Source organism: Pongo abelii, chromosome Y (genome assembly GCF_028885655.2).
Source record: "Pongo abelii isolate AG06213 chromosome Y, NHGRI_mPonAbe1-v2.0_pri, whole genome shotgun sequence".
Taxonomy (NCBI): domain Eukaryota; kingdom Metazoa; phylum Chordata; class Mammalia; order Primates; family Hominidae; genus Pongo; species Pongo abelii.
The window spans coordinates 47,471,036-47,615,214 of record NC_072009.2 but is presented as its reverse complement, the minus strand read 5'-3'; the positions used below and the strand labels follow the sequence as shown (position 1 = coordinate 47,615,214).

At 40.7% G+C, this 144,179-nt stretch overlaps 2 pseudogenes; both read left to right on the top strand.

Annotated features, from left to right (window-relative positions):
• The first annotated feature begins 40,147 nt into the window (after positions 1-40,147).
• On the top strand, positions 40,148-95,561 carry LOC129053287 (uncharacterized; annotated as a pseudogene).
• A 5,166-nt stretch (positions 95,562-100,727) lies between these two features.
• On the top strand, positions 100,728-116,040 carry LOC129053286 (zinc finger protein 736-like; annotated as a pseudogene).
• Positions 116,041-144,179: the final 28,139 nt, after the last annotated feature.

Below are 144,179 nucleotides of genomic sequence, written 5' to 3'. Positions count from 1 at the left end.
TAAAATAAAGGTAAAGAGATTTCTTCATTCTTCTGTTAGTTTAGTCTATTTTAACATTTGTCCTACTTGATATTTATAAGCATTTTAGCTATCCCTAAGTTCTGTAAATTTTCCTGTAATAAGAAAACCTACAGTTAAGAACAGCTGGTAAAGCTCTACAGCTAATTTTAAACCATTATTCTTGATGAAGATTAAATCTCTGTAAATGGCAAAATGTCTAGAGTGGTTAGAAACAGAATAGGCAAAGACATTTGATTACTTCCGTGGTTTACAACAGCTTAACATAATCACCTTAATTAAAATTGATAGCACATATTCAGATCTTAAGAACATGAAGAACCCATGTGCTTTTGAGACTTGTGTTAATATTACTCACTAAAATATATTCTGAAAAAATAAAATATTGCCATCAAAATCACATGTGTTTAAATATATTTTATAATCCACTTTAATTTTTCCTTTATTCCCCAGGGGCTCTCTGAGGCATCCAAAACACAGCTTTCAGAAAATACATCCTTGAGGTTAAAATTTTATTCTGGGAAGGCTGCCAAATATTTTCGATGATTAAGACCTTTAATGTTATGATATCCAATTCCAGATTTCCATAAGTCATTGGTGTTGCCAAAATACAGTTGGTAGAAATGTTTGAAAGGGCAGAAACATTTTTATCAGCCTTCAATATTACATAATAAACCCTTTCTGAAAGACAAATTTTCCTTTTGTAGTTCTCCCCTAATATTAAACCCAAACTTAATGAAATCTTATGTAAAATTATATTTAACCTTAGAAAGTTTGACAAACAAGTGAAATTTGCACAAACTATTACAACATTTTAACAAACTTCTACAAATTTGCTAAAGAGAAGATTAATGTCTCCAGAAATTTTTGTTGTGGTTTCACTTCAATGCTTAACGGCAGAAATAAACATAAAATCCTTTTCAACCTAGCGTCTGAGTTGGCAGAGTTTTCTTTTGCAAGATTAATTTTTTTAAAGTTATTTTCAAAATTTGTGTAAACAGTTAGCTTTATTTTACTTAATTAAAGAAAATACTTTACCTCTAGGAAAAATGTACATTTCCATGCCTTTCTAGAATTTATTTTCACTACAAACAAATTTTACTCCAATACCACACCTGTAGATTAAATTTATACACAGTATTCTCAATTACACATACACAGTATTCTCAATTACACATTATAATAATATCTTTAACAATTAATAACTTCAGGGCAGCCAGAGAGAAAGGTCGGGTTACCCACAAGGGGAAGCCCATCAGACTAACAGCGGATTTCTCAGCAGAAATTCTATAAGCCAGAAGAGAGTGGGAGCCAATAGTCAACATTCTTAAAGAAAAGAATTTTCAACCCAGAATTTCATATCCAGCCAAACTAAACTTCATAAGTGAAGGAGAAATAAAATACTTTCCAGACAAGCAAATGCTGAGAGATTTTGTCACCACCAGTCCTGCCTTAAAAGAGCTTCTGAAGGAAACACTAAACATGGAAAGGAACAAATGGTATGAGCCACTATAAAATCATGCCAAATTCTAAAGACCATTGAGGCTAGGAAGAAACTGCATCAACTAGTGAGCAAAATAACCAGCTAACATCAAAATGACAGGATCAAATCCACATATAACAATATTAACTTTAAATGTAAATGGACTAAATGCTCCAACTAAAAGACACAGATGGGTAAATTGTATAAAGAGTCAAGACCCAGCAGTGTGCTGTATTCACGAAAACCATCTCACGTGCAGAGACACACATAGGCTCAAAATAAAAGGATGGGGGAAGATCTACCAAGCAAAAGGAAAACAAAAAAAGGCAGGGGTGGCAATCCTAGTCTCTGATAAAACAGACATAAAACCAACAAAGATCAAAAGAGACAAAGAAGGCCATTACATAATAGTAAAGGGATCAATTCAACAAGAAGAGCTAACTATCCTAAATATATATGCACCCAATACAGGAGCACCCATATTCATAAAGCAATTCCTGAGTGACCTAGAGATTTAGACTCCCACACAATAATAATGGGAGAATTTAACAATCCACTGTCAACAATTGACAGATCAATGAGACAGAATGTTAACAAGGATATCCAGGAATTGAACTCCGCTCTGGACCAAGCAGATCTAATAGACATCTGCAGAACTCTCCACCCCAAATCAACAGAATATACATTTTTTCAGCACTGCACCTCACCTATTCCAAAATTGACCACATACTTGGAAATAAAGCTCTCCTCAACAAATGTAAAAGAACAGAAATTATAACTGACTGTCTCTCACACCACAGTGCAATCAAGCTGGAACTCAGGATTAAGAAACTTCCTCAAAACTGCTCAAGCCCATGGAAATTAAACAACCTGCTCCTGAATGACTACTGGGTAAATAACAAAATGAAGGCAAAAATAAAGATGTTCTTGGAAACCAATGAGAACGAAGACACAACATACCAGAATCACTGTGACACATTCAAAGCAGTGTGTAGAGGGACATGTATAACACTTAATTGCCCACAAGAGAAAGAAGGAAAGATCCAAAGTTGACACCCTAACATCACAATTAAAAGAACTAGAAAAGCAAGAGCAAACACATTCAAAAGCTAGCAGAAGGCAAGAAATAACTAAAATCAGAGCAGAACTGAGGGAAATAGAGACACATAAAACCTTTCAAAAAACTAATGAATCCAGGAGCAGGTTTTTTGAAAGGATCAACAAAATTGATAGACTGTTAGCAAGACTAATAAAGAAGAAAAGAGAGAAGAATCAAACAGATGCAATAAAAAATAATAAAAGGGATATCACCACAAATCTCACAGAAATACAAACTACCAACAGATAATACTACAGACACCTCTACACAAATAAACTAGAAAATCTAGAAGACATGGATAAATTCCTTGACACATACACCCTCCCAAGACTAAACCAGGAAGAAGTTGAATCTCTGAATACACCAATAACAGGCTCTGAAATTGTGGCAATGATCAATAGTTTACCAATCAAAAAGAGTGCAGGAACAGATGGATTCACAGCCAAATTCTACCACAGGTACATGAGGAACTGCTACCAATCCTTCTGAAACGATTCCAATAAATAGAAAAAGAAGGAATCCTCCCTAATTCATTTTATGAGGCCAGCATCATCCTGATACCAAAGCCAGGCAGAGACACAACAAAAAAAGAGAATTTTAGACCAATATCCTTGATAGACATTGATGCAAAAATCCTCAATAAAATACTGGCAAACTGAACCTAGCAGCACATGAAAAAGATTATCCACCATGATCAAGTGGGCTTCATCCCTGGGATGCAAAGCTGGTTCAATATATGCAAATCAATAAATATAATCCAGCATATCAACAGAACCAAAGACAAAAACCACATGATTATCTCAATAGATGCAGAAAAGGCCTTTGACAAAATTCAACAACACTTCATGCTAAAAACTCTCAATAAATTAGATATTGATGGGACATATCCCAAAATAGTAAGAGCTATCTATGACAATACCCACAGCCAATATCATACTGAATGGGCAAAAACTGGAAGCATTCCTTTCGAAAGCTGGCACAAGACAGGGATGCCCTCTCTCACCACTCCTATTCAACATAGTGTTGGAAGTTCTGGCCAGGGAATTTAGGCAGGAGAAGGAAATAAAAAGTGTTCAATTAGGGAAAGAGGAAGTCAAATTGTCCCTGTTTGCAGATGACATGATTGTATATCTAGAAAACCCCATTGTCTCAGCCCAAAATCTCCTTAAGCTGATAAGCAAGTTCAGCAAAGTCTCAGGATACAAACTCAATGTACAAAAATCACAAACATTCTTATACACCAATAACAGACAAACAGAGAGCCAAATCATGAGTGAACTCTCATTCACAGTTGCTTCAAAGAGAATAACATACCTAGGAATCCAACGTACAAGGGACATGAAGGACGTCTTCAAGGAGAACTCCAAACCACTGCTCAATGAAATAAAAGAGGATACAAGCAAATGGAAACACATTCCATCCTCATGGGTAGGAAGAGTCAATATCGTGATAATGGCCATAATGCCCAAGGCATTTTAAAGATTCAAGGCCATCCCCATCAAGCTACCAATGACTTTCTTCACAGAATTGGAAAAATCTACTTTAAACTTCATATGGAACCAAAAAAGAGCCTGCATCGCCAAGTCAATCCTAAGCCAAAAGAACAAAACTGGAGGCTTCACGCTACCTGACTTCAAACTATACTACAAGTCTACAGTACCCAAAAGAGAATGGTACTAGTACCAAAACAAAGATATAGATCAATAGAACAGAAGAGAGCCCTCAGAAATAATGCTGCATATCTGCAACTATCTGATCTTTGACAAACCTGAGAAAAACAAACAATGGGGAAAGGATTCCCTATTTCATAAATGGTGCTGAGAAAACTGGCTAGCCATATGTAGAAAACTAAAACTAGATCCCTTCCTTACACCTTATACAAAAATTAATTCAAGACGGATTACAGACTTAAACGTTAGACCTGAAACCACAAAAAACCTAAGCATTACCATTCAGGACATAGACATGGCCAAGGACTTCGTTTCTAAAACACCAAAAGCAATGGCAACAAAAGCCAAAATTGACAAATGGGATCTAATTAAACTAAAGAGCTTCTGCACAGAAAAAGAAACTACCGTCAGAGTGAACAGAAAACCTACAAAATGGGAGAAAATTTTCGCAACCTACTCATCTGACAAAGGGCTAATATCCAGAATCTACAATGAACCCAAACAAATTTACAACAAAAAAAAAAACAACCCCATCAAAAAGTGGGCAAAGGACATGAACAGACACTTCTCAAAAGAAGACATTTATGCAGCCAAAACACACATGAAAAAATGCTGACCATTACTGGCCATCAAAGAAATGCAAATCAAAACCAGAATGAGATACCATCTCACAACAGTTAGAATGGCAATCATTAAAAAGTCAGGAATCAACAGGTGCTGGAGAGGATGTGGAGAAATAGGACCACTTTTACACTGTTGGTGGGACTGTAAACTAGTTCAACCATTGTGGAAGTCAGTGTGGCGATTCCTCAGGGATCTAGAACTTGCTATAAAGACACATGCACACGTATGTTTATTGTGGCATTATTCACAATAGCAAAGACTTGGAACCAACCTAAAGGTCCAACAATCATAGATAGGATTAAGAAAATGTGGCACATATACACCATGGAATACTCTGCAGCCATAAAAAATGATGAGTTCATGTCCTTTGTAGGGTCATGGATGAAATTGGAAATCATCATTCTCAGTAAACTATCGCAAGGACAAAAAACCAAATACCGCATATTCTCACTCGTAGGTGGGAATTGAACAATGAGAATACATGGACACAGGAAGGGGAACATACTCTGGGGACTGTTGTGGGGTGGGGGGAGGGGAGAGGGATAGCTTTAGGAGATATACCTAACGCAAATGACAAGTTAATTGGTGCAGCATACCAGCACGGCTCATTTATACATATGTAACTAACCTGCACATTGTGCACATGTACCTCAAAACTTAAATTATAATAATAATAAAATAATAAAAGAGCTCTGATAGCATATTATGTCAATGAGATCATGTCATATCACTGGACCTAGTAGCCAGGTGTTAAAACTTTTGCTTAAATTGTTTCCCATGTGTGCATTGTGAGACTCTTCTGTCAGGGCACTGCCAAAAAGAAATATTGTCACATATCTATGAGCCTATCCACTAGGTGATTTGTCTATTTTACTTGTGTTTTGCTCCCAAGGAACACTGTGACAACTTTTAATGTAGCATTTAGGAAATATGACTTCTCTCTCCTGCTAGGTCCTGTGCTCTAAAGAAGCAGGTACATGGTGCTGAATGCAAAACTTAAATAATGCAACTATGCTCTTTATTCTGGAGTCTGCCAAAAGAGGACATTATTAAATATTGTTGACTCTAACACCTTGAAGTTGCACCCACATGATATGACTCTTCTGACTTAGCACGGCCTGAAAAAGAGATTATAATGTATTCTCAGCTCAGAATCCTGGTGATGAGACTCTCCTACCTTGGTTCTTCCCACAGGAGAAATAGTGACATATACCTGGGTTCAGCTCACATGCACAAATACAGCTGTTATATCTAGACCCAGAAAGAGGAGATATTTTGACATTCTTAGCCAGTCTTATGGCCATAAGTAAAGCAATGTGTCTACTAATTGTATAAAGTTCACAGAGGACTATGACACTCAGGCATATGACATAAAGCCTGAATGGTACAAAGGATGTCGTAACACGGACAGCAACCCAGTGCTATTGTGACTCTAGTATATACACTCAGCTGATCCTACTGTCTTTCTCTCACAAGAATAGGCCCTACAAATAAGGTACTAAATCTCACACAAAATAGCTGTCAATATTTGAAACTCTTCCTCTCATACATGTGTCTGGTCCACAGGTCTTTCGGTGATGCATGATTCAGCACTCCTGTGAAGCTGTGACTTCCCTCCTGGAACACAATCTTAAAGTGGAATTGGGCATCTTATACATGGATCTTGCTCACTGTTGAGGTTGTGACTCCTCCACTTTGGCCCAAGTCATGGGGGGTGTTGACTCAAATACACAAACCTGGGACTTGTGTGGGATTGTGAAACTTGTATCTGAATATTTCCTAGTGTGTGATTAGGACATAAAAGTTAGTCCAGCTTCTGAACAACTTGACTCTCATTTTTAGGCCATAACCACAGATAAAACTGTGACATGCCTGGATCATACACCTAAGCATTGTTGCCTGGGCCTGCCTACAAATTGCACTTTTACATATCACTGGGACAAGCACCAAGGTGATTTGAATTATTTGCCTGAGTGCTGCTCAAGAAAAGCATTGTGGCTGATATCTAGGTCCATCAGGTAAGTGATGTGACTCCCTTCTACTGCCTTGGCCCTGCACTTATGGTGCATTGAAACACATAACTGGGTTCTGCACCCAAGTGGTGTGACTCTCCCTTTTGGGTTCTGCTAATGAGAAGCTTTGTAACATATCACTTTGCTCATCACCTAGCTCATGTTTCTCCTCTCTTATCTCGACCTGATCACAGGGAAGATTTTGACATATTGATAAACTCAGCGCCAACGTGTAGTCACTTTCTTACCTTGGTTTTGCACATAGCAGCCATTGGGACATACATCTATGCCAATTGCCTTGGTTAAGTGAGCCTCCTCTCTTTCTTAAGTCCTGCCCATAGGTGGAATTTTGATATATCACCAAAAACGGTATCCAGTTGATGTGATTCTTCTTCCAGGGTCCTGCCCACAAGAAGTATTGTGATATCTCAAAGGATCAGCACCCACCCAGGTGATGTGACCTTCCCAGTTGCTCTCCACCCGCAGCTGATATTGTGCAATACACCTGAGATGAGATAAGAGGACTAATCATGACTCTTAAATATGGAGCCAAGTCATATGCTGTATGGTGACTCCCATTCCTGATGCATTTCTCTAGTGTTATTGTGACATACACAATTGTCCACCTCCTGAGTGATTTAATAATCCTGCCGAGGTGTAGCCCACAAGTGAGATTCACCAATATACTTCAGCTGCTCACCTTGGTGATTTGACTCTCCTGTCTTAACAATATCCTCAGAAAGGATTGTAACATGTCTCTGAATTTATCTTCTAGGTTACCTGTCTCCCTGTCTTGCCTCCTCTGCCTGGACTCTGCTTCCACAGAGATTGTAGCACTTTTTTCTTTTCTTTTCTTTTCCTTTTTTTTTTTTTTTTTTTTTTTTCACCTAGGCTGGAATGCAGTGGTGCGATCTTAGCTCACTGCAACCTCTGCCTTAGGGATTGTAGCATTTCTAAGCACTGCATGCAAATGACATAACTCTTTTGTCTGGTCCCTTCAACAGAAGGCATTGTTGCACTTCTCTTGGCCAACAATTTAGGTTATATGACCCTCCTTTTCTGCCTAGACACTGCTTAAAAGGGGCATTGTGTCATACATCTGGGTGTAACCCACAAGATATGCAACTTTTCTTCCAGGAACTTGTCTACAAGTAGAATATTTGAAAATTTCTGGTTCAAAAATTAGGTGACTTAGCAGTCATACCTGTTTCATTATCACAGAGTAAATTGTAATATATTACTAGGCACAACTCACAGGCATAATAATGACTCTCATACCCCACAAATAAGAGTAATTTTGACTCTCACTACTTGCTTTAGAAACATGAGTGATTGAATCTTTCACAGTTAAAAAAAGGTCACAGAAGATCATAATAGCCTCAGAAATTTTATAAAGCCTTTGGCTTGTACAGAGAGTGTAATAACAGAATACAACAGAAAAGTGAAATTGTGGGTCTCATACACACACTCAGCTGGCAGAAAACACTGTCACCATCTCATATATATGAAGCCAGATGTCACTCCTGAAAACAGGATATGTGTGGCATTGTAAATCTCATCCCGGGAATTTTCTGCAAGTGTGAGATAAATATTTGCCTAGTACCTTATGATTGGACTCTCCAAACTGGTTTCATCCCATATATGTTATTGTCATATGTACCTTGGCTAACCTCCAGGTGATGTGACTCTCCTGCCTAAGCCTAGATCCAGCACCCTGGTCATGTTACATTTTTGCCTGAGCCCTGCCTACAGAAATCATTGACATATCACATTGATATGTCACTGTGTCAACAACTTAGGTAACATTAAACTCCTCATTAGAATGGTCCCTGTGCACTGTGAGGGACAGTGACATATGGCTGGGCCAGGCACAAAGCTGATGGTACTCTTTTGCTAGGATCATGTCCTAAAAAGGGCATTATGACAAATTTCTGGGTCTTCACCTAGTTGATTTTGCTCTACTGCTTGGGTCATGCTTACCTGTATAGCGACATGTTTCTAGGCTAGGAAAAAATGTATTAGTACTCTTTCACCTGGGCCAAGTCTCAGGGAGACATTGTGACATATCTCTGACCCTATCACCTAGGTGATGTGACTCCCTGCCTGGGTCCTGCCCACATACAGCATTGAAACATAAGGGCAAAATCTGCACCTATTTGCTCTAACTCTCTTGCCTGGGTCCTGTCCTAAGGTAGCCTTTTGAGATTGCTCGGAATCCGGCATCAGCATGATGTAGCTCTTTTGCCTGCTTTCACCTCACATGTAAGATTGTGTCATACACCTGCGGAAGCACCTAGGTGATGTGTAATATGACTCTTCTCTTCTGCTTGAGCCCTGCCTACTTGGGATATTTGGCCATATATCTGAGCTCATGTCCTAGGTGAGTGACCCTGTTTTTCTGCCAGAGAGTTTACAATGAGGTAATGTGAGATATTGCTAAGCCTAATACTTAGGTAATATGACTCTTCATTTTTTCCTGAACTGTGCCCATGAAAAGGAATTCTGACATATCACTGGGCCCAGTACCCAGATGATGTTCCTCTGCTGCCTTGGTCCTTCATAGAGAATTATGCCATGTGGCTGGGCCCCCAACCCTGATGATGTAAGTTTCTGCCTGTGCCACAGCAATGGAAAGTATTTTAGCATATCTTGGTCCCATGTTGTAGGCGTGTTTGCTCTCATCATTTATTTGCTTTTCTTCCACATTTGGGATTGTGTTATATTGCTGGGTCTAGCACCCAGTTAATGTAACCCTCATTTCTGCACCCTTCCTAGAGAGGGCATTGTGACATATTGCTTGGCACAATACCTAAATTGTGCTACCCTCTTGTCAAGTATTTTCCTACAAATTGGATTATTAAATTTACATTGCTTCTATTCAGAGGGATGATAGTCAAATTTAAATTGGGATTACACCAATAGTAGATATGTTGCTTCTCATCACTATGCTTATGGCAATAGGTAAGATTGTGAATTGCATATTTGTACAAAACTCACAGAATGTTACAACACTAACTCATATTCTATAAACTTTTTAGGTGGCACACAGAAATTTATAACAGAGCCCAGCAAAGATTAAGATCATGATTCCTGATTTCACATGCAGGTGAGAGCAAAAGTTGTCACCATCCCACATTTACAGAGGTCACCATCAAAGTACTGAGTCTAACTGGTAAATAAAGTACAAAGATAGAATTTTGACTTTCCTATATGGATCTTGCTACAGATGAGATGGTGGCTCATTTCTGGACCCATATCACAGGCAAGATAATCAGTCTCCCATCTGAACCCAGCCTGTAAGAGAGATGTTGATTATCATAGTTGAGCTTAAAGCAATATATAAGATTATGAGTCAATACGAGCATGTATGCCTCAGAGTAGATTGCTACTCTCATGCATGTTGCATAAAGCCTTCGGATGCTGTAGAGTGTGTCATACAATGATCTAGAGAACACATGAGATTGTGACTCTCACATACACAACAAGCTAGCAGTTAAAATTGTCACCCAAAAGATGAAGGGATTGTGTCATATCTCTAGGCCTAGTACTCCTAGGTTTGGGAATTTTTGGCTTAAATTATTTACCATGGGTACATGGTGATCCATCACTGGGTTAAAGTGATGAAAAGGTGACTCTTCTGATTGGACCCTGGCACCAGGGGATATTATCATATATCTCTGGGCCTATCAGGTAAGTGATGTGTCTCTCCTCCCAGTGCCCTTCCCACAGGGGACACTGTGACATGTTGCTAGACACAACATCTAGATAATGTGAATCTCCTCTCCTGCCTGGATCCTGTCCACTGAAGAAATTGTGACATACCACTGAGTATAAAACCTAGATGCTGTGACACTATGCTTTATTATGTACTCTGTCAAGGGAGGGAATTTTAATATATTGTTGATCATGGCACCTAGTGGGTGTGACTATCCACTATTTTTTCAACCATGTATACAGTGGGCATGATGGCATATTATTGGAGATTTACCCAGGTGATATAAGCCTCCTGACTGCATTGTGCCTACAGAGGATGCTTGGCTATGCTTGGCTAAGGACCCAGATGATGTGACTTTACTGTCTTGTCTCTGCCCAAAAGTAAAATTGGGACTTCCCCATGAGATCAGTTCATATGTGTAGCAATAACTTTCAAACTTTGACCCAGCCAGGGGAGATATTTTGACTCTCATTGCCAGTCTTACAGCCATGGGTAAAGTCAAAGACCTCCACCTGTAAGAATTCACAGAAAACTGTGCTACTCACGTATATCACATAAATCATCAGTGGTACAAAGAGTTTCATAACAGGCACCAACAACCATGTGCTACTTTGAGTCTTGGATGCATATCCAGCTGACACAATTTTCATTCTCATACATAAACAGAGCCTACAATGAGGTATTAAATTTCACACACATAAGCAGTTGAAATCTTAAAATTGTAAATCTCATACATGAATCTGATCCACAGGTGGTTTGGTGACATTTGAACCATGATTCAGGAAACCTGTAGTGCTTTGAATCTACTAATGGAACACAATCTTCAAGTGGGACTGGGGCTCTTATACATGCATCTTGCCCATTGTTGAGATTGTGATGTCTGTACTTTAGCCCAACATATAGATGTTGACTCTTACACCTGAAGCCAGGACTTGTGTGAGACTGTGAAATGTATTTCTGAATATTTTCGAGTGTGTGATTGAGAAGTATGACTTTGCCCCGTGTCTGATTGTTTTGACTCTCCTTTCTAGGCCCAGAGCACGGTTCAGATTGTGACATATGTGTGCTAAGCACCTAAGCAATATATAACACCTTCTTGGGCAATGAGACCAAGGGCACTTTTACATATCCCTGAAAGAAACACCTGGCTGATGCAAAATCTTGGCTGAAAGCTTGCCTACAAAGAGCACTGTGGCTTTTATCAAGGTCCATCATATAAGTGATGTGACTTCCTTCTACTGCCTTGGCCTTGCACTTCTGGTAGATTGTTACACATAACTGGGTACTGCACCCATGTGATGGGACCCTTTGTTTGGAGGGAGTAGATTCTAACAACATAAAAACTGTATACCATATCACTTGGCTCAGCACCTAGGTGATGTTTCTTTTCTCTTGACCGAACCCTGAACACCAGAGAGATGGTGACATATAGGTGAAACCAGCACAAGGTGAGTTCACTCTCCTGCCTTGGTCATAGGCATAGCGGCCATTGTGACATATATCCAAGCCAATTGCCTAGGTGTTGTTTGTGTCCTCTCCTGCCTAAGCCCAGCCCACAGGGGATTTTAGATGTATCACTGAAACCAGCATCCTCGTTATGTGACTCTTCTTCCAGAGGCCTGTCCACAACAAGATTGTGACATTCAACTAGACCAGCATCCACTCAGGTGATGACAATTTCCTTTTTTCTCCATGTTCACAGGTTATATTTTGCCATATATGTGAGAGCAGATCAAAGGCCTAATAATGACCATTGTACCTGGAGCCTGAAGCTTTTTATATGTGTTATTGTGACATTTTTTCTTTGCCAATCTCCTGAGTGATTTAATAATCCTACTTAGTTATAGCTAACAGATGACATTTTGACATATACCTGGGCAAAACCATGATGATTTGACTCATGTTTTAACAGTGTCCCCAGAAGGGATTGTAACATATTGCTGGATTCATCCTCTAGATTATGTGTATCTCCTCTCCTGCCTGAATCCTGATTCTAGTGAAGATGGTAGCATTTCTATGCACTGCATCCAAATGACATGATTCTATTGCACGTGGCCTTTTCAACAGGAGGCATTGTGACATATCTCTGGGGCCATGATTTAGGTGATATGACTGTACTGACCTTCCTGGACATTCTCCCCAAGGGGTATTATGCCATAGGGCTTTGCTTAAAACCCAAGTTTTGTGAATTTTCTGTTAGTGTCTTGCCTTCAAAGAGAATATTGGAATAATTATGGCTTAAAATTTAGGTGATGTGATTGTCCTGTCTGTTTAATAACCACAGAGGTAATGGTGACATTTACCTAGGCACAGCTAACAGCCATGATAATGACTCTAATATGGGAACCCAGGCAATAAGATAAATTTTGACTTTTGTCACAAGATTTTGAGACATGAGTGATGTCAAAGATCTTCATCTGGTTAAAAGGTCACAGAAAATTATAATAAACACAGATAATTTATAACAATCTTGGGTTATATACAGTGTCATAATAATGCCTAGCAGACAGAGAAAATTATGAGTCTCATATGCACACCCACATAACAGTAAGGGCTTTCGACATCAAAGATGAATGAAAGCAATTATCCTATATAAAAAGAGGACATGTGTGGCATTGGATATCTAATTCCTAGAATTTAATTCTATTGCAAATGTGATATAAATCTTTCCCAAGCACCTGTGTAGTTTCACTCTTCAGATTGGTTCCCGCCTATATAAGGAATTTTGATGTCCACCTGGGCCAATTTTGAAGTGATGTGACCCTTCTGCCTTGGATGTGCTCTCAATAAGAATTGTGACATCACCGGATCCAGAACCCAGGTGATGTTACATTCTTGTCGCAATATGCCCGCCCCCGATAATTCAATGTTATTTCACGTAGGTTCTTTTCTATTTCCCTAAGTGTTGGCTGGTCTGAGAAATAAAGGGAAAGAGCACAAAACTGATAAATTTTAAAGCTGGGTGTAGAGGGGAGACATCACACATTGGCAGGTTCCCTGATGCCCCTTGAGCCATAAAACCAGCAAGTTTTTATTAACAATTTTCAAAGGGGAGGGAGTGTATGAATAGGGTGTGGGTCACAAAGATCACATGCTTCAAGGTCAAGAAGGGATCCAAGGCAGAAAGTCGGGGTGAGATCACGAGGTCAGGGCAAGATTAGAATCACTAATGAACGTCCATGTCCAGCTGTGCATGCATTGTCATCTTAACAGGGTTCAAGGGCAGAGAAAATGTCTGACTAGAATTCTCCAGGCTGGAATGTCCTAATGCTATCAAGCCTGGGGATGCTGTCAGACACTAGGGTGTGTTTCATCCCTATACACATCTGCATAAAGCAGACACTGCTAGGGTGGCCATTTTAGAGCTTCCCCCTGGGAATGCATTATTTTCCCAGGGCTGTTAACTATTAATATTCCTTACTGGGGAAAGAATTCAGTGGTATTTATCTTACCCATTTTCAGTAATAAGAGAAATATGGCTCTGTCCTGCCCAGTACACAGACAGCCAGACTTTAAGGTTGTCTCTCTTGGTCCCTGGGAGTCGCTGTTACTCTGTTCTTAAGGTGCCCAGATTTCATATTGTTCAAACACATGCTCTACAAACAATTTGTGCAGTTAACGCAATCATCACAGGGTCCTAAGGCGACAAACATCCTCAGCTTATGCAGATGATGGGATTAAGAGATTAAAGTAAAGACAGGCATAGGAAATTATAAGAGTATTTATTGGGGAAGTAATAAATGTCCCTGAAATCTTCACAATTTATGTTCTTCTGCCATGGCTTCAGCTAGTCCCTCTGTTCGGGGTCCCTGACTTCCCGCAACATCATTGTGACATATCACTGTGTCCATCACTTAGAAGAGGCTGCCAGGCTCATGTAAAAATAGGGCATTTTGACATATCATAGGCCTCTCATGTAGGTGATATGGCTTTTCTGCTTGGGACTTGCCCACTTGAATAGTGATAGATTGCCAGGGCAGGCACAAAAGTGATTGTACTCTTTTGCCAGGGCCATGCTTTAAAGAAGGCTTTGTGACATATCTCTGAGCCTATCACCTAGATGATGTGACTTCCTGCTTTGCCTTGTCCACATGGATCTTTATGATATAAAGGTGGAAACTGCATCCTAGGTGACATAACTCTCTTGCCTGGGTCCTGTTCAAAGGGGGACTTGTGAACATGTCAGGGCCCAGGACCAGATGATGTGGCTCTTTAGCCTGGTTTCTGCCCACATATTAATTTGTGATATATGGAAAAAGAAGCACTTATGTAATATGACCCTCTCTGCCTGAGCCTTGGCTACTTGCGACATTGGGTCATATCTCTGAGCCCATCATGTAAGTGATGTGAATCCCTTCTACTGCCTTGGCCCTTCACTTACGGTGCAGTGTGACACATAAGTGGGTACTGCACACAGGTGACGTGACTCTCCTTTTGGGGTTCTGCCAACAGGAAGTGATGCAACACATCACTTGGCTCAGCACTTTTGCTTGGGCCCTGACCACAGGCAGATTGTGGCTTGCTGCTGGGTCCAGAAACAATGTGAGGGCACTCTCCAACATTGGTACTGCACATCAAAGATATTGTGAGATACATCTATATAAATTCCTTAGGTTAAATGAGTGTCCTCTCTTGCTAGAGTCCTGCCAACAGAGGGGGTATGGATATGTCACTGCAGTCAGCATAAAGGTGATGTGACATTTCTGCCAAGGTCCTGCACAGAAGATGGATTGTGACATCTCACTGGCGCCACCTCCACATAGGTGATGTGACTTTCTTGCCTTCTCTATGGCCACAGTTGATATTATGCAATATACCAGAGATAATTACAAAAGTCTCAAACAAACCATATGCCTGGTAATTGTGACATGTGCTTTTGCCCAGCTACTGACTTAATTTTTCTGCCTTTGTATAGCCCATAAATGAGATTTTGACAAATAACTGTGCCACACATATTAATGACTGCTTGTGCTATCTTAACAGTGTCCTCAGGGGGAATTGTTAACATATTTCTGGACACATATTATAGGTTACATGCCTGTCCTTTCCTGCCTGGACCCTGCCTCCTTTGGTAATTGCAGCTTTTCTAAACACTGTATCCAAATGATATGAATTTCTTTCTTGGGCCCTGCCAAAATGAGACACTGTGACATATGTTTGGGCCCATGATTTACGTTATATAACTTTCCCCTCCTGCCTGGATACTGCTACAAATGACATTGCACCACATAGCTGGACCTAGCACACAAGCTATGTAAAATTTCTGACAGTATCCTGCCTACTGAGGGGATGTTGGAATATTTCTAGCCCAGTACTTAGGTGGTGTGTCTGTTCTGTCTGCTTCATAACCACAGAGGGAATTGTAACATATACTAGGCATGGCTCACAGGAATTATGACTCTCATATGAAGGCTCAGTCAATAGAAAATATTTTGACTCATAGCTAACTTTAGGGACATGTGTGATATCTTGGATCTCCTTCTTCTGCAAAGATCGCAAAACATTACAACACTCCACATATTTTACAAAGTCTTTAGATTATACAGACAATGTCAAAGTAGGGCTCAGCACACAGGTGAAATTGTGAGACCTGTATACACACCGAGCTGTGGGTAAGGACTGTTATTATTTCACATGGATTAAACCAACTGTCACACATAAAAGCAAGATGTGTGGTATTGTAAATCTCACCTTTGGAGTTTTCTGAAAATGTGATTTTGATATAAATTTTTGCCAAGCTCCTGTATGATTTGAGTCTCCAGAGTGGTTTTAGTCCATATATGGGATTGTGATATCTACTTAGGCCAAACCCTAAGTGACATGACTCTCTTTCATAGGCCCTTCTCTCAGTAAGGATTGTGATCTATCACTGGATCTAGCACCCAAGTAATGTCACATTCTTACCTGTGTCATGCCCACGCAAATTATTGTGACATATTTCTATCTCCACCTCATAGGTGACATAACTCTTTTCTCTGGAATGGGCCATGGACAAAGCAAGGATAGTGACATATTGCAAGTCCAGGCCCACAGGCAAGGATACTCTTTTGGCAGAACCATGCACAAACGAGGGCATTTTGACATATCTCTGTGTCTATCACCTAGGAGATGTGGCTCTCCCACTTGGGCCCTGCCAACCTTGAGAGTGAAATATTTCTTGGCCATGCACACAAGTAGTAGTAGCCATTTGCCAGGGCTATGCTTCATAGAGGACATTGTGACATAACTCTGGATCTATCTCCTAGGTGAAGTGACTCCTTTTTTGGGCCCTACCCACCTGGGACATTGTGGCATAAGCAGAGAAACTGCACCTGGGTGATGTAACTCTCTCTGCTGGGGCCTGTTTTAAGAGAGCCTTGTGCTATATCTCAAGACCCAGCAACCAAGTGATGTGGCTATTCTGCTTTGTTTCTGAGCAAATGTTACCTGTGAAATATTCCATGGGAAGAACATAAGTGATATGGCTCTCCTCATCTGCCTGAGTCCTGCATACTGGGGACACTTTGACATATCTCTGAGCGCATCACCTAAGTGATGTGACTCTCTTTTTCTGCCTGGGCCTTCACAATAGGATAATTTGGAGCACACTACTAAGCCCACCACTCACAATATGTGACTCTCCCTTTTTTCCTGAATTATGCCACAATAAATGGAATTTTGACCTATTGCAGGGCCCATAACCCAGATGACGTCACTCTACAACCTTGGTTCTACATAAAGAGAAAATTATGACATGCGGCATATTGCTGGGCCAAGCACCCTTATGATATGACTCTCCTGCCCATTCTTGAGCCAATGAAGGTATTTTGGCATATCTTAAGCCCATTATCTGGGTACTTTGGCTCTCATAAATTGACTGGGTTTTTTCCACATATGGGATGGTGTCATAATGATGGGTCCAGCACCCAGTTAATTTGACACAATTTCTTATACCATGCCTGGAAAAGGCATTGTCGCATATTGGTTGGCACAGCATCTAAGTGATATTATCCTTCTGTCTAGTTTTTGCTCATATATGGGATTATGACACATGGCTTTCTTCAGTTCACAGGCATAATGATTAAACGTACATTGGGATTCAGCCAATTAAAAAATCCTCTGCCTCTCAGTGTTAGGCTTAGGGCAATAAGTAAGTTCCTGGGTTGCATGTTCTTCCAAGCTCACAGAAGTTTACAACACTAATTTATATTGTATAAACTCTGGGGGCAGAGAGTTTTATAACAGGGCCTGGCAAAAGGTTCAGAATGGGACTCTCATTTACACACCAAGATAAAATTAAAAGTTGTCACCATCCCACATTTACAATGCCCACTGTAGAAGTTCTGAGTCTGATGAGGGAATACATCACAAATTTGAAATTGGGACTTTTTTTATATGGATCTGGACACAGATGGGATGGTGACTTATTTCTGAACCGAGCCCACAGACATAATAATGAGTGTTCCTGGCCTGGCATGGTGGCTTACACCTGTTACCCCAGCACTTTCAGAGGCCGAGGTGGGTGTGTCATGAAGTGAGGAGATCAAAACCATCCTGGTTAATACAGTGAAACCCAGTTTCTACTAAAAATACAAAAAATTAGCTGGGCATGGTGGCACACACCCCTAGTCCCAACTACCAGGGAGGCTGAGGCAGGAGAATTGCTTGATTACAGGAGGCGGAGGTTACAGTGAACTGAGATGGCACCACCGCACTTCAGCCTGGGTGACAGAGTGAGAATCCATCTCAGAAAAAAAAATAATAATAAACAATACATAAAAATAAGTAAAATAAAATGGGTCTTCCCTTTTAACCCTGCCTATAGGAGAGAAGTTGTGTGTCATAACTCAATTTAGGGTGATATGTAAGACTGTGTGTCCATGTGAGCAAATAGGCCTCAGAGAGGTTTGAAACTCTCATACAGGTTTTATAAAGCCCTTGGATGTTTTTCAGAGTGTAATACATTAGTCCAGAACACACGTGAGATTGCTACTCTAATATACATGCTCACCTAAAGGTTCTCATCCTCAAAGATGATGGGATTGTGTCATATCACTGGCATTGTATCACGGTGTTCAGACTTTTTACCTCAAATTCCTTTCCATGGGTGCATTGTTACATATCACTAGGTCAGAATCATAATAATGTGCCTCTTCTGCCTGGGCTCTGTTAACAGGGGATATAATCACAAATATCTGGGTCTATCAGCTATGTGGTTTCTCTCTCCTGCTTGTGCCCTGCCCTCAGAGAACATATTGAAATATCACTGAAACTAACATCTAAGTAATGTAACTCTCCTCTCTTGCCTGCATCCTAACCCCAAAAGAATTGTGACATATGGCTGAATGTAAAAGTTAGGTGGCATATCTCTCCTCTCTATTCAAGAGTACATGTTTGTGCTGCGTTCTATTTCATTACTTTGGTATTCCGCCTTTATTCTACCAGTGCCAAAGTGCTTTGATTACTGTAGGTTTTTGTACGTGTGTGTTTGGAAATTGTTATGTGTAATGCTTCTAATATTTTTCTTCTTTTTAAAGTTTGGCAGGCTTTCCATGGTCCCTTAAGATCTTATGTGGTTTGTTTTCTATTTTTGGAAAACTCAAATTTAAAATTGAAAAGGGTCATGTTGTATATGTGGGTTACATTAAGCCGCTAAGAAGCATGGACACATCACAATATTATGCCTTCCACTCTTAAAAAGAGCATGCTCAAAATGTGTTGTTGGCCATGTGTGGTGACTCATGCCTGTAATCTCAGCACTTTAGGATGTTAAGGAGAGTGTACGGAGACTTCAGGATATCAAGACCATCCTGGCCAACATGGTGAAACCCTGTCTCTACTAAACTATAAAAAATATTTGTACTTTACTGTTGTGTGACTGTATTCTCATCTACACAGGAAACATGGTGGTTTGCATGCCTTTATTCCCAGCTACTTGAAAAGGTGAGGCTGGGGAACTGCTTGAACCCAGAAGTTAGAGGTTGCTGTTAGCTGAGACTGTGTCAATGCACTGCAGTCTAGGAACAGAGTGATACTCCATCTCAAAAAAAAAAAAAAAAAAAACTTTTTTTCTGTTACCAATTTCTAGTTTTATTTCATTTGCACTATAAATAATTGAAAATTTTTAATTTAAGAAATTATGAAGTCTTTTGTAGTGTCACACGTGGTCCACCTCAGAAAACGTTTTATTAGCTATTGAAAAGAATGTGTATTCAGTTTTCTATATATATTTCTTAGGTGTAATTATCACATAGTGCATTCAAGATGTTCCTTCCCTTATTAATATTCTGTGTTGCTTTATTTATTCCTAAAAGTGGGATATTGGTGTATCCTTCCATTATTATATTACTGTACATGTTGGCTTCAATGCCGTCAATTTTTACTTAATGTGTTTGAGAAAACTTTCATGTATTTATAGATTCTCAGTGAATGATCTCTCTTACTATAATCTAATGTCCTACTTGGTCTCCTGTAAATTTTGTCTTCAAGTAAATTTGGGGCGGTTCCAAGATGGCCAAATAGGAAGAGCTCCAGTCTACAGCTCTTGCCTGAAAAATGCTGAAGATGGCTGATTTCTGCATTTCCAACTGAGGTACCAGGTTCATCTCACTGGGGCTTCTCAGACAGTGGGTGCAGGACAACTGGTGCAGCTCACCAAGCATGAGTCAAAGCATGGTGAGGCATTGTCTCACCCAGGAAGTGCAAGGGATCAGGGAATTCCCCTTCCTAGCCAAGGGAAGCTGTGACAGACAGCACCTGGAAAATCAGGTCACTCCCACCCTAATACTGCACTTTTCCAATGGTCTTACCAAATGGCACACTAGAGATTATATCCCATGCCTGGTTCAGAGGATTCCACACCCATGAAGCCTTACTCATTGCTAGCACAGAAGTCTGAGATCAAGCTGCAAGGTGGCAGAAAGCCTGGGGGAGGGGGATCCGCCATTGCTGACGCTTGAGTAGGTAAACAAAGTGGCCCAGAAGCTCAAACTGGGTGAAGCCCACCACAGCTCAAGGAGGTCTGCCTGCCTTTATAGACTCCACCTCTGGGGGCAGAGCATAACTGAACAAAAGGCAGCAGAAAGCTCTGCAGACTTAAATATCCTTGTCTGACAGCTTTGAAGAGAGTAGAGGCTCTCCAAGCAAAGTGTTTGAGATCTGAGATAGGACAGACTGCCTCCTCAAGTGAGGTCCTGACCCACAACTAGCCTAACTGGGAGGCACCCCCACAGCAGGGGAAACTGGCACCTCACACGACCGGGTATCCCTTTGAGATGAAGCTTCCAGAGGAATGATCAGGCAATCACACAACAGTATTTGCTGCTCAGCAATATTCACTTCTCTGCAGCCTCCACTGCTGATACCCAGGAAAACGGGTCTGGAATGGACCTCAGGCAAATACCAACAGACCTGAAGCTGAGGGTCCTGACTGTTAGAAGGAAAACTAGCAAACAGAAAGGACATCCGCACCAAAATCCCATCTGTACGTCACCTCATCAAAGACCAAATATAGATAAAACGACAAAGATGGGGAAAAAACAGAGCAGAAAAACTAAAAATTCTAAAAATCAGAGCACCTCTCCCCCTACAAAGGAACGCAGCTCCTCACCAACAATGGAACAAACATGGATGGAGAATGACTTTGACGAGTTGAGAGAAGAAACCTTCAGACTTCTCCAAGCTAAAGGAGGACATTTGAACCCTCCGCAAAGAAGCTAAAACCTTTTAAAAAAAAATTAGACAAATGGCTAACTAGAATAACCAGTGTAGAGAATTCCATAAATGACCTGATGGAGCTGAAAACCACGGCACGAGAACTATGCAATGAATGCACAAGCTTCGGAAGCCAATTCAATCTACTGGAAGAAAGGGTATCAGTGATTGAAGATCAAATCAATGAAATGAAGTGAAAAGAAAAGGTTAGAGAAAAAAGAGTAAAAAGAAATGAACAAAGCCTCCAAGAAATATGGGACTATGTGAAAAGACCAAATCTATATCTGATTGGGGTACACGAAAGTGATGGGGAGAATGGAACCAAGTTGGAAAACACTCTGCAGGATATTATCCAGGAGAACTTCCCCAACCCGGCAAGGCAAGCCAACATTCCAATTCAGGAAATATAGATAATGCTACAAAGATACACCTTGAGAAGAGCAACTCCAAGAAACATAATTGTCAGATTCACCAAAGTTGAAATGAAGGAAAAAATGTTAATGGCAGCCAGAGACAAAGGTCGTGTTACCCACAAAGGGAAGCCCATCAGACTAACAGCTGATCTCTCAGCAGAAACTCTACAAGCCAGAGGAGAGTGGGGGCCAATATTCAACATTCTTAAAGAAAAGAATTTTCAAACCAGAATTTCATATCCAGCCAAACTAAGCTTCATAAGTGAAAGAGAAATAAAATACTTCCCAGACAAGCAAATGCTGAGAGATTCTGTCACCACCAGGCCTTCCCTACAAGAGCTCTTGAAGGAAGCATTAAACATGGAAAGGAACAACTGGTACCAGCCACTGCAAAAACATGCCAAATTGTAAAGATCATCGATGCTAGGAAGAAACTACATCAACTAACGAGCAAAATAACCAGCTAACATCATAATGATGGAACAAATTCAAACAAAAATATTAACCTTAAGTATAAATGGGGTAAATGTTCCAATTAAAAGACGCAGACTGGCAAATTGGATAAAGAGTGAGGACCCATCAGTGTGCTGTATTTAGGAGACCCATCTCACGTGCAGAGACACACATAGTCTCAACATAGAAGGATGGAAGAAGATCTACCAAGCAAATGGAAAAAAAAAAAAAAGGCAGCGGTTGCAATCATGGTTTCTGATAAAACAGACCTTAAACCAACAAAGATCAAAAGACACAAAGAAGAGTCAATTATCCTAAATATATATGCACACAATACAGGAGCACCCAGATTCATAAAGCAAGTCCTTAGAGTCCTAAACAGAGACTTAAGCTCCCACATGGTAATAATGGGAGACTTTAACAACCCACTGTCAATATTAGACAGATCAATGTGAAAGAAAGTTAAAAAGGATAGCCAGTAATAGAACTCAATTCTGCACCAAGTGGACCTAATAAATCTCTACAGAACTCTTCATCCCAAATCAACAGAATATACATTCTCCTCAGCACCACATCACACTTATTCCAAAACTGACCACATAGGTGGAAGTAAAGCACACCTCAGCAAATGTAGAAAAACAGAAATTATAACAAATTGTCTTTCAGACCACAGTGCGACCAAATTAAAACTCAGGATTAAGAAACTCACTCAAAACCGCTCAACTACATGGAAATTGAACAACATGCTCCTGAATGACTAATGGGTGCATAACAAAATGAAGGCAGAAATAGAGATGTTCTTTGAAACCAATGAGAACAAAGACAAAACATACCAGAATCTCTGGGATACATTTAAAGTAGTGTGTAGAGGGATATTTATAGCACTAAATGCCCATAAGAGAAATCAGGAAAGATCTAAAATTGACACCCTCACATCACAATTAAAAGAACTAGAGAAACAAGAGAAAACACATTCAAAAGCTAGCAGAAGGCAAGAAATAACTAAGATCAGAGCAGAACTGAAGGAGATAGAGACACAAAAAATCCTTCAAATCAATGAATACAGGAGGTGGTTCTCTGAAAAGATCACAAAAATTGATAGACAGCTAACAAGACTAACAAAGAAGAAAAGAGAAGAATCAAGTAGACACAATACAAAGTGATAAAGGGGATATCATGACCGATCCCACAGAAATACAAAGTACCCTCAGAGAATACTAAAAACACCTCTACACATATAACTAGAAAATCTAGAAGAAATGGATAAATTCCTTGACACTTACAACCTCCCAAGACTAAACCAATTAGAGGTTGAAACCCTGAATAGACCAATAACAGACTCTAAAATTGAGACAATAATTAATGGCCTACCAACCAAAAAAAGTCCAGGACCAGACAGACCCACAGCCAAATTCTGCCAGAGGTACAAGGAGGAGCTGGTGCCATTCCTTCTGAAACTATTACAATCAATAGAGAAAGAGGGAATCCTCCCTGATTCATTTTATGAAACCAACAACATCCTGATACCAAAGCCAGGCAGAGACAGAACAAAAAAGGGAATTTTAGACCAATATCCCTGATGAACATCAATGCAAAAATCCTCAATAAAATACTGGTGAACCGAATTTAGCAGCACATCAGAAAGCTTATCCACCACGATCAAGTGGGCTTCATCCAGGGGATGCAAGTGTTGTTCAACATAGGCAAATCAATAAATGTAATACAGCATATAAACAGAACCAATGTCAAAAACCATGTGATTATCGCAATAGGTACAGAAAAAGCCTGTGACAAAATTCAGCAGCCCTTCTTGCTAAAAACTCTTAATAAATTAGGTATTGATGAGACGTATCTAAAAACAATAAGAGCAATTTATGACAAACCCACAGCTAATATCATACTGAATGTGCAAAAGCTGGAAGCATTCCCTTTGAAAACTGGCACAAGTCAGGGATGGTCTCTCTCACCACTCCTATTCAACGTAGTGTTGGAAATTCTGGCCAGGGCAATCAGGCAAGAGAAAGAAATTAATGATATTTAATTAGCAAAAGAGGAAGTCAAATTTTCCCTGTTTGCAGATAACATGATTGTATATTCAGAAAACCCCACTGTCTCTGCCCAAAATCTCCTTAAGCTGTTAAGCAACTTCAGCAAAATCTCAGGACACAAAATCAACATGCAAAAATCACAGGCATTCTTATACACCAATAACAGATAAACAGAGAGCCAAATCATGAGTGAACTCCAATTCACAATTGCTTCAAAGAGAAGAAAATACCTAGAAATCCAACTTACAACAGATGTGAAGGACCTCTTCAAGGAGCTCAAATCACTGCTCAATAAAATAGAAGAGGACACAAACAAATGGAAGAAAATTCCATGCTCATGGATAGGAAGAATCAATATCGTGAAAATGACCATACTGCCCAAGGTAATTTATAGATTCCTTGCCATTCCCATCAAGCTACCAATGACTTTCTTCACAGAATAGGGAAAAAAAAATACTTTAAAGATAATGTGGAACCAAAAAGAGACCATATTGCCAAATAATCCTAAGCCAAAAGAAAAAAGCTGGAGGCATCATGCTACCTGACTTCAAACTATACTACAAGGCTACAGTAACCAAAGCAGCATGGTACTGGTACCTAAACAGAGATATAGACCAATGGAACAGAACAGAGCCTTCAGAAATAATGCCACACAACCACAGCCAATTGATCTTTGACAAACCTGACAAAAACAAGAAATGGGGAAAGCATTCCCTATTTAATAAATGGTGCTGGGAAAACTGGCTAGCCATATGCAGAAAGCTGAAATTGAGTCCCTTCCTTACAGCTTACACAAAACTTAATTCAAGATGGATTAAAGACTTACATGTTAGACCTAAAACCATAAAAACCCTAGAAGAAAACCCAGGCATTACCATTCAGGACATAGGCATGGGCAAGGACTTCATGTCTAAAACACCAAAAGCAATGGCAACAAAAGCCAAAATTGACAAATGGGATCTAATTAAACTAAAGCACCTCTGCACAGCAAAAGAAACTACCATCAGAGTGAACAGGCAACCTAGAGAATGGGAGACATTTTTTGCAATCTACTCATCTGACAAAGGGCTAATATCCAGAATCTACACGGAACTCAACAAAGGTACAAGGAAAAAACAACCCCATCAAAAAGTACATGAAGTATATGAACAGACACTTCTCAAAAGAAGACATTTATGCAGCCAACAGACACATGAAAAAATGCTCATCATCACTGGCCATTAGAGAAATGCAAATCAAAACCACAATGAGATACCATCTCACACCAGTTAGAATGGAGATCATTAAAAAGTCAGGAAACAGCATGTGCTGGAGAGCATGTGGAGAAATAGGAACAGTTTTACACTCTTGATGGGACTGTAAACTAGTTCAACCCTAGAAATCAGTGTGTAGAAGTCAGTGTGGCAATTCCTCAGGGATCTAGAACTAGAAATACCATTTGACTCAGCCATCCCATTACTGGGTATATACCCAAAGGATTATAAATCATGCTGCTATAAAGACACATGCACACATATGTTTATTGCAGAACTATTCATAATAGCAAAGACTTGGAACCAACCCACATGTCCAACAATGATAGACTGGATTAAGAAAATGTGGCACATATACTCCATGGAATACTATACAGCCATAAAAAAGGATGCATTCATGTCCTTTGTAGGGACATGGATGAAGCTGGAAACCATCATTCTCTGCAAACTATCACAAGGACAAAAAATCAAACACCATATGTTCTCACTCATAGGTAGGAATTGAACAACGAGAACACTTAGACACAGGAAGGGGAACTTCACATACCGGGGCCTGTCATGGGATTGGGGGTTGGGGGAGGGATAGAATTGGGTGATATTCCTAATGTAAATGACGAGTTAATGGGTGCAGCACACCAACATGGCACATGTATACATATTTACGAAACCTGCATGTTGTGCACATGTACCCTGGAACTTAAGGTATAAAAAAAAGTAAATTGTATGAAATATGAGAGTTTTCAACTTAATAACTTTTTGCCTCTTTTCCACTTATTGGGTTAACACTTACATGGAATATATTTCTCATCCTGCCATTTTCTGTCTTTTTTTTATTAGATCTGAAGTGATTCTCTTGAAGACATGACATAGTTTGATCTTGAGATACATCATGATATAGTTAGAATTTTTTTTTTTTTTTGTCATTTTGAAGGATACTTTGGCTGGGTGTATCATTCTTGCTTAGACTCTTTTTTTTTTTTTTCAGTGTTTTAACTAAAACATCCTGTTCCCGTCTTGCCCAAAAAATTTATGATCATAAATTTTCTTGTAATCTTGCAGAAGCATGCACATAAATAACACGTCTCTTTTATCTTCTTGCATTCCTGATTCTCTTCTTGTCTGTGAATTTCAAAACATTGTTTATGTTGTGTTTTGTTAGAAATATCTTTGGTCAACCTTAGTTGTAATTTGCTGAGCTTCTTAATTTTCTTATATTTTTTACGAATGTTGAAGTCCATATTAGTTTTTTTTGGTACTTCTACTCTACAATTTTTATTTCTTTTTGTGATCTTTATCTTTTGTGAATTCCTTTTTGTTATTTCATTTTGTTACCTTTATTTCCACTTTACTCTTTCATATGGTACTATTGATTTTTAGGGTAATTATTTTTCTTTTAAATATAGATCTAGACTTTAATTCAAATTATCAGAAGTAATTTTTAAATCTCCATTTTTTACAAAATTGTTTTCTGTATATTCATTTTTATGTTTGATTGATCCATATTATCTTGATGTATTTGAATGTTTGCCTCACTGTCTAGGTGGGGAAGTTATCATTGATGATATTCCAAAATACATATTTCAAGTTATTTTCATTCTCCCTATCTCTTTAATCATATATTTGGTTACTTTACATAATTAAATATTTCTCAGAGGTTTTGTTCATTTCTATTTATTCTTTTTATATTATTTTTGTCTCTATTATTTTGGAAAGACAGTCTCGAAGCTCTGAAATTCTTTCCTCTGCTTAGCCTATTCTGCAGTTAATATGTGTGAATAAATTATAAAGTTTTCATATTCTGTTTTTCAGCTCTATCACAATGGCCACATTTTCCTCCAGACTGTTTTATCTGTCAGTTTCTGCATTTTTCCTTTCCTTGTATTGGCTTGAAACTTACTTTTGTAGCTCAATGAAGCTTATTTCTATTCACATTCTGAATTCTATTTCTGTCATCTTAGGCCTTGCTGGAAATGTAGTTTTGTTACTTGGATGAAATAAGTCACTCTAGCTTTTTTTTTTCCCCAACAGTTTTGCATTGATTTTGTCTCGTCTTTGTACTCATATATTTGAGGTTGCTGAACTTTGAATGAAGTTTTTTTTTTTTTAATCCTATTTGGATGTTCTTGAGTATTTGATTGTGGCATAAGGTGTTTTCATCCAAGAGGACTTTTTCTTGGGAGAAGTTTTTATTTTTATTTTTATTTTTATATGTTTTGTGGTGGGGCGAGGGGCAATGCTCAGCTCACAACTCAGAGGCTTCATACTCACGGGGAATTGTATTGAGCCCCAACTCTCTTCCCTGTCTCCTTGATATTTGGAATCTGCCACTGTGTTGAAATATGTTGCCACAGCTTCAGCAGAGTGCTAGGGGATATGGAGTTTCTGCCTGTCTTTGCTTATTCATCTCAGTAGCAGAAGCATAGTAGCTGGGATGGAAGTAGGTGTACCTGCTGGAGACTGTGGGCTGTTGCACTAAATGTGGTGTTAATATGCGGCAGGATGCCTGCCAATGAAGTTCTGAAGCCTTCTTTTTGCCCCCTAAAGAAGAAGTGATTGTTCAGAATGTGGGAGGATACACTGTTCTCTGCACAGTGTTAGCATAAAAGTAGTGGTGAGGCATTTTGGTTCTCTGCCCACCAAAGCTTTATCTACAATGGTAGCTGCTGGGGTGGTAGGAGCATACTGCATTCCCATTTGCTAGTGGGCCAAGCAAAGCCAAATCTGTCTTTGAAGACATGTGCCAGCAAACTAATATGAGAAGTTGCCATGTTTTTGAGGGAAAGTGCAGTGTGGGAAAGAAACCTGTGAGCTGGTGCAGTCATAGGGGCTGCCTAGCTGGAGCTTTTCAAGAGTTATATGTGGCCTACCAATGCAGATGGTATTGTATGGGCTCCCAATGTGCCTGAGACTGCCCTGTAAGGATCTGGGTGCCAGACTGGGTGCCTGGGAGAGGCAGCAAACCACGGAGTGTTCAGTTAGACAAGCTTCTGATTTGCAAGGCTATAGTGCAGTAATTACATCTAACACTTCCCTAGGGCAAAACTCTCTTATGGGAAAAAGTTGCTCTTAGAGAAATGGTCATTACTGACCTCATTTTACTACAGGTGCTCTTCACCAAATGCTCTGGTCACCACATGAGCTGGCTTGGTGCCCTACCTCTTTGCTGGTTTTCTGGAGGCTTCATCTAAGAGAGATGCAGGTCAGCAATCCCTCAGTGCAGTCAGCCCATGATGAAGGATCTGTGATTTCGGTCAAGTTAGGGGTCAACTGCCTGGTGAGGAGCAGTGGGTAGTTTGTGGGACCCATGGTGAATGAACTGGCCTCCTCTCCTTGGGTAAACTGCAGCTTGTTTGATGTTTGAATAAGGCACTTGGGGTTTTGGATTTTTCAGTAGCTAAGAGTAGCAAGGAAAGTTCTACTCTAGAGGCAGTGGAAGAAATATTTTCAGTTGCTGCTGGAGTCTCTGTCCAGGGAGTTGCTAAGTTGCTGCTATCTCAATAGCTCCAGCAGTGATTGGCTAGTAGCCCCGGCATGGAGAACCTGTCCAGTGAGAATATGTGAGAACAGGCACTCACATAACAGTATGGCCACTTTTCTGAAGGGTTGCCTCAGTATGCTAGGTGTCCGTTGCCATTCCTAGTCACCTAAGATTTTCCAGTACTTGAAGTTACCACCAGTGAATGTTGCTAAACAAGTGCAGTGTGCCCTTTTTTCTGAGAACTCAATCCCAGGGAGGTGTAGACCTCTTTCCAACCCAACAGCACCTGTAAGAGGTATCTGGAATCCTTTGTTGAAATTTCTTACTCAGTAAAGAGAATGTAGTTGAGGAGCCACTTAAGAAAGCAGTTTAGCAACATTTTCTTAGTACATCTCTGCTCTGCAGAGGTACGACTTCCATCCACAGTTTATTTAGATTCTCTAAAGCCAGAAGGCTGGAGCAGCTAAGTCACACACATAGGAAAAATTGCTGCTCACTCTTCCCTCTAGCAATTATATCACAAAGAGGTTTCAAAACTCCACCAACCAAAGAGCACCAGTGGTGGTAGCTGCTCACTCTGATTAGGAAGTCTTTTGCAGTGCAAGAAATGAGATTGGGCACCTGATTTAACAGGCATTCTGACCATGTATTTTTGGGGTGCCTGTACTGTGCTAGGAGATTCTTCATGCCCCACATAAGCTTGGGCTTTTTAAAGCCTGAAGACTGGAATGGGGAAGTTGCCCAAGCATCTAAGGTGGTGTCCCACTCGACTTTCTGATAGCTTCAGGCCAGGGAGGTGCAGAGCTGCTACCAATGGTTGACCAGAATGCTAAGCCAATAGGTCTTACCCTGTGGGGCACTGTGGGCATGGATCCTAAGACTATCACTGGTCAGCCTCACGGATTCTGCCTCTTTTCTACGAATATTTACAGAAGTGTAGCCTCCTGCTTTACTGGAGTTGCAACCACTTTTTCTGGGAAGTCTGGAAAAACTGAGTACTTAGGGTTCTTGAATCTCTGCACAGGCCTCAGCAGCTGATTTCTGAGACTCCACATAGCTCTGTGTGTTCAACTGAAGGCCTTGATGAAGTAGGTTCATGAATAGATCTCCTCACCTGAGGGTTGCAAAGATCTGTGGGAGATCCGTGGGTTCCCAGGGTCACACATATACTCACTGCTTTATTGAGTGGGGAGGTTTTCTTGGCTCCATGTTGTTCCGAGGTGGCCCATTGTCCTGCCTTGCTTTATTCCATTCTCCATAACTTAAGTTGTTTGATTTTTCCCAATGCAAGTACGTGGATGTTTCAGTTGAAGGTGATGTATTTATGCACAGCTTGCATTCCTCTCTATGAGAACTACACAGACTAGCTGCTTCTAGTCAGCAATCTTGATCACTTTCCTATAACAGGGACCTAGTTTTTAATATTAAAATAATTTAGTATTTTTCAAAAGCAAATATTGACATAATTTAACTCTTACATTTGTTGCTATGTCTTCATATCTAGAATGTATGTGAAAGAACATGGACAATGGTTGCTCCACCAGAGTTATGAGAGGTTCTTCCATATTAGATGGACAGATTTATATATTTTGCAATGGAAGTTTAAGAAAACTGAAATCTAAGATACATGAAGAATTTCTAAGTGAAAAGGCCAAGTATTGGTTGGTTTACAACTGTATCATAGTAACAGGATGATAGCAGTGTGGTAAGTGATCAGGATAATATTATGCAAAATAGGAACAATTTGAATTTTGAAGAAAAATTGTTTTACCATTTGCAAATTAAGGTAATAAAAATACAGTGAATTTAAAAATACCTTTTTAATGACAATGTGTGGACTTAATTTTTTTTCAAAATAACCAAAATTGTCGTTATTGCATTAAGGCTATTTAATATTGAATGTATGTCTTGCCACTGATGTTATCTTAACTTACTCAAAGCAGTAGGTGACAGATGGTGACAATAGGCTATAGGGTGACAGTGAAATAACATCTCTAGTGATCCTTTTGTCAGTGGTCTTTAACTTAGAATAACTTGGAAAATATGATTTTTACAACTTACATTTATGTTTTTCTTGTAACCACAGGTTATTGTGATGATTCTAATGGAGAGTATGTGACTATAATGGAGCTACCTTCTTCTGAATTCTGAACAACTATTTACAAAATTTTATCCTACTTTTTTCTGTTAAACATATGACTTCTCTGGTCTGCTAAACACATAAAGACCTTTAGTTTTAATTTACATGAATTTAAATGTAAGAGATATATTACTATAAATAAACTTTAGGTATGTAACAGATGTATAGCAAGTAATTATAGTTATTTATGGCTGTGTACCTACTTTGAGAAGAAAAGCAAAATATTAGAATGAAACAGATAATTTTACAAGTGCTGATAACTTATCACCAAATAAAAAACTTCAATGATTTTGAAAGCAAATTTTTTTTCACAGCTTTGTATTAAACTCATTTATTTGAAATATTATTGCTCCTGGCTTAGAATAATCTTGACCAAATTCTGCTTTTTTTGTTTGTCCCTTTGCCTGTCGCTAACTGTACACATAATGTATAGTTATCTTTTCAGAAAATTTCACATAACATTCTTTGGTGTGGGTGCAGTGGCTGACATCTGAAATCTCAGCACTTTGTGAGGCTGAGACAGGTGGAATACCAGAGACCAGGGGTTCAAGACCAGCCAGGCCAACATACTGAAACTGCATCTCTACTAAAAATACAAAAATTATCTGGGTGGGTACCTGTAATCCCAGCTACACCAGAGGCTGAGGCAGAAGAATCACTTGAAACTGGGAAAGAGAGGTGGCAATGTACCTTCTGGACCTGCGGGGTGGGCACTGTGCAGTGGCTTGGTAAAAGTGGGGTGAGCAGCCCCTCACTGAGGGAATTTCATTGCCCATTTTTCTGATGGGCAAATTGAGCACCCAAAGCCACAAGCCAAGAGGGGCAAAAGCACATATCTGAGACATCAACTTTTTTCTTTACTGACTCCCTTAAGTTTCAGACTTCCCTGGGCTTGCCTGACTCCTCTCTGGGCTTGTCTTTAGAAAAAAGACTCTTCTTCCTTGTGAATGTAGGCAGAGAAGCAACCAGTCAGTTGTGGTAAGCCCACCCACAGCTTCTTTTTTGGGCCAACCTGGGCATCTACACTCCACTGGACTGCAAAACTGAAATTCCAGAGTCCAGAATTCACATTTTGTTCTTGAACAAGAGTTAAGCACCCAGGCCAGAGCATAAGTGGGCCTGTTAATTCCATGGCACAAATCCCAAATCAGAGAACTGGCTTGACTGTTCAGCTCCACCCAGGCAAGGTTTGTACTGCTTCAAGCAGATCCCATTCTCTTCCTGCCTCCTCAGCTACACCCAGGCAGGGTTTGTACTGTTTCAATCAGGTCCCATTCTCTTCCAGCCTCCCATAACTTGCCATCATTACCAGCTCTTTCTCTACCCTCCATACCCTATAATTTTTGAAATTCCTCTGAAGACTGCCTGAGCCAAGTATCAAGGTTTACAGAGCTCTAGCCTACTCAGGCTGTGCCAGGAAGGGAGATCTCACAACCTACCTTGACACTTGAGTCATGTATAAATAGTAGCAACTCTAGGAGAAGGACTGTCACATACTCAGATCCTTCTCTGGTCTCCATAACAAAAGATATGTTAGAATGGCAAGAATAATAATACACAACCCTGGCAGTTCTCCCTTTTAAAGGGCAGCCTCATTCTGGTCGTTCTGAACCACAATTTTAGGGTTTATTTCAGCATGTCCCACCTTGTAAAATAGTACTAGAGCCCCAGAATGATATGGTCAAGTGAAATTCTGGAGAAGGAGCACCTCAGCAGCCTGAATGAACCTATAATAGGAACAGACCCTACCAGCTAAGAAGCCATCTCATTAACTTAGATATCCATATCAGCAATGTGCACACACATCAGGCCTCTTAGATAAAATCCTGTCAATGCAGTGATTCATGAAAAAGCAAAAACCTGTTTGTCTAGAGTCTCAGGAAGAAGAACCTCTGTTTTCTGAACCAGATTATATGATGGTTGCAACTGACAGTGGTAACTTTACTTGGGAATATCTGGACACTAACCTTATATTAAAAGGGCTTCTGAGTGTTAAAACTTTCATGTGACAAGAATCGAGCTGTGGCATGCCTGGGAGCAGTGGCTAATGCCTGTAATCCCAGAAATTAGTTAGTCCAAGCCAGATGGATCACCAGAGGTCAGGAGCTCGAGATCAGCCTGACCAACATGGAGAAACTTCGTCTCTACTAAAAATGCCAAGAGTTCAAGATAAGCCTGACCAACATGGAGAAACCTCATCTCTACTAAATATACATTAGCTGGAGATTGTGGAACTTGCCTGTAATACCAGCTACTTGGGAGGTTGAGACAGGAGGAGATCATGCCATTGCACTCCAGCTTGGCCAACAGAGTGAGATTTTGTCTCAAAGAAAAAAACTTCTTGTAGTGGCCAACCTAGAAATTATTCTTTATCTATGAAGAACATCTGAGCCCCTGGTCTGTCCTATCCTGTGGCATGGAACACAGGCCACACAGGGGATTGAAGCCCTTTCATTTCTTGTTAAATAAAGGCTGACAGCTGAAAGGTTATTCAGACAAATGTGCTAAATAAAAATACTACACTAACTAAAAGCTTTTTGCAAGTGGGTGTTGTTATTTTACTTAGCCCACTGACACTGGACTTTCTCCACTTTATATAAGTCCAAAGTAAAACTCCATATCTCATTCACTGGTTCTGAGTCTATTCCTTGACATCTTGAAACTGGTGCCATATACATGGGAGACAAATTTGACACAACTTACTCCATAGTAAAGAAGGATTTCAGTCTCTGCTCAATGGAATTCAAAACTCACCAAGCCATCAGCTAGAGAAGGATGTAATTGTTCTCTTTACCACTCTCATTCAAGCCTCTTTTTTTCCAATGAACTTTCACTGGAATACCAAGAAAGATGAACATGAAACACATCGTGGTCAGATGTAAGATTGATGAAGAGGCAGTGACCACTTTCAAAGCAAAAGGGAGCATTTTTCTTTCCCCATGAGCAGCTCTAAACTTCTGTCATCATTTTCTGACTTCGGTAGTTGTTTCATCCTGGCTTTGGAGGAAGCATAGGTCCTAGGTAGTAAATACCTTCACTTAATACTGGTGCAACAAGGCTTTCTTTTGACAAATGTGTCCTCTGTAATCATGAGCTTCTATGCAATCTGGACAATGCACAACCAAAAATAAAAACTATGAAAGAGAGATGAGTAGGTTTTAGGGAAACAACTTCCCACTTTTTTCTTTGGCAAGTTCAAAGAATTTTGACGGTAGACAAATGTGCAGAAGAGGACAGTATAGCATAATTCCTCATCACATGAGTTTACAACCAAGAGTTTTCAATCCTAACTGTGAGAGCTCCAGATGAAAACCAGAAGTTACTTCACTGTTCATCTATTAATGTCTGATTCCACAACATTTTTTTTATCGTACGGAGGAGCCTTCACTGAGGATTTTTCCATTGAACATACAGAGATAGACAGGAAAAGGTAAAATAACAACTCCATAAATTTATTAAACAAAGTGTAGAAATTTTTATCTTCTCATATTATTACCATTTTCACACACACATAGTTGCATGTATATCTACCCATAAAGCTGAAATTTTCATCATAAATCTGTTATATGTCAAGTTTAAATTTAAAAATATATTTTTCAGTCAGTCATGGTGGCTCACACCCATAACCCTAGTACTTCTGGATACCAAGGTGGATGGATCACTTGAGGCCAGGAGTTTCAAACCAGCCTGGTGAAACTACATCTCCTCTAAACATCAAACAACAACAAAAAAATTCCGAGGATGGTAGTACACGCCTGCAATGCTACTTGGGACGTTGAAGCAGGACAATTTCTTGAATCTGAGATATGGAGGCTGCAGTGAGCCGAGATCGTGTCACCACACTCCAGGTGGGGTGACATAGCAAGATTCTGTCTCAAAAACAGACCAACACAAAAATATTTTTTCTTTCTTGCAACAAAAAGACACACATGTGGTCTAGACATGCCCTGGTGGAGTGGAGTGGGTGTGGGGCCTGTCCTGGTAAAGAAGGAAGAGGGGCCAGTACCTGGGATTGTGTGTGAAGGATGAATTGGCACACAAATAAAGGGGTGGCCAGGCCCTTGGCCTAGCAACACTGAAGCTTACAGGTGGTTTCAGGAAGCAGGATAAATGGCCCGTGGACTTAATGCTAGATGGTTCTGTAACAATGAAACATCTGCCCAGGGATCTTAGCAATCCTGCTAGGAGGCCCTGACTATACCCTGGATTGGAGATGCCTGGGTTAGAGTGGCTGCCAGAGAGCCTCAGCAAACACAAGTTTTGACCACTATGGCTGGGTCAATCTAAAATAGCTCATCTCTTCTGATTTACAATACAAAATATAGAAAAATAAAGTGAAACAAGTAAAATCAAGAGAAAAAAATTTAAAAATAAATTTAAAGTAATTAAAAAATAGTAAGGACAAATAAACTGAAATAAAATAGACCAAAATAAAGAGAAATGTAATTAGGATCAGGGAAAATAAATGAAATGAAGATGAAGAAAATAAACACAATAAAATTAAGAGAAATAAACAGAAATGAAATAATTTGCAATAGAATAAAATAAAATTTTATGAATCAGGAGAAAAAATAAAAATTAAAAATAAAGATAAAGATGGAGAAATAGCATAAAATAATATAGAGGGATAAGAATGGAAGTAAATAAGATAAAAAAGAAATTAAATAAAATTTTTCAAACAAGACACAAATTGGAGAACATTTGAAATGAAGAGATGATAATATAAAATATAAAACATAGAAACAAACAAATGCATAGAAAAAATGAAAGTAAATAAAAAATAAAAACAAAATAAAGAAAAGGAAAAATATACAGAAAAAAAAGTTAAAAAGCAAAATAAGACCTGGGGATAACCTACAAAACATTTCATCCAACAATAGCATATTACATATTTCTATAAGCATTTGGCACGTTTTCTTAGATTGACAAACTTTTAAGCTAGAATGCAAGTTTTAGCATATTTAAACAGATGGCAATCACAAAAAAATTATTTCTGACTACAATAAAATATAACCGGAAGTAAGAACCAAAAGAAAACTAGTATGTCTGTATATATATGAAAACTAGACAAATTCTTGGGCATACTGTTTTTCAAGAGTTAGAATAGGCAAATTTCTTTTTTTTATTTTTTATTTTTGTATTTTATTATTATTATTATTAATATACTTTAGGTTTTATGGTACATGTTCTCAATGATTTACATGTTAATTGCTTGGATTCACTCAGGCTGCTGGCAGAAATATTACAGGGAACTGTTAGGAAAAGTTATAAGGAATAGTAGCAAACCTTTTCGGAAGGCTAAAAGGCTAAAATTATTATATAGCTTGTAATAATTGAACAGGCTGAAGGCAACCTGTTCTTACCTTAAAGCATTAGGCCATAGGGTAAATACTAGGGACAATTGATGCTTCTCCAGTTAAGTCTGTTTACGCTCCTCCATGAACTAAGATGGCTCTCTCTGGAGAGGTCGATCAGAGAAATTGCCCCCAGTGGTATTTACTTTAGACTATGGTACCTGAGGTTTAATCATTCATAGAACGATTCTCTTAACTATGTTAATTATCCACAAGTGTGTTTACTCAAAACTTCTGTGATTAATTCTATACTAAATAAAAGCCTGGAGTGTGCGTTGCTCAGGGGGGCTGCCATTCTTTACAGGACTCTCCTTGGAGTCTGGGAGTGGCCTTGGACCCTCTGCTGGACTGGCAAAGCAGAATGTCTGTGTGTCAGGACAGTTTATTCACCCATCACCAGGTCAGGGGTCTGCAAGGGACAGACCCCTGAAGCTACTGCCCCCACAAAAGGAGCACTGCCTCAACTGGTGCCCCCATGTAAGGGCAGCCAGGGCTCTGCAGAAACAGCTCCCTGTAACTGGAGCCCATTGTGTGAGGCAATCTGTGAGGGAAGTGTGAGAACCACTCTCATGAGGAAAGCTGTGGAAGAAGAGTGAGGAATGTGACGGACTCCCTGAAAGCAAAGGTGGAAAAAGAATCCACGTGGTGAAGTCAGTGACTAATCAGTAAGTCATTGGTACCCACTTGAGGTTACCAAGTTCTGGGGGAAGTTGAGTCAAGCTGAGGTATTCTCATGGGACAACACTTATCAGCTTAACAGAAACAGTATATAAAAGTGTTGAAACAGTTGCTTAGGCTAATGGGGCATCAGTTTTGCAGGCTCAACTGAGGGATATAATGCAACCTGTTGTAATCCTGAGAGGTGAAGCTGGCTGGGCTTTGGGTTGGGTGGGGACTTGGAGAACTTTTCTATGTAGATAAATGATTGTAAATGCACCACTCAGCACTCTGTGTAGAGCTAATTGGGTAAGGGACTTGGAGAAATTTTCTATTTAGCTAAAGGATTGTAAATGCAGCCAACGGTGCTCTGTGTCTAGCTAAAAGTTTGTAAATGCACCAATCTGCACTCAGTAAAAACAGATCAATCAGCACTCTGTAAAACGGAACAATCAGCAGGATGAGGGTGGGACAAATTAAGGGAATAAAAGCAGGCCACCTCAGCCAGTAGCGGCAACCTGCTCGGGTCCCCTCCCACGCTGCTGAAGCTCTGTTCTTTTGCTCTTTGCAATAAATCTTGCTGCTACTCAGTCTTTGGGTCCACACTAGCTTTATGAGCTGTAATACTCACCATGAAGGCCTGTGGATTCACTCCTGAAGCCAGAAAGACCACGAACCTGCCAGGAGGAACAAACAACTCTGGATGCACCAACTTTAAGAGCCGTAACAATCACTGCAAAGCTCTGCAGCTTCACTCCTGGCCAGCGAGACCATGAACCCACTGAGAGGAAAAAACAGTTCCAGATGTGCCACCTTTAAGAGCTGTAACATTCATTGCGAAGGTCTGTAGCTTCACTCCTGAAGTCAGCAAGGCCATGAACACCTGAAGGGACAAACTCTGGACACACTGTCTTCAAGAACTGTAGCAGTCACTGTGAGGATCTCTGGATTCATTCTTGATGTCAGTGAGACCAAGAACCCACTGGAAGGAATCAATTCTGGACACCTTTTGGTGACCACAAAGGGACTATTGCCTATTGCCAAGCAGTGAGTACCATCAACCCCTTGTGCTTGCTATTCTGTCCTGTTTTTCCTTAGAATTCTGGGGCTAAATGCTAGGCACCTGTCGGCCAGTTAAAAGTGACTAACTTGGTCACTGGACTAAAGACTTGGGTGCCAGGCTTTCTGGGAAAGGGATCTCTGACAACCACCAACTCTTCGGAGTTGGGAGTGTTGCTTTACTTGGAACTAGCTTCCACTTTTCCTGTGCTTCTGGGCTGAGCTGAGGATTGACAGGAAAACCATTCAGCTCCAGGGTCTCGACAACAAATTGGTTGACCCCACAGCCATGAACGGAACTTTTAGAGTCATGTCACCCAAGAGAGACTCTCCCATGTATCCTGTCTATCCTGACCCTTGCCTCCTGGGTCCTAATGCCTGTCAGACAATCTTCCTCTTGCTTCTCTTCTCTGAGGCTAGTCCTGCTTCTAAAAACCACTCCCTGTCTCTGGTGCTTTTCTAGTTTCTCCTGTAAGAATGCTTTCTAGTGTAATCTCCAGGACTCTATTCCCTTCTTCTGGCACTCAGACTCAGCAATCACAAAGACATAATTTTTGCCCAAAGTCCCATTATAGGGGGGACTATCTGGAATTTTAGGATCCCTCCTCAGAAAAACAGGCCTAAAAATCCTATTCCTGAAGCTACGATATGGGACTCCTCAGAAATTTTATCTTTCTTATTCATATAAGTGAGGACAAAAGGCATCACCCTTCCAACTCTAGAGATCATTTCCCTCCCTCAGGGTATGGCTCTCCACTTCATTTTTGGGGTATAACATCTTTATAGGACAAGGATATAGTCCCAGTACTAACAGGATAATGCTTAGGACTCTAACAGGTTTTTGAGAATGTGTCAGTAAAGGCCACCAAATCTGACTTTTCTCAGTCCTCTTTGTGGTCTAGGTGGACAGGAAAGGGTGCAGGTTTTGTTGTGGTCCAGGAGGAAAACTAGTGTTTCTGCTGCTGCATTGGTGAGTACAACTATTCTGATCAGCAGGGTTAAGAATCCGTTGTGGGTTCTTAGGCAGGTGGAGAAACAAACAAACAAAAAGAGTGGGCCTTTTTGTCTTTCAGATGGGAAACACTCAGGCATTAACAGAACAACACTTGAAATGCATCCTAAGCCATTGGGAGCAATTTGACCCACAAGTCATGAAAAAGAAGTGGCTTATTTTTTTCTGCACTATGACCTGGACCCAATATTCTCTCTCTGATGCAGAAAAATGGCCACCTGAGGGAAATATAAATTATAATACTATTCCGTAGCATGACCTTTTCTGTAAGAGGCAAGGCAAAAGGTGTGCAGTACCCTATGTCCAAGCTTTCTTTTCACTGAAGGAGAATACAAAATTATGCAAAGCTTGCAATTTACATCCCACAGGAGGACCTCTCAGCTTACCCCCATATCCTAACCTCCCTAGGGAAAGGAAGAAACTCCTTCTGCCATCCTTGAGTGGCTAAGGGAGGTCTTAAGAAAATATACTCCCCTGTCACCCAAATCACTCGATGTTCAATTGATTCTAAAAGATAAGTTTACTACCCAATCAGCCACAGATATCAGGAGAAAGCTCCAAAAGCAAGCCCTGGGCCATGAACAAAATCTGGAAGCATTACTAAACCTGGCAACCTTGGTGTTCTATAATAGGGACCAAGAGGAACAGGCCCAAAAGGAAATGTGACATCAGAGAAAGGCTGCTGCCTTAGTCATAGCCCTCAGATAAACAAACCTTGGTGTTTCAGAGAGAACAGAAAATGGAGCAGGCCAACCACCCAGTAGGATTTGTTATCAGTGTGGTTTACAAGGACACTTAAAAAAAGATTGTCCAATGAGAAACAAGCTGTCCCCTCATCCATGTCCACTATGCCAAGGCAATCACTGGAAGGTGCACTGCCCCACAATGCAATGGTTCTCTGGGCCACAGGAACCCAACCAGATAATCCAACAACAGGACTGAGAGTGCCTGGGACAAGTGCCAGCTCATGCCAGCTCATGTCATCACCCTCACTGACCCATGGGTATGCTTATCCACTGATGGCCAGGAAATTGACTTCTTCCTGGACGCTGATGTGGTCTTCCCGGTGTTAATCTCCTGTCCTGGACGACCATCCTCAAGATCTATTACCATCCAAAGAATCCTGGGACAAGCCATAACCAGGTATTTCTCCCACCTCCTGATTTAGAATTGGGAGACTTTCATCTTTTCAAATGCCTTTCTTGTTATGCTTGAAAGTCCCACACCCTTATTAGGGAGGGATATATTAGTCAAAGCTGGAGCTATTATCTACATGAATATGGGGAACAAGTTATCCATTTGTTGTCCGTGGCTTGAGGAGGGAATTAACCCGGAAGTTTGGGCATTGGAAGGACAATTTGGAAGGGCAAAAAATGTCTGCCCAGTCCAAATCTGGCTAAAAGATTCCACCATTTTTCCTTATCAAAGGAAATTTCCTTTAAGGCCTGAAGCTCATAAAGGATTACAGGATATTGTTAAACATTTAAAAGCTCAAGGCTCAGTAAGGAAATTCAACAGTCCCTGCAGCACCCCAATTCTAGAAGACCAAAACCCGAAGAGTCAGTGGAGATGAGTGCAAGGTCTTAGACTCATCAGTGAGGCACTAATTCCTCTATATCCAGTTTTACCCAAACCCTATACCCTGCTCTCTCAAATACCAGAGGAAGCAGAATGATTCATAGTTCTGGACCTCAAGGATGCCTTCTTCTGTATTCCTCTGCACTCTGGCTCCCACTTTCTCTTTGCCTTTGAGGATTCCACAGATCACAGTTCCCAACTTACATGGACCATCTTGCCACAAGGGTTTAGGATAGTCATCATCTGTTTGGTCAGGCACTGGCCCAAGATCTAGTCCATTTCTCATGTCCAGGGACTCTGGTCCTTCAGTATGTGGATGACTTACTTTTTGCTACCAGTTTGGAAGTCTCATACCAGCAGACTACTCTAGATCTCCTGAACTTTCTAGCTAATCAGGGGTACAAAATGTCTAGGTCAAAGGCCCAACTTTGCCTACAGCAGGTCAAATATTTAGGCCTAATTTTAGCCAGAGGGTCCAGGGCCCTCAGTAACGAATGGATACAGCCTATACTGTCTTGCCCTCACCCTAAGACATTAAAACAGTTGTGGGGGTTCTTAGAATCACCCACTTTTGCCAACTATGGATCTCCAGATACAGCAAGATGGCCAGACCACTCTATACAGTAATCAAGGAGATCCAAAGGGTAAATACTTATCCAGTAGAATGGGAACCAGAGGCAAAAATACCCTTTAAAACCTTAAAACAGGTCCTAGTGCAAGCTCCAGGTTTAAGCCTTCCCACAGGACAAAACTTCTCTTTATATGTCACCAAGAGAGCATGGATAACCCTTAGAGTCCTTACTCAGATTCGTGGAACAATCCCCCAACCAGTGGCATACCTAAGTAAGAAAATTGATGTAGTAGCAAAAGGCTGGCCTCACTGTTTATGGGTAGTTGTGGCAGTGGCTGGCTTAGTGTCAGAGGCTATCAAAATAATACAAGGAAAGGATCTCACTGTCTGGACTACTCATAATGTAAATGACATACTAGGTGCCAAAGGAAGTCTGTGGCTATCAACAACAACCTGCTTAGATACCCGTTCTACTCCTTGAGGCACTGGTGCTTCAAATACGTACATGCATGGCCCTCAACCCTGTCACTTTTCTCCCAGAGGATAGGGAACCAATCAAGCATGGCTGCCAACAAATTACAGTCCAGACTTATGCCGCCCAAGATAATCTCTTAGAAGTCCCCTTAGGTAATCCTGACCTTAACCTATATACTGATGGATGTTCATTTGTGAAGAATGGGATACGAAGGGCAGGTTATGCCACAGTTAGTGATGTAACCACACTTAAAAGTAAGTGTTTCCCCCCAGGGACCAGCACCCAGTAAGCAGAACTACTGGCACTTACCCGAGCCTTAGAACTGGGAAAGGGAAAAAGATAAAATATGTGTAAAGATAACAAGTATGCTTATCTAATCCTACATGCACATGCTGCAATGTGGAAAGAAAGGGAGTTCCTAACCTCTGGGGGAACCCCCGTTAAATTCCACAAGGAAATCATGGAGTTATTGCGCACAGTGCAAAAACCCAAGGAGGTGGTAATCTTACACTGCCAAAGCCATCAAAATGGGAAGGAGAGGGGAGAACAGCAGCATAAGCAGCTGGCAGATGCAGAGAAAGACCAGCAGAAAGGAAAAAGAGAAAGAGACAGAAATTCAGAGTGAGAGAGAGAGGAAGAGACAGATGGACAAAGAGGGTGTCAGAAAGAGAGAGATGAAAGAGAAGACAAAGAGAAAGAAAGAGATATAGAAATAGTAAAGAAAAAACTGTATACCCTATTCCTTTAAAAGCCAGGGTAAATTTCTAAATATCTACCCAGCCAAGGCTTATTCTTCTTATGTGGAACATCCAACTACATCTGCCTCCCCACTAACTGGACAGGCACCTGCACCTTAGTCTTTCTAAGTCTCAACATTAACATTGCCCCAGGAAATCAGGCCCTATCAGTGCTCCTCAAAGCTCAAGTCCATCATTGCAGGGGCATGCAACTAATACCCCTACTCATAGGGTTAGAAATGGCCACTGCTACCAGAAGCAGAATAGCAGGTTTATGTACTTCATTTTCTTACCATCACACACTCTCAAAGGATTTCTCAGATAGTGTGTGAGAAATCACAAAATCTATCCTTACTCTACAATCCCTGCTAGATTCTTTACCAGCAGTGACTCTCCAAAACCACAGAGGCCTAGACCTCCTCACTGCTGAGAAAGGAGGACTCTGCACCTTCTTAAGGGAAGAACATTGTTTTTACACTAACCAGTGAGGCATATACAAGATGCTGCCTGGTGTTTACAGTAAAAGGCTTCTGAAATAAGACAACATCTTTCAAACCCTTATACCAACTTCTGAAGTTGGGCAACATGGCTTCTCCCCTTTCTAGGTCCCATGGCAGCCATCTTGCCACTACTTGCCTTCAAGCCCTGTATTGTTAACCTTCTTCTCAAATTTCTTTCCTCTAGAATTGAGGTCATCAAGCTAGAGATGGTCTTACAAATGGAACCCCAAAGGAGCTCAACTAACAACTTCCACCAAGGACCCCTGGACCAACCTCCTGGCCCTTTCACTGACCTAAAGAGTTCCCCTGTGGAGGACACTACAACTGCAGTGAAGTTCTTTGCCCTTATATCTAGCAGGAAGTAGCTAGAGTGGTCATTGTCCAATTCCCAACAGCAGTTGGGGTGTCCTGTTTAGAGAGGGGATTGAGAGGTGAAGCTGGCTGGGCTTCTGTTTTGGATGGGGGCTTGGAGAACTTTTTGTCTAGATGAAGGATTGTAAATGCACTAATCAGCACTCTGTGTCCAGCTACAGGTTTGTAAATCCACCAATTAATGCTCTGTGTCTAGCTAATTGGGTAGGAGACTTGGAGAACTTTTCTGTCTAGCTAAAGGATTGTAAATGTACCAATCAGCGCTCTGTGTCTAGCTAAGGGTTTGTAAACACACCAATCAGCACTCGGTAAATTGGATCAATCAGCACCCTGTAAAACAGACCAATCAGCACTCTGTAAAATGGACTAATGAGAAGGATGTGGGTGGTGCCAAATAGAGAAAAAAGCAGGCCACCCGAGCCAGCAGCAGCAACCTGCTTCAGTCACCTTCCATGTTGTGGAAGCTCTGCTCTTTCAGTCTTTGCAATAAATTTGCTGCTGCTTACTCTTTGGGTCTGCACTACCTTTATGAGCTGTAACACTCACTGTGAAGGTCTGCATCTTCTTCTTGAAGTCAGCAAGACCAATAACCCACTGGAAGGAACCAATTCTGGACACAATCCCAAGACCATGGTTCCCAGAAAAAGGAACACTGGATGTAGAACTCTGGGAATAAGTGGCGATAATTCTTCAACATCAGACAAAAAGGCAAGAGGTCCCAGCTGTTATGGGCTTTAATTAGAGCAGCCCTGTCTCCGTTATACACAGAACAGCCTATAAAGGGGAAGGAGGAGGAAATGTCACCTGCCTTATCACCTCCTCTTCCGTGAGCCCTAATATCACTGGGCCAAAATAACAAAGAAGAAACAGAGGTTTTACGTGAGTCCTCTTCTTCAATATGTAAGAAAAAAGACCAGGAATACGCTCCAGCTATTAGTCCCTGTCTTAAGCTGTCAGCAATAAAAGGAGAGTTACTAGCCTGCCCGGTAATGCAAAATTCAGCAAAGCAATCAGGTTCATAAAGGGTTAACAATAATCATTAAAAGCCAGAGCCACAGGGTCAGGACGAGGAAGCAGTAAGTAGAAAGAGAAACTCCACCCACACTGTGACAGAAACAACAAAGAACCAAGCTGCAGCCAGAACTAGCCTGCTGTGAAGGGGCCAGAAGCACACGTGACAAAGCCCACCCAGGCCACATGTGCCCAGCAGCTGGGGAAGCAAGCCAGCGCAAGCGAACAATGACCCAGGCAAAAAATGAGGACTTTACAAATGTAAAGCAGCCACAGCACCGGGACCTGCCTGCTCCTTTCTCTAGCTCCACAGGCTATCCAAGACCAAATCTCATGTGCTCCTTGTTTACAAGCAACATCTCAGATTATAGTTCTCAGCTAAAATTTAAGTAAAATGTAAGAATTATAAAACCTCTTTCTAATAATGTCCACTGTTGTTATCTCTCTTCCACCCTGATGAGGCTCACCAAATTCAATTTAAGTAAAACAGTAACGTTTAAAGGTTGAGACATTACAAACAACCCATGAGCTAGTTTAGAAACAGTTAAAAGCAAACTTTGCTATCTAGTAGAAAAAAAATTCCTGATTACGAGATTATTCATTTTATGGATGATATTCTACTAGCAGACCCAATGGAGCCAACACCTTTAAATTTGTTTACCTCTGTCGTAAATAATATAGAGCTGAAAAGTTAGTCATTGCACCTGAAAAAGTACCCATGTCCCCTCCTTGAAAATATCTTGGATATCTGCTAATCTCCTGGTCAGTAAGACCTCAAAAGTTTAAACTAAGTACTAACAACTTACACACCTTAAATGATTATCAGAAATTATTGGACAATATTAACTGGATTTGTCCCATTGGGGGAATTCCTATGAATAAACTACAAAACCTGTTCTCTATCTTAAAGGGCAACCCAGCCCTCAATTCCTCCAGATATTTAAGCCTTGCAGCAAAAAGGGAAATCAAGGAAATTGAGCAAGCCATCTTTCAAAGGCAGCTAGATCACATTGATCCACGGTATTCCAATCAGCTATTTATTTTTTCCACCTAACACTCCCCTACAGGGTTACTAGGACAAATGACTCCCAGGCTATGTTTCCTAGAATGGTTTTTTGCTCCCATCCCGGGACTAAAACACTGTCTCCTTATATTCAGTTAATTACTAAAGTCGTCTATTCAGGTCACAAACTTTAAAATCAGTTGCCACATAATGGATATCATCGTGATTCCTCTAAGTAAAGAGCAATTCAAAGCTGCATTATCTTTGTCAATACACCCACAAATAGTTTTATCTGATTACACGGGGCAAATAGAGCACATCCTCCCTACTGATAAACTCCTTCATTTCTTATCTCATACTCCGGTAATAATGTCTACAAAAATAGTTTACTCTCCTATAACTAATGCTTTAACACCGTTTACTGATGTGTCTGGCAAACATGGAAAAGCAGCAGTCTGGTAGAGACCATATAGTTCAATCATGCGATCTGAGTTTACTAGCACACAGAAAGCTAAGGTTACTCTGTTTATCTATTAAAAGAGGTTTACAACTTTAACTCTACTCTGGAGGGAGGACGGTTTACTCTTTCTCCAACTTCAGCAGTTGACTAGATCAACATACAAGTCACATTATTATTACACACATTTGAGCCCACAGCTTACTTCCTGGCCCATTGGCTTATGAGCAGTGATCAAGCAGACCTACAGGTTATGACAGCATTGCTAGACCAAGCCATCCAATAGCATGAATTTTTCCATCAAAATTGAAGAAATTTACCAAATTACTCAGAGACTGGCTAAACAAATTATCCTACAATGCTTGGATTGCCAGCTCACAGGTAAGTCCCTTCCTTCAACAGGTGTTAACACTTGGGGAACAGAACTTAACCTGCTATAGCAAACAGATGTTACACCCATACTTGAATTTGGAAAATTTAGACATGTACAAGTATCTATTGATACCAACACTCATTTAATTGCTGTCCAAGATCAGAGAGATACAGAAAGGTTAAAGAGAGAAATAGAGGGAAAAAGAAAGACTAGAAAAATCAGAGGTCAAGATTACAAAAAGTAAGACAAAGAAAAGAGATAAAGAGAAAGAAATGTTAAGAAAGTTATAACCATTAGAACGCACCTTTATTAAGGAAGGTTATAAAAGAAATAAAGTTAAAGCATGTCAAAAATTGTCTGTGAAAGTCACAAAAAGATTATAAAAAGAAAACTATGCAGGACATGTTGTATAATTCTGTTTTGAAAGTCTAAGCAAGTTTTAAAATGTCAATGTTAACAAAATTCTCTGAGTAAACATTGGCTAAAGTTAAAGATGTGTCATCCAGTTTTTCTGTAAGCCGGACATTAAAAGCACAAGCTCTTTAACAAAGATTATAAGACATCTCTTAGCACAGGTACAATCTCTGCAATTTCCAATACACCAGCACCAGCCAAGACACTGCATCCTCATCAAAGGATTAAAAGAGGAAAAAACTCAAGCCAGCCTAGGAGAGATCCTGCAAGATGATGCAGCTTTATCAGAAGAAGATGACTCAGAAGGCTATGCAAATGCTGCCCCATTTTTACTCTCTCACTTTGTCTACTACCTGTATCTGCCAAAATCTATTAAGCCCATCTTCTAACCTGCTTTGCTCTACCCTAGTACTTAGACTAACACCCCCTTTCCAGCTTCTAACAACACAACAGCTTAATTAAAAGGAAATTAACATTCTCCCAGTGAGGTTCCTCATTAATAGCTTACAGTGAACTCAGATGACAAGTAACTCTACAAGTCACTCCGACTGGAAGAAGTATTGTTAATTATACTCATGATTGTTTTGTGTTATTTGCTATTTCTATGATGCAAAGCTGGAATAAGATCAGGGGCCACTTTGCCTGACAAACCTATGACTGCACATATCTGTGCTCTGCAATCAAAAACCCGATGCAGAAAAGAATGAAGGGGAGGATTTTGGGATTCACTCAGGATGATGGCAGAAATGTTAAAAGAAAATAATTAGGGAAAGTTGTAGAATAATCACAAACTTTTGGAATGCTGAAAGGTTGCATAGCTTGTAATAATTCAGTGAGCTGAATGTAGCCAGTTTTAACTTTAAAGCATTTGGTCATAGGGTAAATACTAGGGCAAATAGAGGCTTCCCCAATTAAGTTTGTTTACCCCACCTCCATTAACTAACCTTTAAGCCAGATGGTCCTTTCTGGGGAATGTCGATCAGGCAAATTGCCCCCACTGGTATTTACTTTAAACTGTGATAACTGAGACTTAATTATTCAGAGAACTATTCTCTTAACCAGGTTAATTATCCACAAGTGTGTTTACTCAAAACTTCTGTTATTAATTCTAAACTAAATAAATGCCTGGATTGCAAGCTGCTCAGGGTGCAGCTGCCACTCTTTACAGGACTCCCTTTGGAGACTGTTAGTGTCCTCAGACCCTCAGCTGGACTTGCAAAGCAGAATATCTGTGTGACAGGGTACTTTATTCATCTGTTGCTGGCTCAGGGGTCTGCAAAGGACATACTCCCTGCAGCTAATGCCCTCATGAAAAGAGTGGTGTCTCAGTTAATGGTATTAGAAATGATCTACAGGTCAATAAGAACTATTTCAAAAAGCCAGTAGTACTTTTTGCAGAAGTAGTAAAATAGTCTAAAATGTTTGAGTCAATATTTAGCTGTGTCACCCAGGCTGGAGTGTAGTGCTATAATCATGACTCACCATAGCCTTGACATATCAAGCTCAATTGATCCTCTCACCTCAGCACCAGAAGTAGCTGAGACTGCAGGTGCATGCCACCATGCTCAGCAAGTTCTTGTATTTTTTGTAGATACAGGGCTTCACCATATTGCCCAGGCTGGTGTCAAACTCCTGGTGTCCTGCAATCCACATTCCTCGGCTTCCCAATGTATTAGCATCACAGGAGTATGCTAATATTGCACTATAATTTACATAAACACTCAAAAACAAACAAGCAAAGCAAAAAAAAGTAGCAAATCAACTTGGGAAAAAAAGAATACCCTTAGATAAATATTTTCTACCTCAAAACATATCAAAATAGTGTGGTGCTGGCATAAAGACAGTTAAATAAAGGTTGAAACAAATAACAGAAGCCAGAATGAAACCCACATGCATAAATTCAGCTTATCTTAAAAAAGGTTCTAATTCCTCGTGTTATAGAACATTCTCTTTCAGCAAAATTGTGTTCTTGTCACATGACTAGGAAAGATTCGGCTCTGGGACACTCCTGAAGGGTAAGGAGTAGATGTGATTGGGTGAAAAAAAAAAGGAAAAAAGAAAGAATCTCAACTGAGTGAGTGGGAGTCATGTTTACCAGGCCCCCACCTCACAGATTGCAGAACACCAGACCATCGCACAGGAACTGATGAAGCCAGGCTCCTCCTCCCTGCACAAGGGGTAAAATTTCCATGGCCTTCCAAGGATCCACTCCCTTCCAGTGTTCAGATGGAAATTAGTCAAAGAGAATCTGTTGGAAAAAGGCAAGCTTCATCTGGGACAAGCACTCTGATTTTTCAGCCTTCAGGCTGTTTTAGGCTTGAAGATGGGATTTTGTCCATGACCCTTGGATGTTTTCTAACTCCGTTATTTTCCCCTCTAAATAAGTACATCTAACTGCTGTTAGAATAAGGATAAAAGTGAGAACAAAAACCACTTTTAAGTACCTCCTGATGACAGGGAACACTGTTGTGAAAAAAAACAGCAGTCAGACCTTCCTTAGAGGCCTAAGTGTCCCCAGTGAAAGGGGCCATTTTCTCAGGCTCTGGTAGTGTGACTGTTTGAAGTTTGATAGCCTGAAGGTGAGGAGAATCAAACTGTGTTATTAAAAAACACGTATTAAAATGAACCAAGGGGAAGGTGGAAAAGACAGCTAAAAATATCCAAGGTCTTTCAAAAGTTTGCATAGGGAGAGGGAGGCCAAGAGTCCAACAGGAAAAAGAAAGAAGGAAAGAGAGAGAGAGAAAGACAGACAAAGAAAGAAAGAAAGAAAGAAAGAAAGAAAGAAAGAAAGAAAGAAAGAAAGAGAAAGACAGAAAGAAAGAAAGAAAGAAAGAAAGAAAGAAAGAAAGAAAGAAAGAAAGAAAGAAAGAAAGAAAGAAAGGAAACAAAGAAAGAAACAAAGAAAGAAACAAAGAAAGAAAAGAGAGAGAAAGAAAGAAAAGATAAAGAAAGAGAGAGAGAGAAAGAAAAAGAAAGAAAGAGAAAAAACAACTTTTATCCTTTTGACAGGATATCAGTCTTCTGGGTTCTTTTCTCCTGGGTCCAATCCTAAGCCACCTAGTTTAATATTTGGGAAATTAACTCTTCCAAACTTGGAGGATGCATTGAAGGGGAATGTCTCAAAACATGGCGATATGATTACCTATCTGTAAACAGCAAACAGAGGAGAAAAAAATGAAAAGTAAGCATTTTTTCAAAGGAGTTCCAAGGGTTCAGGATGCATTCAAAAGGGGTATAGGCTAAAAATGAATGGCTACTTATCTTGAAAGAGAGAGAGGAGCAGGAGTCCCTGGCTCCTTTCTCTTCCTAGCAATTACCCAGGGTATGTTGAGCTATAGGAGAAAGAATATCCTTTTTCCCACTTCAAACCTTGTATCTCCAAGTCCCAGTGATTGTAACAGGGTGCCTCCCATGGGTGTCGAGGTAGCTTTCACCAATGTTAACAGGGATGCGTAAGGGGGTGGATATATCTGCTCTTACCCATATGTGCCCTATCTTCCCTGCTGTCAGTAGCTCTGGAGTTCATTAGACCTCATTTATGGCATGGATAGTAGCATAATCTTTATCCGTGAAATCGGGGGCTTGGCTTAATCACTGGGAATTAGTTATGCTCACTGGCATTGTGCTTTTTTACCTCCATTATCACCTGCCTCTATGTTTCTCAAATTTTCTACTTTTTTCTATGGTGACAACCAGAAGCTTAGAATTGAGGCTGGAACAAAAATGTGTCTCAGGGCATTGCATGGACATTTTATCAGGAGCTGAATGCTAAGGTGAAGCTGTGGAATTGAGTTCTTCTACAAGGGTGAGAAAAGAATGACTGTGACATACTGAGGAAACTAGTGGCTACAGTTGTGCTTCATTAAATTTAGGTGGGCACCCTATATATTCCCATCACTCTGCAGAATTTGCAGGATAATTGTCCGGAACTAGAATGTTAATCCAGATTTTTACGTTACCAATTCCTTTTGTTTATTGTGGGCTGCAGTTGAAGATCATTAGCTGGGTCACAGAAACAAGCAAGGTTGGTCTAAAATATAGGCAGCAATGCAAAACTAATGAGTTTAGAATTTAATGACAAATATATAATAAGTTGTGAAACATAAACTTTATCCAGTCATCTTATATTAAAAAACAAATCATGATAGGACTGAGTTGTTTGTAAATTAAGTTTTATTCTGATTCTTGGCCTGATTATTTGCATAAAATGCAGCAAGAATAATTATTTCTAGATAGGTCTTTTACATTGGCTTTGATGGAAGAGTTACATCTTCAGGGTGATGGGCCCAGCAATATGTCATAATTATCTCTTTCTGCAGGACACAGGCAGAAAAATGACATCATCTGGGTGCTGCATCCTGCAATACATCAAAATTTATTTTATTGGCATGGTTTGGAAAAACATCCCTCATTTTATCTCAGTATTGGGCTTAGCAATATGTCACAACATCCCATTGTAAGGACTAAGGCAGAAGAAAACAGACACATCACTTAGAACATGGGCTCAGATATATGACCCATGTCCCAAGTAGGCAGAGCTGAGGCAGAAGAGAAGAGTCATATCAACCTAGGTGCTTCCCTAAGTATATAACACAATCTAACATGTGAGGAGAAGTCAGGCAAAAGAGTCACTTCACCTTTATGCTGGTTCCTGACTAAGCCTTGCCAACAGGGAGGATTTAGATATGTCACTGAAGCCAACATCCAGGTGATTGACTCTTCTCCAAGAGTCCCACCAGCAAGGAGAATTTTGAAATTTCACTGGACATGCACCCACCTAAATGATGTGACTTTCCTTACTTTCTTCTCCCTCCCCACAAGTGGTAATGTGCCATACACTTGAGAACAAATAAAAGGCCTAATAATGACTCTTGTACCAGGAACCAGGTCATGTGCAGGACTGTGACTCTCAACACTGAACGTTTTCACAGGTGTTATTCTGACATTTATTTTTGCCCAGCTCTTGAGTCCTTTAATAACCCTGCCTATTTATACTCCGGATGTGACATTTTTACATATAATTGGGCCAAAACCTTGGTGATTTGACTTTTGTCTTAACAGTGTCCTCCGAAGGGATCATAAAACATCTCTGGACCTATGATCTAGGTTATGTGACTTTCCTCTCCTGACTTCACACTGATTAAATTGAAGAGTGTGGCATTTCTAAGCACTACATCCAAATGATATGACCCTTTTTCCTGGGTCATTACAACAGAGGGCTTTGTGATATATCTCTGCACCCATCATTTAGGTGATATGACTCTCCTCTCCTGCCTGGAAACTCTTCACAACTAATGTTACACCATAGTGCTGGGCATAACACCCAAGTTCTGTTACTTCTCCATTAGGGCCTTGCATACAAAGAGAATATTGGAATATTTCTGGCTCAGGATTTACGTGATGTACTGTCCTGCCTATTTAGTAACCACAGACGGCACGGTGACATATACCTAGACACAGCTAACAGGCATGATAATGACTCTCATATGTGGACACAGCCAATAGGAGAAATTTTGACTCTTACAACTAGGTTTAGAGACATGAGTGACATGAAGCATCTCCTACATTTATCAATGTCACAGAAGACTACAACACTCACGCCTTCTTTACAACACCTGTAAGTTGTATAGAGAGTGTCATAGCAGGTCCTAGGAGAAAGAGCAAATTGTGAGTCTCGTTTGGATACCCAGCTGACTGTAAGGATTTTCACAATCACAGATGTATAAAAGCTACCATTCTACATGAAAAAAAGACACACATGGCATTACAAGTCTAATCTCTAGAAATTTATTTTATCATGACTGTGATATAAAACTTTTCCATGTGCTTTTTTGATTTCACTATTGGGACTGGTTCCAGCCTACATATGGAATTTTGATATCTACCTGGGCCAACATTAAAGTCTTGTGATCCTTCTGCCTGGCCTGCTCTCAGTAATAATTGTGACATCATTGGATCCAGTACTTAGGTGACATTAGGTGACATTACATGCTTGCCTGCCCCATGCCCACACACATCCTTGTGACATAGTATGTTGTCCATCACTGAGGTGATATAACTTTCCCTCTGAAATGGGCCCTGCACACAGGGCAGGAGAGTAACATACTCATCAGCCAGGCACATGGGTAATGATACATTTTTTTGCCAGGGCCATTCACAAAAGATAAGATTATGACATTTTACAGGGTCTATTATACAGGTGATATGACTCTGCTGCTTAAAAACTGCCCACTGGAATAGTGACATATTGCTAGACCAGGTGACAAAGGTGATTGTACTCTTTTGCCAAGACCATGGTTTCAGGAAGGTTATGTGACATATATCTGGGCCTATCACCTAGGTGATGTGAACTCCTTCTTAGGCTGCCCACATGGAGCATTGTAACATAAGGTTGGAACCTGTTCCTAGGTGATATAACTCTCTTGCCTAGGTCCTTTACTAAGGGGGATTTGTGAATATCTCAGGACCCAGGAACAGGTGATGTGGTTCTTCAGCCTGGTTTCTTCCCACATATTAAATTGTGACCCATACCTAAAGAAGCACCTAGGTAATATGACTCACTTTTTTTTGCCGGAGCCCTGCCTATTAATGACTTTGGGTCATATCATTGAGCCCATGACCTAAGAAATTTGACTCACTTCTTCTGTCTGGAATTGTACAGTGGGAGAATTGTGACATATTGAGAAGCCCCATACTTAGGTTGTGTGACTCTCCTCTTCTTGCTAAAGAGTGCCTACGAACAGGGCTTTTGCTGTATATCATGACGCAACACCCGGATAATATTATATTACTCTTCTGCCTAGGCCATGGATAAAGAGGGAATTGTGGCTTATTGCTTGGCCCAGCACCCTAAGAATGTAATTCTTCTGTCTGTGTCAGGGCCACAGAAGGTATTTTGACATATCTTTTGCTCATTCTGTAGGTATTTTGGCACTAATCAGTTTGCTGTGTTTCTTCCACATGTTTTTGTGTCATATTGTGGGTTCCAGCCCCCAGTTAATGTGACCCCATTTCTTAGGCCCTGCCTGGGGAGGGCACTATGATATATTCCTTGGCACAACACCTAAATGATGTTAACCTTCTTCCTAGTTTTTTGCCCACAAATGGGATTATGGCATATACTTTCCTTCTGCTCAAAGGCATGATGATCAAGCTTATTGTGGGATTAAGCCTATAGGAGACATTTTACCTTTTACCCCTAGGTTTAGGTCAATGGTTAAGGTCCTTCATTTCATATTTGTTCAAAGATCACAGAATTTCACAACATTAACTCATATCCTACATTTACAAATCTTATTGTTGAAGTCCTGAATTGAACACATCAATAGAACCAAAAGTTCGAATTGTGACACTCGTAAGGGAATCTGACTACAGGTGAAATGGTGAATCATTTCTACACCCAGCTCACAGGCCTAATAATGGTCTCAACCCTGATGCCAGCCTATAGAAGACATGTTGCCTGACATACCTCGGTTTAGGGCAATATGTAAGATTATGAGTCCATATAAGCATGTAGCCCACAGAAAGTTTTGCAAGACTCATGCATGTTGCATGAAGTTTTCAGATGTTGTAGAGAGTATCATACAACGGCAAGCACACTTGGGAGTTTGTGACTGACATATACACAACTAGATAACAGTTAATGGTGTCATGCTTAAAGATGAGGAGATTATGCCATCTCCCTTGGCTTAGTATAGCAGTATTGAGACTTTTTGGTTTAAATTATTTTCCATGAGGTCATTGTTACATATCACTGGATCAGAACCATGAAAACATGACTCTTCGGTCTTGGTCCTGCAAAAAGCAGATATTTTCACATATCTCTGCACCTATTGGCTAAGTGACATTTCTCACCTGCCAGCCTGCCAGTGCCCTGCCCACAGGGGACACTGTGACATATTGCTAGATATAGCATCTATGTAATATGACCCTCCTCTCCTGCATGGATCCTGTTGACTGAAGAAATTGTGACATACCACTGAGGGCAAATCCTAGGTAAAATGGCTCTCTTCCTTGTTGTGTACTCTGCCAAAAGAGGGAATTATTACATATTGTTGAGCCCAGCATGCTTGTGGTGTAATTCTTTTTTTTTTTTCTTTGAATATGTCTACATTGGGAATGGTGGCACATTACTTGAGGCTATACCCAGGTGATGTGTCTCTTCTTCCTGGTTTCTGCCCACATGTTAGATTGTGACATATATCTAGAGAAGGATATAAGTGATATAGCTCTTCTTTTCTACCTGAGCCCTGCATACAGGAGCACTGGGATGTATCTCTGAGCCCATGACCTAAGTGAAGTGACTCTCTTCTCCTGCCTGGTCTTTACAATGAGAGGATTGTGACATTGCTGAACCCAGCACTCAGGTTATTAGAGAAACAAAAATTTTGACCTATTGCAGGGCCCAGCACACAGAAAATGTTACTCTTTTGCCTGGGTCCTGCATATATGAAGAATTATGGCATATTTCTGGGCCCAGCCCCCTAATAATGTGACTCTCATGGCTGAACCAAAGCCACAAAAGGTATTTTGATATATCCTGGGCTCATTCTGTCGGCATTTTGGCTCTCACTTCTAGGTTGTTTTCTTCCACATATGGGATTTTGTCATACTGCACTTCCAACACCCAGCTGATGTTACTCTAATCCCTATACCCTTCTTAGAGAGGACATTGTGACATGATGCTTGTCACAGCACCTAAGTGATGTTACCTTCCTGACTCACTTTTTGCCCACAAATGTGACTATGTCCTCCTATACCTTACTTCAGTTCACAGGCATGATGGTCAAACTTATCCTGGGATTCAGCTGGTAGGATATATTTTTCCATTCGTTACTAGGCTTAGGGAAATAGATGAGGTCCTGGGTTTCATATTTGTATCATACTCAAAAACTTTACACTAACTCATAATGTATACACTTCTTGGGTTGTAAAGAGAGTTTTATGAAAGAGATCAGCAAAAGTTTAGATTGGGACTCTCCATTAGACACCCAAGTGAAAGCAAATATCGTCACCATCCCACATGTACAAAGCCCACTATTAAGTTCCTAAGTCTAAAAGTGAATCGAGAAGAAAATTGGAATTGTGATCTTCATATGTTGATCTGGCCTCAAGTGGGATAGTGACTCATTTTTGGATCCAGCTTACAGGCAAAGTAATGGGTCTCATCCCTGAACCCAGCCTAGAAAAGATATGTTGACTATCATATCTGGGCTTAGGGCAATATATAAGATAACGAATCCACACAAGCATGTTGGTCTCAGAGTGGTTTACAATTCTCATGAATGCTGTATAAAGCCTTTGAAAGTTGTAGAGGGTCATACAATGATCCAGGAAACATGTGAGATTCTGTTTCTCATATTCACACGCAGCTCACAGTGAATCATGTCACTCAGAAAGACAAGGAGTTCTGGCATATAATGAAGCCTATTACCAAGATGTTGAGACTTTTTGGCTTAAATTCCTTCCCATGGATTCACTGTGACATATCACCGGGTTAGAATCATAATAATGTGACTCTTCTGCCATGACACTGCCAACAGGGAATATTATCACATATCTCTGGGCCTATAAGCTAGGTGATTTGTCTCTTCTTTTTGTACCCTGTCCCCAGAGGACATTGTGAAATATTGGTTTACATAATATTTAGAAAATGTGACTATCCTCTCCTGCCTCGGCCCTGCTCACCATAGAATTTGTGACATACCACTGATTGCAAAATCTAGGTGATGTAGCTCTCCTTCATATTCTAGACTCCTCCAAAGGAAAGATTATTACATATTGCAGAGCTCAGCACCTAGGTGGTGGAACACTCCTCTTTTTCTTCTTTCCTGTCTATAGTGGGTTTGGTGACATACTATTTGAGGCTGTTCCCAACTGATGTGACTCTTCTGACTGGACCCAGCCAAAAAATGAGTGTATACTTTATCACTGGCTCAGCACTCAGGTGATGTGGTGTGACTCTTCTGATTAGCCCCAGACTACAAATAAGATTATACAATATAACTGACTCAGCACCCAAGTGATGTGACTCTCCTGGCTTTTTTCTGCTCACAGATCCAGTCATGACATGTACCTGGTTTAAGCACACATGCACAATAATAATTCTCATACCTGGACCCATCCAGTAGAGATAACTGACTCTCACAGCCAGTCTCACGGCCACTGGTAAAGTCCTGGGCTTTTAACTTGTATAAATTTCATGAAGGATTATAATACACAGGTATATCATACAAAGCCTTAATGATACAAAGAGTGTAATAACAGAAACCAGCAATGAGGAGAGAACCCTTGTATGCACACCTAGCTGACACGATTGACATTCTCACACATGAACAGGGCCTAGGAATGAGGTAATAAATCACACACATAAAAAGCAGTCAAAGATTGAAATAATTACTCTCATACATGGATCTCAGTCACAGGTGGTTTGGTAACATATGAACCATGATTCAACACACCTGTGGTGCTGACTCCCCTACTGGAAAACCATCTTCAACTGAGATTGGGGCTCTTAATACATGGATCTTGCTCATTGTTGAGATTGTGACTCCTCTGCTTCAACCCAACTCACAGAAAAATTGAATCACTTACACAAAAGAAATACTTGTGGGGGATGTGAACCTTATTTCCAAATCTTTCTGAGAATATAAAAGGGAGAGGTAACTTTGCCTAGCACATGAATAATCTGACTCTCTTTAGTAATCCCAGACTAGATTGTGCCATATGTGAAACAAGCACCTAAGAAACATATAAAAGTTTCCAGAGCTCCCACTGCAAAGGTCACTTTTATATATCACTGAGACAATCACCTAGGTGATGTAAATTATCTGCCTGAAAACTGCCTATGAGAATTGTGTCTTAAATCTAGGACCATACGTCATTGTGACATATATCTGCACCAGTTGCCTAGGCTAAGTTGTTCTCTTCTCTTGCCAAAGTTCTGCCCACATAGTGGGTTTTGATATGTCACTGCAAGCAGCATCCAGATGATGTGGCTTTTGGGCCAGGGTCCTGCCCACAAAGTGTATTGTGACATTTTACTGGACCCACACACACATGGCTGATGTGACTTTCTTGCCTACTCTCTGGCCACAGGTTACATTCTTGCTTGCAGCTTGCCCACCAAAATTATCGTGACATATTTCTGTGTCTACCTCATGGGTGATGTAACTTTCCTCTCTGGATGGGCCCTGCACAAAGAAAAAGTAGTGACATGATTCAAGACCAAGAACACAGGTAAGACTACTCTTTTGCCAAAGCCATGCCCAAAGGAGAGGATTCTGATGTATCTCTGGTTATGTGGCTCTCCTTCTTGGGTATTGCCAACCTGGAGCATGACGTGTTTCTACACCAGGCACACAGGTGATGGTACTCTTTTGCCAGGGCTATGCTTCATAGAGGACTTTGTGACATATCTCTGGCCCTATCACCTAGGTGTAGTCAATTCCTCCTTGGGCACTACCCACATGGAGCATTGTGGCATAAGCAGAGAACCTGCATGTAGGTGATGTAACTCCATTGTCTGGCAGCTGTTCTAAGACAGCCTTATGCAATATCTCAGGATGCAGAACCCAAGCTATGTGGCTCTCCTGTCTGTTTTCTGCCCACATGTTACATTGTGATATATTCCTCAGGAAGCACCTAGGTGATATGAATGTCCTTGAATGCCTGAGCCCTGCCTACTGGGGTCATTGGGATATATCTCTGAGCCCATGACCAAAGTAATATGACTCTCTTGTACCAGGGCCTTTAAAATGGTGGGATTGTGACATATTTCTGAGCCCAGCATTTACAACAGATGACTCTATTCTTTTTTCTGAACCATGACCACAAAGAAATTTTGACCTATTGCACACAGATGATGTTATTTTTCTGCCAGAGTCCTGAATAAAGATAAAATTATTGCAGGTGGTGGGCTGACCACCCGGATGATGGTACTGTCCTACCCATGCCAGAGCCACAGAGAGTATTTTTGACATGTCTTCAGCTTACTATGTAGGAGTTTTGGCTCTTATCTGTTGGCTAGTACTTTTCACATGTGGAATTCTGTAATATTGCTGGGTCCAGCACCCAGTTAATGTAACATACCTTCCTAGGTTCTTCCTAGAGAGGGCATTGTGACATGCTGATTGCCATATCACCTACATGATGTTACTCATTTTCCTAATTTTTTGCCCACAAATGGGATTCTGACATCTACGTTGCTTCAGCTTAGAGGTATGATGGTCTCCTATATTAGGATTCAGGCAATAGAAGATATTTTGCCTCTCATTGCTAGGCTTAGGGCAACAGATAAAATTCTGGGTTGGAAATTTGTACAAAGCTCACAGAAGTTTACAACACAAATTTGTCTTGTATAAACTACTTGGGTGGTACAGAGTTTCATAACAAGGCCCAGCAAAGAGTTAAGATTGTGACTGTCAATTACACACCCAGGTGAAAGTAAAAGTTGTCACTATCCCGCATTTACAAAGCCCACTGTTGATGTACTGAGTCTAACAAGTGAAAAGAATATAAAGATAAAATTGTGGCTCTCATATATGGATCTGGCCACATGTGCGATTGTGACTCATTTTTGACCAAGCTCACAGACATTCCTGACATCAACCTAAATATGAGATGTTGGCTATCATACCTGTGTTTAAGGCAATATATAAGATTGTGATTTCATATAAGCATGCGGGCCTCAGAGTAGCTTGCAACTTTCATGCATGCCATATAAAGCCCTCATTACATTACAGAGTGTGTCATATCATGGCCCAGCACACACGTGACATTATGACTCATATACACACCAAGCTAACAGTTAAAGGTATCACTCTCAAAGATGAGGAGATTTTGTCTTATCGCTGGTCCCAGTATCCAGGTGTTAAAACCTCTGCATAAATTGTTTCCCATGTTTGCATTGTGATATATCGTGGGTTCAGAATCATAATAATGTGACTACTCTACCTGGGCCCTGCCAACAACGTATATTATCACAGATCTCTGAGCCTATCAGCTAGGTAATTTGTCTATTTTACCCGTGCTTTACCCTCAAGGAACATTATGACATCTCTTGAAGTAGCATCTGGAAGTGTGACACTTCTTCCTGCCTAGGTCCTGACCACTGAATGAATTGTGACATACGACTAAGTACCAAACCTAGGTAATGCAACTCTCTTCCTTATTCTGGAGTCAGGCAAAAGAGGTAATTACTACATACTGCTGAGCTTAACACCTAGGTGGTGTGACTCTCCTTTTTTTCTTCAAACCTGTCTACAGTGGACATGATGCCATATTACTTGGTGCAGTACCCAGGTTACATGACTCTTCTGACTTGGCCCTGCCTTTGAAGGAGTTTATAATGTATCCTGAGCTCAGAAAACAGGTGATGAGACTCCCTCACCTTGCTTCTGCTCACAGATTAAATTATGACATATAACTGGGTTCAGCTCACATGCACAAATAAAACTGTCACACCTAGAACCAGAAAAGAGAGATATTTTGACTCCTATAGCCAGTCTTATGGCCACAAGTAAAGTACTGGGTCTCCTAATGGTATAAAGTTCACAGAGGATTATGACACTCTGGCATATTGTATAAAGCCTGAGTGGTAAAAACAGTGTTATAACAGGGAACAGGAGCGAGGTATCATTGTGACTCTTGAGTGCACAGCCAGCTTACCCAGTAGTCATTCTCACAAGAACGGGGCCTAGAAATAAGGCATTAAGCCTCCAAAGAAAGCAGTCAAAAGTTAAAATTGCTCCTCTTCTATATGGGTAGTTTGGTGATGCACAATTGAGCACATCTGTGAGGCTGTGACTCCTCTGCTGGAACACATTATTCAAGTGGAATTGGGCATCTTATACATGAATCTTGCCCACTGTTCAGACTGTGACTCCTCTGCTTTGACAGGAAGTGTTGACTTACATGCACAAATCCAGAACTTGTGCAGCACTGTAAAACTTATTTCTAAATATTTACTAGCATGTGGTGACAACATAAAAGTTAGCTGAGCCCTTGAATAATTTAACGACCATACACCTAAGTATAGATGCCTGGGTGTGCATACAAAGGGCAATTTTACATATTACTGGGATCAGCACCATTGAGATGTGAAATACTTGCCTTATTCTTGCCTATAAATTGCTTTATGGCTTATATCTAAGTTCATCATGTAAGTGATGTGACTCCATTCTACTGCCTTGGCCCTGCACTTATGGTGCATTGTGACACGTAACTGGGTACTGCACCCTGGTGCTATGACTCTCCATTTTGAGTTCTGCCAACAGAAAGCTTTGTAACATATCATTTAATTCAGCACCTAGGTGATGTTTCTCCTTTCTTGCATGGCTCTGACCAAAGGGGAGATTGTGACTTTGCTAAACCCAGCACCAGGTGAGATCACATTTATACTTTGGTTTTGCACATAGCGGCCAGTGTGACACATGTCTAAGCCAATTGCCTAGGTGAAGAGGGTCTCCTCAATTACCTAAGCCCTGCCCACATGGGGGATTTTGATATGTCACTAAAACCAACATCCAAGTGACATGACACTTTTTCCAAGGCCCCGCTTACAAGAAAGATAGCTATATCTCACTGGACCACCACCCACCCAGGTGATGTGACCGTCCTCCTTGCTCTCTGTTTACAGGTGATATTGTGCCATATACCTGAGACCAGACAAAAGGACTAATCAGGATTCTTAAATCTGGACCCAGGTCATATGCAAGATGGTGACTCCCATTCCTGTAACTGTCAACCAGTGTTATTGTTATATATACCTTTACCTAGCTCCTGAGTGATTTAATAATCCTGCCTAGGTGTAGCCCACAAATGAGATTTGGAAATATACCTCAGGTGAGCACCTTGGTAATTTGACTCTCCTGTCTTAACAATATCCTAAAGAAAGATTGTAACATGTCTCTGGACCCACCATCTAATTACCTGACTCTCCTATCCTGCCTGGACCCTACTTCCACTGAGGATTATAGCTTTTCTAAACACTGCATCTAAATGATGTGACTGTCTTGCCTGGCCCTTTCAATGGGACACATTGTGACATATCTCTGGGCCTATTATTTAGGTGATATGAGACTCCTTTTCTGTCTAGACTCTGCCCACAAGGGGCATTATGCCATACATCTGGGTGTAACACCCAAGTTACAAAACTTTTCTGCCACAAACTTGTCTACAGGAAAACTAATGGAAAATTCCTGGTTCAGAATTTAGGTGACTTAGCTCTCATGCCTATTTAATTACCACAGAGTAAGTTGGGACCTATACATGGGCACAACTTACAGGTATAATGACGCTTGTATGTAGACCCTACAAATAAAAGTAACTGAATTTCTAACTTACTTTAGAAACATGAGTAAATTATCTGGTCATGGTGGCTCAGGCCTCTAATCCCAGCACTTTGGGAGGGTGAGTCGGGTGGATCACAGGGTCAAAAGATCGAGACCATGCTGACCAACATGGTGAAACACCATCTCTGCTAAAACTACAAACAGTAGCAGGGTGTGGTGGTGTGGGACTGGAGTCCAAATTAGTCAGGAGGCTGAGGCAGAAGAATTACTCAAACCTGGAAGGCAGAGGTTGCAATGAGCAGAGACTGCACCACTGCACTCCAGCCTGGGTGACAGAGCAAGACTGTCTCAACAACAACAAAAACCAAAACAACAACAGCAACAGCAACAACAACAACAAAAAACAACAACAAAAAAAAGAGTGAATAAATCTCATAAATCTCTTTCTGGTAAAAAAAAAAGGGGGGGCTCAAAGAGGATTATAACAACCTCAGATATTTTATAATGCCCTTGGCTTGTACAGAGAGTGTAAAAACAGAATTCAGCAGAAAGGTGAAATTGTGAGTCTCATATACCTACCCAGCTGACAGTAAAGACTGTCACTGTCTGAAATATATGAAGCCAACTGTCACTCATGAAAACAAGATATGTGTGGTAGTGTAAATCTCATTTCAGGAATTTTCTCCCAATGTCATTTTGAAAAAAAATCCTTGCTGACCATCTGTGTGACTTGACTCTCCAGACTGCTTTCAGCCTGAGGATGTTATTGTGATTTCTACCTAGGGCAACATCTAGGTGATGCGACTCTCCTGTCTGGGCCCTGTTCTCAGTAAGGGTCACGACACATCACTAGGTCCACCACCCAAGTCATGTTACATTTTTGCCTGTGCCATTCCCACAGAAATCATTGTGACATATCACTGTGTCATATGTCATACAACCACTTAGGTGATATAACTCTCCTCATGACAATGGGCCCTGCACACAGTGAGGGATAGCATCATATGGCAGGTTCAGGCCCATAGCTGGCAGTAATCTTTTATTGGAGTCATGTCATAATGAAGGCATTGTAACAAATCTCTGGTACTATCACTTAGGTGATTTTGCTCTCCTGCCTGGGCCCTGCTTACCTGGATAGTGACATATTACTAAGTTAGGCAAACAGGTGATGGTACTCTTTAGCCCAGGCCATGCCTTAAGAAGGATATTGTAACATATCTCTGGCCTATTACCTAGGTGATGTGACTAACTTTTTGAGCCCTGCCCACGTGGAGCATTGTGACATAATGGTACAACCTGCACCTATTTGTTATAATGCTCTTGTGTGGGTGTTGTCTTAAGGGCGGCTTGCGTGATATATCTCAAGAGCCAACATCAAGGTGATGTGGCTTTTTTGCCAGCTTTCACCTCACATGTTAGATTGTGTTATATACCTAGAGAAGCACCTATGTGATATGACTCTACCCTTCTGCCTGAGCCCTGCCTACTTGAGACATTGGGTCATATATCTGAGCATGTGTCTTAAGTGATGTGAATCTTTTCTTCTGCCTGAGTCTTTGCAATGGGGTGATTTGACATACTGCTAAGCCCAATACTTAGGCACTATGACTCTTCTTTTTTTCCCCAACCATGCCCAAGAAAAAGATTTTTGGGGTATTGCAGGTCCCAGCACCCAGATAATCTTTCACTTCTACCTGGGTTCTTCATAAAGAGATAATTACGGCATATTGCTGGGCCCCTCACCCTGATGATGTAACTCTCCTTCCTGTGCCAGAGCAACTTAAAGTACTTTTACATATTATAGACCCATTCAGTAGGTGTTTTTGGTCTCATAATTTATCTGGGTTTTTTTTTCCCACACTTGGGATTGTGTCATATTGCTGGGTCCAGCCCCCATTTAATGTAACCCTCACTTCTATACCATGCCTAGAGAGGACATTGTGATGTATTGCTTGACACAGCACCTAAATTGTGCTACCCTCCTGCCAAGTTTTTTTTTTTTCTACAAATGGGATTTTGAAATTTACCTTGCCTCATTTCAAAGGCATCATAATCAAACTTATATTGGGATTCCACCAATAGTAGATACTTTGCCTCTCATTGCTACACTTGGGGCAGTAGGTAAGGTTATGAGCTGTATATTTTCATAAAGCTCACATATTACAACAATAACTCAAATTCTGTAAATATTTTGGCTGGTACAGAGAGTTTTATAACAGGGCCTAGCAAGAGGTGAAGATCGTGACTGTAGATTACACATGTCATGAAGGTGAGAGATGAAGATTTCATCATCCCACATTTACAAAGACCACTGTTGAAGTCCTCAGTCTACCAAGTAAATTAAGTACAAAGATGGAATTGTGACTTTCACATGTATGCATTCCTACAGTTGAGATGGTGATTCAGTTCTGGACTCAGATCACAGTCATAATAATGGGTCTCCTGTCTGAACCCAGCCTATAAGAGAGATGTTGTCTACCATAACTGAGTTTAAAGCAATACATAAGCTTGTGAGTCAACAGGAGCGTGTAGGCCTCAGAATGGATTGCAAATCTCTTGCATGTTGCATAAAGCCGTTGAATATTGTAGAATATGTCATATAATGACCCAGAACACACGTTACATTGTGACACTTACATGCATACCCGTAAAGTGTCACCCAAAAAGATAAGGAAATTGTGTCATATCACTATGCCTAGTAACCGTAGGTGTTGAGATTAATGGCTTAAATTCTTTACCATAGGTGGATTGTGAAATATCGCTGGGTTGGAATCATAATAATGTGACTCTTGTTCTTGGACCCAGCAAACAGGAAATATTATCACATATCTCTAGGCCTATTTGCTAGTGGATGTGTCTCTCCAGCCAGTGTCCGGCCCACAGGGAACACTATGACATGCCACTAGATATAGCATCAAGGTAATGTGACTCACCTCTCCTGCCTGGATCCTGCCCACTGATGAAACTGTGACATACCCCATCCTGGACTCTGCTAAGAGCAGCAATTATGTCATATTGCTGAGCCCAGCAGGTAGAGGATGTAACTATCCACTATTTTTTCAACCCTGTATACAGTTGTCAAGATGATATATTATTTGAGATTGTACCCAGTGATATGACCCATGTGACTGGCTCCTTACCACAGAGGAGATTACAGTGTATCCATGGCTCGGTATGCAAATGATGTGACTCTTCTGCCTTGTTCCTGTCCAAAGAGAAAATTGTGATACATACCAGAAATCAGCACACTTGCACAATAATAACTCTCACACAGCAACCCAGCCAGGGGGAATATTTTAACTCTCATAGCCTGTCTTACAGCCATGGGTGAATTCCAAATCTGCCACCTATAAGAATTCACAGAAAGGTAGCCTAGTTAGGCATATCATATTAATCCTGAGTGGTACAAAAATGTCATAACAGGCATCAGCAACCACGTGCTATTGTGACTCTTGGACGCACACCCAGCTGGCATGGTTGTTATAAACAGGGCCTACGAATGATGTACTAAATTTCCCTAACATAAGCAGCTGAAGCTAGAAATTGTTACCTCATATATGAATCAGATCCATAGGTGGTTTGGTGATGTTTGAACCATGATTCAGCAGACCTTTAGTGATGTGACTCTCATCCTGGAACACAATCTTCAAGTGGGATTGGGGCCCTTATACATGCATCTTGCCCATTGTTGATACTGTGACTCCTGTACTTTGACCCAATCATAGGAGATGTTGAGTCCTATGCATGAAGCTCTGACTTGTGTGGGACTGTGAAACTGATTTCTGAACATTTTTTAGTGTGTGAATGAGAAGTGTGACTTTCCCCAGCATCTGAGTGTTTTGACTCTGTTTTCTAGGCCCAGAGCAGAGTTGAAATTGTGACATATGTGCAACAGGCAATAGACAACACCTTTAGCAATGTGACAAGGGGCACTTTTACATGACACTGACACCAGAATGCAGCTCATGTAAAATCTTGGCCTTAGCCCTGCCTACAGACAGCACTGTGGCTTTTTTCTAGGTCCATTACATAAGTGACGTGACTTCTTTCTACTGCCTTGGCATTGCACTTATGGTGCATTGTGACACATAACTGGGTACTGCACTCAGGTAGTGTGACTCATTTTTTTGTGGCAGTCTGCCAATAGGAGGCTTTGTAACAAAACTCTTGGTTCAACACCTAAGTGATGTTTCTTCTCTCTTGCCTGAGCTCTGGCCACTAGAGAGATTGTGAAATGTTGCTGAACCCAGCACCAAAGTGAGGACACTCTCCTGCTTTGGCCCTGCACATAGGAGCTATTGTGACATCTCTCCAGGCCAATTGCTTAGGTGAAGTTTGTCTCCTTTCCTGCCTAAGCCCTGTCTTTAGGGTGGATTTTGATAAATCACTTAAACCAGCATCCAGGTGATGTGACTCTTTTCCAGGAGTCGTGTCCACAAGGAGGATTGTGATATTTTACTGGACCAGCACCCACTCAGGTGATGTGACTTTCCTTTCTTCTCCTTACCCACAGGTGAAATTGTGCCATATACCTGAGACAGATCAAAGGAATAATAACGTTATACCTGGAGCCAGGATGTGCAGAATGGTGACTCTCATTCCTGAACATTTCCACCAGTGTTACTGTGACATACACCTATGTCCAGCTTCTTAGTCATTTAATAATCCTGCCTAATTATAGCCTGCATATGACATTTTGACATATACCTGGACCTAGAACTTTGGTGATTTGACTCTCCTGTCATAGAGGGTCCTTAGAAAAAATTATAACATGTCTATGGGCCCATAATCTAGGTAATGTGATGTTCCCCATTTGTCCGAACCTCCTTTCAGTGAAGACTTCAGCATTTCTAAACACTGCATCCAAATGACATGACTGTCCTGTCTGGGCCATTTCAACAGGAGGCTTCGTGACATATCTCTGGGCCCATCATTTTGGTGATATGACTCTCCTCACCTGCCTGGACACTGTCCACAAGGGGTATTATGCGATAGAGCTGGGACTAGCACCAAAGTTTTCTGATTTCTCGGTTAGTGCCCTGCTGACAAAGAGAACGTTGTAATACTTCTGGCTTAGAACGTAGGTGATGTGTTTTTTCTGTCTCTTTTATAACCAAAGATGGTATGGTGACATATAGCTAGGCAAAGCTAATAGGCATGATAATGACTCTCTTACGTGGACCCAGCCAATAGAAGAAATTTTGCCTCTTATAACTAGGTTTAGGGACATGAGTGATGTAGAATCTCCTTCTGGTAAAAAGGTCACAGAAGATTGCAACACTCACCCATATTTTTTAACACCCTTGTGTTGAATAGAGAGTGTCACAAAGCACCTAGCACACAGAATAAGTTGTGAGTATCGTATGCAAACACAGCTGATAGTAAGGAATTTCACCATCACAGGTGGATGAAGGCAACTGTCCCACATGAAAACAGGACATGTGTGGTATTCTAAATCTAATTCCCAGAATTTTATTCCTTCAAGACTGTGATATAAATCTTTGCCAATTACCAGTGTGATTTCACTCTTCAGACTGGTTCAAGCCTACATATGGGATTTTGATATTTACCTGGGCCAACCTTGACATGATGTTACTCTTCTGCCTGGGCCCTCCTCTCAGTAAGAATTGTAACATCACTGGATCCAGCACCCAAGTAATGTTACATTCTTGCCTGCACCATGACACACATATTATTGTGACATATTACTGTGTCAATCACTTAAAAGAAGTAATTCTCCTCTCTAGAATGGGCCCTGCACACAGGGCAGGATAGTGACATATTCTTAGGACTGGCACAGAGGTGATGATACTATTTTGACAGGGCTATGCCCAAAAGATGGCATTTTGAAATATTGCAGGGCCTATCATAGAGATGATATGTCTCTTCCGCTTGGGACCTGCAGACTTGAAGATTGACACACACAAAGGTGATGGTACTCTTTTGCCAGGGACATGCTTTAAGGAAAGCTTTGTGATATATTTCTTTTTTTATAGAGGGTTCTAAACTAGTAAAATCAAGATTATGAAATGGCATTCATTTATGTATTTATCCTTTATTGAACACCAATTTTTTTATAAAGTTGAAAAATTTTTTTTTCTTTTTTTTTTCTTTTTTTTTCTTTTTATTTATTATTATCATACTTTGGGTATATCTCCCAATGCTATCCCTCCCTCCTCCCCCCACCCCACAACAGTCCCCAGAGTGTGATGTTCCCCTTCCTGTGTCCATGTGTTCTCATTGTTCAATTCCCACCTATGAGTGAGAATATGCTGTGTTTGGTTTTCTGTTCTTGAGATAGTTTACTGAGATTGATGATTTCCAATTTCATCCATGTCCCTCCAAAGACATGAACTCATCATTTTTTATGGCTGCATAGTATTCCATGGTGTATATGTGCCACATTTTCTTAATCCAGTCTATCATTGTTGGACATTTGGGTTGGTTCCAAGTCTTTGCTATTGTGAATAATGCCGCCATAAACATACATGTGCATGTGTCTTTATAGCAGCATGATTTACAGTCCTTTGGATATATACCCAGTTCTATGCCTATCACCTAGGTGATGTGACTTCCTGCTTGGCCCCGCCCATATGGAGCATTGTGACATAAGTGTGGGACCTGCACCTAGGTGATGTAACTCTCTTGACTGGGTCCTTTTCTAAGGAGGGCTTGTGAATATCTCAGGACCCAGGACCAGGTGATGTGGCACTTCAGCCTGGATTCTGCCCACTTAATAAATTGCCTAGGTATATGAAATATACCTAAACAATTGACATGTTGTGACATATTGAGCCCACCACTTAGGTAATGTGAATCTCGACTTGTTGCTGAACAACACCCACGAACAGGCCTTTTGCCATATTTTAGGGCTCAGCACCCAGATGATGTTACTCTTCTGCCTAGGCCATGCATAAAGAGGGAATTATAGCATACTGTTTAGCCCAGCACCCTAATGATATGACTCTCCTCCCTGTGCCAGGGCCACAGAAAGTATGTTGACATATCTTTGGCCCAGTCTGTAGGTGTTGTGGCCCTCATCACTTTGTTTGCTGTCTTCCACTTGTGGTTGTATCATATTACAAAGCTCCATCCCCCAGTTAATGTGACCCTCTTTACTAGACCCTGACTAATGAGGGCATTGTGATATATTACATTGCACACAACCTAGGTGATGTTAAAATTCTGCCTAGGTTTTGCCCCCCAAAAAATTGGATTATGACGTATACCTTGCTTCAGTTCAAAGGCATGATGATCAAGCTTATATTCAGCCAATAGGACATATTTTTCCTCTCATCACTAGGTTTAGGTCAATAGGTAGGTCTTTCATTGGATATTTGTACAAAGCTCACAGTTTACTGTACTAACTCATATCATAAATACTTCCTCTGTGGTACAGAGATTTCATAACAGGGCTCATCAAAATATTAAGATTGTGACTCTCAACTACACATTGGGGTGAAAGTGAAAGTTGTGACCATCCTATATTTACAAAGCTCATTGTTGTGGTCCTCAGTCTAACAAGTGAATACAGTACAAAATTTGAATTGTAACTTTCATAAGTGAATCTGGCCATAGGTGGGAGGGTGACTCATTTCTGGAGCCAGGTCACAGGCATAATAATGGTCTCATCCCTGAAGCCAGCATATAGGAGAGATGTGGACTGTCATACCTTGGTTTAGGAAAATATGTAATATTGTGAGTCCATAGAAGCATGTAGGCCTCAGAGTGGTTTGCAATGCTCATGCATGCTGTTTAAAGCCTTCAAAGGTTGTAGAGGGTCATGCAGGGGCCCAGGAAACATGTGAGATTGTGACCCTCATATATACAACCAGCTCACAGTTAATGGTGTCACCCTCAAAGACAAAGAGATTTAGCATATTACTAGGCAGAGTACCAAGGTGTTGAAACATTTTGGCTTAAATTTCTTCCCATGGGTGCATTGTGATGTATCGCTGTGTTAGAATCATAAAAATGTGACTATTCTGCTTGGATTCTGCCAAAAAAGGATAGTTTCATGTATCTCTGGACCTATAAGCTTGGTGATTTGTCTCTTCTGCCTGTGCCCTGCCCTCAGAGGACATCGTAAAATATCGTTTGGCTTAACATCTAGGTCATGCTACCCACCTCTCCTGTCTGGGTTCTGCTCACCAAGTAAATTGTAACGTACTGCTGATTACAAAACCTAGGGAATATGACTCTCCTTCATATTCTTTGTGAAGAGAGGGTATTATTACATATTGCAGAGCACAGCACCTAGGTTGAGCGACTCTTCTCTTTTTCTGTCAATAGCAGGATTAATGACATACTATTTCAGTCTGTATCCAGCTGATGTGACTCTTCAGACTATGCCCAGCCTACAAATGTGATTATACTGTATAACTGGCTAAGCATCCAGGTGATGTGACTCTCCTGGCTTCTTCCTGCTCATAGGTGGAATTGTGACAAATGCCTGGGTTAAGCACTCCTGCACAGTAATAACTCTCATACCTGGACACAGCCAGTATGTTGTGATTCACTCAGGTTTGTGGCAGAAATATTAAAAGGAAATATTGGGGAACATTATAAGGAATAGTCACAAAGTTTTTGGAAGGCTGAAAGATTACATAGCTTGTAATAATTGAACAGGCTTAAGGTGGCCAGTTCTTACTTGAGAATATTAGGTCATAGGGTAAAGTTACGGACAATATAGGCTTCCCCAGCTAAGTCTGTTTATTTTACCTCCATTAACCAGTCTTTGAACCAGAGAGCTCTCTCAGTGGGGAGCTCAACCAGGAAAGTTGCCTACTAAAATTATTTACTTTAGACCATGTTAGCTGACCTTAATCATTTGTAGAACTACTTTCTTAACCATGTTAATTATGTGCAGCTGTGTTTACTCAAAGCTTCTGTTGTTAATTCCATATTAAAGACATGCTTGGATTGCAAGCTGCTTAGTGCCAAGTTTGTCATTCTTTACAGGACTCTCCTCAGAGTCTGAGTGGCCTGGGACCCTCAGCTGGGCTGGCAAAGCAAAATATCTGTGTGTCAGCATATTTTATTTTTTTGTCACCAGGTCAGGGATCTGCAAGGGACAGACTCTCCACAGCTAGTGCCCCCACAAAAAGAGTGCAGCCTCACCGGAAGAGATATTTTGACTCACACAACCAGTTTGAAGCCATGGGTAAAGTCCTGGGTTTTTCACTTGTATAAAGTTCACGAAGAATTATAACACTCAGGCATAGCATGTAAAGCCTTAATGGTACAAAGAATGTCATAACAGAGACCAGCAACCAGGTGAGAATGTGACTCATGTATGCAAATGACACAACTGTCATTCTGACACATCTACAGGGCCTACTAATGTAGGCCCTGAATCTCACACATAGAAAAGCAGTCGAAGGTTGAAATAATTACTCTCATAAAGGAATCTGATTCACAGGTGGTTTGGTAACATATGAACCATGATTCAGCACACTGTGGTGCTGCGACTCACCGACTGAAACACAAGCTTCAAGTGAGAATGGGCTGTCATACATGAATCTGGCTGATTGTTGAGATTGTGACTCCTCTGGTTCGACCTGACACATAGAAAGTGTTTACTCACATACAGGAAACCAGGACTTGTGTGAGATGTGAAACTTATTTTTCAACCTTTTTGAGAGTGTGATTGGGACAGGTAACTTTGCACAGCACATGAATAATTTGGATCTCTTTTATACACCCATGCCCCAGAAGAAATTGTGCCATATGTGGAACAAGCATCTAAGCAATATATAACACATTCCTTGGCTCTTTCTATGAAGGGCACTCTTATATATCACTGGGACCGTTACCCAGGTAATGTGGATTATCTGCCTGAAAACTGCCTAGAAAGAGAATTGTGTCTTATATCTAGGTCCATCATGTAATTGACATGACTCCCTTCTACTCCTATGGCCCTGCATTTACAGTGCATTGTGACACATAACTGGGTACTACATGCAGGGGAAGTGATTCTTCTCTTATGGTTCTGCCAACAGGATTTATGTGACATATTACTTGTTTTACCAACTAGGTAATGTTACTTTCCTTTTGCCTGGGCCCTGACCAAAGGGAGATTGTGACATATTGCTGGGCCCAGCACCAATGTGAGGTCACTCTCCAGCTTGGGTACTGCACATGAGGGCCATTGTGACATACATCCAGGACAATTGCCTAGGTGAAATGAGCATCCTCTTTTGCCAAAGTCCTGCCCACATAGGGCATTTTCAAATGTCACTGTGATGTAAGCATCCAGGTGATGTAACACTTCTGCCAGGATCCTGCCCACAAGGGGGATTGTGACATCTCACTGGACCCTCACCCACAAAGGTGATGTAACTTTCTTACCTTCTCTCTGGCTACAGGTGATATTGTGCTCTAAACCTGAGCTCATAACAAAAGCCTAACATCAACTCATATATCTGGAGCCAGGACATGTGCAGTTTCATAAGTCTTATTCTTAAACCTTTCCACAAGTTTAATTGTGACATAGGCTTTTGCCCACCTCCTGAGTGATTTAATAATTTTGCCTAGATATAGCCCCAAAATGAGATTTTGACAAATATCTGTGTCAACCACCTTGGTGTTTTGACTGTGCTATCTTAAAAAATCTCCTTGGGGGAATGTCACATATTTCTGGACACCTCATCTAGGTTACATGACTCTCTTCTTTGGCCTGTACTCAGCTTCCTTTAGTAATTGTAGCATTTGTAAACACTGCATCGAAATGAGATGACTGTCTTTTCTGGATCCTGTCAACAGGAGGCACTGTGACATATTTCTGGGCACAGCTTTTAGGTAGTATGTCTCTCTTCTACTGCCTGGTCACTGCCCACAAAGACATTGTGCCACAGGGATAAACCTAGCACATAAGTTTTGAGACATTTCTGAAAAGACCTTGCCTACAAAGAGAATACTGGAATATTTTTTGCCCACCATTTAGTGACATTGCTCTTCTGCCTGCTTCATAAACACAGAGGGAATTTTAAGATATGCCTAGGCATGACTATCAGGAATGACAATGACTCTTATATGTGGATTCAGCCAATAGAGGATATTTTGACTCTTATGACTAGGTTGAGGGAAATGCATGATGTCCTGAATCACCTTCTTGCACAAAGGTCACAAAAGATTACAACATTCACCCATATTTTACAAAGTCCTTGGGTTATACGGAAGGAGTCAAAGCAGGTCTCAGAATGCAGGTAAAATTGTGAGTCTTGTGTGCACATACAGCTGACAGTAGGACTGTTATCATCTCGCATGGATAAAGCCAACTGTCACACTCGAAAAAGGATGTGTGGGTTATTGTAAATCTCATATTTGGAATAGTTGGACAGTGTGATTGTGACATCAATCTTTGCCATGCACCTGTGTAGTTTGCCTCCCCAGGCTTGTTCCAGCACATATATGGGATTTTGATATCTACCTAGGCCAAGCCAAGCTCAAGGTGATGTGACTCTTCTGCCTGGGCCGTTCTCTAAGTAAGGATTGTAATATATCACTGGATCTTGCATCCAGGTGATGTTACATTGTTGCCTGCATGGTGCCCACGACAATTCTTGTGACAGATGCCTGTGTCCACCTGATAGATGATGTAACTCTCTTCTCTGGAATGTTCTCTGCACAGAGAAAGAATAGTGACATATTGAAAGCCCAGGCACAAAGGCATAGGTGCTTTTTGCCAGAGTCATGCCCAAAAAGGTCATTGTGATATAGCTCTGAGCCTATCATGGAGGTTATGCTGCTCTCCTGCTTGGGCCCTGCCAACCTGGAGACTGATACATTTCTAGGTCAAGCACACAGGTGATGGTACTCTTTTGCCTGGGCCATACTTTATAGAGGACATTGTCACATATCTCTAAGCCCATTACCTAGGTGAAGTGACTTGCTCCTTGGGCACTACCCCTATGAAGCAGTGTGGCATAAGCAGAGAACCTACTCCGAGGTGATGTAAGCCTCTTGCCTAGGTGTTGTCCCAAGAGAGCCTCATGACATATCTCAGGACCCAGCACCCAAGTTATGTGGTTCTTCTGCCTAGTTTCTGTCCTCATGTTACCCTGTGACATATTCCTAGGGAAGCACCTAGGTGATATGACTCTCCTAATCTGCCTGTGCCATGCCTAAAGGGGCTATTGAAACACATGACTGAGACCAAGACTGAAGTGATGGGACTATTTTTTTCTGCCTGGGCCTTCAAAATAAGGATACTGACTCATTGTTGAACAGAGCACTCACGATATGTGACTCTCCTCTTTTTCCCGAATGATGCCCACAAAAAGGAATTTTGACCTATTACAGGGTCCAGCACCCAGGTGATATTACTTTTCTACTTGGGTACTGAACAAAAAGAAAATTATGGCACATTGCACATTGTTGGGCCCAGCATTTTTATAATTTGACTCCCTGCCTGTGCTGGAGTCAAATATGTTGATATATCTTGTGCCCATTAGATAGGTGCTTTGGCTCTCATCACTTGGCTAGGTTTTTTTTCCACATGTGGGATGGTGTCTTATTGCTGGGTCCGGCACTCAGTCAATATGACCAAATTTCCTATACCCTGCCTAGAGAAGGCATTGTCACATATTGCCTGGCATAGCACCTAAGTAATATTACCCTCTTGCCTAGCTTTTGCTCACAAAAGGGATTATGACATATACTTAAGTCCGCTTCACAGACATGATGTGAACTTTATATTGGAATTCACCCAATAAAAGATATTCTGCCTTTCATCATCAGGCTTAGTGCAATAGGTTTAATCCTGGAATGCATATTTGTACCAAGCTCATAGAATCTTTCAAGAGTAACTCACATTGTATAAACTCTTTGTTGGTAGAGAGTTTCATAACAGGGCCCAGCAAAAAGTTCTGATTATGACTCTCACTTACACAACTGGTTGAAAATAAAAGTTGTCACCATTCCGCATTTACAGTGCCCACTGTTGAGATCTTGAGTCTAACAAGGGAATACAGCACAAAGTATGAATTGTGACTTTTATATGTGGATCTGGCCACAGGGAAAATGATGATTCATTTCTGGACCCAGCTCACAGCCTTAATAATTGGTCTTCCTCCTTAACCCTGCCTATAGGAGAGATGTTGACTGCCAAACCTAGGTTTAGGATGATATGTATGATTGTGAGTCCCTATGAGCAAGTAGGCCTCAGAGACATTTGCAATTCTCACGCAGGTTTCATAAACCCCACGGGTATTTTAGAGAGTGTAATATATTGGCCCAGCATACACATGAGATTGTGACACTAATGTACATGGTCAGCCAAAATTTAAAGTTGTTACCCTCAAAGATGAAGATATTGTGTCATATCACTAGACCTAGTGCCCAGGTTTTGATACTTTTTGCCTCAAATTCCTTTTCTTGAATGCATTGTTACATATCACTTAGTCAGAATCATAATAATGTAATTCTTCTCTTGAGCCCTGCAAACAGTGGATGTTATTGAACATCTCTGTGTCTTTCAGCTCAGGAATGTGTCTCTCCTGCCAATGTCTTGCCCACAGAGAACATTTGGACGTATTACTAGATATAGCATCTATGTAATGTGCCTCTATCCTCCTGACTGGATCCTTCCCATTGAAGAAATTGTTGCAGAACACTGAGTGCAAAACCTAGGTGATATGACTCTCCCCTTAGTTATGGACTCTGCCAAAAGAGGGAATTATAACATGTTATTGAGCCCAGCACCTAGGAGATGTGACTATCCACTATTTATTCAATCCTGTATACAGTGGGCATATTGACATATTATTTGAGACTGTACCCAGGTGATATGATTCTTATGATTGGGTCCTGCCTAAAAGGAGATTATACTGTTCCCCTGATTCAGGACGCAGATGATGTGACTCTTCTCTTGTCTCTGCCCAAAGGTGAAATTGTGACATAGACCTGGATTCAGCTCATATGCACAATAATAACTGTCATGCCTAGACCCAGCCAGGGAATTTATTTTGATTCCCTTAGTCTTTCTGCCATGGTTAAATTCCTCAATCTCACGTCTGTAAGAATTCATAGAAAAGTATGCTACTCTGTCATATCACATAAAGTCTGAGTGGTACAAAAGATGTCATAAGAGGCACCAGCGACCAGGGGCTATTGGGAATCTTGGACACACACCCAGCTGAGGCAGTTGTCACTCTCACACATGAACAAAGCCTACAAATCAGATATTAAATTTCACACACATAAGCAGTAGAAATTTTTGTTACTCTCAAACATGAATCTGATCCACAGGTGGCTTGGTGACATTTGAAGCATGACTCAGCAGACCTATGGTGCTTTGACTCTCCTACTGGAACACAATCTTCAAGTGGGATTGGGACATTTTGTTGTTGTTGTTGTTGTTTTGAGACAGAGTTTTGCTCTTATTGCCCAGACTGGTGTGCAGTGGTGCCATCTCGGCTCACTGCAACCTCTGCTTCCTGGGTTCAAGTGATTCCTCTGCCTCAGCTTCCTGAGTGCCTGAGACTACAGGCACCTGCCACCGTGCCCGGCTAATTTTTTGTATGTTTAGTAGGGGTGGGGTTTCACCATGTTGGCCACCCCTGACGTCAGGTGATCCACCCACCTTAGCCTCCCAAAGTGCTGGGATTACAGGCATGAACCACAGTGCCTGGCCAGATTTGGGGCTGTTATTTGTGGATCTTGCCCATTGTTGAGACGGTGACTCCTGTACTTTAACCAAACTGATAGGAGGTATTAACTCTCATACCTGAAGGCAGGACTAGTGTGGGACTGTGAAATTTACTTTTGAACATTTTTGAGTGTATGATTGAGAAATATGGCTTTGCCCAGCCTATGAGGGTTTTGCATCTCTTATCTAGGCCCAGAGGACAGTTGAAATTGTGACATATGTTCACCAAACACCTAAGCAATGTATAAAACCTTTCTGGCAATGCGACGGTGGGCACTTTTACACATCTCTGGGACCAGCGCCCAGCTAATGTAAAATCTTGACCTGAAACACACCTACAAAGAGCATTATGGCTTTTATCTAGTTCTATCATGTAAGTGATGTCACTTCCTTCTACTGCCTTGGTCCTCCACTTATGGTGCCTAGTGACCCATAACAGGATACTGCACCCAGGTGATGTGACTCGTTTTTGGGTGGAGTTCTGACAATAGAAATATTTGTAACATATCACTTAACTCAGCACCTAGGTGATTTTTTTTTCTCTCTTGCCTGAGCCCTGACCACCAGAGAGATTGTAACATATTGCTGAATTCAGCACAAAGGTGAAGTCATTCTCTTGCATTTTCCTGCCCATAGGGACAGTTGTGACATGTATCCAGGCTAGTTGCCTAGGAAGCAGTTTTTCTCCTCTCCTTCCTATGCTTTGTCCACAGGGGGAATTTAGATATACCACTGAAATCAGCATCCAGGTGATGTGAAACTTCTTCCAGAGTCCTACCCACAAGAAGGATTGTGACATTTCATGGACCAGCACCGACTCTGATGATGTGACTTTCCTTTCTTCTCCCTGCCCACAGGTGACATTGTGCCATATACTTGAGAGAAGATAAAAATTCTAATAACAACTCTGGTACCTGGAGCCAGAACATTTGTAGGATGGTGACTCTCATCCCTGAACCTCTCCAGAGGTGGTGTTGTAGCATATACCTTTGCCATGTTGCTGAGTGATTTAATAATCCTGCCTATTTACAGCCTAGAGATAACAGTTTGATATACACATTGGTCAAAAACCTTGGTGATTTGACTTGCCTGTCTTAACAGTGTCCTCAGAGGTATCCTAACAAATCTCTGGACCCATCATCTAGGTTATTTGACTTTTCTCTCCTGCCTGAACTCTGCTTCCAGTGAAGAGTGTGGCATTTCTAAGCACTGCATTTAAATGACATGATCCTCTTGCCTGGGCCCTTTCAGCAGGAGGTATTGTTACCTTTCTCTGGGCCCACCATTTTGGTTATATGGCTCTCTTCTCCTGTGTGGACACTTTCCAGCAAGGACATTATGCCAATGACCTGTGCCTATGGCCAAATTTTGTGGCTTTTCTGTTATGGCCCTTCCTGCAAATAAAATATTGGAACATTTTTGGCTCATGGTTTAGGTGATGTGGTTTTTCTGCCCATTTAATAACCACAGAGGGCATGGTAGCATATACCTAGGCACAACTAACAGCCATGATAGTGACTCTCATATGTGAACCCAGCCAATAGAAGACATTTTGACTTTTATAACTAGGTTTAGGAATATAAGAGATGTCAATGATCTCTTCTTGGTAAAAATGTCACAGAAGTTTACAACACTCACACATGTTTTGTTACACCCATCTGTTGTATAAAGAATTCCATAACAAGGCCTAGCACACAGAGAAAATTGTCAGTCTCATAGGCAAACCCAGCTGACAGCAAGAACTTTCACTTTCATAGATGGATGAAGGCAACTCTTCTACATGAAAATAGGACATGTGTGGTATTGTAAACCTAATTTCTAGAATTTTATTCCATCATGACTGTGATATAAATCTTTGTCATGCACCATTGTGATTTCATCCTGAAGATCGATTCAAGCCTACATATAAAATTTTGAGATCTCCCAGGGCCAACCTTGAAGTGGTTTGACTTTTCTCCCTGGGCCCTGCTCTCAGTAAGAATTTTGACATCACTGGATGCAGTAACCAGGTAATGTTATATTCTGGACTGCACCATGACACAGACATCATTGTGACATATTATTGTGTCCATCATTTAAAAGATGTAACTGTCCTCTCTGGAATGGGCACTGCACATAGGATAGGATAGTCACATATTCATAGGCCAGGCACACAGGTGATGATACTTTTTTTTTTTTTTTGCCAGGGCCATGAAAAGAGGGCATTTTGACATATCAAAGGGCCTATCATGCAGGTAATATGGCTCTTCTGCTTGGGATCTGCCCACTTGAAGAGTGACATATTGCTAGGCCAGACACAAAGGTGATGGTACTGTTTTGCCAGGGACATGCTTTAAGAAAAGCTTTGTGGCTGTGTGTGTTGGCTTTTGCCTATAATCTCAGCACTTTGGGAGGCCAAGCCAGGTGGATCACGAGGTCAGGAGATCAAGACCATCCTGGCTAATACAGTGAAATCCCATCTCTACTAAAAGTACAAAAAATTAGCTGGGTGCCATGGCAGGTGCCTGAAGTCCCAGCTACTTGGGAGGCTGAGGTGGGAGAATGGCGTGAACCCAGGAGCCAGAGCTTGCAGTGAGCCCAGATGGTGCCACTGCACTCCACTCTGGGCAACAGAGTGAGCCTCTGTCTCAGAAAAAAAAAAAGGAAAGAAACAAAGAAAAAAAAGAAAAGCTTCGTGACATATCTCTATGCCTATCACCTAGGTGATGTGACTACCTGCTTGGCCCTGTCCACATGGAGCATTGTGACATGTATGTGGAACCTGAACTTATGTGATGTAACTCTCTTGACTGGGTCCTTTTCTAAGGGGGGCTTATGAATATCTCAGGACCCAGGACCACGTGATATGGTATTCAGCCTTGTTTTTTCCCACATATTAAAGTGTGACATATACCTAAAGAAGCACCTAGATGATATGATTCTCTTTTTCTGCCTGATCCCTGCCTACTGGTGACATTTGGCCGTATCTCTGAGCACACAACCTATGTGATGTGACTCTCTTATTCTCTCTGTGCTTTGACAATAAGAAGATTGTGAAATGTTGATGAGTCCAGCACTTGGGTAAGGTAACTCTTGTGTGGTTGCTGAACAACCCCCACAAACAAGACTTTTGCTGTATTTCAGGGCCCAACACCTGGATGATGTTACTCTTCTGCCTAGGTCACACATAAAGAGGGAATTAGGGCACGTTGCTTGGCCCAGTCCCCTAATGATATGACTCTCCTGCTTGTGCCAGAGCCACAGAAGGTATTTTGATATATCTTTTTCCCTTTCTGTATGTGTTTTGGCTCCCATAACTTTGCTGGTATTCTTCCACGTGTTGTTGTATCATATTGCTGGTTCCAGCCCCCAGTTAATGTGACCCTCTTTCCTAGGCCCTGCCTAGATAGAGTATAGTGACACATTGCTTGGCACAGCACCTAAGTGATGTTAACCTTCTGCCTAGATTTTGCCCACAAACGGAATTATGACAGATACCTTGATTCCATTCAAAAGCATGATGATCAAGCTTATATTGGGATTCAGCCAACAGGAGATATTTTGCCTCACATCACTAGGTTTAGATCAATAAGTTAGTCCCTTCATTGCATATTTATATAAAGCTCAGAGAAATTTACAACACTGATTCATATCATAAAACCTTCCAGTGTGGTACAGAGATATTTATAACAGATCCCAGCAAAAAGTTGAGATGGTGAGTCTCCACTACACATTCAAATGAAAGTAAAAGTTGTTATCTTCTCACATTTACAAATCTCATTGTTAAGGTCCTGAGTCTAACAAGTGAATACAGGACCAAGTTGGAGTTGTGATTTTCAAAAGCTAATCTTGTCACAGGTGGGATGCTGACTCATATCTGGTCCCAGGTCACAGACTTAAAAATGGTCTCATCTCTGAAGCCAGCCTACAGGAGAGGTGCTGAGTGTCATACCTTGATTTAGGGCAATATGTAAGATCGTGAATTCATATAAGCTTGTGGGCCTCAGAGAGGTTTTCAGTTCTCATGCGTGTTGTATAATGTTCCCAGATATTGCAGAGAATGTCATACAAGGGTCAGCACACACATGAGATTGTGACTGTCGTATAAACAACTAGCTAACCATTAATTGTTTCACCCTTAAAGGTGAAGAGATTGTGTCATATCACTTGGCATCATACCCCAGTGTTGAGACATTTTTGTTTAAATTCCTTTCCAAAAGGGCATTGTCACATATCACTGGGTCAGAATAATGATAATGGGACTCTTCTGCCAGGGCCTTTAAAACAGGGGATATTTTCACACACCTCCAAGCCTATTGGCTAGGTGATATGTCTCTCCTCCCAGTGCATTGCCCACAGGGGACATTGTGATATATCACTAGATATAGCACCTAGGTAATGCTCCTGCCTGGAACCTGCCCACCAAATAAATTGTGACATACAACTGAGTGCAAAATCTAGGTGACATGACTCTCCTATTTGTCCTGGACTCTTCCAAGACAGGGAATTACTACATATTGCTGAGCCCAGCACCCAGGTGTTGTGATTCTTTTTTTATTTGTATTTTTCATCAAATCTGTCTATGTTGGGCATGGTGACATGTTACTTGAGGCTCTACCCAGGTGATGTGGCTCTTCAGCCTGATTTCTGCTCACATGTTAGATTGTGACATACAACTAGGAAAGCAGCCCATGCCCTGCCCTACTGGGAGAGTAGGATCTATCTCTGAGCCCAAGACCTAAGTGAAGCGAGTCTCTTCTTCAGCCTGATCTTTGCAATGAGGGCATTGTGACATATTGCTGAGCCCAGCACTCAGATTTATTGACTCCCGTTTCTCTTGAACCATACAAACAAACAGAAATTTTGACTTCTTGCAGGGCTCAGCACACATATAAGGTTACTCTTTTGCCCGGATTTTGCATACACTGAGAATTATGGCATATAATAATATATAATAATAGCACACTAAAAAATGTGACTATCATGCTTTCCTGCAGCTGCAGAAGGCATTTTGGCATATACTGAGCTAATTCTGTAGGTGTCTTGGCTCTGATGTTTTGCCCATTCTTTTTCTACATATGGGATTGTGTCATGGTGCTGGGTCCAGTACCCAGTTAATATGACTTTAATTCCTATACACTGCCTAGAGATGGCATTGTGAGATGATGCTTGGCACAGCACAGTGATGTTACACCCCTGCCTAGTTTTGGCCCACAAATGGGACTATGACATATATCTTACTTCAGTTCACAGGCATGATGGTCTAAATTACACTGGGAATCAGCCAAAGGAGATATTTTGCCTTTTATCACTAGAACTAGGCAATAGGTGAGGTTGTGGGTTGCATATTTGTACCAAACTCAAAGACCTTTACAACACTACCTCATAATGTATAAACGTGTGCAGTACAGAGAGTTTCATGACAGGGACTAGCAAAAATTCAGATTGGGACTCTCAATTACACAACCAAGTAAAAGCAAACATTGTCACTATTCCATAAGTCCAAACCTCACTGTTAAGGTCTTGAGTCTAACAAGTGAATACAGTACAAAATCTGAATTGTGACCTTCATATGTGGATCTGGCCATAGGTGGGATGGTGACTCATTTCTGGATCCAGCTTACAGGCATAATAAAGTGTCTCATCCTTGAACCCAGACTACAGAAGAGATATTGACTATTATACCTGAGTTTAGGGTAATATGTAAGATCAAGAATCCATACAAGCATGTAGGCCTCAGAGTGGTTTGCAACTCCCATGCATGCTGTATAAAGCCTTCAAATGTCATAGAGTGTCAATCAAAGCCCAGGAAACACATGAAATTGTTATGTTCGTATACACAGCCAGTTCACAGTTAATGGTGTCACCCTCAAAGGCAACAAAATTTGGTACATCACTAGGCCATGTACCCAGCTATTGAGATATTTTGGCATAAATTCTTTCCCATGAGTGCATTGTGACGTATCACTGGGTTCATATCATTATAATGTGACTCTTCTGTCTGGACCCTGCCAACAGGGGATATTATCACATATCTCTGGAGCTATAAGTAGGGGAATTTTCTCTCCTGCATGTTCCCTGCCCCCAGAGGACATTGGAAAGTATTAACTGAACATCTAGTTCATGTGACTCTGCTCTCCTACCTGGGTCCAGCTCACCAAGGAAGTTGTGACATACCGCTGATTGCAAAATCTATGTGATGTGGCTTTCCTTCATACTCTAGACTCTGCCAAGCCAGCAGATTATTACAGTTTGCAAAGCCCAGCACTTAGGTAGAGTAGAGTGACACTCCTGTTTTTCTTTTTTTCCTGTCAATAGTGTGCTTGGTGACATAATCTTTGAGGCTGTCACATCACCAAGATTATATTGTATCACTGGACCAGCATAAAGCTGACACTTCTGACTATGCCCAGCCTTCAAATAATACTATACTGTATAAATGGCTCAACACCCAGGTAATGTGACTTTCCTTTCTTGTCCCTGGTCTCAGATCAAGTTTTGACATATATCTGGGTTAAGCACACATGCAGAATAATAACTCTCATACCTGGACCCAGCCAGTAGAGATAATTGACTCTCATAGCCAGTCTCATGACAATGGGTTATGTCCTGGGTTTTTCAATTGTATAAAGTTCACAAAGGATTATAACACTCAGGTATATCATATACAGCCTTAATTGTACAATTATTGTCATAACAGAGGCCAGAAATGAACTGAGAATGGGACTTTTAAATGCACACCTAGCTGACATGATTATCATTCTCACAAGTGAACAGGGCCTAGGAATGAGATATTAATCTCACACATAAAAAACAGTCAAATTTTAAATAATTACTCTTATACATAGATCTGATTCACAGGTGGTTTGGTAAAGTTTGAACCATGATTCAGCACACCTGTGGTGTTATGTCTTCCCTACTGGAACAAAATCTTCAAGTGGGATTGGGGCTCCTACACATGAATCTTGACCATTGTTGAGACTGTGACTCCTCTACTAAGATCTACCTTATAGAAAGAGTTGACTCGTACAGGAAACCAGGTGTTGTGTGGCATGTGAAACTTATTTCCAAACATATCTGAGAGTGTGATTGGGACAGGTAACCATGTCCAGCACATGAATAATCTGACTCTCTTTTCTAGGCCCAGCACACAGATTAAATAGTGCCATATGTTGAACAAGCACCAAAGAAATGTATAATACCTTCTTTGGCCTTGCCTGCAAAGGGCAATTTCATATATCACTGGGACCATCACCCAGGTGATGTGAATTATCTGCCTAAAACCTGCCTACAAGAAGAATCGTGTTTTATATCTACATCCACCATGAATTGATGTGACTTCCTTCTACTGCCTTGGCCCAGCACTTACAGTGCCTTTTGACACATAAGGAGAAACTGTGTCCAGGTGATCATTGTCCTTTTTGGGTTCTGCCAACAGGAACATTGTAACATATCACTTAGCTCAGAATGTAGGTGATGTTTCTTTGCATTTTCCTAGGCCCTGATCACAGGGAGATTGTGACATATTTCTGGGTCCCAGGACCCTTGTGAGGTCACTCTCCAGCCTTGGTAATGCACATAAGAAGCATTGTGAAAAATAGCTAGGCCAATTGCCCAGGTGAAGTGAGTCTCCTCTCTTGCAAAAATCCTGCCCAGAGAAGAGGTTTTGATATTTCACTGATACCAGCATCCAGGTGATTTGACTCTCCTGCCAGGGTCTTGTCCACAAAGTAGACTGTGACTTCTCACTGAATCCACACCCATGTAGCTGATGAGATTTCCTTGTCTTCTCTCTGGCCACTGCCAATGTTGTGCCTTATACAAGAGACCATAATAAAAGCCTAATAACAACACATGCATCTGGAGCCAGGACATGTGCAGAACAGTGACTCTTATTCTTAAAGCTATATACAAGTGTAACTGTGACATATACCTTTGCCCAGCTATTTAATGATTTAATAATTCTGCATAGCGATAGCATCAAAATGAGATTTTGACAAATCCTTGGTATAAACATCTTCATGATTTGACTGTGTTATCTTAATACTATCCACAGGAGTGATTGTAACATATTTCTGCTCCATCACATAAGTTACATGACTGTTCTCTCCTGCCTGTACATGATTTTCTTTGGTAACTGTATCACTTCTAAACACTGCATCCAAATGATATGACTCTCTTGCCTGGGCCCTGTCAAGAGGAGGCATAATGATATATTTTGTGTTACATCATTTACCTGATATGGCAGCTCTCCTCTCCTGCTTGGACGCTGCCAATAAAGGACATTGTGCACCAAGCTGGATCTAGCACACAAGTTATGTGGCATTTCTACAGGATCCTGCCTACAAGGAGAATATTGGAATATTTCTGGCCAAGAATTTAGGTGATGTGGCTGTTCTGCCTGCCTTATAACCACAGAGAGTGTTTTATATATATACATAAAGTCTGAGACAGACTCATAGATGATGTTACTCTTTGACAGAGCTATGCTTCATAGAGGTTATTATGACATAACCCTGTGCCTATCACCTCAGTGAAGTGACTCCTAAATTGGGCCCTACAGACATGGAGTATTGTGGTGTAAACAGAGAATATATATATATATATATATATATATATATATATATATATATATCAGAGAGATATATATATATCAGATATATATATCAGCTATATATATCAGATATATATGTATATCAGATATATATATATAACAGATATATGTGTGTATATATATATAAAACAGATATATATGTATATATACATAAAACAGATATATATATGTATATATATATATAACAGATATATTTATGTGTATATATATATATGTATACCTAGGCACAGCTCACAGAAATAACAGTGACTCTCATATGTGGACTCAGCCCACAGAGGATATTTTGACTCTTACAAATAAGTTTACAGATGTTTGTGATGTCCTGGATCACCTTCTGCATAGGTCACAAATGATTACAACAGTCACACATATTTTACAAAGTCTGGGTTATACAGACAGAGTGAAAGCAGGGCTCAGCACACAGGAGAAATTTTGAGTCTTGGAGGAACACCTAGCTGACAGTAAAGCTGTCATCTTCTCACATGGATGAAACCAGCTGTCACATATGAAGATAAGACATGTGTCATATTATAAATCTCATCTGTGGGATTTTCTGACAATGTGATTGTGATATAGATCTTTGCTGAGCACCTGTGTAATTTGACTCTACAGACTTGTTCCAGACTATCTATGGGATTGTGATATCTATCTAGGCCAATCTCGAGGTGATGTGACTCTCGTGCCTGGGCCCTTCTCTCAGTAAGGATTGTGAAATATCACTTGATCTAACATGCAGGGGATGTTACATTTTTGTGTGTGCCATGCCCATCATAATTATTATGACATATTTCTGTGTCCAACTATAGGTTATGTAAATCTCCTCCATGGAATGGGCCCTGGACAAAGGAAGGATAGTTACTTATTGCAAGGCCAGGCACACAGGTGAGGGTACTGTTTTTCCAGAAATATGTCCCCAAAAAAGGCATTGTGACATATCTCTGGGCCTATCACCTATGTTATATGGCTTTTCTGCTTGGGCACTGCCAACCTAGAGAATGATATATTTCTAGGACAGACTCATAGGTGACGTTACTCTTTGACAGAGCTATGCTTCCTAGAGGTTATTATGACATATCCCTGTGCCTATCACCTCAGTGAGGTGACTCCCAAATTGGGCCCTACAGACATGGAGCATTGTGGCATGAGCAGAGAACATGCACCTAGGTGATGTAACACTTTTACCTGGGTGCTGTCCTTAGTTAGCCTTGTGACATATGTCAGGACCCAGCCCCCAGTGATGTGGCTCTTCTGTCTGGTTTCTGTGCACACATTACACTGTGACATATTCCTACAAAAGCACCTAGTTGATATAATTCTCCTCACCTGCCTGAGCTCTGCCTACTGGGGACATTGGGACATATCTCTGAGCTCATGGCCTAAGTGATGTGACTCTCTATTTCTGCCTGGGCCTCACAATAGGATGATTTTGACACATTGCTGAGCTCAGCTCTCAGGATATATGACTCTTTTCTATTTCCCAAACCATGTCCCCCTTAAAAGGAATTTTGACCTATTACAGGGCCCAAGACCCAGATATTGTTACTTTTCTGCCTGGTTTCTGTAAAAAGAGGAAATTATGGCATATTTCCTATTGCTGTGCCCAGCACCATTATGATGTGACTCTCCTGTCTGTGCTGGAGACACTGAAGGTATATTGACATATCTTGGGTCCGTTATGTAAGTGTTTTGGCTCTCATAACTTTTCTGGCTTTTTGTCACATTAAATGATGTCATATTGCTGGGTATAGCACCCAGTTAATTTGACCCAATTTTCTATACCCTGCTTAGAGAAGGCACGGAGTCATATTGCTTGGCACAGCATCTAACTGGTGTTACCTTTCTGTTTTTTATTATTACTATTATTATTATTATTATTATTATATACAAATGGGATTGTGACATGTATCTCGATTCAGTTCATATACATGATGATCATCTTTATACTGGAATTCAGAAAATAGGATATATTATGCCGCTCATCCTTGGATTTAGGGCAATAGGTAAGTCCTGGGTTGCATATCTGTACGAAGCCCAAAGAAGATTACAACACTGACTTATATTGTATAAATTCATTGGTGGTAAAAACTTTCATAACAGGGCCCAGTAAAAAGTTCAGATTTGGACTATTGGTTACACACCCAGGTAAAATTAAGTGTTATCACCCTCCTACATACACAATGCTGACTGTGGAATATGGCACAAATTTGGAACTGTGAATTTATATGTGGATCTGTCTGGAGGTGGGATAATAATGGCTCTTCTCCTTTAACCCTACCTATAAAAGAGATGCTGACTATCAAATCTGAATTGAGGGCAATATGTAAAATTTTGAATCCATATGAGCATGAAGGTCGCTGAGAGGTTTGCACCCTCATGCAGGTTTTATAAAGCCCTTGGATGTAAAGAGTGTCATACATTGGCCCAGCATACATGTGAGATTGTGACTCTAATATTCAAGCTTAGCTGAAAGTTAAAGGTGTCACCCTAAAAGATGAGGAGAGTGTGTCTTATCACTAGGCCTGGTAACCAAGTGTTGAGAATTTTGGCTTAAATTCTTGCCGATAGGTGCATTGTGAATTATCCCTGGGTCAGAATCCTAATAATGTGAGACTTCTTCTTGGACCCAGCCAACAGGAGATATTATCACATATCTGTGGACCTACCAGCTAGGTGATGTGTTTCTCATGCCAGTGCCCTGCCACAGAGGGCTCTGGGACATATCTCTATAGTATCTAGGTAATGTGGCTCTCCACTCCTGCCTGGATTCTGGCCACTGAAGAAATTGTGACATACCACTGAGTGCAAAACCTAGGTGATGTGACTCTCTTCTTTGTCTTGGACTCTGCCAATGAGTTTGGCTTGTACTCTGCTAATGAGGAAATAATAATATGTTGCTGAGCCGAGCACCTAGGGGTGTGGCAATCCTCTATTTTTCAACCCAGTGTTTAGTTGTCATGATAATATTATCTGAGACTGTATCCAGGTGATATGACTGTTCTGACTGGGTCCTGACTGAAAAGGAAGTTATAATGTATCCCTTGCTCAGCACCCAAATAATGTAACTCTTCTGTCTTGTCTCTGTCCAAAGGTGAAATTGCGATGTATACCTGGATTCAGCTCATATGCACAATAATAACTTTCATACCTAGACCTAGCCAGTGGGAGATATTTGACTTTCACAGGCAGTCTTAAGGCCATGAGTAATGTCCTAGATCACCCACCTGTAATAATTCACAGGAAATTATACTATTCAGGCAAGAGTTTCATAACAGGTACCGGCAACCAGGTTCTATTGTGACTCTTGGATGCATACACAACTGACACGATTTTCATTTTCACACATGTACAGAGCCTACAAATGAGATAGTAAATCTCACACACATAAGCAGTTGAAGCTTGAAATTGTTACTCTCATACATGAATCTGATCCATAGGTGGTTTGGTGATGTTTGAACTATGATTTAGCCAACCTATGGTACTTTGACTTTCCTACTGGAACACAATCTTCAAGTGGGATTGAGGCTCTTACATATGGATCTTTCCTGTTTTTGAGATTGTGACACCTGTACTTCAACCCAACTTATAGGACTTGTTGACCCTCGTACCCAAAGCCAGGACTTGTGTGGGACTGTGAAACTTATTTCTGAACATTTTTGAGTGTGTAATTGAGAAGTATAACTTTGCACAGAATCTGAGTGTTTTGACTCTCCTTTCCAGGCCCAGAGCACAGTTAAAATTGTGACTTACGTGCACCAAGCACCTAAGCAATAAGTAACATCTTTTTTGGTAATGAAACATAGGGTACTTTTACATATCACTGAGACCAGCACTTGGCTGATGTGAAATCTTGGCCTGAAGCCTGCCTACAGAGAGCACTGTGGTTTTTATTTAAGTGGATTACTTAAGTGATATGACTTCCTTCTACTGTCTTGGCCCTGCACTTCTGGTGGATTGTGACACAGAACTAGGTACTGCACCCAGGTGATGTGACTTTTTTGGGGGATGAAGTTTCTGCCAATAGGAAGCTTTGTAACATATTACTTGGCTCAGCAACTAGGTGATGTTTCTTTCCTCTTGCCTGTGCCCTGACTGCCAGAGAGACTGTAACATATTGCTGAACCTAGCACCAAAGCAAGGTTACTCCCCTGCCTTGATCCTACACATAGGGGCCGTTGTGATGTATATTCAGGCCAATTGCCTAAGTGGAGTTTGTCTTCTCTCCTGCCTAAGTTCTGCTCACAGGGGGCATTTTATATATCACTGAAAACAGCATCCAGATGATGTGACTCTTCTATCAGAGTCCTAGCCACAAGGACAATTGAGAAGTTTCACTGGACCAGCATCCACTAAGGTGATGGAACTTTCCTTTTTCTTTCTGCCCACAGGTATATTGTTCCATTTACCTGAGACCAGATAAAGAGCCTAATGATGATGCTTTTCCCCATGGCCAGGACATGTGCAGGATCATTACTCTCATCCCTGCCCCTTTTCACAGGTACTATTGTGACATACGCCTTTGCCCAGCTCCTGAGTGATTTAATAATCCTGCATTGTTATAGCCCACAGATGACATTTGGACCTATACCTTTGCCAAGAACCTTTGTGATTTTACTCTCGTGTCCTAACAGGTTCTCAGAAGTGATCATAACATATCTCTGCAGCCGCTGTCTAGGTTACATGACTCTCCTCTTCTGCATGAACCCCGCTTCCAGTGAAGAGTAGCATTTCTAAGCACTGTACCCAAATGACATGAGTCTCTTGTCTGGGCTTTTTAAAGGGGAGGCTTTGTGATATCTCTCTGGGCCCATCATTTAGGTGATATGACTCTCCTCTACTGCCTGGACACACTCCACAAAGGGCATTATGCCATAGAGCTGAGCCTAGCACCCAAGTTTTGTGACATTTCTGTTAGGGCCCTCTCTACAAAAAAAAAATTGGAGTATTTCTGGCTTAGGATATAGGTGATGTGGTTTTCTGCCTGTTTAACTACCACAGATGAGATGGTGCCATATATGTAGACACATCTAAAATGCATGATAGATCTAAAATGCGTGATAAAAGGACTCCCATATGTGAACCCAGTCAATAGGAAATATTTTGACTCTTATAACTAGGCTTAGGGAGATAAGTGATATCCAGGATCTCCTTCTGGTAAAAAGGTCACAGAAGATTACAACATTCACACGTATTTTATAGCATCCTTGTGTTGTATACAGAGAATCATAACAGGGCCTAGCACATGGAGAAAATTGGGATTCTCATATGCACATTCAGCTGACAGTAACGGTTTTCACCATTACAGATGATGAAGGCAACTGTCCTACATAAAAGTAGAACATGTGTGATATTGTAAATCTAAGCCCTAGAATTTTATTCCATCATGACTGTGATATAAATCTTTGCCAAGCACCTGTGTGAGTTCACCCTTCAGACTGGTTCCAGCCTACCTATGGGATTTTGATATCTACCTAAGCCAGCCTTGAAGTGATGTGACTCTTTTGCCTGGGCCCTCCACTCAGAATTATAACATCATTGGATCCAGCACACAGGTGACATTACATTCTTGCTTGTGCCATGCTCGCAGACATCATTGTGACATATTAGAGTGTCCATCAGTTAGAAGATGTCACTCTCCTCTCTGGAAAGGGCCCTGAACACAGGGAAAATTAGTGACACATTTCTAGGCCAGGCACACAAGTGATAATGCTCTTTTGTCAGGGCTATGCCCAAAAAATGGCATTTGACATATCACAGGACCTATCATGTAGGTGATATGGCTCTTCTGCTTGAAACTTGCCCAGTTGAATAGTGACATACTGCTAGGCCAGGCACAAAGGTGATGGAACTCTTCTGCCAGGGCCATGCTTTCAAAAATGCTTTGTCATCTATCTCTGGGCCTATCACCAAGGTGATGTGACTTCCTGCTTGGTCCTGCCCACATGAAGTATTGAGATATAAGCATGGAATCTGCACTTAGTTGATGTAACCCTCTTGCCTGGGTCCTTTTTTAGGGGGACTTGTGAATATCTCAGTACAGAGGACCACGCGATGTGGCCCTTCAACCTGGTTTTTGCCCACATATTAAATTGTGACATATAGCTAAAGAAGCATCTAGGTAATATGGCTCTTCTTCTGTCTGAACCCAGCCTACTGGTGATATTGGGCCATATTTCTAAGCCTGTGACCTAAGTGATGTGACTCTATTTTTGTCTAGGGCTTTACAATGGTAAGATTATGACATATTGAAGAGCTCAGAACTTAGGTAATGTGACTCTCGTCTTGTAACTGAACAATGCCCATGAACAGATCTTTTGCCGTATTTCAGGGCCTAGTACCCGGATGAAGTTGCTCTTCTGCCTAGGTTGTGCATAAAGAGGAAATTGTGGCATATTTCTTGGCCTAGAAACCTAATGATGTGACTCTCCTGCTTGTGCCGGGACCACAGAAGGTATTTTGACATATCTTTGGCCCATTTTCTAGGTGTTTTAGCTCTTACCACTTTGCTGAGTTTCTTCCATGTGTGGTTGTATTATATTGCTGACTCCAGCCTGCAGTTAATGTGGCCCTCTTTCCTAGGCGCTGCTTACAGAGGGCATCATGACATATTGCTTGACAAAGAACCTAAGTGATGTTAACATTCTGCATAGGTTGCTAACAAATGGGATTATGACAAATACCTTGCTTCAGTCCAAAGGTATGATGATCAAGCTTATGTTGGGATTCAGCCAACAGGAGATATTTTTCCTTTCACCACTGGGTTTAGGTCAAAGAGTCAGGTTATTCATTGCATGTTTCTACAAAGCTCACAGTAGTTTACAACACTAACTCATGTAATAAAAACTTCCTGGGTGATACAAAGTGTTTCTTAACAGTGCTCGGCAAACAGTTAAGATTATGATTCTTGACTACACACTCAGGTGAAAGTAAGTTTTTTACCATCCTACATTTACAAAGCCCATTGTTCAGATCCTGAGTCTAACAAGTGAATACACCACAAAGATGGAATTGTGACTTTCATAAATGAATATGGTCACAGGTGGGATGGCGACTCATTTTTGGAGCCAGCTCTCAGTCATGATAATGATCTCTTCCTTAACACCAGCCTATAGGAGAGATGCTGACTGTCATACCTGGGTTTAGGGCAATATGTATAATCTTAATTCTGTAAATGCCTGTAGGTCTCAGAGAGGATTGCAACTCTCATGTATACTGTATAATGTTCTCAGGTATTATAGAGAGTGTCATACAATGGCAAGCACACACATGAGATTGTGACTCTCTTATACACAGATAGCTAACATTTAATGGTGTCACCCTTAAAGATGAGGAGATTTTGTCATATTTCTTGCACTAGTACCTGGTGTTGAGAACCTTTAGTTTAAATTTCATTCCATTAGGGCGTTGTTACATATCACTGGGTCAGAATCAAAATAATGTGACTCTTCTTCCAGGGCCCTGCAAACAGAGGATATTTTCCCGTATCTCCAGGCCTATTGGCTATGTAATATGTCCCTCCTGCCAGTACCTTGCCCAGGGGAGACACTGTGACACATTGCTAGATTTAGAGTCTAGGTAATTTGACTCATCCCTCCTGCCTGGATCCTCCTCACTGAAAAAACTGTTATATACCATCAAGTGCAAAGCCTAGGTGATGGAAGTCCCCTTTTTTTCCTGGACTCTGTCAGGAGAGGGAATTATTACATATTGGTGAGCAGAGCACCCACGTGGTGTCATTATCTATTTTTATAAGAAACCTGTCTCCACTGTGGATGGTGACATATTACTTGCAGTTGTACCCAGGTGATGTGGCTTTTCAGTCTGGTTTCTGCCCATAGGTAAGATTTTGGCATATAACTAGGGCAGCATTTAGGTGATATGACTCTCCCTTTCTGCCTGGGCCCTGTTTACTGGGGACACTGGGCTATATCTCTGAGCCCATGAACTGAGGGAAGTGACTCTCTTTTTCTGCTGGGTCTTTACAATGGAGAGATTGTGAAATATTGTTCAGCCTAGCAATCAGGTAATTTGATTCACCTCTTTTTTTTTCTCAAATCATGCCCACAAACAGAAATTTTGGCCTATTGCAGGGCCCAGCACCCAGATAATGTTACGCTTTTACATGGGTCCTGTATGTAGAGAATATTATAACATACTGCTGGGCCAGGTACCCTGAAAATATAAAACTCATGACTTTGCTGGAGCCAGAGAAGGTATTTTCACAGATTCTGGGCCCATTATGTAGGTGTTTTGGCCCTCATCTTTTTGCTGGTTTTTTTTTGTTTATTTGTTTTGTTTTTTGGTTTTTTTCCATGTAATGGATTGCTTCATATTGCTGAGTCCAGAACTCAGTTAACATGACTCTAATTCCTATACACTACCTAGAAAGGGCATTGTGGCATGTTGCTTGGCACAGCACTTAAGTGATGTTACCCTCTGGCCTTCTTTTTCTGCCCGCAAATGGGACTATGACTTCAGTTCACAGGCATGATGGTCAAATTTATATTGAGATTCAGCCAATAGGAGATATTTTACCTTTCATTTCTAGGCTTCAGGCAATACATAAAATCTGAGTTGCATATTTGTACCAAGCTCACAGAGCTTTACAACACTAACTCATCATGTATGAACTTCTTTGGTGGTATAGAGAGTTTGCTGATAGGGACCAGTGAAGAGTTCAGTTTGAGATTCTTGATTACACACCCAGGTAAAAGCAAGTGTTGTCATCATTCTACATGTCCAAAGGCCACTGTTAAGAACATGAGTTTTACAATTGAATGCAGTACAAAGTTGGAATTGTGACCTCGGTATGTAGGTCTGGCCACAGGTGGGATTGTGACTTATTTCTAGATCCAGCTCACAGGCATAAAAATGAGTCTCATTTCTAACCCAGCCTATAGAAGAGATGCCGACTATTACACCTGGGTTTAGGGGAATATGTAAGGTCATGAGTCCATATAAACATGAAGGCCTTAGAGTGGTTTGAAATTCTCATGCATGATGTATAAAGCTTTTGAATATTGATGAGAGTCATGCAACAGCCCAGGATATTTGTGAAATTGTTACTCTCATATACACACCCAGCTCAGAGTTTATAGTGTCACTCTCAAAGACAAGAGGATTTGGCCTATTAATAGGCCTAGTGCTTAGGTGTTGAGACTATTTGGCTTAAATTCCTTTCCTTGGGTGGATTGTGACATATCACTGTGTTAGAATCATAATAATGGGACTCTTCTGTCTGGACCCTGCCAAAAGGGGATACTATCACATATCTATGGGTCTATAAGCTAGATGATTGGTCTCTTCTGACAGTGTCCTGCACCCAGAAGACATTGTGAAATATTGTTTGGCTTAACATCTAGGTAGTGTGACTCTCATCTCCTGCCTGAACCTTGCTCAGCAAACAAATTGTGACATACCGCTGACTGAAAAACCTACATGATGTGACTCTCCTTCACATTCTAGACTCTACCAACAGAGAGGGTTATTACATGTTGCAGAGTCCAGCACATGCATAGGTGGAGTGACTCTCCTCTCTTTTCTTCCCTTTCTATGGTGGGCTTCGTGGCATATTATTTGAAACTGTAATCAGGTGAAGTGACCCTTCTGACTAGGTCCAGCCTACAAATGAGATTATGCTGCATCACTGGTTCAGTGTCGAGCTGAGTTGACTCCCTTTCCTTGTCCCTGCTTACAGGTGAAATTTTGACCTATACCTGGATTAAGCACGCATGGACAAAAATAACTCTCATACCTGGACCGAGCCAGTAGGAATATTTTGACTCTCATAGCCAGTCTCATGGCCATGGGTAAAGCCCTGTGTTTTTCACTTGTATAAAAGTCATGAAGGATTATAATAATCGGGTATATCATATAAAGCATTAATGGTGCAAAGAGTGTCATAACAGAGACCAGCAACCAGGTAAGAATGTGACTCTTTTAGCTGAAATGATTGTAATTCTCACATATTAGCAGGGTCTAGGAATGAGGTACTAAATCTCACACATTAAAAGCAGTGTGTGTTTGAAATAATTACGCACATACAGGGACCTGATCCACAGGTGGTTAACATTTGAACCAGGATTCAGCACACCAGTGGTGCCATGACTCCCCTCCTGGACCACAATGTTCAAGGGGGATTGTGGCTCTTATACATGAATCTTGTCCATTGTTGAGATTTTGACTCCTCCATTTTGACCCAACTTATAGAAAGAATTGACTCACATACACAAAACCAGGACTTGTGTGGGATGTGAAACTTATTTCCAAACATATATGAGAGTGTGATTGGGACAAATCACTTTGTCCAGCAAATGAATAATTTGAGTCATTTTCTGGGCCCAGATCACAGAAGTAATTGTGCCATATGTGGAGCAAGCACCTAAGCAATAGATAACATCCATCGCGGCTCTGCCTTCAAACGGAAATTTTACATATGTCACTGGGACCATCAACCAGATGATGTGAGTTATCTGCCTGAAACCTTTCTACAGAAGGAATTTTGTTATATATCTAGGTCCATCATATAAGTGATGTGACTCCCTTCTACTTCCTTGGCCACACACTTACAGGGCATTGTGACTAAGAACTGGGTACTGCATTCAGGTGATGTGATTTTTCTTTTTGGGTTCTGCCAACAGGAAGCATTGAACACATCACTTGGCTCAGTACCTAGGTGATGTTTCTTCACTTTTGCCTTGGCTCAGACCTCAGGGAGATTGTGACATATTTCCTGGGACCAACACCTATGTGAGGCCACTCTACAATTTGGTTACTGCACAGGATAGACATTGTGACATACATCTAGGCCAATTGCCTCGGTGAAGTGAGCCTCCTGTCTTGCCAAAGTGCTGCCCAGAGAGGGGGTTTTGATATGTCACTGAAATCCAGGTGATGTGACTCTTCCACCATGTTCCTGCCCACAAGGTGAATTGTGATGTCTCAGTGGCCCAGACCCACATAGGTGATGGGGCTTTCTTGTGTTCTCTCTGGCCACAGGTGATATTCTGCCATATACCAGAGACCAGAACAAAAGCCTAGTAACAACTCATATGACTGGAGCCTACGAGTTGTGCAGGATGGTGACTCTTAGACTTAAGCCTTTTCACAAGTGTAATTGTGACAAATACCTTTGCTCAACTCCTGAGTGATTTAATAATTCTGCCTAGGTATAGCAAATGAGATTTTGACAGATACATCGGTCAAGCACCTTGGTGATCTGACTGACGTATCTTAAAATGTCCTCAGGGGATATTGTAACATACTTCTGTATCCTTCATCTAGGTTACATGACTCTTCTCTCCTGCCTGTACCCTGCTTCTTTTAGTGATTGTAGTATTTATAATCCCTGCATCCAAATGATATGACACTCTTGCATGGGACCTGTCAACAGGAAGCATTTTGACAAAATTTTGGGCCCATCATTTATGTGATATTTCTCTCCTCTCCTGCCTAGACACTGTCCACAAGGGATATGGAGCCACAGAGCTGGACATAGCACATAAGTTATGTGACATTTCTTAGAGGGCCCTGACTACAAAAAGAATATTGGAATATTTCTGACCCAGCATTTATGTGATAGGGCTGTTAGGCCTCCTTCTTAACCACAGAGTGAATTGTAACATATACCTATGCATGGCTCACAGCCATGATAATGACTCTCATATGTAGACTCAGACAATAGAGGATATTTTGCATCTTGTAACTCACTTTAGGGACATGTGTGATGTCCTGGATCTCCTTCTTGTACAAAGGTCACAAAATACTACAGCACTCATACATATTTTACAAAGTCTTTGGGTTATACACACAAAGTCAAAGCAGGGCTCAGCACACAGATGAAATCGTGAGTCTTGTTTGCACACCCAGTTAAAGCTGAAAGCAAGAACTCATTATCTCACATGCATAAAGGTAACTGTCACACATGAAACCGGGCATGTATGGTAAGATGGTAAATCTCATCTTTGGAATTTTCTGACAGTGTGAGTATGATATAAATTTTCACCAAGCACTTGCGTAATTTGATGCTCTGGACTTGTTCCAGCTCATAGGTGGGGTTATGAAATCTACCTAAGCCAACCTCAAGGTGACATGACTTTCCTGCCTTGTTCTATCTCTCAGTAAAGATTGTGACATATCACTGGATCTAGCTCCCAGGTAATGTTACATCCTTACTTGCACACTACCCACAAAAATTTTTGTGACATATTTCTGTGTTTACCTCATAGTTGATGTGAGTCTCCTCTCTGGAATGGGCACTGCACAACAGAATGATAGTGACATAATGCAAGGACCGGTGCACAGGCAAGGGTCCTCCTTATCCTGTGGATGCCTGGAGGAGGGCAATGTGACGTATCTCTGGGTCTATCGCCTACATTATGTGGCTGTCCTGCTAGGGTCCTTCCAACCTTGAAAGTGACACTCTTCTAGGCCAGGCACACAGGAGATGGTACCCTTTTCCAGGGCTATGCTTCACACAGCACCTTATGACATATCTCTGGGCCTGTCACCTAAATGAAGTGACTCTCTCCCTGGGTCCTAACCAGGTGAAGCATTGCATCATAAGCAGAGAACCTTCACCTAGTATGATGTCTCTCTCTTGGCTAGGTGCTGTGTTAAGAGCAATTTTTGACATATCACAGGACCCAGCACCCAAGTGATGTGGCTCTTCTGCATAGTTTCTGTCCACATGTTAAATTGTGACATATTTTGATGGAAGCACATAGGTGATATGGCTGTCCTCATCTGCCTGAGCTCTGCCTGGTTGGAATATTAGGACATATCTCTGAGCCCATGACCTAAGTGATGTGACTCTCTTTTTCTTCCTGGCCCTTCATAATAGGAGGATTTTGTCACATCACTGAGCCCAGGATTCAGGATATGTGACTCTCCTCTTTCTCCTTAACCCTGCCTAGAAAAAAGAAATTTGACACATATTACTGCCCAGCATGCAGATCATGTTACTCTTCTGCATGGGATCTGCATAAAGAGATAATTATGGCATATTGCATATTGCTGGGCCCAGCACCCTTAAGATGTGATACTCCTGCCTGTGCTGCTGATACCGAATGTATTTTGGCATATATTTGGCCCGTTATGTAGGTGTTTTGGCTCTCATAACTGGGCTGGGTTTTTTACACATATGAAATTGTGTCATATTTCTGGGTCCAGCACCCAGTTAATGTGACCCAATTTCCTACACCCTGCATACAGAAGACATTGTGACATATTGCCGGGCACAGCATCCGAGTGATGTTACACTTCTGCACAGTGTTTTGCCCACATATGTGATTATAACATATACCCAGTTTAAGTTCACAGCCATGATGATCAAACTTATATTTGGATTCAGCCAATAGAAAACATTTGCCTTTCATTGTTAGGCTTGGGGCAATAGATAGGGTCCTGTGTTGCATATCTGTACCAAGATCACAGAAACTTACACAACTAACTTACATTTTATAAACTCTTTTGTGGTAGAAATTTTCATAGCAGGGGCCAGCAAAAAGTTCAAATTGGGACTCTCGATTACACACCGAGGTGGAATTAAAAGTTGCCACCATCCCACATTTACAAAGCCCACAGTTGAGTCTTATACCTAAGCCTTTCCACAAGTGTAATTGTGACATATATTGTAGTTCAGTTCCTGAGTGATTTAATAATTCTGCCTAGATATAGCCTACAAAAGAAAGTTTGACAAATATCTGCACCAAGCACCTTGGTGATTTGACTGTGCTATCTAAAAACTGTCCTCAGGCAAAATAGCCACATATTTCTGGACCCATTATTTAGGGTATATGACTCTCCTCTTTGACCTGTACCCTGCTTCCTATAGTAACTGTAGCTTTTCTCAACACTGAATTCAAATGACATGACTCTCTTTTTTGGAGAAACTCTCCTGTTGAGAGGCATTTTGACACATGCTTGAGCCCAGCTTTTAGGTCAGATGACTTTCCTCTCCTGCCTAGACACAGCCCAAAATGAACATTGTGTAACAGAGTTGGATTTAGCACACAAGTTATGTGATATTTTGGACAGGACTCTTCCTGCAAAAAGAATACTGGAATATTTCTGGGCCAGCATTTAGGTGATGTGGCTGTTAGGCCTGATTCATAACCACAGAGCAAATTGTAACAAATACCTAGGGAGGGCTAGCAGGAATAATAATGACTTATATGTGAACTCATCCAATAGAGGATATTTTTACTCTTAAAATTCAGTTTAGGGACATGCATGATGTCCTGAATCACTTTCTTGTACAAACATCACAAAAGATTACAACACTCACACATATTTTACAGAGCCTTTGGTTTATACAGAAAGAGTCAAAGCAGGGTTCAACTCAGATGACATTGTGCATCTTGTATGCACATCCACCTGTCAGTAAGGACTGTCATCATCTCTCATGGATGAAGGCAACTGTCACACATGGAAGCAGGACATGCATGGTTTTGTAAATCACATCTTTTGAATTTTCTGACAGTGTGATTGTGATATAAATCTTTGCCAAGCACCAGTGTAATTTGACCCTCCAGGCCTGTTCCAGCCCATATACGGGATTGTGCTATCTACCTAGGCCAACCTCGAGGATATGTGACTCTCCTGCCTGGGCCCTTCTCTCAGTAAGTATTGCACATATCACTAGATCTAGCATCCAGTTGATGTTCACCTTCTTGTCTCTGCCGTGCCAACCGAAATTATTGTGAACATATTTTTGCATGCACCTCATAGGTGATGAAACTCTAATCTCTGGAATGGGCCCTGCATAAAGGAAGGATGGTGACATATTGTGAAGCCAGGCATACAGCTGTGGTTACTTTCGGCCAGTGCCATGCCCAAAGTAGGGCATTGTGACATATCTCTGCACCTGTCACCTAGGTTAAGCGGCTCTCCTGCTTGGGCCCTGACAACCTGGAAAATGACATATTTCTAGGCCAGACACACAGGTGATGATACTCCTTTGCCAAGACTATGCTTCACAGAGGACTTTGTGACCTATCTCTTGGGCTAATAAACTAGTTGATGGGACTGAATGCTTTGGCCTCACACACATAGAGCGTTGTGACATGAAAGTGAAACCTGCTCCAAGGTGATGTAACCCTTTCACCTTTGTTCTGAACAAATGGGGTCTTGCAGCATACCTTAGGACCCAGCACCCAGGTTATATGGCTCTTCTGCCTGGTTTCTGCCCATGTGTTAGATTGAGATATATACCTAAAGAAGCACCGATGAGACACTGCTCTCCTCTTCTGCCTGAGTTCTGCCTACTGGGGACATTGGGACATGTTCCTAAGCCCATGACCTAAGTGACATGACTCTCTTCCCCTGCCTCAGCCTTTAAAATGCTGAAATTGTGATGTATTTCTGAGACCAGGATTTAGGTTATGTGACTATTTCCTTTTTTCTGAATCATGCCCACCAAGGGAAAGTTTCACCTACTGCACTCAGAATGGATGTTACTCTTCTACTACAGTCCTGAAAAATGAGGGAGTGATTGCATAATGGTAGGTCCGGCACTCTAATGATGCTTCAGTCCTGCCGGCGCCAGAGCCACAGAGAGTATTTTGACATATCTTCAGCCAAATGTGTAAGTGTTTTGGCTTTCATCCGTTGGTTGAGTTTATTATTTTTTTTACAAGTAAAATTGTGTCATGTTGCTAGGTCCAACATCCAGATAATGTGACCCCACTTTCTGTATTCTGCCTGGAGATGGCACTGTGACATGCTGTGTGCTACAGCACCTAAGTGATGCTACTCTTTTTTGTAATTTTTTGCCCACTAATGGGATTATAAAATATACCTTGTTTCAGTTTACAGGTATGATGGTCAAACTTACATTGTGATTCAGCAAATAGAAGATATTTTGCCTCTCATTCCAAGGCTTAGGGCAATAGGTAAAATCCTGGGTTGCATATTTGTACAAAGCTCACAGAACAATAATTAATATTGTATAAACTCCTTGGGTGGTACGGAGAGTTTCCTAAAACGGCCCAGCAAAAAGTTAAGATTGTGATTCTCAATTACACACACAATTGAAAGTAAAACTTGTCACCACCCCTCATTTAGAAAGCCCATTGCTGAGATACTGAGTCTAACAAGTAAAACAGTACAGAGATGGAATTGTGACTCTCTTTTGTGGATTTTGCCACAGGTGCAACCGTCACTCATTTTTAGACCCAGCTCACAGGCATAAAAATAAGTCTCATTCCTGAACTAAACATAAATGGGAGATGTTGACTGTCATATCTGAGTTTAAGGCAACATATAATATTCAGAGTCAAAATGAGCATGTGCACCTCAGAGTAGTTTGTGAGTCTCATGCATGTTGCATAAAATTCCCAGCTGTTCTAGAGGATGTCATACAATGGCCCAGCACACATGTGACAATGTGACTTACATACATAGGAGTTAGCAGTTAAAGGTGTCACCCTAAAAGATGAGGAGATATTGTCATATCACTGGGCCTAGTACCCAGCAGTAAAAACTGCTTTAATTGTTTCCCATGTGTGCGTTGTGATGTATCGTTGGGTCAGAATCATAATAATGTGACTCTTTACTACTTGATCCTGCCAAGTAGGGATATTATCACGTATATCTGAGCCTATTTCTTGGGTGACTTGTCTATTTTGCTTGTGCTCTTTCACCAAAGAACATTGTGACATCATTGGGGATATCATCTAGGAAATGTGACTCTTCTCTCCTTCCTAGGTCCTGCCCACTAAAAGAATTGTGACATAACGCTGACTACAAAAACTGGGTAATGCAACTCTCCTCTTTATTCTGGAGTCTGCCAAAACAGGGGATTATTACATATTGCTGAGCCCAGCACCTAGATGATGTGAGTCTTCTCTGTTTCTCTAAGATTATAATGTATCCTGAGCTCACCATCCAGGTGATGAGACTCTCCTGCCGTCTTTCTGCCCACAGGTAAAATTTTGTCATATACCCAGCTTCAGATACCATGCAATAATATAACTATCATACCCGGACCCAAAAAGGAGAGATATTTTGATTCTCAGAGCCATTCTTATGGCCATAAGCAAAGTAATGGTTCTCATAGTGGTATAAAGTTCACACAGTATTATGACACTCCAGCATATCGTATAAAATGTGAGTAGTATGATGAGTGTTACAACAGGGAACAGCAACCCAATGCTATTGTGATTATTGGATCCACACCCAACTGACACGACTGTCATTCTCTCACAAGAACAGAACCTGCAAATAAAGTACTAAATCTCGCCAAAAGAGCAGTAAAAGATTGAAATTGTTCGTCTCATATGTGGGTCTGACTCACAGGTGGTTTGGGGATGCATGGTTCAGCACACCTGTGAGGCTGGGACTCTCCCCCTGGAACACAGCCATCAAGTGGGATGGCCATCTTCTACATGGATTATGCCCATTGTTTAGATTGTGTCTCCTCTGCTTCGACCCAACTCACAGGAGGTGTTTACTTATGTAAATAAAGCCAGGACTTGTGTGGGACTGTGAAACTTACTTCTGGTGTGTGATTAGGACTTAAAAGTTAGCCCAGCTCCTGGGTAATTTGACTCTCCTTTTCAGGCCATAACCCAAGATGAAATTGTGACATGCGTGGACCAAAAACCTAAGCAAAGGTGACTGGGCCTGCCTACAAATGGCACTTTTATGTATCACTGGGACGAGCACCCAGGAGATGTGTATTATTTGCTTGATTCCGGCCTATATAAAGCATTGTGGCTTTTATCTAGGTCCATCACGTAAGTGATGTGACTCACTTCTACTGCCTTTCCCCTGTAATTATGGTGCATTGTGACACATAACTGGATACTATACCCAGAAATCATGACACTCCATTCTGGGTTCTGAAAACAGAAAGCTTTGTAATGTATCACTTGGCTTAGCACCTAGATGATGTTTCTACTCTCCTACCTCACCCTGACCACAGGAGAGATTGTGACATATTGATAAACCCACCTCCTCCAAGGTGAGGTCATTTTCATACTTTGGTTTTGCACCTAGTGGCCATTGTGACATATATCTAGGCCAACTGCCTAGATACAGGTAAAGTGATTCTCCTCACCTTCTTAAGCCCGGCCCGACAGAAGAAATTTTGATATATCACTAAAACCAGCTTCCAGGGGATGTGCCTCTTCTTCCAGGGTCCTGGCCATAAGAAAGATTGTGACATCTCACTGGACCAGCACCCTCACAAGTGATGCGACATTTCGGCTTGCCCTCTGTCTATAGATGATATCATGCCATATACTTGAGAGCAAATGAGAGGACTAATCATGACTCTTAAACCTGAAGCCAGGTCACATCCAAGATGGTGACTCCCATTCCTGAAACTTTCCACCAGTGTTATTGTGACATATTCTATTTCCCATCTCTTGAGTGACTTAATCATCTTGCCTAAATGTTGCCCACAAATGAGATTTGGACACATTGCTCAGCTGAGCACCTTGGCAATTTGACTCTCCTGTCTTAAGAATATCCTCAGGAAGGATTGTCGCATGGTTTTGGACCCATCATCTAGTTTTCTTACTCTCCTCTGCTGTCTGAACGCTCCTTCCACTGAGGATTATAGCATTTCTAATCATGCCATCCAAATTGTACGAATCTATTTCCTGGTCCCTTCAACATGAGACATTGTGACATATCTCTGGGCCTAGAATTTAGGTGATATGAATCTCTTCTTCTGTCTGGACACTGCCCACAAGGGGCATTGTGCCCTATATCTGGTTGTAACCCCCAGTTTATGCAACTCTACTGCCAGGAATATGCCTACAAGGAGAATATTGGAACATTTCTGGCTCAGCATTTAGTGTACTTGGCTGTCATGCCTATTTCATAATCCACAAAGTAAATTGTTACATATACCTAGGCACAACTTACAGGCATGATAATGACTCTAATATGTGGACCTGATAAATGGGGTTACTTCTGAGTCCCATAACTTGCTTCAGAAACATGAGTGATTAAATCACTTTCTCCTAAAAAAGAAGACAAGGAAGATTATAACAGCCTCAGATGTTTTATAAAGGCCTTGGCCCATACAGAGAGTTTTATAACGGAACCCAAGAGAAAGGTTAAACTGTGAGTCTTATGTGTGCACTCAGCTGACAGCAAGTACTGTCACCATCTCACATATATGACGCCAACTGCCAATCATGAAAACAAGACATGTGTGGTATTATAAATCTCATTCTCAGAATTTTCTGCCAGTGTGAGTGATATAAATCTTCACCAAGCACCTGTGTGATTTTATTCTCCAGATTTGTTCCAGTCCACATATGTTATTGTGATATCAACCTGGGCCAACCTTTAGGTGATGTGAAGCTCCTGCCTCGACCCTGCTGTCATTAAGAATCATGACATATCACTAGATCCCGCACCCAGGTCATGTTACATTTTTGTCTGAGTGGGTGATAGTGACATAGGGCTTAGCCAGGCACAGAGGTGACAGGACTTTTTTGCTAGTACCATGTCCTAAAGAGGGCATTGTGACAAATCTCTTGGCCTATCACCTAGGTGATGTTGTGCTCCTGCTTGGGTACTGCTTACCTGGATAACAACATAATGCACAGAGGTGATGGTACTTTCTTGCTAAGGCCATGTCCTAAAGAAGGCATTGTAACAAATCTGTGGGCCTATCGGCTAGATGATGTTGCTCTCCTGCTTGGGTCCTGCTTACCTGTATAGTGGACATATTGCTAGGCTGCGCACATGGGTGATGGTACTCTTTCACCAGGGCCATGACTCAAGGAGGACAGTGTGACATATCTCTGGGCCAATCCCCTAGGTGATGTGACTCCCTGCTTGTGCCCTGCCCACATTGAGCATTGTGATATTTTTTGTACTTATTTTTTGTAACTCTGTTGCCTGTGTCCTGTCTTAAGGAAGTCTTGTGACATATCTTAGGACCCAGCATCAAGGTGATGTGACTCTTCTCCCTGGCTTCACCTCACATGTTAGATTGTGTCACATACCTAGTAAGCACCTAGGTGATATGACTCTTCTCTTCTGCATGAGTCCTGCCTACTTGGGACATTGGGCCATATATCTGAGCCTGTGTCTTAAGTGATGTGAATCTTTTTTTCTGCAAGAGCCTTTAGAATGGGGTGATGTGACATATTGCTCAGCCCAATACTTAGGTAAGATGACTCCTTTTTTCCTGAACTATGCCCATGAAAAAGAGCTTTGATGTATCGCTGGTCCCAGCATGAAGATGACGTTTCTTTTCTTACTAGGTCCAGCATAAAGAGACAATTGTGGCATACTGCTGGGACCCCCACCCTGATGATGTAACTCTTTTGCCTGTTCCAGAATAACAAAGCATTTTTTACATACCATGGGCCTATTCTGTAGGTAATCTTCTTCTCATCATTAGTATGCATTTCTTTTTCCTATATTTTCTACATTTGGGTTTGTGTCTTATTGCTGAGTCCAGCACCCAGTTATCATAACCCCAATTTCTAGACCCTGCATTGAGAGGGCATTGTGACATATTGCTTGGCACAGCACCTAAGTATGCTACCTTTCTGCAAAATTTTTTTTTTCTACAAATGGTATGAAATTTCGATTGCTTCATTTCAGATGCATTATGATCGAACTGAAATTGAAATTTCACCAATATTAGATGTTTTGCCTTTCATGGCTACACTTAGAAAAATAGGTAAGGTTATGAGTTGCAAATTTGTACAAAGTTCACAGAAGCTTACAACAGTAACACATAATCTATAAGCTCCTTGGTTGGTACACAGAGTTTTATAACATGGACCAGCAAAAGTTAAGGTTTGACTCTTGATTACACATGCAGGTAAGAGAAAAATTTGTCAACATCCCACATTTACAAAGCCCGCTGTTGAAGTCCTGAGTCTAACAAGTAAATAAAGTACAAAGATGGAATTGTGACTTTCATATATGGATCTTGCTACAGGTGAAATCGTAACTTACTTCTGGACCCACATCAGGGGCATAATAATGTGTCTTCTGTCTGAACCTAGCCTATAAAGAGGGATGTTGCCTATCATAACTGAGTTTAAAGCAGTATGTAAGATTGTGAGTCAATAGGAGCATGTAGACCTCAGAATGGATTGCAACTCTCATGCATGTTGCTTAAAGCCTTTGTATGTTGTAGAGTGTGTCATGGGATCACCCAGAATACACACGAGATTGTGACTCTTATATACTCACCAAACAAACAATCAAAGTTGTCACCCTAATAGATGAAGAGATTGTGCCATATCACTAGGCCTAGTACCTCTAGGTGTTGAGAATTTTAGGCTTAAATTCTTTTCCATGGTTGCATTGTAAAACATCCCTGGGTTAGAATCATAATACTTTAACCCTCTGCTTGGACCCTGACAACAGGGGATATTATCACATGTCTTTAGGCCTATCAGCTAAGTGGTGTGTCTCTCCTGCCAGTGCCCTGCCCACAAAGGACACTGTGACGTATCACTAGATAAAGCATCTAGGTAATACAAATCTACTCTCCTGCAGAATCCTGCCCACTGAAGAAATTGTGACATACCAGTGAGTGAAAAACCTAGGTGATGTGACTCTCCTCTTTGTCCTGGACTCCGCCAAGAGAGTCCCAGAAGATGTGCTGAGCCCAGTCCCAAGAGACATTGACTATCCACTTTTTTTAAGCCCTGTATTCAGTAGGCATGATGACAAATTACTTGAGACTGTACCCAGGTGATATGACTCTTCTGACTGGGTCCTGCCTACAGTGCAGATTAATATGTATCCCTGGATCAGAATCCAGATGATTAGCCTCTTCTTCTGTCTTGTCTCTGTCCAAAGGGGAAATTGGGACATATACTTGGATTCAGCTCATATGCACAATAATAACTCTATGGTCATGGGTAAAGTTCTCTATCACCCACCTGTAAGAATACACAGAAAAGTATCCCACTCAGGCGTATCATATAAAGCCTGAGTGGTACAAAGGGTGTCATAACAGGCACCCGAAAGCAGGTGGTATTGTGACTCTTGGATGCACACCAAGCTGACACAATTGTTATTCTCACCCATGAACAGAGCCTACCAATGCAGTGCTAAATCTCACACACATAAGCCATTGACTCTTGAAACGATTACACTTGTACATGAATCTGATCCACAGGTGTTTCATGATGTTTGAACCAAGATTAAGCAGAACTGTGGTGCTGTGTCTCTCTTATTAGAACACAGTCTTCAAGCGGGATTGGGGCTCTTACACATGGATCTTCCCATTGCTGAGATTGTGACTCCTGTACTATGACCCAACTCATAGAATGTGTTGATTCTCATACCCAAAGCTAGGACCTGAGTGGACTGAAAATTATTTCTGAACCTTCTTGAAAGTGTGATTAGGTCATGTAACTCTGCCCAGCACGTGGGTAATTTGATGCACATTTCTAGGCCCAGACCACAGATGAAATTTTGCCATATGCACAACAAGCCCCTAATCAATATATAACACCATCCTTGTCTCTGCTTACAAAGGGCACTTTTATATATCACTGGGACCATCACCCAGGTGATGTGATTTACCTGCCTGAAAACTGCCTAAAAAGAGAATTGTGTCTTATATTTAGGTCCATCACGTAAGTGATGTGACTCCCTTCTACTGTCTTGGCCCTGCAGTTACAGAGCATTGTGACACATCACAGGCTACTGCACCCAGGAGATGAGATTTTTTGGGGGGGTTCTGCCAACATAGTAACATATCACTTGGCTCAGCACTGAGGTGATGTTTCTTCACTTTTCATTGTGTCCTGACCACAGGGAGCTTGGGACATGTTCCTGGGCACAGCACCAAGGTGAGCTCACTCTTTAGCCTTGTTACTGCAGTTAATGGTCATTGTGACATAATCTAGGCCAATTTCCTAGATGAAATGAGTCTTCTCTCATGCCAAAGTCCTTCCCACAGAGGGTTTCTTTAATATATCACTGAAACCAGCATCCAAGTGATCTGCCACTTCTGCAAGGGTTTTGTCCACCAGGTGCATTGCAACATCTCACTGGACCTGCACCCATGTAGGTGATGTGAGTTTCTTGCCTTCTTTCTGGCCACAGGTGATATTGTGTCATATACCTGAGACCAAAACAAAAGCCTAACAGCAACCCATATGTTTGGAGCCAGGACATGTGCAGGATGGTGACTCTAATTCTTAAATCTTTCCACAAGTGAAATTGTGAAACATACCTTTGCCTAGCTCCAGAGAGATTTAATAATTCTCCCTAGGTATAGCCCACAAATGAAATTTTGACAAATACCTGGCCAAGTAACTTGATGATTTTACTATGCTATTTTAACAGTGGCCTCAGGAGGGATTGTATCATATTTCTGAACACATCATCTAGGTTACATGATTCTCCTCTCCTGCCTGTACCCTGCTTAATTTGGTAATTGTAGCATTTCTAAATACTGCATCTAAATGATATGACTCTCTTTCCTGGGTCCTGTCAACAGGAGGCATTTTGACATATTTTGGGACCTGTTATTTAGGTGATATTACTCTCCACTTCTTCCTGGACACTGCCCACAAGGGACATTGTGCCACAGAGCTGGACCCAGCACACAAGTCATGTGGCATTTCTGACAGGACTCTGTCTACAAAGATAATATTGAAATATTTCAGGCCCATAATTTAGGTGATGAGGCTGTCCTGCCTGCTTCATAACCACTCATGGAATTGTAACATATACCTAGACAAGACGCACAGGAAAGATGATGACTCTTAGGTGTGAACTCAGCAAATATACAATATTTAGGCTCTTATAATTAGGTGTAGGGACACGTGTGATATTATGGATCACATTCTTGTACAAAGGTCACAAAAGATTACAACATTCACACATACTTTATGATGCCTTTGGGTTATACAAGTAGAACCAATGTAGCACTCAGCACACAGATGAAATTGTGAGTCTTGTATGCAAACCCAGCTGACAGAAATAACTGTCATCATCTCACATGGTTGCGGCCAACTGTCACACATAAAAACAGGACATGTGTGGTATCATAAATCTCACCTTTGACGTTTTCTGAAAGTGTGATTGTGATATACGTATTTGCCAAGCACCTGTGTGGTTTGACTTTCCAGAATGGTCCCAGTTTACATACGAAATTGTGACATCTGCCTGGGTCAACCCCGAGGGGATGTAACTCTCATGCCTAGGCTCTTCTCTCAGTAAGTGTTGTGACAGATCACTGGATCTAGCAGCCAGGTGATCTTACATTCTTGCCTGTGCCATGTCCACAAAAATTACTGTGAAATAATCCGGTGTCCACCTCATAGGTGATGTAACTCTCACCTTTGGAATGGGCCCTGCCCAAAGGAAGGATAGTGACATATCGCAATGCCAATCACACAGGTGAGGGTATACTTTTACAAGAGCCATGCTGAAAGTAGGGCATTGTCACATACCTCTAGGCCTGTCACCTAAGTTATGTGGCTCTCTGGTTTGGGCCCTGCCGACCTGGAGAGTGACATATTTCTATGCCAGGCACACAGGTGAGGGTACTCTTTTGCCAGGGCTATGCTTCATAGAGGACATTGTGACATGTCTCTTCAGCTATCACCTGGTTGAATTGACTCCCTCTCTGGGATCTACTCACATGGAGCATTGTGGAATAAGCAGAGAATTTTCACCTCGTTTATGTAACTCCCTTTGCTGGATGATATCCTAAGACAGCCTTGTGACATATCTCAGGACCCAGCACCAAACAGATGTGGCTCCTCTACCTTGTTTCTGCTTACATGTTACATTCTGCATATTTGAAGGAAAGCCCCAAGGTGATATGACTTTCCTCATCTCAATGAGCCCTGCCTGCTGGAAACATTTGGACATATTTCTGAGCCCATGATCTAAAAATGTGCCTCTATTTTTCTGCCTGGGGCTTCACATTAAGAGGATTTTGGCACATTGCTGATCCCAGCACTCAGAATATGTGACTCTCCTCTTGTTCCCGAACAATGCCCACAAAAAAAAGAATTTGGACCTATAGCAGGGCCCAGCATCCCAATGATGTTACTCATCTGCCTGAGTTTTGCAGAAAGAAGAAATTATGGCATATTGCATATTGATAAGCCCAGCATCCTTATGATGTGACTCTCCGGCCCAACATCCTTATGATGTTGGAGCCACTGAAGGTATTTTGACATATCTTCAGCCCATAATGTAGATGTTTTGGCTCTCCTAACTTGGCTGGATATTTTCCACATGTGAGATGTTGTCATCTTGCCGGCTCCAGCACCCAGTTATTGAGACCTAATATCCTATACCCTGCCTAGAGAAGGAATTTTGACATATTGCCTGGCACACCATATAGGTGATGTTTCCGCCTGCATACTTATTCGGCCACATATGGGATTACGACATATATCTTGCTTTAGTTCACAGGCATGATGATCAAACTTATTTTGGGATTCAGCCAATAGGAGACATTTTACCTCTCATCATTAGGCTTAGGGCAACAGGTAAGTTCCTGGGTTACATATTTCTACCAAGGTCACAGAAACTTACAACACTGAGTTATATTTTTTCAAACTCTTTGGTAGTAGAATGTTTCATAACAGCGCCCAGCAAAAAGTTCAGATAGAGACTCATGGTTACACACCCAGGTGAAATCAAAAGTTGTCATCATCCAACATTTACAATGCCTAAGTTTGAGGTCCTGAGTCTAACAATAGAATACAGCTCAAAGATGGAGGTTTGACTTTTATATGTTATTCTGACAAAAGTTGGGATGGTGACTCATTTCTGGACCCAGCCCACAGGCATAATAATGGGTCTTCCTCCTCAACCCTGCCTATAGGGGAGGTGATGACTATCAAACCTGAGTTTAGGGCTGTATGTAAGTTTGTGAGTCCATAGGAGCAAGTAGGCCTCAGAGAGCTTTGCAATTCTTATGCAGGTTTAAAAAACCCTCAGCTCTTGTAGAGAGTGTTATGTATTGGTGTAACACACATGTGAGATTGTGACGCTAATATACACATTCAGGTAAAAGTTAAACCTGTCACTCTCAAAGATGAGGAGATTGTGTCATATGACTGGGCATAGTATCCAGGTGTTGAGACTTTTTGGCTCATATTCCTTTCCATGGGTTTATTGTTACATATCAATGGGACAGAATCATAAAAATGTGACTCTTCTGTATGGGCCCTGTCAATAGGGGATATTATTACATATTTCTGGTCTTTTCAGCTAGGTGATGTGTCTCTTCAGCCTGTGTCCCCCACCCAGAGGACATTTTGAAATATCACTCTGCTCTCCTGCCTGGGTCTTGCTTATTGAAATGTAACTCTGCTCTCCTGCCTGGGTCTTGCTTATTGAAGGAATTGTGACATATGGCTGAATGCAAAACCTAGGTGATGTCTTTCCTGTCTATTCAAGAGTTTATACCTATGTTGAATTTTGTTTCATGACTTTGGTGTTCTACTATCATACCGATAGCAAATCCTTTGATTAATGTAGGTTTGCTTTGTGTTTGGAAATTGTTATGTGTAATCCTATATGTATAGGAAGCATTACATATACCATATATATATTTAAGATTGTCAGGCTTTTCATGGTTTATTGGAATCTTAAGTAATTTTGTGGAGTTTTTTCTGTTTTTGGAAAAGTAAAATTAAAAATTGAAAAGGACTGTGTTGCAGGTGTGGGTCACTTTAAGCATTATGGACATCTTCATAATATTTTATCTCCCAACCCTTGAAAAACAGCATGCTTAAAAGTATGTTCTTGTCTGGGCATGGTGACTCATACCTCTAATCCCAGCACTTTTGGAGGCTGAGTATGGTGCACAGAGAAGTCAAGAGATACAGACACTCCTGGCCAACATAATGAAAGGCCATCTCTACTAAAATACAAAAAAAATAGCTGGGTTTGGTGGTGCATGAATGTAGTCACAGCTACTGTGGAGTCCAAGTCAGTGGAATCACTTGAACCAAGGAGGTGGAGATTGCAGTGGAGCTGAGATTGCATCACTGGACTCCAACCTAGCTCCAGAGTGATAGTCCATCTCAAAAGAAAAAAAGAAATCTGTGTTGCTTAATTTTTATATTTTTGGAGTTTTTCTGTTTTTCTTTTGTTACTAAATTCTAGTTCCAGTCCACCTGGGCTATAAACAATTTTCCATAAAATTTCAACTAAAAAATAATTAAGACTTTTTTTGTGGTGTCACATGTGGTCCATCTAGGAAAATATTTTATGTGCTATTGAAAAGGATGTCTATTCTGTTGTCTCTATATATTTCTTAGGTGTAATTATTGTACAGTACATTCAAGTTTTTGTTTCCTTATTGATATTCTGTCTTGCTTTATTTATTACTGAAAGTGGAGTATTGATGTATACTTCCATTATCTGATTGCTGCCTATTTTTGATTCAATTCTGTCAATGTTTAATTTATATGTTTGGAATAACTCTCCTGCATTTGTAGGTTCTCAGTGAATGAACCCTCTTACTATATTTTAATGTCCTACATTGTCCTTTGTGAATTCTGACATAAAATAAATTATATAAATATAACAGTTTTCAACTTAATACATTGTTACCTCTTCTCTCATTTGATTAACACTTGCATGGAATGTATTTTTATACTGCCATTTTCAGTCTAATTTTTATTAGATCTGAAATGAGTCTCTTAAAGACATGACATAGTTACATCCTGATATAGACAACAATATAGCCACATTTTTTTTTTCATTTGGAAGGATAATTTTGCAGGCTCTAGCATTCTTTCTTAGGCTTTTTATTTCAGTGTTTTAACTATGTCATCTTATTCCCTTCATGCACAAAAGATTGACATTCATAAATTTACTGGTAATCTTGCAGAAGCATACATATGAATAACACATCTATTTTTTCTTTCTGAATTCCAGATTTTCTTCTTTTCTGTGACTTTCAAAACATTGCATACATTTTGTCTTGTTAGAAATCTCTTTGTGTTAACCTTAGTTGAAACTGTCTGAGCGTCTTGATTTTCTTAATATTTTTTACTAATGTTGAAGTACATATTAGTCTTTTTTTGGACTTCTACTGCACAATTTTCATTCCCTTTTGTGATTTTTATCTTTCTGTTGGTTTCACTTATTTACTTTTTTTCTTTATTTCTATTTTACTGATTAAGCATCATTGAGGTGGTGATTTTAATTTTTTAGCATTTTTTTAAAATACATCTAAACTAACCCAAATTGCCTCTGGTAATTTTTATATCTCCATTCTTTTATAACTGATTTCTGGATATTCATTTTTATCTTGATTAAGCCATATCATCTTGATGTTTTGTATATGTTGTAATCTTAGGTTGCAATTTGCATAATAAAAAGCAACATTTCAAAATGTCTATTCAGTGGCTTTGGGGGAATATGATACCAATTTCTTAGGCTAGAGATTCTTGGAGTCTCTCAAGCCTGTTCTTTGGATGTTTTTTCTGATCTTGTGTGTTTTTTAGTTAAAAAAGATTCCCCATGTTTTTTTCTTCTTCTTTTTTATTATTTATTTGTGTATTTATTTATTTATTTGAGTTGGAGTTTCACTCCTATTGCCCAGGCTGGAGTGCAATGGCATGATCTTGGCTGACTGCAACCTCCAACTCCTGGGTTCAAACAATCCTCCTGCCTCTGCTTACCTAAGAGCATGGCTAACTTTTGTATTTTCAGTAGAGACAGGGTTTCACCATGTTGACCTGGCTGGTCTTGAACTTCTTACCTCAGGTGATCCACCCATCTCAGCCTCCCAAATAGCTAGAATTACAGGTGTGATCCAATACTCTCAGCCATTCCACATATTTCTCATTGAGATCCTGCAGTCAGCTGGATACCCGTAGTCTGCCTATGATACTGAAGTCTTTCTTTTTTTGTAACAGTTATTTCTCTTTAGTCTCAGTCAACGTATACCATCTTTCCTTTCAACACTGTCTTGGAATATAGGAATTTGTCTTTGGTAAAAATTCAAAAAGCCAGAAGCATGGACATGTCACTGTTTTATTTATTTTTGAAGGGGTAAGACAGGAGTTGTCAGTCTCTACACTTTTCATAGGATAAAAAATGTGTGTAGTGGGTAAATATGAAATAATTCTATTACACTTCTATGTGGTTCTTGGCATTTTGTTCACTTGGTGCTGCAAATGCTTAACTGATTCTTGGACTTCTCACAAAGACATTTTGGTAAGTATATTATGTTAAATTTATATGTTTATAAAAGAATTAGGCCCTGTGGTATTTTATTGTCACCTTGTTAATGTGCCTTGTGTAATTACACATTTGTAAAGTGTATTCACCTGAGTCTAATGAGGGAGAAATTTTGTCTTTTTTGGTTCATTTATTTCAGCTGGTTGTTTTCATTTTACTACAGAGATATTGATGGAGCACAACATAAAAGATTCATTCCAAAAAGTGACTCTGATAAAATATGAAAGCTGTGACTTTAATAACTTACTTTTATTTTTTTTATGGTTTTTGCTTTATTTAATATTCAGGTATGACAAATTGTGTTTATATTTATACTGTTTGTTTGCTTAACGGTAGTATTTTTTTCTTTTTATTATTATAATTATACTTTGGGCTCTATGGTACATGTGCGCAACGTGCAGGTAAGTTACATATGTATACATGTGCCATGCTGGTGCGCTGCACCCACCAACTCGTCATCTAGCATTAGGTATATCTCCCAATGCTATCCCTCCCCCTTCCCCCCACCCCACAACAGTCCCCAAAGTGTGATGTTCCCCTTCCTGTGTCTATGTGTTCTCATTGTTCAATTCCCACCTATGAGTGAGAATATGCGGTGTTTGGTTTTTTGTTCTTGTGATAGTTTACTGAGAATGATGATTTCCAGTTTCATCCATGTCCCTACAAAGGACATGAACTCATCATTTTTTATGGCTGCATAGTATTCCATGGTGTATATGTGCCACATTTTCTTAATCCAGTCTATCATTGTTGGACATTTGGGTTGGTTCCAAGTCTTTGCTATTGTGAATAATGCTGCAATAAACATACGTGTGCATGTGTCTTTATAGCAGCATGATTTATAGTCCTTTGGGTATATACCCAGTAATGGGATGGCTGGGTCAAATGGAATTTCTATTTCTAGACCCCTGAGGAATCACCACACTGACTTACACAAGGGTTGAACTAGTTTACAGTCCCACCAACAGTGTAAAAGTTTAAAGAAACGCTACCAAAGTGCAGGTTATTGCAAGGGCAGAAAAGCAGTTTTAATGGCTTTCCTCAATGTTTGTCCTCTACACATAGTAAAACAAATGTGACAAAGCTTTTGAGTTGTGCTCAAATTTCAGTGAACATAAAAAAAAAAGTTAGTGGGAGAAATGCTACAAATGTGAAGAATGTGGCAAACACTGTACATTGTTCTCAGATTTTACTATAAAAAAGGGAATTCATATTGTAGAGAGATGCCACAAATGTGAAGAATGTGGCAAAGCCTTTAAAAAGTTATCAAGCCTTACTGAACATAAGAAAGTTTATACTGGAGAGAAATCTTACAAATATAAAGAATGTGGCAAACCTTCACCTGCTCCTAAACCTTTATTAAACACAAGAGAAATCATGCTGGAGACACATCCTAAAAATGCATGGAATGTGGCAATGCCTTTAAGTGCTTCTCAGACCTTACTAATCATAAGAGAATTCAAACTGGAGAGAAACCCTACAAATGTGAAAAATGTGGCCAAGCATTGAGCTCATTCTCACACCTCATTAGACATAAGGAAATTCATACTAGAGAGAAAGTCCACAAGTGTTAAAAATGTGGAAAAGCCTTTAACAAGTCCTCATATTGTGTTCAACATCAGACATTTAATGCTGAACAAATGCAATATAAGGGTAATGACTGATGAAGACCATTTATTTGACATCTTGGAAGGTCTCTAAGAACTTGGTTTACAATCTCGATGTTTCTGTTTTGGGTGCATATATAGCACTTTATTCTTACATAATGTTCTTTTTTGTCTTTTTAAAAAATCTATGTTGAATTAAAGTCTGTTTTGATAGAAACTATAATTGCAACGGCTGCTTTTTTTTCTGTTTTCTATTTGCTTGGTAGATTTTTCTTTTTCCATTTATTTTTATCTTATTTTAGATGGGTGTCTCAATTACAGCATACCATTAGATATTGACTCTGCATTCAATTTGCCACTCTGTTTTTTAATTGGGATATTTAGCCCATTTACATTTAAAGTTAGCATTTTTATGTGTGGATTTGATTCTGTCCCTGTGATCTTAGCTGGCTCTTTTGCACATTTATGTATTTGCTTTATAGTGCCAGCTGTTTATGTACTTTTGTGGTTTTGTTGCTGTTGTTGCTGTTGTTTTTTAGTGACTTGTAATAGTCTCTTATTTAATGCTTTCTTCAGAAGTTCTTGTAAGGCCGGTCTTGTGGTAATCAAGTTCCTCAGTGTTGGCTTATCTGAATAGGATCATACTTATTTTTACTTCCATAGCTTACTTTGGTAAGATATAGAATTCTTGTTGTGAGAAGTCAGGGACTCTGAATGAAGGGACCTGCTGAAGCCATGGCAGAAGAACATAAATTGTGAAGATTTCATGGACATTTGTCAGTTCTCCAAATGAATACTTTTATAATTTCCTATGCCTGTCTTTATTGCAATCTCTGAACATAAATTGGGAAGATTTCATGGACATTTATCACTTCCTCAATCAATACTCTGTTTCCTATGGCTGTCTCTACTTTAACCTCTTAATCCTTTCATCTTCATAAGCTGAGGATGTATGTCACCTCAGGACCCTGTGATGATTGCGTTATCTGCACAAATTTTTTGTAAAGCATGTATGTTTCAACAATATGACATCTGGGCACCCAGAAAAAGAACAAGATAACAGCAATGTTCAGGGAACAAGGGAGATAACCATAAGGTCTGACTGCCTATGGGGCCAGGGAGAACAGAGTCATATTTCTCTTCTCACAGGAAGTCAATAGGAGAAATATCTCTGAATTCTTTTCTCAGCAAGGAATAGCCCTGGGAAAAAAGGCATTCCCAGGGGGAGGTCTCTAACATGGCCTCTCTAGGAGTGTCTGTCTTATGCGGTTGAAGATAAGGGATGAAATACAGCCTGGTCTCCTGCAGTGCCCTCAGGCTTGCTGGGATTCAGAAATTCCAGCCTGGCAAATTCTAGTCAGATCCATTGTCTGTTCTCAAGCCCTGTTTCCTGTTAAGATGTTTGTCAATGACAGTGCATGCTCAGTGGGACATGGACCTTCATCAGTAATTCTAATTTCACCTTCACCTTGTGATCTTGCTCTGCCCTCTTGCCTTGTGATCTTTTATTGCCCTATGAAGCATGTGAACTCTGTGACCCACTCCCTATTCATACACCCCTCCCTTTTTGAGATCCCTAATAAAAACTTGCTGGTTTTGTGGCTCAGGTGGTTATCACAGAACCTGCTGACATGTGATGTCACTCCGAGAGGCCCAGCTGTAAAACATCCCTTTATTTTTTTACTCTTCCTCTTTATTTCTCAGACCAGCTGACACTTATGGAAAATAGAAAAGAACCTATGTTGAAATATTGGGGGCTGCTTCCCCTGATAATTCTTGTTTGGAATTCTTTTTTTAAAGAATGTTGAATATTGACCCCTAGTCTCTTTTGAGTTGTAGGATTTCAGCTGAAACGTTTGTTGTTTGTCTGATGGTCATCTTTTAGTGGTGGCCTGGCCTTTCACTTCAACTGCTTTTTCATATTGACCTTGGAGAATCTCATGATTTTGTGTCTTGACAATGACCTTCTTGTAGGGTATCTTACTGGGGTTATCCACATTTCCTTCATTTGAATGTTGACCTCTCTATCTAGGCTGGAAAAATTCTCATGGATGATATCTGGAAATATGTATTTCAAGTTGTTTTCATTCTTCCCATCGATTTCAGGCATTCTTTTTAATCATAGATTTGGTTTCATTACATAATCTTGTATTTCTTAGAGACTTTGATTCATTTCTCTTTATTCTTTTTTCACTGTCCCTGTCTGTCTTATTTCAGAAAGCCAGTCTCAAAGCTCTGAGATTCCTTCCTCTGCTTGGCCTATTCTGCTGTTAATACTTTTGATTATATTATAAAGTTTTGTATTGTGTTTTTCAGCTCTATCAAGTTGACCACATTTTCCTCCTGATTAGCTATTTTTTCCATTAATTCCTGCAATTTTTTCCCTTTATTGCATTGGGTTGCAACTTATATTTGTAGTTCAATGAAGTTTATTTCTATCCATATTCCGAATTCCACTTCTGTCATATTAGGCCTTGCTGAAATGACCAAATTACGTAATTTGGCCTAGAATAGGCCAAATTACATAATTTGGCCAAGAATAGGCCAAATTATTCCATTACAGAATAGGCCAAGCACAGGAAGGAATCTCAGAGCTTCGAGACTGGCTTTCTGAAATAAGACAGACAAGAATAGTGAAAAAGGAATAAAGAGAAATGAATCAAAGTCTCTAAGAAATACAGGATTATGTAATGAAGCCAAATCTATGATTAAAAAGAATGCCTGAAATCGATGGGAAGAATCAAAACAACTTGAAATACATATTTCCAGATGTCATCCATGAGAATTTTTCCAGCCTAGATAGAGAGGTCAACATTCAAATGAAGGAAATGTGGATAACCCCAGTAATGACCAAATTACAGAATTTGGTCATTTGGATGAAAGGAGTCACTGTGGCTTTTTGTGTTTTCAACATTTTTGCACGGATTTTGTTGAATCTTTCTGGGCTTGTCTTTGAGGTTGCTGAACGTTGAATGGAGTTTTTTTTTTTTAATCCTATTCAATGGTCTCTAATATCTAATTGTGGTATAAGGTGGGTTCAGCCTACAGGCTTTGCTCCTGGGAATTTTTGTTTGCTTGTTTGTTTGTTTTGTTTTTGGTGGCAGGGAGACAATGCCCAGCTCCCAACTCAGAGGCTGCACCCTCTGGGGCAGTTGTATTTATTTCCAACCGTCTTCTCTGGCTCCTTGAAATTTCAAGTCCATCACTCTGTAGGACTAGCATGCCACAGCTGCAGCAAAGTGATAGTGAATATGGGTTTCTGCCTGCTTTTGGGCATTTACCTTAGTGGCAGGAGCAAAGAATTTGGGAAGTGGGTGAGGAGGTACCTGCTGGACACTGTGTGTGCTGTTTCACTAATGGTTGGTTGTGTTAGCTTGGTGCAGGATACTGACCAGTGAATGTTGTGATGCCTTCTTTGTGCCCCCACCAATAAAGAAGTGATTGTTCAGAGTATGGGAGAATACACAGTTCTCTGCACAGTGTTAACACAAAGGCAGAGTTGTGGCTTTCTGGCTGTCTGCCCACCAAAGCTTCATCTACAGCGGAAGCTGCTGTGGGTGGCAGGGGAATACTGCATTCTTATTTGCTGGTGGGTCAAGCAAAGTCCAACCCACCTTTGCAGATATGTGCCACCAAAGTATTATCAGGAGTTGCTATGGGCTCCGGAGAAGCTGCAGTATGGGGAACATACACATGGGCTGGTGCAGCCACAGGGGCTGCTTTGCTGGAGCAATTAGGGCTCAGGCATCATCCACCAATGCAGATGTTATGGTATGGTAAACTACTCTTCCAGAGGAGCTGAGACTGCCCTGAAAGTGGCTGCAGCCAGACTGGGATCCTGGGAGACACCAGCAGACCAAGGAGTGCTCAGTTGGAGCAGCTTCTTCTCATTTGCAAGACTATCCTGCAGAAATTATGTCCAACAAGTTCTCTAGGGCTAAAGTATCTTACGAGAGAAGGTTTAGCCTAGAGAAATGGCCATCACTGGCCACACTTTGCTACAGATGCTCTTGTGCCAAACCCACTGGGCACCACATAGGCTGGCTTGCTGCTCCACCTCTTTGCTTTTCTTCTGGGTTGCTGCATCTCAGAGAGATGCAGGTCAGTAATCCCTCAGTGCAGTCAGCCCAGGATGGAGGAGCTGTGCTTCTGGCCAAGTAGAGGTTCACTGTCTGGTGAGGAGCAGTGAGAAGTGTGTGAAACCCATGGAGGTTGGACTGGCCTCTTCTCCTTGGGTAAACTGCAGCTTGTTTAAGGTGTGAATAATGCACTTAAGTTTTTGGACTTTTCATTAGCCCGAGGCAAGCAAGGACAGTTCTACTGCAGAAGCAGTGGCAGAAATATATTCAGTTGGTGCTGGAGTCTCTGTCCAGGGAATTGCTAACTTGCTACTGGCTCAATAACTCTGGGAATGATTGGCTAGTGGGCCAGTCCTGGAGAACCTTCCTAGTGAGAATATAGGAGAACAGGCCCTTACATAACAATGTGGCCACTTTCTGAAGGGCTGTTGCATTATTCTGAGTGTCCATTGCAGTTTCTAGTCATCTCCAACTTTCCAGTATCTGAAGTTATCACCAGTAAATGCTGCAAAACAGCAACAATGGCAGCATGCCCTTTTCTCTGGGAGCCCTATCCCAGAGAGGTTAGACCTTTTTCCAGCCCAAAAGCACGTATAGGAGGTAGCAAAAATCTCAGTTGAAAGATCTTACCCAGTGAGTATAACATAATTGGGGACCCACTTGAAAAACAATCTAGCCACATTTCTGTAGGACAGCTCTGCTGGGCAGAGGTACCACTTCCATCCTCAGTTTATTTGGATCCTCAAAAGCCAGAAGGCTGGAACAGCTAAGTCACACAAACAGCAAAAAGGGCAGCTCACTCCTCCCTCCAGGAACTATATCGCAAAGACATTCCAAAATTCCATTGATCAAATAGCACCAGTGGTGGTACATGGACACCATGGTTGGAAAGCACTTCCCAGTGAGGAGGAATGAGATTGCAGACCTGCTTTAATAGGCAATCTGGACATGTCTTTTTACAGCACCTGTACTGTGCTAGGAGATTCTTTCTGTCCCGTCGGCTTGAGCTCTTCAAAGCCTGAAGGCTGGAATGGCTAACTTGCCAAAGCAGCAAAGATGGTGGCCCACTCCTCTTTCTGGTAGCTCCATCATGTGGAGGTGAAATACTGTTTTCAATGATTGGCTGGAATTATAAGCCAGGAGATCTTACCCTGTGAGGAATTGTGGAAATGAGTCCTACAGACCATCACTGCTCAGCCCCCTGGATTCTGCCCGTTTCCTATGGGAGCGTACAAGGATGTAACCTCCTGCTTTGCTGGAGGTACAGCTAATTTTTCTTGGAAGACTGGAAAGCCAGATTATCTAAGGCTCTTGAATCCCTGCACTGGCCTGGGTGGCTGCTCTGCTGGGACTCCATGTAGCACTGTTTGTTAAACAGAAGGCCATAATGAAGTGGGTTCACGAGGGTATCTCCTTACCTGAGGGTTGCAAAGATCAGTGATAGAATCATGGGTTGTCAGGGTCACACATTCAATTACTGATTTACTGGGTGGAAAGTTTCCCTTAGCTTCATATTTTTCCCAGATGGCCCATTATTCTACCTTGCTTTACTCCATTCTCTAATAGATAAGTCATTTCTTTGATTGTTCCCAATGTTAGTACCTGGATGTTTCAGTTGAAGCTGCTGTATTTATGCATATTTTGCATTTCTCTCTGTGAGAACTACACAGTCCAGCAGATTCTAGCTGGCAATCTTGATTACTTTCCTCTAAAAGAAACCTACTTTTTTATTTTGAAAGAAATTAAGCCAGACCAGTGGCTCACACCTGTGATTCCAGTGCTTTGGGACACTGAGGGGATCATATCAAGAGGTCAAGAGATCAAGACCGTCTTCTCCAACACGGCAAAACCCCATCTCTACTAAAAATACAAAAAATTAGCTGGCTGTAGTGGTGAGCACCTGTGGTCCCAGCTACATGTGAGGGTTAGGCAGGAAGATCACTTGAATCTGGGAGGTGAAGGTTGCAGTTAGCCGAGATCGCACCACTGCACTCTAGCCTGGTGAGAGTGAGACTCCATCTCAAACAAAAACAAAAAATAAAATGTAATATCACTTTCAAAAGCAAGTATTGATGTAATTTAACTCCTACATTTGATGCTTTCTTCATTTCTAGTGTTTATGTGAAAGAACATGGTCAATTGTTGCTGTACCAGAGTTATGAGAGGTTCTTCTATATTAGATAGACAGATTTACATTCTTTTTCATGGAAGGTTAAGAAAACTGAAATCTAATGTAAATGAAGAAAATCTAAGTAGAAAGGCCACTTAGTGGTTGGTTTGCAGCAGATTTTTGTTTTGTTTTGTTTTGTTTTTGTTTTTGTTTTTTGGAGTTGGAGTTTCACTTTTGTTGCCCAGGCTGGAGTGCAATGGCCCAATCTCCACTCATTGCAACCTCCAACTGCCAGATTCAAGCACTTCTCCTGCCTCAGCCTCTTGAGTATCTGGGATCACAGGCATGCACCACCACACCTGGCTAATTTTGTATTTTTGGTAGACACGGGGTTTCTCCACATTGGTCAGGCTGATCTGGAACTCCCAACCTCAGGTGATCTGCCTGCCTCAGCCTCCCAAAGTGCTGGGATTACAGGCATGAGCCACTGCATCTGGCCATGTTAACGGTGCATTATATGTGACAGGATGATAGGAGTGTTTTAAGTGATCAGGATAGTATTCTGCACAGCAAGAGAAACCATATGAATTTTAGAAGAAAATTCCTTTACCATTTGCAAATTAACATAATCAATATACAGTAAATTTACAAATGCCTTTTTAATGACAACGTGTGAACACAATTTGTTTTAATAAACCAAAATTGTTGTTTTTGTGTTATGGCTATTTTACATTCCATGTGTATTTTGCCACTGATGTTAACTTTTCCCATCTTACTCAAGGTTGTAGGTAACAGATGGTAACAATATACTATCAGGTGACAGTGAAATAACATCTCTAGTGGTTACTTTGTTAGTGGTCTTTAACTTAAAATAATTTTGGGAATATGGTTTCTACCACTTACATTTTTGTTTTTCTTGTAACTACAGATTATTATGATGGTTGCAATGAAGATTTTGAGTATAATGGAACTATATGTTTCAGAATTCTGAACAGCTATTTATAAAATTTTATCCTACTTTTTTTGAAAACATGACTTCTCTGGTCTGCTAAACATACACAGACTTTCAGTTTTGGTTTACGTGGTTTTAAATGTACAGACATATCTCAGTAAAATAAAATTAAGGTGTAACAGATTTATAGAGAATAATCATATTTGTTTACAGTCATGTGCCTACTTTGAGAAGAAAAGCAAAATATTAGAATGAAACAGGTAATTATACAAACATTGATAATTCACCAGCAAATCAGAATCTTTGAAGAATTTGAAAGCAAATTTATTATCTCTGCTTTGTATTAAATGTATTTATCTAATATGTCATTGCTCCTGGCCTTGAAATATCTTATGCAAATTCTTTTTTATATGTGTTCATTTGTGGCTAACTGTAAACATAATACACAATTTTGTTTTTGTCCAGTTTTGTAAAACATTATTTGTATAATTTCCTCACAGATTACGAAAGTGGCTTTGGTGAAATATAATGGTGTTCACAAAATAATTTTCACATGTGAGTAATTTCACAGTATGTGCATTATTGAATGATATTTATTTAGTATATTTTATATTTTGTTTCAATTAGAAAATGCAATTATCCAATTTTTGTTTAGTTATCATTCATTTTACTTCATAAAATTGATATAATTGAGCTTATTAAATGTATAGGGCCAATTTATTCAAGTAAATAGTTGAATGTTTAATAAGTCATGAGGTCTTTTTGGCATATACTGAAGTAAAAAAGACAAAACTGGCTATGTAATAGAAGCTACATGATTAGAAAAAATATTCTTTTTAAAATTAGCCTATTGTCTCCAGTGAAAAATAGAAAATATCTATAATAAATAAATGACATGAATTTTTCTCAAAAAGAGATCATAATTGTATGAAAACCTTGTAAAATTATTGGATTATGTTGTTACATTTAAACATCTATGGAGGAAGGCAGAGCGTTAGTCTATGCAGTCAAACCTGGAATGGCTGACACATGTTAAGGGTATTCATCACAGTTATTGAAAGCTAAAATGCCCTGAACTCTTTTCATTTAGATTAATAAAATATGGCTTAATCTTCCTCCTCTAGATTCTGGCTTAGACAGAATTGTCACACCATTTTTTTACATTCCATTTTATTTATTTTTTTTTTTTCTTTGAGATGGAATCTCACTCTGTTGCCCAGGCTGTAGTGCAGGGGCACGATCTCAGCTCACTGCTACCTCTGTCTCCTGGGTTAAATCTATTCTTTTGCCTCAGTATACTGAGTTGCTGAGAATACAGGCACCCTCCACCAAGCCTGGCTAATTTATTGTACTTTTAGTAGAGATAGTGTTTCACCATGTTAGGCAGGATGGTCTTGATCTCCTGACCATGTGATCCACCCACCTGGGCATGCCAAAATGCTAGGATTACAGGCATCAGCCACCATGCCCAGCCTTACTTCTAGATTTTGAAGCAGCTCATCCTCAACTTAATGTCTCTGAGGATAGAAATACTGTGTGATATGGAAAAACAAAACCAAATATTTCTTATAACCTAAGGAGTCTTTATTTCTGCCCTGCTGTCCTGGACTTTCAGAAGTGTAGTTCTGGCAGACATTACTGAAAGGTTGATGTGGGAAACAAGCTTAAATGAAAATGGGGTATGTGTGAAGACTGTCTTTTTAGGAACTGGCAGGATTAGCCTTCTGTTCTGGGTAGATTTCGGGCAATCAGATGATATATAAAGAGAGGTTACATTGTACCAGGTCATAAGAAAAGCTGGATTCTGCCACTAGTAAAACTCTGTAAGAGTGGTATTTTTTGGCCTATGAATTGGATAAGTTTTTAAATATAATTGACATGTTTGTTCTGTATGTTTTCAATAATTCTTTCACAAGAGCTCTTTGCTTTATTCCTATACTGACGCAGATTCTGAGCACCTTTAAATCTGTTCATTATCAGATAATGAAAGATAAAGAATAAGTAAATGAATCTGTTTCAGTTTTTGTGGTTAATTTAGCCGGTAAATGTAATCTCATTTCTATAATCTTTAAGTTCTACTAATGAAGGCTACAATAGATTTTTTTCCTCCTAAAATTTTAGCAACTATAAGAGCATGTTTATAAAGTCACTTTTATAGATACCATAAATATCCGTTGTCAATTGTGTTGGTTTCTAAGATAAAATATATGAGAATTATACTACCCAACGTGACCAATACAATGTTTTTAAGTTGCCTATATAAAAATCTATCAATTTTGAATTGCATAACTACCTAATTTTTTTTAAGATTGAGGATAAGATGAAAAATAATTTGTACAATTAACATAAACTAAGTTTCCTGAAATTATTTACTCATTTAAGAAATCTAATTACATTTGAAATAAATTGCTGTCATTTGTTAGTATTTGTGTATCACATTTTTTAAATATTTTTCCCTAAAACAGGTAACAATGGGAACAAAGAAGAAAACAAAAATTCAGTGATTGTCATAAAAATAAATTTGAAGAAAATAAAAGGTTTATTTGATGACCTAATTAAAATAATGTAAAGGATTAACAACTTTTTTTTACACATTTTTTGACAAAAATAACCCTGACATAGTAATGTGCAGAAAACACTATTAATTATATTCTTCAGACACTCTTACTGACTTTGGCAGTTTGAGAATCTCCAGCACAGTCCCAGGATTCCCTAGGAATTTCTTCTAGGACAACATCCTATGGAAATGGAGCAGAAGACCATGTCCGCGTGCGCGCGTGCACGCACACACACACACACACACACACACACACACACACACACACACAAATGGATACTCACCCCTTAGAATCCAGTGGTTGCAAGTTGCAGAAAAAGTAGGCCGTCCTTGGAGGTCTAGGAAGGGGCTATGGTCACCATCCCAGAAAAGGGGCCTGGACCTCCAGTGAGCCCTCCTGCCGGCAAGGGCCTCAGAGGGGCCTGTGCAGGCCAGCCTAGGTGCTCTGTTCTGTTCCTGGACCTTGAATCCTGCCTCACCTGCTAGCTTTTTTTCACAACAAAATCAGGATGGCAATGCCCAGTGCAGTCCCACTTGAGGAAAGAAATCAAGAGTATCAAGTCCCACACCCATCCTGTAACATTAAGTGACTTATTGATTTATTAGTCGACAAGTTAGAGCAGATTAATTAGTCAACAAGTTAGAGCCGATTAATTAGTCAATAAGTTAGTGTTCTCTAACCCCCTAAGATTACAATCTAAAAGGAAAGATGGGTGGCATCTCCTTGAGGCTGTGCATTGGAGAAAGGATAGGTCACCTGGGCTTCAGTGAGCATGTTCCCCTAGCCAATCAGTGAAGACATCGGCTTGGCAAAAGCAGACAATAAGGTTGGCAGGCAGCAGACAAGCTGAGCTGCCAGGCGGACATAAAGGGGTAGGCATGAGAGGTCCCAGAGTGGGCAAACCCTCTCAGAGCCCTTAACTCAGCCCAGAGATTCTTCAGCCTTTTGAAGCACAGGACATACCTGGAGGTGCTGGGTGGGCACTGTGCAGAGGCCTGGCAAATGTGGGGTGAGCAGCCAGTCATTGAGGGGATTTCATTGCCCATTTTTTGATGGGCAAACGGAATCCCCAAAGCCACAAGTCAGGAGGGGCAAAAGCACTGGCCTGCGGCATTGCCATTTTTCTTCACTGACACCCGTAAGTTTCAGACTTCCCTGGGCTTGCCTTGAGGAAGAGCATGCCTCTTCCTTGAGAGTCTAGGCACAAAAGCAACCAGTCATCTGCGGCAAAGCCATCCAGAGCCCCTTTTGTGGGCTCACGTGGGCCTCCTTAATCCACTGGCCTGTGAAACCCAACTGGAATTCCAGAGTCCAGAGTTCACATTTGGTTCTAGAACCAAAATTTTAGTACTCAGGCCAGAGCAGAATTGGACCTGTTAATTCCAAGACACAAGGCTCAAATCAGAGAACAGACTTGACTGTTCAGCTGCACCTAGGTGGTGTGTCTACTGTTCCAAGCAGATCCCATTTTCTTCCTGCCTCCAATTATTTCACCTGCAAGTTGTTATTTGTACCAACTCTTTCTCTACCCTGCATATTCTATGACTTTTTGAAATTTCTGTGAAGATCGCATCAGCTAAGCATTAAGGGTCACAGTGCTCTAGCCTACTCAGGCTGTGCTAGGAAGAGAGATCTCTCAAACTTTCTTGACACCTAAGAGTCATGAATAAATAGTACCAACACTATGAGGAGGGCTGTCACATATTCAGACCCTTTTCTGGTCTCCATACTAAAATACTCTTTTCTGGTCTCCTTATCAAAAGGTACATTAGAATGACAAGGAAAATAGGACACCAAGCTGGCAGTTCTGCCTTTTAAAGGGAGCCTCAGCCTGGTCACAGTGAACCACAATTTCAGGGTCTTGTTCAGCATGTCATGCCTTGGAAAATAGTGGAACTGGGGCCCCAGAATGTCGTGGCCCAGTGAATATGGAGAAGGTCACCTCAGCAGCCTGTATACAGCCAGTCACACCCGTAACAGAAACAGACTCTACCAACTCCACTGCCTAAACCAGCCTATATGATGGATGAAACTGACAGTGTTATCTTGACTTGGGCATACCTGGTTATTGACCCTCTATAAATAGATGCTTCTGAGTGTTCGGAGTTCCAAATCTAAAAAACCTTGTCATGGTCAACCTGGAGATTACTCTTTATCTATGAGGAATGTCTGAGCCCCTGTGCTGTCCCAACATGTGGTGTAAGAATACGGGTCACACACAGAATTGAGTCTATTCCATTTTTGTTCAATGAGGGCTGACAGGTGAAAGCTTGTTCAGAAAAAGAAGTGCTAAATGAAAAGGCTATACAAACTGCGTGTTTTTTGCAAGCGGGCATGGTTATTCAGCTAGGCCCACTGACACTGTGATTTCTGCTCTCTGTGGAAGTTTCCACTGAAAGTCTATATCTCATTTACTGGTTCTGAGTCTCTTCTTTGGCATCTTGATCCTTGTGCCATTTCAATGGGTGTCGAGTGTGACACGACTTACCCCATAGTGAAGAAGGATTTCAGACTCTGCTCAATGTGCTTCAAAGCTCACCAAGGCATCAGCTCTAGAAGGATTAATTTATTCCTTTTACCACTCTCATCAAGGCCTCTATTTTAAGTGTACAATCAGTGGAATACAAAGAAAGACCAGTAAGAAACATATCATGGTCAGAAGCAAGATTAATGCCAAAATGGGCTGTGACTGCTTGCGAAGTAAAACGTAGCATGTTTTCTTTATCCTCTGGGCAGCCATCAACTTCTTTCATCACTTTTTGGCTTCAGCAATGCTTTTTAAGCTCCATTCTGCCTCTGGAGGAACCATAAGCCATGGTTGGTAAACATCTTTACTTAATCCTGATGCAAGAAAGCTTTCTCCTGACAAATATGACCTCTGTGATTATGAGCTTGTAGGAAATCTAGACAGTGCCCTACCTTAAAACTTATGAAAGGGAGATGAGTAGGTCTGAGGGAAAAAATTTCCCTTAATTTCCTTTGGCAAGTTCAAAAAATTGTGATGGTAGACGAGTGTACAGAAGAGGACAGCATAGTATAATTCCTCATCATGTCAGTTTACAGCCAAGAGTTTTTAATCCTAGCTGTGAGAGCTCCAAATAAACACCAGAAGTTAACTCACTGCGTCTATCAATGACTAATTGAACATTTTGTATATCACACTGAGGAATCCTCATTGAGGATTTTCCCATTGAATACATAGAGATAAAGACTGGAAAAGGTAAAATAGCAACTCCATGAAATCCTTAGATAAAATGTAGAACCGTTCATCTCCTCATATCATTAGCTTTTTTTGCATATATTTGCATGTATATAAACCCATAAAGCAGATATTTTCATTTCTTTTTTTTTTTTGAGACAGAGTCTCACTCTGTCACCCATGCTGGAGTGCAGTGGTTCGATTTCAGCTCACTACAAGCTCCGTCTCCCAGGTTCAGGCCATTCTCCTGCCTCAGCCTCCCCAGTAGCTGGGACTACAGGTGCCTGCCACTGCGACCGGCTAATTTTTTGTATTTTTAGTAGAGACAGGGTTCCACTGTGTTAGCCAGGATGGCCTAGATCTCCTGACCTCATGATCCACCCACCTCGGCCTCCCAAAGTGCTGGGATTACAGGCGTAAGCCACCGTGCCAATAAATCAGTTATATGTCAAGTTAATGTAAAAAAAAATTTCAACCAGGCATGGTGGCTCACACCTGTAATCCCAGCACTTTCAGAGGCTGAGGAGGGTGGATCTCTTGAGGTCAAGAATTCAAAACCAGCCTGGCAAATATGGTGAAACATGGTCTCTACTAAAAATACAAAAAAAGAAAAAAAAAATGATGGGCACTTGTAATCTCAGCTACTTGGGAGGCTGTGGCAGGAGAATCACTTGAAACCATGAGGCAGAGGCTGCATTGAGCAGAGATCATGTACCTGCACTCCATCCTGAGTGACAGAGCAAGCTTTTCTCTCAAAAAAAAAAAAAATTTAAACGTAGAGACACACATATGGTCTAGACATGTCCTGGTGGAGTAGAGTGGGTATGATCCTGTTCTGGGAAAGGAGAAAGAACAGTCAAGGCCTTGGATTATTTTGGGGGGATCCACTGGGACACTAATGAAGAGGCAGTCAGGGCCTCGGCCTAGCAACACTGAGGCTTGCAGGGGGCTTCTGAAAGCAGCAAAAATATAGTTGGACTATAAGTTGGATTGAAGACTTCTGGGATAGAGTAACTGAGAGAGAGCCTCAGCAAACATAAGCCTTGATGACTATGGCTGGGCCAACCTAAACTATCTTATCTCTTATGATTTATGAAGCAGAACATAGAAAGGTAAATTTAAAAAAAATCAAGAGAAATAAAATGTAAAAATAAATTTAAAGTAAGTGAAAAATAGTAAAGACAAATAAAATAAACCAAAATAGAGAAAAATAGAGAAATGCAATTAAGATAAGTGAAAATAAAATGAAGATAAACAATAAATGCAAAAAAAAAAGAAACAAACATGAATGAAATAATTTTCAATAAAAAATTTCAGAATAGGGAGAAAAAATAAAAAAAGAATATGGGTAAAAAATAAGGTAATATGAAGGAATATGACAAGAAATAAATAAAAGAAAAAATATAAAATTAAATAAACTGCTAAAAACAAGATACAATTTGAAATATATTTGAAATGAAGAGAATGTAATGAGAAAAAAGTAAAACAGAAATAAAAGTAAATTAAATTAATAGATAAAATAAAAAATCGAGAGAAACAAAATAAAGACAATGCACAAAAATAAAAAGTTAAATAAAGAAATAAGACATCAGGTTAATTTACAAAACGTTTCACCCAACAATAGCATAATACATAATACTTCTAATTGTATATGACACATTTTCTAAGATAGGCAAACTTCTAAGGTAGCATGCTAGTTTTAGTATATTTAAACTGATGGTAATCACAAAAGTATTGTTTCTGACTACAATAAAATACAACTGGAAGTTAAAACAAAACCATCATGTTTGCATATATTTGAAAACTGGACATATTCTTGAGCACACTATTTTTCAAAGAGTTAGAACATGCAAGTTTTTTAGATGTTAATGTTATACTAGGTGATCTATGGATCAATGACGTCTCTTTTAAAAAGGTGATAGTTTTTGCAGAAGTACTACATTATTCTAAAATGTTTGAGTCAATATTTACCTGTGTAACTTAGGCTGCAGTATAATGTCATAATCATGACTTACTGTATCTTTGACCTCCAAAGCTCAATTGATCCTCCTACCTCAGCCTCACAAGTGCTGAAACTCCAGGTGCATGACAGCATGCTCAGAAAGTTTTGTATATTTTTTTTAGAGACAGTGTTTCACCATATTTCCCAGGCTGGTCTCAAACTCCTAGGCTCAAGCAACCCACCTACCTTGGCTTGGCTTCCCAAAGTTCTGGGATTACAGGAGTGAGCCAACACATATTGCCCTATAATTTCCATAAACACTCAAAAAACCACAAGTAACCAAACGACCTGTAAAAAAATAAATAAAATCAGAGGAATAATTGTTTTGTATTTCAAAACATAATGCAAAGTTATGTTAATCAAAACAGTGTGGTGCTGGCATAAAGACAGAAAAATAAATGTTGAAACCGATAAGAGAAGCCAAAAATAAATCCACATGCTTATACTCAGCTTATCATAAATGAGGGTTCCCAATCCTCATGTTGCAGAACTTTCTCCTTACTTCAGCAAAATTGGGTTCTTCTCACATGACTAAGAAAGATTAGGCCCAGGGATACCCTGAAGGATGAAGGGTAGAGTTGATTGGGTAAAAAGAAGAAAAGGAAAACTGTCAACAGAGTCAGTGGGAGTCCTGTTTACAGGTCCCACCTCCTGGGTAGATTAACACTAAACCATCACATAAGAACTGCAGAGGCCAGTCTCCTTCTCCCCACACAAGGAGTGAACTATCCATGGCTCCAATCACTTCCCCCAGGGTGGACGTGGGTATCATTCAGAGAGAATTGGTTGAAGAAATGTAGGCTTCATCTGGGAGAAGCAGTCTGATTTTTCAGTCTTTATGCTGTTTTAGGCTTGAAGATGGGGTTTCACCCAGGACTGTTGGCTGTTTTCTAACTCTGTTATTTCCCCATATAAAGAAGTACATCTAACTGCCATTAGAGTAAGGAGAAGGGTCAGGACAAACACCACTTTTAAGAGCTTCCTGTTGACAGGGGGCACTGTTTTGGAAAACCGGCAGTCAGATTTTCCTAAGAGGCCTATCTAAGTGTCTCCAGTGAAAAGGGCCTTGTCTGAGGATCTAGTGGCATGAATTTGGTAACCTAAATGTGAGAAGAATCAAACTGGGTTATTAAAAATCATGTGCTAAAATAAAACAAGGGGAAGGTGGCAAGGACAGCTCAAAAATTCCAAGGTATTTTTCCAGTTTGCATAGGAAGGAGGAGGACAAAAGCACAACTTGAAAATTTTCTTTCATCCTTTTGCCAGCATGTCTGGCTTCTGTGTTTTTTGCCCTGAGTCCAGTCCTAAGCTAAGCCAACCAGTCTAAGGTTGGAGAATGCATCTGAGGTGACTGTCCCATAGTATGAACACATGATTACCTGTCTGTGAAAAGAGGACAGAGGAGAAAACAAGGTAAAAAGTACGCATTTTTTCAAAGGAGACCCAAATTTCAGGATGCATTTAAAAGGAATACAGACTGAAAATGAATGGCTACTCATCTAGAAGGAGAGTGAAGACCATTTAACCCTGATTCCTTTACGTTTCTAGGAAATATCCAGTGTATGTTGAGGGACAGAATAAAGAATATTGTCTTTCCCCCTTGCATCCTTGTATCCCCGAGTCCCAGGGATTGTGATAGTGTGCAACCCATGGATGTCAAAGCAGCTTTCACTCACGTTTACAGGGAGGCCTGTTGTGGGTGGAAATATCTGCTCTTACCTACATATGTCATATCTTCCCTGCTCTCAGTAGTTCTGGAGTTCACTAGACTTCATTTATGCAACAGATACCATCATGACCTTTATCCATGAAATGGGAGGCTCGGTTTAATCCACTGGAATTAGTCATGCTCACTTCCATGGTGAATTTTAACCTCCATAATCATCTGCCTCTGGATTTCTCAGATCCAGTATTCCTTCTTAGGGCTTCAACCTGAGGCTTGCAATTGAGGTTGGGACAAAAATGTTTCTCAGGGGATTGCTTGGACTCCTTATTAGTAGCTGAATGCTAAGATAAAGCTGTGGAATTCAGTCCTCTTTCCACAAAGAAGAGAAAAAAATGCTTGTGACAAAACCAGATAACTAGTGGCAATAGTTTAAGCTTGCTAAGATTTGGGAAGGGGGGCACCCTATTTATTTTCATTACTCTGAAAAATTTGCAGGATAATTGCCCAGAACTAGAATATTAAACTAGATTTTTCATTACTCATCCCTTTTTGTTTCTTCTGAGTTGCAGCTGAAGACTGCCAGTTTTTTCATAGGAATAAGCATGGTTGGTCTAAAATGTAGGCAAAAATTCAAACGTCATGGTTTCAGAATTTAATGACAAATGTATAATAAGTTTTGATACACAATCTTTCTCTATCCAGTCCTCTAATTTAAAAAAAAACATGAAGACCCACCAGTGACAGTATTTGATTTGTTTATTGATTTGTCATATTTTGCCTTAGCTTTGCTGAAGTACATATAATCTATACATAATTTGTTCAGCTGTTTTTAATTACAAAGTTATGTAAAATTTTCCAAATACTTTTTGTTTATCTAGAATAAAAAATAAGTATGTGTAGCAGTAAACTTAATTAAAAAGAGAAACACTTTCTACACTATAAATTATAAAACATTGTTGAAAAAAGTAAAAAAAAAAAGAGAGATTTTTGCTCATGAGATAAAAAATATTGCCAAAATGGCTACGCTACACAAGGAAATCTGCAGATTCAGTGCAAACTCTATAAAAACACCAAGAACATTTTTGAACAAAAATGAAATAAAGAGGCTTAAAATTTATGGGGAACCAAGAAAACACTCCCCAAATAGCTGTGAAAAAAGAACAAATCTGAAAATATCAAACTACCTGACTCCAAACCAAACTGCAAAGCTATAACAAGCAAAACAGCATGATACTGGCATAGAAAACAGACACATAGACCAAAGTGTCCAATGATCCCAGTAACAAAATTCATAAACCTAGAGCCAAGTAATTTTTAAGTTGTTTAGAACATGCATTTAAGTAAAGTCAATCTTTTCTAGAAGATTGAAATGTAGAATCAAACTTATAAAACTATTTGAATAAAACATAGAGATATTCTTTACTAAATAGGACAGGAAAAAAATTTTAAATAGGATCTCAAAAGCACTGGCAAGAAAAGCAAAAGCAGACAAATAAAATTAACAGAATCTAAAAAGAATTTTACATAGGAAAAATAAATTAACAGGGTGAAAGAACAACTTACAGTGTGGGAGAATATATTTGCAAAATATACATATCACAGTGGAAAAACACAGAGAATATATAAGAAATGTGACAGCAAAAAAAACACACAATTTAGTAATAGGCAAGATACACTGTGTGACACTTCTCCAAAGAAGACATACAAATGGCCAAGTACATGTAAAGATGCTCAACATTATTATTAGAAAAATGCAAATTAAAGCTACAATAAGACACCAAATGACTCCAGTTAAAATGGCTACAATTATAAATAATACATGCCTGGCTCTTTCAGCAGGAGGCATTGCGACATATCTCTGCGCCTATCAGTTAAGTGATATACTCTCCTCTTCTGCCTGGACACTACCCACAAGGGTTATTGTGCCATACAGTTGGGCGTAGCCCCAAAGTTATGTGATTTTTCTGCCAGGAGCCTGCCTACAAGGAGAATATGGGAACATTTCTGCCTCAGCATTTAGGTTATGTGGCTGCCATGCCTGTTTCATTACTGCAGAGTAAATTTTGACAAATAACTAGGCACAGCTCAATATTTTGACAAATAACTAGGCATGATAATGACTCATATGTGGACCTCCCAAATAGGAGTAAGTGTGACTCTTGTAACTTGCTTTAGCAATGCAAGTGATGTCTTACATCTCCTTCTGGTAAAAGGGTCACAGAAGATTATAACACCCTCAGATATTTTACAGCCCTTGGCTTGCACAGAAAATGCCATAACAAAACCCAACTGAAAGATGGAATTGTGAGTCTCATATTCACACGCAGCAGACAGAAAGTACTGTCAGCATCTCATGTATATGAAGCCTACTGTGAAACATGAAAACAGGACATGTATGTTATTGTAAATCTCATCTCTGCAATATTCTCCCAGTGTGAATGTCATACACATCTTTGCCAAGCATCTGTGTGATTTGACTCTCCAGAGAGGTTCCAGCACATATATGGGATTGTGATCTCTACCTGAGCCAATAACTAGATGATGTGATTCTCCTGCCTGGACCCTTTTTTCAGTAAGGATTGTGACATATCACTGGATCTAACATTCAGGTGATGTTACATTGTTGCCTGGACCATATTCACAGGCATCATTGTGACATATAACTGTGTCCACCACTTAGGTGATGTAACTCCCCTCTCTGGAATGGACCTTGAACCTAGAGGATGGTAGTGACATATTGGCAGGCCAGAGCATACAGGTGATGGTACTCTTTTGCCACGGATATATTTCAAGGAGTTCATTGTGATGTATCTCTGGGCCTGTCACCTAAGTGATGTGACTGAATGCTTGGGCCTCACCTACATAGATCATGGTGACGTAAAAGTTAGACCTACATCAAGGTGATGCAACTCTTTCAATCTAGTACTGTCCTAGGGAAACTTGCGACATATCTCAGCACCCAGCACCCAGGTGATGTGGCTCTTCTGCCTGATTTCTCCCCATGTGTTATATTGTGATGTATACATAAAGAAGCACCTACTTGATATGACCCACATTTTCTGCCTGAGTCCTGCCTACTGGGGACACTGGGACATATCTCTGAGCCCATGACCTAAGTGACATGACTCTCTTCCCCTGCCTGGGCTTTTAAAAGAGTGAGATTATGACATATTGCTGAGCCCAGCATTTAGGTTATGTGACTCTACTCTTTTTTCTGAACCATGCCCACAAAGGGAAATTTTGATCTATTGCACCCAGATGATGTTACTCTTCTGCCAGAATCCTGAATAAAGAGATAATTATTGCATAGTGGTAAGTCCAGCACTATGGTGATGCTACTGTCCTGCCTGTGCCAGAGCCACAAAGGGTATTTTGACACATCTTTGGCTTATTCTGTAAGTGTTTTGGCTCTCATCTCTTCAATATGTTTTTCCACATGTGGAGTTGTGTCACATAGCTGGGTCCAGTGCCCAGTTAATGTGGCCATCTTTCCTAGATTCTGTGTAGAGAGAATATTGTGACATGTTAATTGCCACATCAACTAAGTAATGTTACACTTTTTTTCTAATTTTTTGCCCACAAATGGGATTATGGTATATATCTTGCTTCAGTTCACAGGCATGATGATCAAACTTATATTGGGATTCAGCCAGTGGAAGATATTTTGCCTCTCATCACTAGGCTTATGAAAATAGAAAAAATTCTGGGTTGAATATTTGTACAAAACTCACAGAAGTTTACAACACAAACTCCTGTGGTATAAACTTTTTGGGTGGTACAGAGCATTTTATAACAAGGCCCAGCAAAAAGTTAAAATTGTGACTCTCAGTTTCACACCCAGGTGAAAGTAAAAGTTGTCACCATACCACATTTACTAAGTACACAGTGGAGTTACTGAGTCTAACATGAGAAAACAGTACAAAAATGGAATTGTGACTCTCACAGGTGGACCTGGCCACAGGTGTGATCATCACTCATTTTTGGGCCCAGCTCACAGGCATAAAAATGGTTCTCATTCCTGAATGTAGCCTAAATTAGAAATGTTGACTATCATATCTGAATTTAAGGCAATATATAAGATTGTGAGTCTGTATGAGGCTATGGGCCTCAGAGAAGTTTGCAAATATAATGCAGGCCATATGAAGCCCTTGGATGTTGTAGAGGGTGTCATTCGGTAGCTCAACACACACATGACAATGTGACTTTGTTACAGACACCAAGCTAACAGTTAAAGGTGTCACCCTCAAACATGAGGAGATTGTGTCATATCACTGCACCGAGTACCCAGGTGCTAAAACTTTTGCTTAAATTGTTTCCCATGTGTGTATTTTGACATATCATTGCATAAGGTTCATAACAATGTGACTCTTTTGCCTGGACCCTGAGAGCAAAGGATATTATCACATTTCTCTGAGCCTATCAGCTAGGTGATTTGCCTATTTTTCCTGTACTTTTTCCCCAAGGCACATTGTGACATCAGTGGTCATAGCATCTAGGAAATGTGACTCTCATCTCTTGCCTAGGTTCTGCCCACAATAGGAATTGTGACATACTACTGAGTGCAAAATCTAGGTAATGTAACTATCCTCTTTATTCTGGAGTCAGCCAATAGAGGAAATTATTACATATTGCTGAGCTAGGCACCTAGGAGGTGTGACTCTCCTCTTTTTCTTCAACCATGTCTACAGTCGACATGGTGTCATATTCATTGAGGCTGTTCTCAGTGGACATGACTCTTCTGACTTGGCCTGCCTGCGAAGGAGATTATAATGAATTCTGTGCTTGGAATCCAAGTAAGGCAATTATGATGCCTTGTTTCTGACCACAGGTGAAATTTTAACATATACCTGGGTTCAGCTTACATACACAAATATAACTATCATATCTTTACCCAGAAGGGAGAGATATTTTGACTCTCATGGTCAGTCTCATGGCCATAAGTAAAGAAATGAGTGTCCTAATTGCATAAAATTCACAAAGGATTATGACACTCAGGCATATCATATAAAGCCTGAGTGGTACGAAAACTGTCATAACAGGGAACAGTAACCAGGTGTGATTGTGACTCTTGAATGCACACCTAGCTGACACAATTGTCATTCCCTCACAAAAATGTGGTCTACAAATAAGGTACTAAATGTTACAAAAAAGATCAGTTGAAGGTTGAAATTGCGTCTCTCACACACAAATCTGACCCACAGGTGGTTTGGTGATACATGATTCAGCACAACTGTGAGGCTGTGACTCCCCTACTGGAACACAATCTTCAAGTGGGACTGGGCATCTTATACATGGATTTTGCCCATTGTTGAGATTGGGACTCCTCTGCTTTGACACAACTCACAGGAGGTGTTGACTCCTCCTGTACGTACATGAAGCCAGGACTTCCGTGACTGTGAAATATTTCTGAATATTTCCTAGTGTGTGATTAGGACATAAAAGTTAGCCCAGCTCCTGAATAATTTGACTCTCTTCTTTAAGCCATGACCACAGATGAAATTGTGATGTGCATGAACCATACACCTAAGCATAGGTACCTGGGCCTATATACAAAGGGCACTTTTCCATGTCGCTGGGAACAGCTCCCAGGTGATGTGGATTATTTGCCTAATCCCTGCCTATAAAAAGCACTGTGGCTTATATCTGGGTTCATCACATAAGTGATGTTACTCAATTCTACTGCCTTGGCCCTGCATTAACGGTGCATTGTGACACATAACGGGGTACTGCTCCCAAGTGATGGGACTCTCCATTTTGGTTTCTGCCATCAGAAAGCTTTGTAACATGTAACTTGGCTCAGCACCTAGATGATGTTTCTCCCCTCTTGCCCTTCCCTGACCATAGGGGAGACTGCAACACGTTGCTAAATCCAGCGCCAAGTTAAGGTCACTTTCAGACTTTGGTCCTGCACATAGTGGCCATTGTGACATATATCTATACCAATTGCCTAGGTGAAGTGAGTCTCCTCTCCTTTCTAAGCCAAGCCCAAAAGGAAAATTTTGATATGTCATTTAAACCAGCATCCAGGTGATGTGAAACTTCTTCCAGAATTCTACCCACAGTAAGGATTGTGACATCTCACTGGACCAGTACCCACCCAAGTGATGTGACCTTTTTGCTTGCTGTCTGCCCACAGGGATATTGTGCCATACAACTGAGACCAGATAAGAGTCATGATTAGTCAATCATGACTCTTAAACCTGCAGCCAGGTCATATGCATGATGGTGGCTCCCACTCATGGAAGTTTCCACCAGTGTTATTATGACATATACTTTTGCCCAGCTCCTGAGTGATATAGTAATCTTGCCTAGGTATAGCCCACAATTGAGATTTTGACATATATCTCAGCTGAGCACTTTGGTGATTTGATTCTCCTGTCTTAGAAATATCCTCAGGCATGTTTGTAACATGTCTCTGGATCCATCATCTAGGTTAACTCAGTCTGCTCTCCTGGCTGGATTCTGCTTCCACTGGGTATTGCAGCATTTTTAAACACTGCATTCAAATTATATGAATATCTTGCCTGGTCCTTTCAACAGGAGACATTATGACTTACCTCTGGACCTATCATTTATGTGGTATGACTCTCCTCTTCTGTGGACCACTGCCCACAGGGTGTGTTGTGCCATACAGTTGGGCGTAGCCCCAAAGTTATGTGATTTTTCTTCTAGGAATTTGCCAAAAAGAATAATATTGGAAGATTTCCGCCTCAGCATTTAGATTATATGGCTCTCATGCCTGTTTCATCACTGCAGTGTAAATTGTAACCTATACTAAGCACAGCTCACAGGCATGATAATGACTCTCATATGTAGAACCCCCAAATAGGAGTAATTTTTAACCTTATAACTTGCTTTAGAGTTATTTAAGTGATTACATTTCTTTATGGTAAAAGGATTGCAGAAGGTTATAACAGCGTAAGTGATTTTAAAAAGCCTTTGTCTTATACAGAGGGTGTCATAGCAGAACCTATCAGAAAGGTGAAATTGTGAGTCTCATATGAACATCCAGCTGACAGTTAAAGACCGTAACCATCTCATATATGTAAAGCCAACTGTCGCTAATAAAAACAGAACATATGTGGTATTGTTAGTCTCATCCTGGGAATTTTCTGCCAGTCTGACTGTGATATAAATCTTTTCTGAGCGTCTGTGTGATTTGACTCTCCAGACTGGTTCCAGCCCAGTGATGTTATTTTGAAATCTACCAGGGCCAGTCTCTAGGTGATTTGGCCCTTCTGCCTAGGCCCCACTCTCAGTAAGAATCACCTGAGCCACGCCCACATAAATTATTGTGACATATCACTGTGTCAGCCACTTAGGTGATATAACTCTCCTCAGAATGGGCCCTGTACACAGTTGGGGATGGTGACATATGGTTGAGCCATATGTCACTATCCCCAGCAACCAGATAAGAATGTGACTCTCTATGCACACCTAGTTGATACAACTGTGATTCTCACACATAAACAGTGCCTAGTAATGAGGTACTGAATCTCACACATGAAAGTCGTCAAAGATTGAAATCCTCACTCTCATACAGGGATTAGATTCACAGGTGTTTTGGTAACATTTGAAGCATGATTCAGCATGCCTGTGGTGCTGTGACTCCTCTACTGGAACACAATCTTCAAATGCGACTGGAGCTCCTATACGTGGATCTTGCCCATTGTTGAGATTTTGACTCCTCTACTTCCACCAAACTCATAGAAAGAGTTGACGACATACATACAGGAAACCAGAACTTATGTGGATTGTGAAACTTATTTGCAAACCTTTCTGAGAGTGTGATTGGGTCAGTTAACTTTTCCCAGTGCATGAATGACTTGACTCTTTTTCTAGGCCCAGACCACAGATAAAATTGTGCCATAAGTATAACAAACACCTTTGCAATACACAACATCTACCATGTTTCTGCCTACAAAGGGCACTTTTATCTATCACTTTTATCATCAACCAGGTGATGTGAATTATCTGCCTAAAACATGGCTACAAAGAGAATTGTTTTATATCTATGTCCATCACATAAGTGATGTGACTTCTCTCTACTCCTTTAGCCCTGTACTTACAATGTATTGTGACACATAACTGCATCCAGGTGATGTGATTCTTTTTGGGGGATTCTGGCAACAGAAAGCATCAAAACAAAACCCTTGGCTGAGCACCTAGGTGATGCTGGTTCACTTTTCCTGTACCCTAACCTCATGGAGATTGTGACATATTGCTGGTCCCAGCACCAATGTGAGGTCACGCTCCAGCTTTTGTACTGCACAGAACAGACATTGTGACATGAATCTAGGTCAATTGCCTAGGTGAAGTAAGTCTCTTTCTTGCCAAAGTCTTGCCTACAGACAAAGTTTTCATATGTCACTGAAATCAGCATTCAGATGATGTGATCCTTCAGCCAGTGTCCCGTCCACAAAGTAAATTGTGATATCACACTGGAGCCACAGCCTCATAGGTTATGTGAATTTTTTGCTTTCCCTCTGTCCAGGTAATATTGTGCCATATACCAGAAACCATAGCAAAAGTCTAATAACAACTCATGAGTGGAGCCAGGACATATGCAAGATGGTGATGCTTATTCTTAAACCTTTCCACAAGTGTATTGTGTCTTATACCTTTGTCCAGCTCCTAAGGGATTTAATAATTCTGCATTGGTATAGCCCACAAATGACAGTTTCATAAGTACCTGAGCCAAGTAACTTGGTGATTTGACTGTTCTATCCTAACAATGTCCTCAAGGGGATTTGTAACATATTTCTGGACCCATCATGTAGGTTACGTAACTCTCCTCTCCTGCCTGGCTTCCTTTAGTAATTGTAGCATTTCTAAACACTGCATCCAAATGATATGACTCTCTTGCCTGGGCCCTGTCACAGGAAGCATTGTGACATATTTCAGGGCCCATCATTTTGGTGATATGACTCTCCTCTCCTGCCTGGAGACTGCCCACAAGAAACATTGTGACACAGAGCTGGACTGAGCACACAAATATGTGATATTTGTAACAGAACCCTGCCTACAAAAAGAATATTGGAATATTTCTGGCCCAGCATTTAGGTGATGTGCCTGTTCTGCCTGTTTCATAACCGCAGAGGGAATTAAAACCTATATCTAGGCATGGCTAACAGGAATGATAATGGCCCTCATATGTGGACTCAGGCAATAGAGGCTATTTTGACTTTTATAACTAGATAACTAGTTTTAGGGACACACCTGATACCCTGGACCATCTTTTATACAAAGGTTGCAAAAGATTACAACACTCACACAGATTTTACAGAGTCTTTGGGTTATACAGAAGGAGTCAAAGCAGGGCTCAGCACACAGGTAAAATTGTGAGTCTTGTACGCACACCCAGCTGACAGTAAGAACTGTCACTACCTCACATGGATGGAGTCAACTGTCAAAGATGAAAACAAGAAATGATTGGTATTTTAAATCTCACCTTTGGAATTTTCTGACAGTGTGATTGTGATATAAATTATTGCCAAGCACTTGTGTAATCTGACTCTCTAGACTTGTTTCAGCTCATATATGGGATTGTGATATCTACTTAATGCCAGCCTCAAGGTGGTGTGACTCTCCTGCCAGGGCCCTTCTCTCAGTAAGGATTGTCTTATCACTGGATCTAGCACCCAGGTGATGTAACATTTTTGCCTGTGACATGCCCACCAAATTATTGTGACATATTCCTGTATTCACCTCATAGGTGATATAATTCTCCTGTCTGGAATGGGCCCTAAAAAGGCCCAAAGGAAATATAGAGACATATTGCAAGGCCAGGCACACAGGCAAGAGAACTATTTTGCCACAGCCATGCACAAAGAAGGGAATTGTGACATATCTCTGGGCCTGCCACCTAGGCTAAGTGGGACTCTTGCTGGGGTCCCATCAACCTGGAGTGTGACATATTTCTAGGCCAGGCACACAGCTGATGGTACTCTTTGGCCAGGGCTATGTTCCATAGAGGATATTGTGACACATCTCTGGGCCTATCACCTAGGAGATGTGAGCCCCTCCTTGGACCCTACCCACAGGGAGCACTGTGATATAAGCAGAGAACCTTCAATTAGTTGATGTAACTGTCTTAGCGGGGTGCTATGTGAAGAGATCCTTATGAAATATCTCAGAACCTAGCACTCAAGTGATGTGGACCTTCTGCCTGCCTGCTGCTCTCATGTTCCATTGTGACATATTCCTAGGGCAGCATCTAGGTGATATAACTCTCTTCATCTGCCTGAGCCCTGGCTATTTGGGACACCTTGAAATATCTCTGAGCCCTTGACCTAAGTGATATCACTCTTTTGCTGCCTGGGCCTTCACAATAGGCGGATTTTGGCATATTGCTAAGCCCAGCACTCAAAATATGTAACTTTCCTATTTTTCCTGAATTATACCAACAAAGGAGAAATTTTGACCTACTGAATGGCTCAACACCAAGGTGATTTTTCTCTGCTTCCTGGATTATGCATAAAGAGGAAATTATGGCATATTGCATATTGTTGGGCCCAGCACCCTTATGACTGTGACTCCCCTGCCCATGCTGGAGCCACTGAATATACATTGACATATCTTGGGCCCATTATGTAGGGATTTTGGCTCTCATAACTTGGTTTGGTATTTTCCACATGTGGAATGTTGTCCAGTGCTTGGCCCAGCACCAGGTTAATGTGACCCAAATTTTTATACCCTGCCTAGAGAAAGTATTGTGACATATTGCTTGGTACATGATCTATGTAATGTTACCCTCCTGTCTTGTTCTTTGCTCACATATGGAATTATGACATATACCTTGCTTTAGTTCACAGGCATGAAGATCAAACTTATATTGGGATACAGCCAGTAGGAGATATTTTTCCTCTCATTGTTTGGCTTAAGGTAATATTTAAGGTCCTGGGTTGCATATTTGTAATAACGCACATAAGCTAACTTATATTGTATAAACCCTTTGGTGGTAAAGAGTTTCATAACAGGAACCAGCAAAAGGTTCAGAATGGGACTCTTGGTTGCACACCCAGGTGAAATTAAGAGTCGTCACCATTCCATATTAATAATTCCCACTATTGAGGTCCTGAGTCTGACAAAAGAATACAGTACACAGTTAAAATTGTGATATTTATATGTGGCTTTGGCCACAGGGGAGATGGTGACTCATTTCTGGACCCAGCCCACAGGCATAATAATGGGTCTTCTCCCTTAACCCTGCCTATAGACGTTGACTATCAAACGTGGTTTAGAGCAATATACAAGATTGTGAGTCCATAGGAGCACACAGGCCACAGAGAGGTTTGCATCTCTCATACAGGTTTCATAAAGCCCTCGAATGTTGTAGAGAAATTTGTATATTGTCTGAGCACACATGTGAGATTGTGACCCTAATATACATGCTCATCTAAACATTAAAAATGTCATCCTCAAAGATGAGGGGATAGTGTCATATCACTGGGCCTAGTACCCTGGTGTTGAGATTTTTTGTCTCAAATCCCTTTCTATGCATTGTTACATATCAATGGGTTAGAATCATAATAATCTGACTCCTCTGCCTGGGCCCTGTAAACAGGGAATATTATCACATATCTCTGTGTCTATCAGCTAGGTGATGTGTCTCTCCAGCCTGTGCTTTG